Consider the following 144,179-nt stretch of genomic DNA (forward strand, 5'->3'; position numbering starts at 1 on the left):
TGGGCTGGGCTGGGGCGGCCTCACTGCTTCCTGAGCTCCGCCTGCCCTCGGGAGGCAAAACAGCTCTGCCCGGGCCGAGATGTCGCTGGGGGGAGTGCCCGGTGCGCTCCTGATGGATCTCATCACACCACGAAGGGTCTCTGCAGTGTCCCGGGCCCTCCCTCCTCCTCAGGGGCAAACTTAATTCGGAGTAGTGCTCGTTTAAGCGAGTCACCCTCCCAGAATGGGTTGGGGAAAAGCCTTTTAACGTGGTGGCCTTTGCTTTAAGAACGAGGGGTTGGATGTAAACTCATGTCAGCGATCTCCTTTTGCTAGAATTGCTTTTTCCTGTTGAGGAACTCGGTGATGAAGCCGAATCATGCCATACATTGGTGGTCTTTCGATGTATATGTTTAATTATTAAAAGGCAGCTGAGGACACACATGTCAGTGAGTTAATTTATCCCAGGGAATCTACCAGATTGAAGTTGCCCTCTTACTTTGTCAGTGCTGAAAAGCTATCTCCAGTCTGACTAATGGAATCTGAACTGGTGTGTGCAGTTCATCGTGTTTTTATTTTAATTGCTGATGCTACTCTTTAGCTGGTGACAACTTGCTCTTGCTTGTAATGCAGACCAAGTCTGAAATAATTATGTGTGGTATAAATTCCTGTATTCCAATTCTCTTAATATCCTGAGCTGTTACCAGGTTAACAGCTTCTCCTTGTTTTCATTTGGTGCTGCATTTGTTTCAGGTTTTGCCTGTTTGTTGGTATTGAGTTACTAATTCTGTATTTTAATTGCAGTTCTAAACCTGAAGTAAACGGGAGAAAAACTTGCAATGCCTTCTGATGGGGCAGAATATACAATTGGGGGGGTGAAGATCCTCTTCCCCTGCAAGGCTTACCCCTCCCAGCTCGCTATGATGAATGCTGTGAGTAGAATTTGTACTGGCATTTGCCAGACTAAGAGCTTGTGTTTTCCAATATTTGAAATTCAAAAATCTCTGTCAGCATTTAGAAAACTGACACACATTAAATTCAGAGCCCGCAGTGTCTTGAGAATTTCAGTGGTAGCAGCTCAGTGTTGTCTGTGCTGTGCAATATCTGGACCATGGTTAGGGAATGCAGAAGTACATTTTGGATTTGGGAGCATTTATGCCAAGAAATAAGTTCCATGTGGTGTAAATATATGGTTATTTATCTAGGTGTACTGTAATAACAGTTGTCTATAAATATTCCAGTTTTCAAGGGGGGAATGATTTAGTAAAACACGCTGTTGAAGCAGAATAATTATATATAGCAATATTTCAATAAGTTTTAATTTTTTGAGAACTTTTTCAAAATGAATTATTGCATTTATATTTAAACATTTTTGAAGAATTTTAACCAGCAACAGGATCAGAGGGCACAGAATTAAGATGTGCCAGGGGAAGTTTAGGCTGGACATTAGGACGTTATTGCTAAGATTAGCTAGAGACATCTGCTTTGTTTTCTGTTAATTCTGTTTCTTTTATTCTCCTTAAAGATTGTTAAAGGCTTGAATAACAGGCAGCACTGTTTGCTGGAGAGCCCTACAGGAAGTGGCAAAAGTTTGGCATTACTTTGTTCTGCATTATCGTGGCAGCAGTCTTTGTATGGTAAGTGTCTTAGTGCCTGCGTAATTTTTGTTGTAAAATGAACAATAGTTAATTATTGTTCATCAGCCTTCAAACATTTGGTTTCAGGTCTTTGTCCACCATTGGACACCTTGCCTTAATGGCAGCATAAAGCAGTAATGCTGAGCTGGATGTAGATCCATAAGGGAATGTGGCTGTTGGAACTTTGGAAGAAAATCCTTGAGGGTTGTAGTTGTGTGGATTGACTGGAAAGGGGCAGGTGTTTTCCCTTCTGTGCACTGCAGTTCTTCAGAGGGTGACCACAGCTTGCTCAGCACTGTAGAGACACCAGGCTTCTAACCTGAACTTTCACCTTCACTGTTCTGCACCTCTGGCTCTTGTGTGGAGTCTGGGGTGGTTTTTAATGACAGACAAATGACTTTGTCCCTCAGAGAAATCAGTGCCAACCTCATCATGTGAGAAGGAAGTGAGGAAGGCAGAGCCATCCCCACCGTGTCACTGCAAATGTCACTCCCAGTCTAAGAGCAACGAGGCTGCAACGAGTGGGACTCACAGTGCTCCTTCTTCTGCCAATAATCCTGACACGGGAACTTCCAGGAAACCTGGAAGCCCATTGACAAACACAGGTAACTTCATACAGAGGCAGCTAAAATTCTCTTCTGGAAGTAACTGCTGCTTTCAAGCCAGGAATGTTTTTTTACCATCATAGTAACAGACTTGGTTCTGCCCTGCGTGAAATCTCTCTGGTGGTTAATGTGTCTAGGAATGTCTAATGCTGTTTCCTACACCATATATATTTGTAGTAATTCTAGCAGTTACTATTCTGCAGTAATTATACTTTAAAATGTTGCTCTTCTTTAATGCATCCCTAGTAATGGACATCCATTTTATTTTGTTAATTACAGAATGTAAGGAAAATGAAACACTAGCTTCAAAACTGTCTGCCAAAAAAAAGTTATCTCTTCGTGACAGTGAGAATGATGACTTTCAAGTAGACAGGAAAAGGATTCGTCCTTTAGAAACAGAGCAGCAGGTGAGCAGAGTTTATTGGCATCTGGGTGTAGCTCAACCAAACTCAAATCCCAATTAATGTTACAGAGGAGGGTGTAAGAAATAACTGAGTCGTGTCACAGTCACAGTTTGGAGTGACAGGGTTTTGTTCATTTTTATTGTTACTTCTTACGAAGGAGCCCGTTGTTGCACTAAATTATTTGTTATACCCTGTCCTAAAATCTTTCACATTTAAACAGGTAATATCCCCGAAATATATTTATTCCCAGTACATCTCTAATATGAAGCCAAAGTATGAGAGTCTAGAGTTGAAAGTGCTGTTGTAAATATGTATTAGGAATACAAATACTGTAGAGTTCTGGTTTCTGTCCTGTCAGATGTAGACATCTCTGGCTGATCTGTGGAGCGTGGTGTTTCTTCTTTGTTTTCATCTGTGTCACTGTTGGTGTCACATGGCTGAGGACTTCTGTTCAGCTGTGCCCTTAAATAGCTTTTCTATTGCTGTGCAGCATTGCTCAGCTGGTTACTTCTGGTTAAGTTTTTACATCATTGTGGCTTGAATTTATTTCTTGTTTTTGTTATGGAAGTGTTCAGCTTATGGTATTATAATTTCTGTAAATTTTGTAACAGTGGGAAAGCAAAGCAGAAAAGTTCAGTAATAACTACAGATTTTTTTAATAATTAAAACTTTATAGCTTTTCCCAAGTTACTTTTGTGTGGCTTAAATTTGGTTAAATTGTTAACAAACAGTGATGCCCACTGTAACAGACGCAGCTGAAACAAAACCAGGACTGCCAGTGTGAGCACATCCCTCTGCCCAGTGCATTTTTACATTGTTTCTTTCCCCAGCAGGTTAGAAAACGTCAGTGCTTTGCAAAAGGAGTGCAGCTGGTTGATGCTTTAGAAGTTTATCACCAGAGGAAAAACGGAGAGTTGACTGTTCAGTCTGAAAAAAGCATGAAAACCACTAGTTTTGCTCCCCAAACAGTAAGTAATACAGTAATATCTTTTACATCAGGAGTGTTAGTTCAACAGCAATTTTAAACAATATTTTATGTGATGGGATTTTGCATGAAATGCAGCTTAATGAAGTTTCAGCCAACATTGCACCGTTACAGCTAATGCAAAGTGTTTTGGTTTTTATTACCACTTTCTATAGCAGAAATATCACATCAGAAGTTGAAATACAAATTTGCACCTCTTTCTGCAGCTTTGTTAGGCATTTTCTGCATTTCTTACTCTTTGAAAATGATAGATTTTACATAAATGTTTGTTGGAGCAAAAGCACTCGAAGAAGAAATGTGGGGCAGTAGAGAGCTGAGTGTGAGATGCCAAGTTATGTTAGTGATGTAGTCACCACAAAGGAAGCCAAAAGCTATAGGATTACTGTAAGATACTGGGAGCTAAATATTTTCTTGACAAAAGTGAACCTATGTTGTAGGCCATTTGATGGGAGGTAGTTTTTATTAATTTTTGAAAGCTCTGTAGATTTTTGAGTAAGATATGAAATGCATTTTGCCACTGAGCTTCAGTTGGTAGTTTGAAATCTAAACGCCACCAGAGTGTGCTATTGATTTTCAAATAAAAAGGCCTTTCATCCTTCCTGATTGTAAAATTTCCTGTGGTACTTTGGTGTGGGTACATGAAAAATTTGCTTTAAACCTTCTAGAAATTTCTTGTATAGAAGAAAATTGAGAACTAAACTATATACTGTTAGTTACATCTTTAGAAAGATGTAACCTAAAAAGAAAGAGGGGGGATTATTTCTATTAAAGTTTCTTTCTAAGAATGAAAGAATAAGGTATTACTTTGCTGTGAAGAACTTTCCCTTTAGCAGACTGAGAACTTGTCTGGTATCAAGAAACAATTGCAGGAAGTGAAGCCTTATTTCTCATTTAGTAGTTCTGAACCTTAACTGCATTTAGTTTAGAATAGGAAGATCATCACAGCATAGGCTGTTAGGTGTAAAAATGCTTTTATAGTGTGGCTTAGGAGGTGAAGTCAACAGAGCTTATGTTCAACACTTACCACAATGGACTGTGTATTTAGGGTGATACAATAATGGGATAGCAGCATTGTCTTGTTCACTGAGGTAACCCTGCCTTTGAATAACCTGTGTTTTGCAGTGGTCAGTTCTCTGCTTAAAGCAAATTTAGTTTCTTGTCAAGTCCTGTTTATACTCCCAGAAGGAGAATGGGGTGGTTGTTGTTAGAGCATGAGAAGTGCTGCCCAGCACTGCTGCTTCACAACACCTGCAGATGTGTGGGTGAGGATACAAGCCTGTTCTCAGCCACCAGTCCAGAGCCTGGGAATCCATCTCTGGCCCTCTGCTATTAACTCCTGCAAGGGAGGGCAGTTCCAGAGTGGGGTTAAAGGGGAAATTATACCCTCAGGGTACTCTCTTGATTACTGCTGTCAAAGCATATGGCCTGAGAAACTGGGGCAGCTGCGTTAAGGAATCCCCATTTCTACCAGGGGAAGAAAGTAAACAGTAAATGGAGAGTAGTGTAACAAACACTTGGGGTATCAAAAAACAACTGTGAAAAGAATCTGTCTTAATGTGCTAGCCCATTGCAGTTTAACATATTGCTTACAACCTGCACAATGGGGTTTGAGTGACTTCTGTTACACATTCCAGGGGACTGGCAGCCTGTTACAATCAGGGTCTGGACTCCAGAATGGGCTAATTTACCACGATGGGATGAAGAAAGTTGTGGATTTGTATTACATGCTCTCACCTGACACCGTATCTGATCCTTTTCCTGCTGATTGACGTTTTGAATGAGCTCTTTGAAGCAAGTTCCAGCTTAATTAAAACGTTTGCTTGGTTAGCAGTGATCTGTGAAAGCCTATGATAAATATTGAACTGGGTTCACCTGCTGGTGACTGGGGGAGGATAAACAGCTGCTTTGTGTGCTTTAATCAAGAGGCTGCAGCAGCAGCAGAATACTGGGCTTTCTGAGAGCTTCGAAAGGAGCAGTTGAAAAGCTCTGGTAATGTCACTGCTGATATCTCCCTAGATTGTGCTTGTGTGATATTTCACACAAGAGGCATTCACTGCTGCCGCATTCAGGCAGCTTTGTAACTGGGAAATGTAGATGGAGATACGAAGAACTCCTCTTACCTCTTTGTGTTTCAAAGATCACAGCCCCAGTGTTTGTTTAGCTCTATTTTACACACAGGACAGGGTGGTGGACTTGATTATTCCTTTTTTAATCGGACTTCCACGTTTTTGCCATATAAATATTGATGTGATAGGCTGTTTTATCTACCCCTGACAGAAGTACAAACAAGCTGCATTAGCCTAAGGTCCATATAGGCTGATATCTGATCTCTAATGGCATCTGTTACTGGGTGTTTCTGATTAAATACTGCAGAAAGTACAGGAGGATCTCTTTTTGCCCTCTTCCAAATGAAAATCCCTCTTTCAGATTCTGACAGCTGAAAACAGGTTTAGTTCTGATGCCAGAGGGTATTATGAAATGCAGTTCTGTTGTCTTAATATGAATTATTTCTAATCAGCATGAGCCCCAATTCCTTCATAGATGAATTGAAACATTTTCCAATTTTTTTACAGCTAAACCGGTATCTCTGTGGTATAAATGTAAAAATTTGTGCTTTGAGGCAGCACTGACAAGGAAACCCCTTGTTCAGTGGGGAGTTTGCTTTCTTTCTCCTGTAGGAATGGGAGAGGAACACTACATTAGGTATTTACTATGTGATATCCACAGTCAGTTCTTCTCAGAGAAATACAGAATTAAAATAGTTTGTTGTTAATAAAATTTAAAGATGTATTTTAAGAATACAAGTGCAAATCGACACAGTCAAGTAATGTGCAAAGAACATGAAGAACTCAGCATTTAAACTGTATTTTAACCAATTTTCTGAAGTTATTTTTCTTTATGAAGGACTTTCTAAGAAGGTTTTATTTTGTTAATGTATTTGGGGCTAATGGTGTCTGTGGCTTTCAGATATGCTGTGACTACTGCAGGCAGTTTTATACTCTTAACTACTTACTATAAAATCAGCCTGAGTTTACAACTTTCTCAGTATTGTGGGTTTGAGTGTTTTTTGGATGTAAAACTTTTTTCAAAGTTAAAGGTAACATTTTAGTACTGGAATAATGGCTAAAGTGCTTCTTAATGCCAGTATTACACCAATTCCAAACCTCTTAAACCAAACTTTTAAGCCCCCCTGTAAAATACTGTAATTTATAAGCCTCACACATAAGAGCACTTTATTTCTTTTTTATGAAAAGAATAATATCTGGTGTTTTAAGTCCATCATAGGAGAACCTTCTGTTCATGTTTTTATATATTAATTTGAGCTGCATTTTCCTCTTGTTCTAAGAACTCTTGCAAAACAGCTGCCTGATGGTTCTTAATATTTTTCTATTATTTTTATTTGGCTTAGCATAGCAGTGAAATATTAGTGGTAAAGGATCATCTTGGTGTCCTGTGTATTGTTTTTACCTCTGAAAACACAATCTGACTTGGATTAAAATTAAAAGATAGATGTGTTTGTAAAGGCCCTGCACAGTCACTGCCTCAGTCATATTAATTTTTAGAGTGGTAATGTGGTTTTCATTATTTCCAGGAGCAAACCAGAATATAACTGATAGAAATATCAAGGTACCATTTCCACTGGAGCTTTCTGTGTGAGCACAGAGCTGGGCCTTGCACATATGTAACATATACCATATGTCAGCTGTTTCCTGCTTGCCTGTTGACAAGAGCCCCATTCATAACTCTTCTTTTTATCCTTTCAGTGAATAAGTAATTATTCAATATAGAAGGCAGGATATTTGGAACTGGCTATTTAATGTGGCAGCACAGGGTAATGAAATCTGCTGTTACTGGCAACCTGAGAGGGGAATGTAACAATTCCAGCATGGGTGTAACTTTATCTGCTTTGAGGCCTGTTTATTTGGCACATCAGTGAACCTTTTATCCCAGTGAGTGGCAGCTCCAGAGGGTTACATTTACATGCTTTCTATCATGTATTGTAATATTTAATGGCAGACAAGGCTGAGTGGGGCTGAGGGTAACACGAACTTGCTTTTCCTTGGAGTGGAAGCTAAAGACAGCTTGATCCCCAGAATTGTGGTGTAACACACAGCATGACTTAGCATTTGTTTATAATGGATAATCTTACTGATACAACAAAAAGGGAGGGAGCAGTGGGCAGCTACATGTTGTTACCTGCACTACCACCTGTAGCCCAAATACAAACTCTTTGACACTGGAAGAACTCTTTTATTTTTCACGGGAGGTGTGTTAGGACATGGTTATGCTTGAGTTCCTTGCTTCCTATGTGTCTTTTCAAATTCATTATGACAATTTCATGTCATTTGTTCCAGTATTTAATGTTCTGAAAGATGGTGCTTCTCAGGAAGAAAAAGATTGGCTTTTAAAAAATATTTTACAGGATTAGGTTCTGTTTAGAATTATTCCCTGTGCTTCTTTTATTCTCCTGGTTCCTCGATGGCCTTTGGCAGAATGGCACAGCAAACATGTTTCTAATGGAGAGTATGTGGTGTAGTCTGTTTTATCTGCACACAGAGCTCCTGAACTGTCTACATTTTTTCTGCTTGCTTTAAGGAAAAAAATTATTTTGAGTGCCTCTTCCAAGTTTTCTTCATTGAAGGTGTTGGATTCTTGCTCTGTAACTGGAGTGTCCTGAGCTGAAGCTTCAATGTGAGAAGTTTTATTTACATTATTCATGTGTAAATATTCCACTGGATTAATAATTCTTTCTGATTGGGTTATGATAAAATTATGATTGCTGGAAGGTTTTTTAGAGATTTCCAGGCAAAAGGATGTGGTGCTTTAACATTTTAGAACTTTTTGCAGCTTGATGGGCTGCCCTGGTGACTGAACCAGCTATCCCAGAGGGCACTTTCCTACCAGACCATAAGCAGATTTAGCACATTCATCTCTCAGTGGGATTTTGTTAATCATTTTTTTTGTCTTGGTTTGCAGCCTCCTGGCCCTTGCACTGAGTGTTCCTGTTCTTTTGGAAAAGAACCTGATAAAGATCCCAGTCACGCAAAGAAGAAAGACAATGGAGATCGCTTGTGTGTTCCCAAAATTTTTTTTGGGACACGAACACACAAGCAGATAACGCAGATCAGCAGGGAGCTGAAGAGGACAGCGTATTCTTGTGTCCCCATGACAATCCTTTCCAGCAGGGATTATACCTGTATTCATCCAATGGTATCCCACAGTAGTAACAGGAATGAAATGTGTGTAGAATTGCTGGAAGGAAAGCAAGTGAGTAATTTTGTTTGAGAAAATGGGCATTCATTAAACAAAGTCAAATTTAACAGCTGGAATGAGTAACATTTTCTATGTCTTTATATTATGTTGGTTAAATGCCACCTGGTGATTTGGTTAAAATTAAATATTAATTGTTAGAAAACGTTGATACACGGTAGCAATACTGCAAAAAATTATGATGACAGGAATGAGATTTATGACTGCCAGGTTAACACTGTAGTAAGACTTAAATTATCATTGGGTTTATAGATGAAGATGAAAGAAGTGTCCTTTATTGATGTACATTTTAGAAACATGGATTTACCTGACATGATGTGTTATGGTCTGGCATAAAAAGCAGCTGTTAGAAATGTTTCCAAGAAATAGGCAAATGCGTGGAACATTTGGAAGAATTAAGCCTACTTGGTTTTCATTATTTCTTGTACCCACTAAGTCTCTGCACTTCTTTGCTTTCAGGGCAAGTCCTGTTCTTATTACCATGGTGTTCATAAGCTCAGTGAGCACCATGCCCTGCAGTCTGAATCCAGGGTGTACCAGGCTTGGGACATTGAAGACCTGGTGAGCCTGGGCAGGAAGCTTCGTGCCTGTCCCTATTTTGCAGCCAGAGAACTCATGCTGGAGGCAGACATCGTGTTTTGTCCTTACAATTATCTCCTGGACCCACAGATCCGGGAGAGTGTGAGTATATTTGTGAGAAACATGGGAAGAACTGGAGTTAAAAAGAAATTACCCACTGAATATTATGTTTATATGATCAACTGATATCCCATTCATGTCCAAAACAGTATCTACAAAATAACTCCTGGGGTTTTTTCACCCTTGGATATTTTCTAGATTATGGAAATTGGCTCGAAACCTGGAAAGCTTCATTTGCACTGTGATGCAGAATATGCATTTTTTAACAGGATCCTGTTAGTTGCTGTTTCTCATGTCTTTCGCTCTATTTTACTAGACAATAATTATAATTTTTTTAGATGGACATTAAGCTAAAAGACCAAGTAGTCATCTTGGATGAAGCCCATAACATTGAGGACTGTGCTCGGGAGTCCGTGAGCTACGGGGTTACCGAGAGCCAGCTCAGAGCTGCCCGAGAGGAGCTCGATTTCATGGTCAACAACAACATCAGGCAGAAGCATCATGAGCCCCTCCGAGCTGTGTGCTGCTCCTTGATAAAGTAAGGCAACTTTATTATTGCTTTATATCATTGAATATTTTTTAAAATTACCTTTCGATTCCCTTTGATGGTGTAAGTTACTCTGTCACATCAGATAAAATGCAACCAAGATACACTTGAAACTATGCAGTTGTTTGATTTATGTTCATTTGAGGAATCCACAGGGGTTTGATCTATTAAAAAACTACTGGTCTCACATGGAAACATTGAAATTCTCTTTTGAAAAGTGTTACGCTTTTGAATGATGTGCTGCTCTTTATGGGGCTTTTTTGGACTCCTGGTTTACAAAGCTTGGTATGAAAATTTTTGGAAGATAAATTTTTGTATTTTACGCATTTGTTTGCTTATTTGACAAGTAATAATAGCATTATTTTGTCAAAGAATTAATTAGTTCGTGTTTATAGAATGCCTTTAGAGCCTTGGACAGGAGGTATTTGGAACGGGTTGGAATCTCTTCTTGGAATCAGTTTGGAATCTACCAAATTCTTCATAGTTGAAAGTGAATTTGTCAGTCATGCCCTTTGTTTTCCCTGGGAAACAACTTCTTGGGAAGAGGGGAACATAAGTTGCAAATCATGAGAGGAGATGGAACAAAAGAAAATGCACAGAAGCCCAGGAGGAAACAAGAGGTTCAGGGCAAAGTCTTTTGGGTGGAGTGAAAGTATCAAAGTCAGCAGAAAAAAGTGAATAATGCTACAAGTGGCTTTGCAGTTAACTGAATTCTGATTCAGTGTGTGAAATATCTTCATTTTGCTGTGATGGACTGTGGAGCACAGCACTGGAGCAGTTCATTCTCCCATCCTCACTCTCTTCTCAGAGTTAATGTTTGTGTCACACAGAGACAAGGGACTTCTGCTTGGCAGAAGCCAATTCTCCTACCTTGGATATTTCAAATGTTAAACTTTAGTAGAAGATAAGAACAGCATGGCTGGAGATTTGATTGCCTCAAGCTTTTTAACCTTATCAGGAAAACTAAGGTTGATTGTCTTGGCAAATCTGCCAGCAGCATGAAAAGCAGTTGCTGGAAAGCAGAAGACTGGGTGTAATAGCCAGTAATAGGTAAAATGCTCCTGCACAGGGGCATGGCTTTGCCAAATGCATGGGTAGCTAGAAAAAAAATCTTATTTCACTTCTAAAGATCCTGGGCGCTCATTCCAGAAAGCACTTAAGGATGGGCTTAGTGCCACAGAGGTGCTGCAGTGACCTTTGTGAGGAATTTGAAGATTGACCAATGGAGGTGTGCTGGCAGGCTCTGCTGATGAGATGCACATTTACCAAGGCTAATCACTTTGTTCAATGGCATATGCTGTGTCAACAGTGGAATTTTCTGGTAGTGAGGGAAGCAGCAAATACACTTCCTGCAACTGAAGGCATGTGTGCAACATCCATTCATTCTTTTCCTGGAAGTACTGCATACGGCAATTTTCACTTCAAAACCAGAGATACCTTTCTGGGAATCAAGCTAATTTTATTTATGCTTCCTGCTTAGCACTAAAAATAATTTAACAGGCATTTCAAGTAAATGCTTCAATGTTAGATGGAATTTATTTGAGATTTAGGGTGGTTTGGGGTGATATTTGGCTATTGTGTTAAGTTTGTATTTGCATTTTTTATTTCAGAAGTATGTGAGGGTGTTTGAAGTTCATAACAAGGGAACATTTTACATTTCCTGAAGTGTTTTATCCATTGTAAATCTGTTTAATTTCTGTTGTAGGAGTCTTGTCCTAATTTTGGTTCCAGGTCTTTTTGATATTACATTTGAGAAATTGGGGCCAAATTCTGCCTGTGTTAGTGATCACTATTCCTTAATGAGATATAGCAAATTATAGCCAAAGAAGTGATTGTTGGGGCAGTATTTATGGGGTTTTGTTTGCATTTAACCTGGCAGAAGGGAAGTTGTATTTTAATTGTTCCATGGATCAGATTATTTGCGGTGACAGGGCAGGAAATCTAGAACTGAAACAGTCACAGTGCCTTGCTCTTGAGTTGATAATGATGAACTGATTTTGCAGGTAAATATTTTGAGCTGTTGCAGCACTGACAGCTGTCTTTTTGATGCCTCCTGCCTTTTGATGGAGCAGACAGCTCCGGCCTTTCCTGGAAGGGACGGAGGGAGGGAGCTGCCTGCTTTTGTAGACAGAGACAAGGTCTTGTGGTACTGCAGGGACGAAGGAGGACATGTTCACTTAGAAAAAATTTCAGCTCTGCCACAAGTGAGATAATCTCCATGTTTAGCTCGTGTTTTTAGCAGTCAGTCACATTTTGCATTGTGTTACAATTATAATTCTGCTTCCCCTTCAAGTTGCAGCAGTTGCCAATACCTGTGGGTAGGCTTAAATGTGCACTTTTTATTGCCTCACTTTCCTTTGTATGTGTAAATATTAAAAGTGTTCACTTCATGCCTCAGGATTTGTTCTTAATTGGAAAGTCAGCAGTTGACAGGGATGATAAACCAACCTGCATCAGCTGGAGCAGTGATGAGTGGCTTTAGATATGCAGCAGAAGTCTTGCTTGAATGAGCCTGACATATCATAAGAGAAAATTATATTTTGATTCCTTTTCTTTATTATAAAGGTATTATATAAAGTATAAACATGTGAGGAGACATTTTATTCTCACTTCAATGAGCTGCATTCAGAGCAGTTCTGTAGGAGTTCAACAGTGAAAAGCAGGCATAAAGGAAAAGCAGAATCTCTTTACTTCCATGTAGTAAAACATTTATCATCATCTTAGAAGTCTGGTGCAATTTTTGAGGTTTGGTTTGTATGTGGAAAGTATCTCTAAATCTCTGAAATCAATGCTGAGATGATTGCTGCTTTTTCTTTTTCAGCTGGTTGCAGGACAGCTTTGGGCAGCTGGTAGAGAGAGCCTATGAAACTGCCTGTAAAGTGTGGAGTGGCAAAGAAATGCTCAACTTTTTGCACAAAATGGGAATAACTGGGATTAGTTTTCCCATTTTACAGGTAATGTTGTGTGCTGTATAAACAAGCACCACAATGCATAATATTGGTGGTGTTAAACATCTTAAAATGTGCATAAGTTAAATGCAAACAGATCTTTTAATTTACTGCAATGCTGAAAAGTTGTCTGAAAATGATTCCTGTTGAAAACCGGGAGTAATCCACTCGAGCTGCTGGAATTTATGGAGAATCAATGTTTTGAAGGATACAATTGATCACATACAATTATTTAAATTGAACCATTTGAGCCAGTGACAGTTTTGCCTGTTCTTTCCAGCATTTTTATTGACTGTTGAAATGTTTTTACCCTATTTTCAAGTTTACCGCTCCTTTCTGTGTAAGCCAGATATGTTAAAGCATTGTTAAGAATTGAGAGCATTTTTCCTTTTCCCTTGGCCCTTCTTTGCCCCTTTCCCTCTGACTTCATAGGTATTTAAAATGAACTTTTAAAGCAGTGAGCTGACAGTTAACTTTGGTTTTGAGAAGTCACTTAAAATGTTGTTAATATGGAATTTGCCTCTTACAGAAACACCTTGCTACTGTCCTGGAAAAAGAAGAAAAAGTGTCTATGTATGGGAGAGAGGAACTTATTGAGGTGCCAGTTGTGAGCCCTGCAACACAGATAGTGCTTAAAGGCTTGTTCATGGTCCTTTCCTGTCTCTTCAAAGATAACAGCAGGTCAGGTCTAACATTTATAAGCTGAATGCTCACAATTTGATTGCTTTATTGTAGTTTTTACTGATATTTCTCTATCTCTGTGTAGATTTGCAGATGATTACAGGGTTGCTCTACAACAAACTTACACCTGGATGAGTGAAAACCAGCATGATGATGCAGATACAAGTTCCTTCTTCACAAGGCCTAAGCACAAAAAGAGTTCAAGGCAGAAAACCCTTGTCCACATGCTAAATTTTTGGTGCTTGAACCCTGCTGTGGTGAGCTGAGTGTGAAGAAAGCCTAAAATAATCAGTGATAACAAATACATACCAGATCTAAAAGTGATTGTGTTGATTTTCTAAATTTCTGCTTTTCTTTCTCCCACCTAGGCTTTTTCTGACTTAAATGAAGTTAGAACAATTGTTCTGACATCAGGCACACTCTCTCCCATGGATTCCTTTTCCTCAGAGCTTGGTGTGAAGTTTTCCATTCAGCTGGAGGCGAATCACGTTATCCGGAATTCCCAGGTAAACTGGCCGTGCTTTTCCCTCTCCTGAGCTCTAATGCTGCCCATGGTACAAAACCCAAGTAGAAGTGATGACAAACACCTTCTGTCAGTTAAAAGAAATGTCTAGACTGTTGCTTGGCTTAATGCAATAGAAAAGGACATTTTCAAATGAATAAAGAGACACATTTTCTTGGAAAAGGTAAAGTTATGCTATATTGGTAACAGCCGTCTCATATCAATTACTGCACTTTAAGTACTGAAATGAATTAAAGAAATAGCTCAATATTTCTTTCACACTTAAAATGTCATTACTGAACCTGATGTAATTTATCCAGCCTGGTTTAGAATTAACTTCTTCCATGTGGAACACCCCAGGTTTGGGTTGGCACTGTTGGAACAGGCCCCAATGGGCGGAAGTTGTGTGCAACATTCCAGCACACAGAGACCTTCGAGTTCCAGGATGAGGTGGGAGCACTGCTGCTTTCAGTCTGTCAGACAGTTGGCCAAGGAATTTTGTGCTTTTTGCCATCCTATAAGGTAAGGAAATCTGAATTCCCATTCTTCCCCTGAAACCACACACCTTTGAAAATGCACTGTGTGATCTTCAGTTTCATGCATCAACATAGAGAAATGTTTATCAAATAAATGTATTGTACTAATGCAGTGGGATTATATTGTTATTTCTTGGCATTCAGGTTTGTTTTCATGGGCGAACATGTTTGGTTTTTCTCAACAGATGTTCTTATTAACACAGATAATTGTTTCAATTAGCATTAACAAAAACCCAGCCAGGTCCATTATTTTTCCTTATGTTGTTTCCCTGAAGGTTTGGAAACTGTTTATTAAGAAAAAAATTAAAAATCACATCATGAAATAATACTTTCTGTATAACTCAGCAGCAAGAATGCCTTTGCATGTTCTTTCTGTGCTGTCAGAATGCAGAATTCATCCAGTTAATTTCTCTTTCCCTTTTTTCTTGTTCCATTTCACTGCGTTGGAGATTGGAGTGTATTTTTCTTTAGTCAGGGGAATTGCTCACTGATAGTGGCTGAAAGGAATCAAATTTCTCCATTTCAAACTTATGTAATATCTAATTTCACTGACAACAGATATCTAATTATGGTTAATCTGGATCTCCCAGTAGTTCTGCTTTCTTCTCTATTTGTTGTTACTGTTGTTTATGGTCAGGAACAGGAATATAAACCTGCACTATAATTCTGTGGCTCACACTCATTTTTCTTGTAATGCTTGCCACGGGTGTGACTTCTAAAATTTAAATATTTATGATTTTTAAAAATCATCTTAAACAAAACACAAAAAACCTCTCAAAAAAACCCTCCAAAAAAAGTCCTACCAAATTATTAAAAACCCCAACATGATGGAAATAGAATTTCAGACTTTCCCCTCATCTCTAAGGTTCCTAAACAGAGAATATTTTACAAAATGAAATAAAAACTATTTGTTCTTTTTTTGCAAACACTTCGTATTTTGTTATTTAGCTGGCAGGCTGCAAAGGGAGGGTTGTTTCTTGCCTGGGTGTCTTTAGGAATTGGAACCACAGTGCAATTCCTGACAGTAACCATTAGGTGACCACATCAGACCGGGTAATGTAAGCCACTGAAAAAAGCAGATTACTGACCATAAATTTATTTAACCCCACAAAACCGTGCACTTTCATGCAAAGGAAATGATCTGACAAGAAATCTCCAATTTATTTAAGAATGTAACTGGAGCATCTTTCCGTTTCCAGTGTTATCTTTCCAAGTGTGTCATGTTGAACAGTTGATCTTCCATATCCAGACCTAACAAATATTTATGAAAGTTTTTATGAGAATAGTAATGTGAATTGCAAGTAGAGAGGGACTTTGTAATGACATTTAATAAAGGAGGAAAACAATTGCTGGCCAGCTCTGGAAGCCTTCCCCCTCCCCTGCCCTTCTGCCTCACTGAAAGGTCACCCCAGACACGCTGAGAGTGTTCTGTTCTTTGTGGGAACACTTCCCTGAGCCCAGCAAAGTATTGATAAATAGAAATTGCAGACAATTGAAGGATGATATTTTAAAATCACATTGCCAATATTTTTCTATGGATGCCCTTTTTCTTTCTACTACTTTTATTTGGGAATGGGTTGCCTTTAAGTCTGAGATTAATATGTTGAAAATACAGAATAATGTAAGTATATTAGTACAGGGAAAACAAGGTATTTTTCTTTCATCATCATACAGAATATTTGCATTTCAAAAGTGATTTTCACAGGAAATTGCTGCCTCTCTTTAAAAAACTGCAGCCTTCAAAGGAATTTTTCAAGGCTGTCAAGATCTGATTAATACACATGGTCATGAACCTCACTATTATGAGTTAAGCAGATTTTCTGATGGCTCAACCTGTTCTATGAATTGAAATTTCAACTTTGGAATAAGTGAAAAATAAAGGGTTTTTTCCATATCTGGAAGGCTGAGGACAATGCTCTGTATTTTAAGTACCTTCTATCCAGGTAATTTGATGGAGCTGGAGTTTAGTTAGGTATGTACGTTGGATTTCATTTTGGAATTACTAGATGCAATATGAATGGGGAAAAAAACAGTAGTAGAGAAATTTCCCTTTATCTTAATCAGGTATTTGAGTAAATATATTTTTAATTGAAGAGTGACTATTTAAAATAGATGTATGGCAAATATCTGGAGTTAATAGTGCCATAGAGAAAAATATATGGATGGGAAAACAATTCATTATCTGTACACCCTCACATTTGATAGGTGTCATGGTTCACTTGGGAAAAATCACAAACAACATGGAAATTTTTAGTGTCACTGTTGGAGTTGGGGAACACTGACTTTTTTAAAAATCAGCTTGATCTTAACATTCACTAAATTCCAAACTTCGATCATTTTTAAGGCTCCTAAAACTGGTGATACCATGCAACAAAAATGCATTTATGTGAAAATCAGTAGCAACTCCAGCAAAAACACTCTATAAAAGAGAATATCAGAAGGTGAAAAGATTGCTCAGAAATCTAAGATGCTTTTAAACAAGATTAAGATAAGGCCCATTAGGGCTCATGTTGCCGACCTGTCTGCATTAAGATATATCTTGCCTGGTGCCTGCATCTTAGATGATTCATTCAATATGTGTCATATCAAAGTCAGGGTATCCAGCAAGGAGAAAAATGCTAATGCTTATAAATTTTAGTGATAATCCATCATGATGAATTAACTGACCTTTCTTAGTAGTTTTGTTTTTTTTTTTTTTTTTTTAACGAAAGCAGCTTTGGACAATGATGTTAATGTCGGTGGGTTTGGTTTGTTGTGTTTTCCTTCGAGGCTTTGTTGGTTAATTCGATCTGCTAATTGAGGAGTCAACACTTCGAAGGAAAATTTTTACAGTTGTTGCTGGAGAGGGTTTGAATGAGTGTGTTCAACAGGAAAACTTATGAACTGATAAGAAGTCTTTGCTTGAAAACCCAAGCTCATCGCAGGGAGGTTGGACTGGATCACATTTAAAGATTCCTTGCAGCCCAAACTATTCCATGATCGTAAATTGTGCCATGTGAGTTAGGAGGGTGGCATAATTTGCATGAATTAGCAGTACCCAATTAATGCTGTATTCCACTGGCTGTTTCCCTTGAGAATTTTGGGGTGAGGTTGTAGTGATGATATACAGCAACTTTTGCCACTTGCAAAAATAAATGCTAAATTCCACATTTGAATTTTTATTTGTCTCATAATTTTAAGAGCTGCTAGTTCAGAGTTCAAGCTCTGTCAGTCTCATCCCATTTTCCTGCCCTCTGGGCTGATCATATTTTCTTGAGTGGGAACAGCCAGGATTGGGTGACAGCAAATCCCTTTGGACTGGAACTTCTCTCTTTGTTGCTTGGCTCCCTTTCCCTGTGTAAGGTATCCACCAAACCTGCAGTGGAGTCTCAGGCAGGTGTTGTTTGCCCTTGTGCTGACAAACCATTCTTGGCACCCTCACACAGCTCCAGACAGGCAGGAATTAACAATATTAATTAACTCTGTGAGCAGTGTGGAGCTCATTTCAACAGATTGAGAATCTTCAGGTTCAGGGAAATTATTTGGAATAAACAGGAGGGACCTCAGTTTAACCTCTGGCTGTATCCACATGGATTTAAACCCTGGGCTGATGTAAATGTGGCACCCTCAGATATGACAGGCTGAGGGAGGGATATCATTTCGTGATTAATTCTCAATGTCTGGCTCTTCATTTCAGACAGAGCCTTTTCTTACTGAGATACATGAGATTGGTAGAAATCCTTTTTTTCAAGAAGTGTTTCAGTGACAGACAATGAATAGAACTCTGAAAAAAACCAATACTTTCATTTCTAAAACTTTCCTAAAACATAGGTTTGTAAATAAATTATGAAAAACCCAGTTTTTCTGCCATCAATAAAACAGCAATGCTGTCTTCAGACAACTTTTATTTATTTAATAAATTACTTCAATAAATTTCCAAAGGATGGTAGTCTGTTTAGCCCAGCCTATTAAAAGCATTAAGATTTGAGCACTGGCTGTTAAAATGAGTGAATGGCAATATCACGAAGTTAAACAAATGCCAAAAAACATTTTCCAGAGTACTGGGATTGTAACAATACCATTAATGAGGGCAAAGAGGTTTTAATGCAATTTGCACATTCTAAAGTTTCAAAAAGAGGTTTTGAGTTAGTGCATTATTAATGTTCTGAACATCTGGAACTATGTAAGAGCCACAGACATTGAGCAAGTGCAGGGTTTCCCCACTAGGTCTGATGCTGACTGATTTCCTCCCTAGCCAAAAGCTTGTTTTTAGAAGTTTGAGACAGTAAAATGACAATATCCAGATAAGAGAAAAACATTCCACAGCGTCTTTTTGCTTGTAATGTGTATGGAGGAAAAATTGGAAACCATTAGGTTTGTGCAGTTAAAAGGTGAAATTGAAATTAAATAGGAAAATAGTTCTTTGCACCACAGATGGGGACTCTGTGGTGCAGGGCTTATGTGAGGAATTATCTACTAAGTTGCACGGAAACGCTGAACTTTTTCTCTTAGGTGTATTTGTGCCTGTACTATATGCAGGGATAAGTGCTTCATCAAGAGTAAAATTCTCCTTGATGTTCCTGTTGACAGCTGTAGGAGTGCTTTGAAGAAGAGATTTACTCCTGTGTGTAAATATTTGCAGGGTGTAGGGATCTGTTCATGTGGTTTGTGACAGAAATTTCTTCTTTAAAGTTACATCAGCATTAACTTTCTGCATAATTTTAATGTTAGAAAATGTAATTGACACAGTTACAGCCTTAAAATGCTACAAGAAACAAGAATGTTTCAGTGTGTCATCCAGTTTTAGATGTTTTGACTGCAGCTAATGCCTAGCATCACTGGGATGGAAAGGAAAGAGGCCTTTAAACAGGTTTGGCATTTCAGGAGTAAGTTACGAAATAATTGTAAATTAATAATGATGCTCACTTTCTGCCCAGCATTTGCTTTCTGCTCTCAAGGGAGAGGTTTCCTCTTACTCCAGAAGCCTCGTTGGTTTGAGCCAAGCAGCTGCAGTGGTGCTGTGACAGCAGGTGAGAGACCCCAAAACCAGGAGAGGCTTTAGGGACAGAGTCCTGGCATCCTTCTGCCTCTGTGTGGAGCCTAAAAGGAGAGCAGAGTGAGGGAGCAGTAATTAAACAACCCCTGAAGAGCACTTGGGGCTTGTCCTGGCACTCTGGGCTGTGGAGCGCCTTGGAAGTGCCAGGAGTTGTTTTGATGGCTGCCCCTGAGAAGGGCTCTGACACCACCGTGACCCCTTGGGGGGTTTATTTCTCTTTGGAAGAAAAGGCTCCTTGCCAGGTTCTAAAGCTGGGCCTTTGGCCTGCCTCTGATGGAAATCTGAGGGAAGTGATTTCTATCTGATGGGACATGATTTGGGGAAAATGTGCTCTAGAAAAGCTGAATTCTAATGGCTCCCAAGTTACTCATTTCAACATTTGCACCTAATAAACATAGATAGAATTTCGTTTTACTTGTCTGTTATTATTTCTTCATTGCTTGTTTTTTGCTCTTCCCCTGCACTGGTAGTTTTCTTTTTGAACTTTATCTCAACTTCTTTATGTTTTATGGGGTTTTTTTCTCCCATTAATCATGTACAGTATCTACTTTCAGTTTAATTCTCTATTTTCCATCATTCCAATATCAGTCATATAAACTGTCTAGCTATTGAGGTTCTCACAGTCATCCAAAAATAGAATTATCTGAGGTGTCTTCTGAGAGCTCCAAGAGCTCCTGTAAATCTTAATGTGATTCCTGAAGTCTACAGTTTTCCCATTGACTTGGGCATAGAAATGTCTGTAAAACTCCCTGTGTGAGAGGGAAGATTTTAACCATTCCTTCACAACACTTTGCTGTCTTGGGCACTGTTGTGAAATTGGTTCAAATAGAATAAAACAGTAGCAGAAGGAATAATAAAGTCCATACAAAAATAATTGGAATAAGAGTTTTTGTATAACCAGGTATATAATATTTATCTTTAATGTCATCAGTTCAATCAAACTCTGCCAGACTAAATTTGCAGATGGAGCTGGCAGTTCACACCCTGGCAGGATCATTTCTTGTGGAATTGCAGAGGCTACAGCAAACTCACAGCCAGAATAGAGCTGGATTATGCAAAGGAATAACTGAAGTGTTGGGTAGTTGAAGTTCTCCTAAACTTTTATAGTGATTTATTACAAGGTTTTCACTTAGAATTTTTTGACCTTGAGTTGTCTGAGTTTTGTAATTTTTGGTGGTTGTTTTTTCCCCACTGCTTAGTTACCAACAGCAGGCCAAGGTAAAATTTAGCCTTTGGGGATAACTGACAATCTGAATAATTGCAAAATGTGTTTTCCTTCTTAAATAGTATGACAGGATCATAGACGTACACACCAATTATGGAGTGATTTTTTCCTGATTTCTGGGAAATTAGAAGACAATCCAAATGTTAGAGATGCTTTGAGACCTTAGAGGAGATGATCCAGGAGCCTGTGGCTGAATGTCTAGGTTCTTCCCCCTTTCCCTGTGGCTGTTCTTGTGCTATTCTGTGGATCTCCTGAACAAAGGAAAAGTTTTTATCCTTTATATTCATTTTTTTCCTAGTTAGTTTCCAGGTGGCCTTGTGAACTGAGGTGGCTCATCAGGAGGTCAGAGAAGTGTCAGACAGCTCAAGGGAAGAGATGATATTGCACATTCAAGATTTTTTTTTTTTTCCCCAGTCTCAGGGATGAAACATTTTCATGTTTCTGTTTTCTTTTAAATATGTTTTCCAGTGGTTGACTGTAATTGGAGAATCTGTAAAGATCCTCCTTTGGAAATTCTGATTTTTTTTCACTATGGCTGATGTTCCGAAACTGTTGGTGTGAGTTTGCAGCATCCTTAACTGGCTCTGTCGGACTGTGAATTAACCAAATAACTGGAGAGGCACTTGGGTGAATATTCTGGGTGACTGGAAATGTGGGTGAGGTGATATGAAAGGAATGACCTGTTGTGACTCCTGGTGCTGTGCAGAGCCTCAGTAGCAATGGGATTGGAGCTGTTTGCTGTCCATGTGCACCTGTCCCTGCCCTGAGACCCTTCCCTCCCACTGTGTTCCTCCTTGTGCTGGAATGTTCTCCTCGGCCCAGGGGAAATTCCCACGTGTGCTTTGGGTCCCACATTCTCTTTGTGAATTACAGGCTGCAAGGAATGAACAAACAGGCTGCTCATGACTTGCTGAACTGCTGTGGTGACCAGCAAGGGCTGTGCAATTATTCAGGTGCCCTGTGGCGCTTGCTTTTTACACAGAGCAGATCCTTGCTGTTGGTGCTGCTCATCAGATAAAGCCCAATCCGGAGCGACAGTCGTGGCAGATTATTGGATATTATGTCTAAAAATATTATCTGCCATGCTGGCAGATGAGTGTTTGGCCTGCGGATTTCACACCCTGAGAGCTGGGCAGTTTAATATTTTATTACACTGTTAATTTAAATACCCTGAGCAGACAGCATCAGGAAAGTAAACTAAAAATCTATTATTGTTTCTCACTTCTGAGCTCTGACTTGTCAAAGTGCTGCAAGCTGAATTGTTGTAGCTCGTTAACACATGCTCCAATTTCCCTTGTAATTAACACTTTCTACTTGAATATTTTTCCTCCCATTTAGGTAGGAACTGCATTGAAAATGAGTTTTCACAGTCAAGAAGTTTGCACTCTGTGAATGATGGAGTCCTAATAGTAAATAACAGAGTGAACATGTCTTTTTCCTCAGGAGCTTTTAATTAGAGGGAAAGAAGGCGGTTGTGACCAGGGAATAATATCCATAATCAATTATGTTTTTGAGAAGAAGGTGATGTTGCCCTGGTTATTTCTGAACCTTCACAACCTGAAGAGTTCTTGGTCCCTTTGCTATGTCTGTGAAAGATTCACTGCCTGATGTGGGAGAGATGTGACTTCTTCATGTGTGAAAAACACCAGATATGAGAGAAAATAACTGGAAAGGTTATATTTAGGGAGCATGTTCTGCATCAGCAGTGTAACAGCTTATACAAAAATCTGAATATTAAATGTATTGAAAGGAATACTTGGGCCATTTTAAATGCAGAGAAATTCTACATCATTGGGAGGTCTGGGAGCCATCAGCTTGTGTCTTAGAAAATTAGAAAAATCATGCCTCAGTTTTAGTTCCTGATTGGGTAAGCAAGCTTCTTGGTGAGAACATTTAATTAGTGAGTGATGTATTCTAAAGAGTATTCATTGCATTTTGATTCATTTTACAGCTCATTAGTGGCTTGATTTTTAGCAAAAATATTTCGAAACAAACAACTTGCAGTGTGCTATATTAAAAACTTTGTCTTCAACTTTTACGATCATGAGGTGAGAAATTATTTTCCTAAGAATTACAAAAGTCTGTTATTTATTTCTAAGTTTTTTTTAGGGTGACAGAAGGGAAGGAGGGAGGAGGGGTAAAGTTGGCTACTTGGAAGAAATACCTTATTTATTTATTTATTTGGAATTCTTTAATATATGTGGTAGAGGGATATTAAGTATTTCCTGTTGGGACACGGGGCTTGGGGAAGAGAGGAGAGGCAGCTCAGAGCTGTCACTCTGCCAGGCTGGGGCAGGTTCCCAGTGACAGGAGCTGCCTGTCCCCAGCTCCTGGGGGAGCAGCGTGGCCGTGCTTGGCCCTGGGCCTGGGATTAGGCTGCTCCTCCCTTTGGATCAGTTTTCCCAGGGGTTCTGTGCTTCACTGCTGATGTGCCACTAAGACAACCTTGTATTATTTTTTTTCCTCTATTCTGAAAACATGAAGAGGTCAGAGATGACTGAGCTTGGCTTTTGGCTGGGGAAGGGCAGCAGTGGAGATGTTGACTTCATCCATGGCCAGTTAATAATTTTCTTTTTTATTCCAGACCAGGACCTAAACCATCCTTTTAAAAATTATTTTTTTTCTGGAGAGGTCTCTTTGCATGAAGGCTTTTCTCTCCCTGGAATGGGAAGGTGTAATGATAGCCTAGGGTGGATGTACAAGCAGTTCCTGGAACACAGAACTTGTTATCTTGGTTAGTTTTAAAACCACAAAAGAAACCCTGTTTTGAACCAGGTTGTTCCTAAACAGCTGCCACCAAGCTCAAAGACTGGACAAAGACTCTCCAGGTTGTTTGGGGGGCAAACATGTTGGGTTTTTTGGGAGAAGATTTCTATAAAAAAGCTTCTTTAGCTGTAGAAGCAACATATTAACTGTGTTATTCTAAAGTCTTTGGCGTGCAAAACATTTCATTTTTCATTACTGTTGTCGCCGTTCACGTTTTCCATTATTTAAGGGGGTTATTGAAAAATTGATGGTATGTTGGTACCAGAGAGACATCCTGTGGCTGCAGTGTTGATTTATGGCACATGGAACACACTTCAGTGCTTCAGTTTCCTGCTGGTGAGCGGCACTTTGTCACTGTCCCCAAAGAAAAATCCTACCGGTGAAATCCCCCGTGCTGCCCCCAAGTTGAGTGATGCATACTTTGCCTTTGAAAATGATGATGAATTATTCACCTTTTATTGTGCTGGAGTGTGCACATGGTGATCAGAATCTTGTTCATAATACAGAGTTTTTCACCATGGTCAGGGTTTCATTGAATTATGGAGTTGAGTTGCACAGTAGCTTTATCTCTTTTTTTTTTTTTTTTTCTCCTCCTTTTTTTTCATTTCCCCTGCAGTGTCTGTGTAGATGAGCACAGGTTTTACCCCACATTTCCCACCATATGTGGGGATCTCAACACCATTCTTGGTCCGAAATATTTGGGTTTATTTCATGTTTGTTTAAACTTCTCCTTGAGAAAATAAGTACAGTGCTTCTCAATTTAAAAAGACACCTTTTTCCATGGAAGTTCTTGAAAATCACACTTCCATGGTTTTAAAGTTCTATCCTTCAAACTCATTTTCTGCTGTGGGGAAATAGTGAGAGAGATTAAGTGAAAAATCTCCTGAAATAGCACAGTGCTACAGATTTCCAATCCAGGGCAGCTTTTTCCCAGGAGATGTGGTGAGGACGGTGATTAACAGTGGGAATTTAAGGCTCTGTTTTGAAAGTAAATTTTAGTTCAAAAATGAAATATTTTGGCACAGATATTTTCACTTTCTCTTGAAATGAAATTTGTTAGACTTGGAAGTTGAGAAAATGAAATTTGAAGTTTAAAATACCTTTTCTTGTGAAAAAATGTTTACGTTTCGTATTGGCTCAGTCATTCAAATGAATGAACTTTAAATACCTTGTCCTGTGTTAGAACCCTCCCATAACATGAGGAGGGGCTGTGAATCAGTCTCTTGCTTAACCTTTCATGAAAATCTAATTGAGTGCAAACAACTGCTTAAATAATTCAATGGCCTCAGTTATTCTTGGCTGGTGGAGTCCCAACCCAAAGCAGTGCAAATGTCTGGGTGTTGAGCAAAATTGAAGCTTTTCTCTTTTTTTGATGAAGAATATGATTAAAATGACCTTTTGAAAAAGTGTACGGTGTGATCAAGAAGGAAAAAATATGAAATGTAAATTATTTCTACCAGTTGGGTAAATGATTTGTGGCCCAGAGGTGAATATTCTTTTACTCCTTCTCAAAGTGTATAATGTTTTTGGTGATTTTGATAAATGTGATGGGGTCGTTTTGCTTGCTTTCCATCCCTTTTGCTCTTGTTGAGGGACATTATGCTTTTTATGGGGCTATTTTTAATAGTTCGAGGGTGCTGTTCCGAATTGATTTGACAGATTGGGATAATGGACATTAGATTTTATTGGTTCGTTAGCCCAAATATTTTCCCTCCTATTTTTGGAAGGAAACTCAGTTTTCCTTTCACACCAATCCTTCCAGGCAGTTTGTTCTTGTCCCTTCAATCTTTTATTCCCATTCCATCCCTCTGTTTCCTTTCTTCCTTCTGTTGTTTCCTTTCTGTTCACTTTTAACCTCAAAGGAATTTTTTGTTGTTGCTGTTGTTGGCTTTTGTTTTGGGGTTTGTTTGTTTTTTTAACTAAAGAGGAAAATGGAATAAATTAGTGATCCTATTACCCCACAGTGGTAAACTCTTTGTAAAGTCTTCTTTTTTTCCCCAAAGCGAAGAGTTCCAATATTCCTGGAGTTCTGTTTCCTGTAGGATTCTGGGTCATTTGGTACCAAGTTTTGGCAAAGTTTTTGTTCAAGAACTGTCAAATAATTTCTGCTAATTCTCTACTTTTCCAAGCCATCTTAATCTTGAAAAAGCTAATTTAATAGGTACCTGTAATACCAGAAAAAGTGGGTGAAGTCTGGCCAGATACACTCTCCAGGGTTCCTTTGAAATAACAGGAATTTTGGGCCACTATGTTTAAGCAATGCCTTGATTTAATGACTGAATATGTTTTAGGATTATCACTAATATAGGGACAGTTCCATCCTTTCATAATGGAAGTAGAACATTCATCCAGGTGATTCTCCTGGGACCGGAGGGAGAGGGATTGGAACAAAAACTTCCAGCTGTAGGTAAGCAGCTGACTCAGCAAATATCCTCCTGGCAGCTTTTGAAAGGGAATGCAATACCTCTGGAATTAGAGCCATTATAAAAACATCTGTGCCTTGAGATCATCAGAGGATTACTTGAGTGGAAAATATGATGTCCTCCAGCCTAACAGCTTAAAGTTGCAGAAGGGCCTGTCAGAGTGGATAGGGGTTTTTTTGTTTTTATATTTATTTTTACTGAAAGGAAGAGAGGAGGCAGCTGATGCAGGTGGAGGTTGAGTTGCTCTGTGATACAAAAAAACCTGTACTTGGTTTTTTTGCAGGCAGCTCAAATGGTGGGAAACATTTTGTAGTAAAACAAGGGAAGTGCATTTCTTTTTGACAGTCTCTCTGAATTTCTGGGTTTTCAGTAGCTGCAGGTTTAAAAAAAGAAGCCTCTTTGGTTGTGACACCTGTTATTTTTCTGGCAAGATACAAACATTGCAGAGCAATGGTTAGAGCAGCACTGGGAGTCTCTGTGGCACTTTCCATGTTGGTGGGTGGGATGAGAGCCCTGGTTTGTGTCAGTGGCTCCCTTTCAGTCCCAGTCGCTCCCTTTTATTCCCAGACAGTGCCTGCAGACAAAAATGTTGGCTCTACCAGAACCAAGTTCTCCTGGAGGGAGCCCAGTCTGGAGTAGCTCAGCCATAGCTCCTGTTGCCATCTCTGAAGTTTTGTGCTGCCTGCCTGTAGAACTTCTGTTTGACCCTTCAAACACGTTTCCAGCCCACTGGAGACACGCTTGGATTTGAAGCAGTGCTTATTCACAAAGAAAATCCTGGGAGCAAACACAGGAAGAGCTCTGCTTGGGAAAAGGCTTTTAGATCAGTGGTGGTCCCTTGGGAAGCTCTGACTTTTTGCACTAACAGTGGTGCCAATACTGTGATTTTTATTAAGACAAACCTAATGGCTCTTCCCTTTCTCTCCTCCAACTACCTGAATATTTGAATAACCATGAAAAGTGCAACTTCATATCATTACATAGAACCAAGATGAAAAAATAGCAAAGTTTGAAGAAGTGGGGTTATTTCAGTGTATAATGGCAGATTTTTAAGAGGGTTACAAGACGTTTGGGTAAGTTCTGTTCACCTTGGAATACCTTTTGTCCAGTTGCTGTATAAATGTAGGGGAAACAAGACAGCTTGTGGTTTTACAGGTGCACAAGGACACAATGCAGTTGTAACTGATAATTGTTGTTAAATGGTTAAGAGTTGTTAAACTATCCAGTAAAGTCAGAGCTACTTTACTCTGCTGTCAGGTGCTGCTAAGGTCATTATCCTTTTTGTCCTGTACTACTCTGGAGCATCCTTGGATATTTTTAGGTGTTTTGTTGCTTCCTCAAGAACTTTTTGATGGAGGGATTATTTCCGTGATACCTTTTTTTCTCTGCTGGCAAGGTGTGATCCATTCATGATGTGAATCAATGCTAAAATATCTAAGGAATATTTTGTGTAAAGAAATTAGCAGGACAAGAGCTAAAATAAGCCAGAATTTTTCTGTTAGACTTTCTCTCTTCTCAGCTAATTTCTACTTCACAACTCCCTGTCAGGAGGTGATGGATCCTGTAGGAAAAGCACATCCCCAGCAACCTGAAATTAACTCCCCAAGTTTGATCCAATGCTGGAAATTACAATCAACTTGCCTTAGGGTAAAATACATTAAACAAATCTCTGGGTTTGTTTCATGACCTGGGAGCCCCCCTAATGTGATTTTTGGCACTGTGTAAAACAAAGCAGCAAATGGAAAGGGGCAAAGCTTCTCCTTTGTGGGCACACATGGGAGGGTTTGGCCTTGGAGTACAGCATAATGGAAGGAGATGGTGAGAAAACAGCTCCCCTCCTCCCCAAACTTCCAGAATACTTCAAAAGCTGCTTAAAAAGGGGATTCTGGCATAGATGGATGGTAGAGCTAAACACTGAGCTCCAGGTTTTTATGGATCAGAGCTTACAGGTGTCTTTAAATTGCAGAAAGGAATAAAAGGGAAAAGCTATCCCAGTAAACATCCTTCAGTGCATGGGAAGATGACAGATTCTTTCTAACAAGATTTTCTGCTCTCCTGGAGGAAGACCATTTGTTAATAAACCATTTGAGAATCCATTTTTAAGGGATTTAATAAAATATACGCAGGCTGCCTTCCAGTGCAGGAACTATTATTCCCTTGGGTAGGAGGAGTGACTGACTGGGGGCATTAATGGTTCCTTCCTGTGATTCCTGGCATTAGATCTTGCTCCCATTTGCACTTTTCCAACCCAAAGTGAAATAATTTTTTATGAGAAACCCGCACTTGGTTCCTGGCTCTTCTGAGGCATGTGTGTGTTTTATATTTTATTTATTTGTATTCAGTCAGCTCCGTAATTCTTGTTGTTTTAGTGTCTGTCCATACCATGGGTCCTGTGTTTTTGTGGATACAAGGAAAGTTTCCATATCTAGCAAACTCCATTAATGGAAGAGGTAATAGCTGTTGTGTGAATTAAATGAATTGCTCCATTCTTGCCAAAGATTTCATTAATAATTCCTATAGTTCCCTCAAAAATCATAGATTTTCTGTTGTGATGGTTGCTGTCAATGAAACAAGAAACCTGAAGCTCTTGTGGTCCAAGAGAGACCTGCCTGGAGGGGCTGGGGAACCCACAAAGAGCAGATGTTTTCTTAAGAATTTGGGTAAAGGTTTTCTCCTGCCATCTTTGCAGCTATGAATACGAGTTTCACTTCTTTCAAATATGAGAGGAATACAGTGGAACTGAGGGTCTAAGGAATTTTTGTGAGGGATCTTTCCCTTCTGGCAAGAACATTTCATAGGGGTGCGTTGGTGAGAAATACCACTGGGTGGGATGAGAGGAGAGGAGAAAATCAGGGTGAGTGACCCTTAGAAATGAAAGCATGGATAATTTTATGAATGTAAATGTGAAATTCAGCTCTACCCAAGTATCTGCTGTCTGTGTTCTCTCCCTGGGCTCCCCTTGGCATGCCTGGCAAGCAGCAGGGATTGCTGAGTGGGGGCCCAGGCAGCCCCCAGTTCCACAGGAGGAGGAATGAAATCTGGGAAGTTAATGATGTTACAGGCCCTGGCAGATCCCAAATGGATGTACTTAGAGCTGTAATATGTTTGATTCTTTGCTTTCCCAGAATTATCTCCACATCACATCCAAGAACTGAGGCCACAGTGGCAGGCTGGGATGGCAAGATGGACACTCATTGCTCAGTCACAGTATTACAACCTTTGTAGAAAAAGAGATTACAGACAGGATGCTGCCAGGAAATGACAGAGCTGGGAGGGAAGGGGACAAACAGGAGCACAGACACATTTAGCAGAGATGATTTATTCTGCAGTTACAGCTGTGTGTTTGGGGAAACTGTCCCTACTACTCATTACTTACTCTTTCTATGCTTGCTTGCTAATGGTGTCACATCAGTAGTAAAGCAAGAGTAATTCCCTGAGCAGAGGCTGGGGCAAAGCAGGGAAAATGCAGAATAACAGACTATTTGTCCCCTCTTGTGAGGAACCCATCCAAACTCTTAATGTCAGAGAATGAGTTCAAATCTTTAATGCTGAGGACATGAAAAATGCAAAGGGCCTTGTAACCAGTTCCCTATAAATTTTCAAATGTGACAACAATTAGTTGTCATTAGTTCTGCTTCACAGTAGCACTTCAACTGTGTATTTGGATGTGGGACAGATTATTTTTGTAACCATTACCCTTTCAAGATCCTGAGATCTTGGCTGGAGTGCACTGGAAACAAGTGGGCTGCAGTGAAGGGATGCTGTGGCTTTTGGAGGAATGCACCAGGGCAAGTGCAGGTTCCAGATGGAGAGTTTATGTAGCCTGGGGCAAAATATGGAAAAGTCTTCAGGAGGGGAGTTGAGGGAAGTACAGACACATTAAGAGCACAGCCCTTATTGAAGAATCTGTGAATTTAAACCTCTGTATATGAACCTCAGTAACTGCACTGAGTCAGTAACATGCTAAAGATCACTGAACAGCAAAAGGGTGAAAGAAAGGATTTAATCCTGTCCATTGAACCAGATCTCCTTGGTTCACTCTGCAATGTGTTGCTTGCCGTGCTCTTGTCTCAAAGGCAGTGCTGTGCAGCTGAAGGAGGGACTTGTTTGCTCCCTGACTTGATAGAACTCATTGTAGAAATTGATGCATTTGCTAAATGACCCCCACCTAGCTGACTTCAGGCTCTGTGTTAATTTTAGCCTTTGATTTTTATAATGCAGCACACATTTTCACTATTTGCATTAGATGTGGAACATGTTTATTTGCTTGCAAGATTTGAACATGTTCTGGTTTGGAGTGAAATGTGCACAGTTCAGAGTTTGGTAGGTGTAACAAAGCTGATGGGCTCTTCAAGAAACAGAGAGGCTGATAAATCCTACATCAATATTTCTTCCCCCAACTTCTCTATGTAAATTTTCAAAAATTGAAATGTTTTGGAAATTTAAGATATAAAGGCTTGTTTCAAATTAATTTGGAATTTGTTCCTGATCTTACTTATGGATCTTTTGGTAATCAGAGAAACAGGTAACTTCCTTTTTTTTCAGATAACATTCCTTTGCTTTGAGGAATACCACAAGATGCTCTTTAGTGGCCACTGTCATAGGTTTAGAGAGTTTTGCTTTGATAACTCAAAAATCTGCATTATTTCTAGTTAGCAAAATAAGTGCCCCCCCTGTTTCCCAGGTGCTGCACAGCTGAGTTTCTGTGCATGGTAGGAAAACTTGTATTTACAAATTCAAAAGCTGAATAATATAACTTTACTGAAAGAAATATGTTTGTTTGCTTTATTTGAGCAGTTCCAAGGGGTTGGCATGGATTTTTCTGTTGGTTTTCAGATGCTGGACAAGTTAAAGGATCGTTGGATGCACACTGGTTTGTGGAGAAACCTGGAGGATGTTAAAACAGTCATTGCAGAGCCCCAGGGAGGGGCCAAGAGTGACTTTGATGAGCTGCTGAAAATCTACTATGATGCAATCAAAAGTAAAGGAGAAAAAGGTACATTTTTCAGATGTTCAGAATAGTTGATGCAGACTCTTCGAGTAAAATTCAAGGTTTAACATTTAACATTTTGTTGTAGATGCACATTGTTCTGGCATATTTAATTACCACTGTATTATATAATGTAAAATTATTTTGCTATTTGACAGTCAAAATCAGAATATTATTGATCAAACTGGAGATAATGTCATCCTTCTAACAAGTCTCTATTTTTATAGCCACTCACCTTTTCCAGCCAGTATATTATGCTATATTAAGTTTAGCTCTTTGAAACATTTTTGTGAAAGCTTCTCCTGATCCTCAGCTCCTCCCTGGAATAATCTGTGTGCTCCTGTCCTGTTGCAGATGGAGCTCTCCTGATAGCTGTGTGCAGAGGGAAGGTCAGTGAGGGGCTGGATTTCTGTGATGAGAATGCCAGGGCAGTTGTGACCATCGGAATCCCCTTTCCAAACGTGAAGGACCTTCAGGTGGGACACCAGAGTTGCACTTTATATCATATTTAAAACTCTAAATATGCACAACATACTTTTCCTCTATGTGCACCCTTGAACTTGTCTCAATGCCATTTGAATTCTTTGAGTTACCTTGCACAGGTAAGAGGAGGAGCAGCTTTAAATACTGCTTTAAATAAGGCAGGTTATTGCAGAAAACAGGTGCAAAGATAAAGATTGTTTAATTATGTTTTTATTTTACAATATGACTGTGTATGTCCCACTGCTTGCAGTATCTCACCTTTCTAATCTCATTGCCTTGTTTAGTGTAATTATATGTCCCCACTTCAGCACAGAGTGGAACTGGAAACCTTTTCCAAGCTTGTGCTGCTTTATTAGCTTGCAATTTTGAAGCATGAATTTATGACATAACATAAACTCTTCCTGGATACTGAGGACAGCACTATTTGGAATATTCAAGCTTTGTGTAACTTTAGGCAGAAACTTGTAAGCGCCTTGTAAAAACAGCATTTGGAAATGGCTCCAGTTAAATAAATTTGAAACTATTTGTGTTTTTCAGGAGGTGGTGAAAGCAGCATCCTGTTGCACTGCTGTGTAATTGCCCACCTCAACACTTCCTTCCTTTTGACTTGAGCAGGGCTTGTCTGACAGACAGATGATGTTCCATTAGAGCAGGCACTTCATAGCTGAAAGGAAAAGAAAGCCAATAAATATATAGAAAAGTATTTTTCTAGGCTTTCTGCTTACTGAAAAAAAGGTTTATTATTGGCTAGTTTGTAATACCACTTCCTCCTAGTGGTCTGTGCCACTGAGCTGCTGCCACTACTCCCAGTCACTGTCACTACTCTGTCCTGTGTGTTCCTTTGCAAGCTTTTGGGATCACTCTGTGAAGCCAAGATACAAAGTGAAGGATCAGAGAATAAATAAATATCAGGAGCAGCTGGATTCTGGTTCTGACTAATGCCAAATCAAACAGGAAAATGATAGGTTCGCACTTGAAAGGCCAAACAGAGTCAGCTTTGGTTTGAGAGATGTGTTCTGAGCTTAAGTGAATAAGCAAAGGCTTCTTTGTTGTCTGCAGCATGTGCCTAATTCCAGCCTTGCTGGGAAAAACCCACATCCTACAAGGACCAGGGAGGTTGTGTTAGTGCAGCGTTCTTCCAATGTGTGCAGAATTCCTTGGAGCACTTATTCAGCCACAACATTTTTTGTCCTTCTGAAATATAATGCACTGTACTGTAGTGTAAAAACATTCCCATTCAAAGGGTACTCTGCACTCTTTTTAGAGTTAGAAGTGCTCTGTTTTAGGGGCATATGCTGACATGGTATTTTAGAAATCCTTTGTCTGTTTTATGGCTGGAACTTTACCATTAATGCCAAATGATTTCCTGAAAGTCAGTGGGTTTGGGTTTTAAATGATACAAAATTAGATAGAAAAGAATGTGTCATGGATGAATTATCTTCACAGTGGATTATGTTTTGATTTTACCTTGAGTTCAACCAAATATTTCATATAACAGAATCACAGGCAGTACAGCCCATTTCAGATACCTATATTTTAAAAATCAGAGTTCTGTTGAACTATTTTTTTTAAATTAGACTGAAGAAAATCCCTAAATTTTTCAGTAGGGCTAGAAACAGTAGCTGCCAAATTGCAAGCAGCTCAAGGTTTGAGTGTGTCTATTTAGAGATGGGAATGCCCAAAGCTCTGCAGTGATCAATTCTGGATGAGAGAAGGGCAGGCACCAGTCTCTCAGCATGAGATTTGCAGAGCTGCTGCATGGCAGAGCTCCTTGCAGGATGCTGGAGGAAATGGTTTTTATTTTAAACATCTTTATATTGAACAGGGCTTCGTTTTGCTCAAGGTTTTAGGTTTATCAGATCCCCAAATATTCTGGATTAATGCCCATTTGTTTTACCAGTTGAGTTGCAAGAAGGATAAAGTGAAGGAGGGTCACGCTGAAGAAGGTTATTAGTACCTTTGTAGAAATATAAATGAAAATTGGAAGATGAAACATCTTTTTCTGCTCAGGAAAGGACTTGGAATTCCCAAATGCAGCAGTTAAAAGTTTATAGGATAGTTACAACTTTTGCTGTTGTGATACAGTTGGTTGGTGTTTCTTCGGATTTTGTAGGTGAAGCAGAAAACTGGGTAAACCCTGGAACTTTTGGAGAGGACCTTGAGTTTTCAGCAGACGTAAAATTCAAAATGCAGTGACACAAGTCAGGTTGGATTTACACAGAAAATGCTGCACACAGGTCCATCTGTGGCTCTCACACAGCAATAGGTGCTCAGTAGAGGTACCAGAGAAGGAAACTGATAAGATGATTAATAATGACATTCCTTTAAAAATAGGAAATGCAAGTGATTAACAATTCCCTTGGAATATCCATGAATTATATCCTTCTGGGATTGGTTTAAATCACTAAAAAGTGCTCAGCTTCTACATGAAAAAACACTTGAATGTCTGCTTTTTGGGTTAATAAAAGTCCTCTTAAGCCTCAATTCCATAACCCCTTACTCCTGCACAGAGCTTTTACTTGTGTGAGTAATCCCTTTAATACTCCCAGGACTGAGCACAACCAGCAGGGTTTGTGGAATTGTACCTTTGGAGACCAATATTTTATGTTGGCAGTTTGATGTTGGCTCATCTCCACTAATATGACTTGTCTGTGATCAACCTGCTTTCTAAATATGTTTTATGATTTGTAACTTGATTGAATAGCAGTGAGCTGTAATATTAGAGAACATAAATAATGTGACAGCAAGAGATGTATAATCCCACATATGTGTTATCTGATGCTAACATACTCTTAATTAACTTCTCTTAGATATTTTGAAGTGTAGTATTTTGGATCCAGACATCAATCTTGGGCAAGAAACTCATTGTCAAGTGTGATGAATAATATCCAATTTTAGTTTTTCCATATGTTTGTGCTAAATATATGCCACAGATCCTGGTATTAAATGGCAAACATTTGGATTCCTTAAGTAACTGTGTGCTTTTATAAGTTACAGTATTTTCTGTGGAGGTTTTAAAGAGAGTAATTTAGTTTCACCTCAACATTTTAGGCACACTGTGTCTTAGGTTCACTGGGTTTCACAAAGAGAAGAATCTAAAACACTTTGTCAGTGTTAGGGAGAAAGAAGTGATTCAGGTTCAGAAGCAGACCTGATTAGAAACAAAACTGATTGAATAAAGAGGCCAAACCCCTAATTCTGTGTTATTGCAAAGGGTTTCATATTGCTGAAGAATCAGGTTGCTAAAACAAAATAATATAAAAGAAATGTTCAAGGATTGCTCAAAGCACTGGTGCTCTCAATGGTAGAGTTTGGCTCAAGTGAAGCAGGAAAATTTATTTCAGAGCCAAAAATGACTTCTTTGGCTGTGACCAGGATTTCCTCTGCCCACCTCTGGGACCTGAAAGTAGAGGTAGGAAAATCTGATTTTGGAGCCAAGTGTGACTTGTTTAGTTCAAGTCATAATTTACTGTTCTTACCTTGGGGAGCTGAAACTAAAGCAGCTCTCTCCGAAATGTTGATAATGGGCAGCTCTGAAGTGCAGGCACTGAGCTCCCCCATCCCAGAGAGCATTTCTGCACTTCCACCTCTCCAGATGCTTTTGATCCTGCTACAGTAGAGTGAATTAATCATGGAGCAGCCAGGAGAACTTGACCAAAATACAGCAGAAAATGCAGAAAGTCAGACTCTTTCACATCAGCAGAGGTGCAAGGCAAATAAACTTGGTAAGGCTGGGAGTTCTGAGCAGTGGCATTGCTCAAGTTTGCCTTTAATGGGAATTATTTCCCATGGCTGCCATAGGGGGAATATTTCCTTTGTTGTTTCCAGTATCATAACTTGTAACATGAAGGAAAACATCACTTCAATTACAATTTTCTGACGTTTATGTAACTTAATGATACAAAAATTTTGCAGCTTTTTGGCTGAAGTTTCTTCTTCTCCTATCTCAACAAATCGAGATATTTCTATCATTTCAGAATAATGGCATGTTTCAGTATTGAATTTCTAGTCCTTGTGGCAGTTCTTAAGCCTATATGCTTTGTGTCCCTTGAAAGGAGAAAGAAACTCGTGCTACATAAGTGGTTGCTGAAATAATTAATTTCTTATTTACTGTATTCTAGGAAAAGCAAGATTTCTAAGAAAATTGTTATTTTAATATTTGATTTAATTAAATTATTATTATGCTAAACCAGAGTTGAGAAACATCCCTTGCACTGTATTAATTTCCTCTTGCTTTTGCATCACTTAAAAATGTATTTTCTCTTCTTAATAAAAAATATGGGCAAACTGGTACAGAAAATTACATTTTATGGGGAGGTCATTGTTGTGTTATATTTAGTAGAAAATTCCCTGTGAAGTTAAGAATTTTTTAGCGATAGAAGACTTTTAATCTCATCTTTATTCCAGTACTGTGAGAAAAATTGCAAATAGAAAGTGGGGAGCAGAAAACCATTTCTGGAACTTTCATGGGTGCTGTGGTAGCACTGAGATACCTTAAAAGCCTTTTAGTTCCCACTTTTCTGCAAATAACAGTGGTCATAAACAGTCCAAGCCATCCACACTCCTCTTGCATCCAACAGAAATTGTGTTAATTAAGAAAACAAAACTATTTGAGAGACTGAATTTGTGGGAGCAGCTGTAAGATCCTGTGGAGCACAGCGTTCCTGTGGCTGGGAATGGGGACATGTGAGTTCAGTGTGACAGGTAAGACAAGTGGATGGCATTTCTGTCCTGCTGGTGCCAGGCTAATGTCAATATGTTGGCCCAGATCACAAAATCATCCCTGAATATATCCCGAAGTTAAATAATCCTACACATCAAAACTTTCCCTTTGCGTTTAATAGTTCACTTTTCCAATCCATACAAAAAATTTCCAAGTGATTTTCTTGTGTTTATCTTGTCCTTAGCAAGTAGTGGTGACCTTTAAGTTTTTCCTTTGCTGTCAGAGTGTGTTGAAAGCTGTGAGAGTGAAGCTCTCACCGTGGGGATTTGTAGGGATGAGTGACACTCACACTCCAGCTCGGCCGCAGCACGCGGAGCACAGGCACCAGTGTTGGACCTCAAGGGAACCTCCTGGATTTTTTTCACTTCTGCTTCACTGGAAATGGATTGAATTTTCTCTTCAGAGCGGAGTTTTGGTTGCATTAGATTTTAATCAAGTCACTTGTTCACAGCCCCTCAAAGCCTGTGAGGTTGAGATGAGTAGATGGGCCTGGGGTGAATGTGCCACGAGCTTTGTCAAACCCAAAAACTCCCGGATCTGGGGATGCCACACAGTGTAGCTGACAATACTAAAAGTGTTCAGTGCTTGCAGTGTTACATAAGCTTCCCATCTCTCCCAGACTGGTATTCAGAGTCAGAATACCGGGCAGGATATGGCCATGAAATACCTGGTGAGTTCAGCATAAGAGGAATTGAGCTTTGCACAAAGCAGGAAATGCTGCTTGGCTGCCCTGGGAGATGGGACTGGCCACTTCTGATGGACAGGGCTTTGTCTTTGGCTTGTTTGCCCTTATCTTGAAGTCATATCTCATATTTAAGCTTTTGGGTTATGGGGAAGCAAGCCAGCAGTGTTTTCCCATATATAGTTTATTTGCCACTTTTGTGCCATGTTTTTAATCTCAGTAATTTTGGATTATATCTCCATTCACGTTGCACTGTTCAATCCCAATATCTTTGCATGTCCCGTGTGAGACAGAGTAAGTCTGAGATCTGGATTTCTTCCTTTTTTTATTCAGTGTTACCCAAGGAAGGCAATTTTTATAAGTGCACATAGAAGTTTTCAGGCAGAAAAGGTCACTTGAACAACTTCTGTGTAACAGCATCCTGAGGATAATTGAGCACTACAAAGTATTGATCATGTCTCATTCACAGTTTGGGGGGGTTGTTGATGTTTCATAAGGAAATGCAGTATTTATCTGTGAAAATAAAAGTGTTATATTTGTGTCTAGTGACCTGATTTAGGTATATGAACTCATTAGAATGACCTTAATAAATTACTGTAATCTACAGATTCTAGTTTGGTAAAATACAGCTAATAAGCATTTTCTTATTCCTTATTCTTTATGTATTAATACTGCACTTGGAATACTTGGAGCATTTAAAGATAAAATCCTGCCATAGTATCTTTTTCCTGTGGGTTAATAAATGGAAATACTGTGTTTAGAGACAGCTTTGAGTGGGTCTGTGAGGAGTGAGGATGTTTGAAGCTTGTTCTGTGACTCACCCAGGCCTTTACATGTGCATTATTTGTCTTAAGCCTCACAGCCCTTGTTACTGCTTTTGAAGTGAGTGAAATGCTGCACTGTTTAATGCTGCTTCTATAAAAGAATTTTCAGATGTAAAAGAAAAGAAATGGGTTTTCATGTCATAACTTTCCTCTACTCACAAACTTTTATGGTTCCTTGGCATTCGTCAGGAGGAAAGTAGATGGCAAGCGTGTTCCTGAAAAATCCTAATTATTGCTATTTCAGGTGGAAGAGAGGCTCTAAGTGAACACGTGAGGTTTTTAGGATGGGAGATTTGCTTAAAAAACATTTAAATGTCTTTTTTGGGGTGGAAGCAGGGAGTGACCACCTGGTATTTTTTCTGCTTGTTTGTTTTTAAGACGTTGGGAATTGGTAGATGTTAAACATGAATGTGGCTTTTAACAGTTTTTTTGGATGATGTGAGCAATGGTCTTTGTTTTTATTACTATTTTTCCTCTCATAAAACCAGAGAAACAAGTTAGTGGAATGGCAGAAAGCATTTCTGTTCATTTTCTGGTTTTTCTTTCCGTGGAGGAGAGTTTTGGGGAGGGAAGGGCATGGGCTGCTCTGGGTGTGGATGTGCCACCTCTGCCTGTGGCCATGCAGTGACACAGGCCCAGCTTTATTGGCCTTTTCCAGCTGTTTTCTCTTCCTTTAACCTACCAGAGAAAACAGGAGGCAGTTGGAGATGTTTGTGAGGTCATGTTCTGTAAAGAATAGGCCTGACTTGTTCAAAAAAATTTCTAAACTGTTACTTATATTTGTTCTTAAAAAGCAAAGTTTGCATTTGGTTCAATGGAGTAATGTGTTAACAATACCCCTCAAAACTTTGCCAGTTGAAGTAATAGCAAACACAGTTTATTTTGCTGATTTAAATGGCACAAAATAAACAAATGGACTTAGTCCCTTCAACCTTCGTGTCATGGTACTGGCAGTGATAAATCAGTTCACAGTATTCAGATTAATTTTTCTTTAGAAACAATTAGTCCATAATAGATCTGTATTTGTATACCTTGCTGTTAAAGACTGTTAATTCTGAATAAACCTGGTTGAGCCTGGTGTGTTGCTAAAAGGCTGCAGGTTCTGTGTGTGAATTTGCAGGTTATTTTGGGAAACAAAACCAAGCTGTAGTTTTTGAGTTACATCTCTCAGCTTTGTGCCATGAACTAACTCATATTATCCATGGTCAACAAAATGTAAATCAATTTATGTATTTATATATCACCTGACTCCTGAATAAGTCTGAGTTTCTTCACGTGAAAGAATATCACCACAGGTAACTTATTTTAAAATTGAATGTAACAAATGTCGTTTAATGTTGTTGTCATTGGAGAAAAACCTCTGTTGCTAATTTTGTTTGAAAAATACACTGGAAAATCCTTTTGAGTTGTAGCACAAACTGCCTCCAAGTATCTTTCCAAGCCTTTAAAAAAAAAAAAAGGTTCATGGCATTTATCTATTTTCACTGCTATTTCCCAGTTAATATTCCAGAGTGAAAGATGTCGAACTAATTAAGCATTAAAAGCAGGAGAGGTTTGCAGGTAGAACGTGGGGAGATTTGAGTGAACATGGCTGTGCCCATGACCTCCCAGACAGATCAAAGCCTAATCTGGGTGACAGCTACAGGATGGCAGAGCTTGCCAGGGGCCTTGTGCAGCTCTTTGTCTGCAAATCCTGCCTGAGAGCTGGGAGGATGTTTTTAAGGATGAACAGGTAAAAGTAAAAGGCTGTCTTTTGACATTTTAACTAATCCCTTCTAGCCTGTGGTTTCCTGCACATTGTGGATATTTGCTAGCAGGAGGCACTGGCTTTTTCACATATGTAACATGTCAGCTTGAATCTGGCGTGGGGTTGATGGGGGGGAATGCAGCAGTTCCACAATGAAATAGATTCTGATTGCATTAAAATGACAGGCCCTGGCCTTTTACCTGCAGCAGCCTCCCCATGCAGACTGAACTCACAGCAATGCAGGTTGTCATCAGCTCCTGCTGAGACAGGAGCACTGCAGTGACAAAATAGAATGGCTGTTTTCTGGTAACCCTTTCAAAATTAATATATGGAAGTTTTAAAGATATGTTACACACTTAGAGCAAAAAAACCCCCAAACTCATGGGGTTTTATATTAAAAAATGGGTTTTATATGATTTGAGCAATGAAATGTCATTGGTGGTGTGCATACAAGCAATAAACACTTGATAGCACTGGCATGTATTAGAAGAGTGTGAAAGTAATGTATTTTATTTAGATGATCTGACTGGTTTGCATTTTACTGCTACTTCAGTCCGTTTATGCACATATTTAAAAATAATGTCATTTTTTCAGCGTAAGAAACAGGACCACTTATTCCAATACTGTTTGCAGTCTGCAAGAGGCTGATGAACCTCCATTTGGTCCAAATGGCCATAATCTTACTGATAACAAAATTCTTCAAAAAATGAAATTGTTATAAAACTTACCAGGACTAGAAGACAAGTGCAAAACACATACAGGAATATATTGTCAATGGTTATGTTTTGAAGGCTTCAGTGAACTTTTCCAACATCATTCCTCATTTCCAAGGGGGAGCAGTAGCCTTTTCTTTCTCCAGGTAGTATTTCAGTTTGTAGAAATGTACAGATAAACTCAAGTTCCTTTTTGAGGAATGGTTTTAATGTTCATAAACCATTCAGAAGAAATAATCTTCTGTTTGGAAAATTACAAAGGAAACCTCACATGCCAGTCAGTAAATTCTGAGTGACTGGAGCAAATATTAAATCTGTGAAATCAAACTGAATTTACTTTCTGGCTGTAAAGATTGAATTTGTAAATTTGACAGGCAATTTAAAGGGCATAAGTACATAAAATAAAATTTCTTATCCAAATGCAACTTGAAAGTTACCTGTCAGAAGAGGTTAGAAGTCTGCTGTTTTCTCTCCTGAAGCGTGTCCTTTCACTTGTCAGTTTAGAAAGGTTAATACTGTACAAAAGAGCAACAGAAAGACCCTTTTTGGTGTAGTTTTATGTTTGTTAAAAAAAAAAATCTTGCTGAATAGTAATGATAAATCTTTTTGATATATGTAATGTTCTAATGCACATTGTTCCAGTTCAGACCAGGCGCTGTGTGTGTGGTTATCCATCAGACTGGGAAGGAGAGGCAGGGATTTCTTGAGCAGTTGGTTCCCAAGATTTTGAAGCATCGGGGATGTGTTTTTTAAAAAGGGGAACGTTTTTCCCTGCCTGATCTCCCCATGGCCTGCAGGCCTTGGCTGCCTCTTTCTCTGGTAAAAGATTTCCAAACCACAGGAGGTGATGCCAAGCTGGGAATTAGGCTTGGTGTTGCTGCCTTCTGGTCATTGGGAGAGGCCACTCTGTCTCTAAAGCTTTCTCAGCTTCTGTAGAGGAAGAAAAGTTGTATTTGCTTAACCCTCACTTGGGAAAAGTAGGGTCTGGTCCCAGCTCTAGATGAGGAGTCAGTTTTGTGATAAAGGGAAGGATGGAGATCTCCAGTGGGTCATTTCCTTCCAGAAGGGCCAATAAAATGGGGTTTGGAGTCCATCTACCTGCACCTGGTTTGGGGTTTTTTGCCTGTGTGAACAGTTTGTCCTTCTCTTGTTGGCACAGATTTAAATGTGTGTGGTGCTCATGTCAATACATTTAAATTATTGGAGCAGATCACAGCTAAGAGCAATTTTAGAAGCCAGAATTGGTTAGTGTACAAAATACAGAGCTGAAACACCAAAGCAAAATTTATATATTCTCTTATTTAATCAATGTTTTCTTGTTTTCCCCTTTTAGAATATCTCTTTTTCAACATCATTAATAAACCCAATATTTTATGTTTTCTTTCTTAGGTTGAATTGAAGAGGAAGTACAATGACCAGCACAAAAGTACAAGAGGCCTTTTATCAGGGAGTCAGTGGTATGAAATTCAAGCTTACAGAGCTCTTAACCAAGCCCTGGGAAGGTGAGATAAACATAACTAAAACTATATAAATTTGTAGAAGGTATTTTTGGGGAAATCTTTAAGGATTTATTCCCCACTTTTAGGACAAAGGGGATAAATAAGGCCGAACCCCTCATATTGCAGATTTTGTCTCTTGAGCTGTTCTGTGCTGACAACTCCCTGCTTTTCAGCCTGTTGTGTATTTGAACGTTGTTATAATTCAGAGATTTTGTTTTGCATTCAGAATCCACTTCAATTTGGTTGAAGTTTTATTGCTCATAGTCCAGATATACAGGGGAAAAAAAGCATGAGCAGAGACAAATAGTTCTTGAGCTTTAAAGCAAATGAAAATCCTTAGGACTTTTCCAATGCACTGATTGTTCACACTGTCAGTGGGCTCAGAACAGTTGTTTGATATTTAGCCTACAAGTATTTTTGAAGGGGAGAAATAGCAGTGGGGTTTTTCAGACCTTTGCAAAAGGTCAATTCAATTATTGTGCTCACTGATCTCTTCCCAGATTTAGAAGAAGTGGTATAGCTTCCCTTTCCTAGATGGAAAAATTCTCCCAAATGTTATTAACAGGGTAGAATTAATTCATCCTCCTTCAACAAAATTTATCATAGAAATAAAGATTAGAACTGTCATCCATATCTGTCATAGGTGCTGTGCCTCTGTCATAGATATGCAGAGCCACAGAAACATCAGCTGGAAAGCTCTTCTTATTTGAATTAGTCCTAATGCAAATGTGATGACATAAATGAAGGCTTAGAGAGAAAACTGAGAGAAATTGAAACATTAGGAAATCTCATTGTGGGTTCTTGTTGTTACAGGTCTGATTTCTTAAATTCCTCTTTGGAATAGAAGAGCATTAATTAAAATTTCTTAAGAAAAAGCTCAGTTGTGGAATACCAATACTGAAATAATAACTGTGAAATCAGCTTGAACTTAAATCAAGTTTTAGTGACAATTGCTTATTGTACAATTTATCATTTGAATGGTCTAAAATGGAGAAAATAGACTTCCATTCTGACACAAAGGTACAAATTCCTTATAAAACCAGGAGCCAAAGCCCTTGCTGACCTGAGATGTGGGGAAGGATGAGGGTGTATGAGGAGGATTTTGATAAAACCAGAACATTCCACTAAGCTGGCAGGAATGTCTGTAATATTTACACTGCCCAGTTATGAGTGGAAAACAAATGATGTGGTTTGATTGGCTGTTGAATATTTGTGTGCTTTTTTTTTTTTTTTTTTTAATTTAACTGTTTTCATGTAGTAAATTCATCAATTGAAAGAAAATTAAGCTTCTGTGGCATCCATAACAATTTTTGGTGCATACAGTAGAAATGCACTTCCTGTATAATTTTGCATATTCCAGCTGATTTACTCCAATCCCTGTTTCCTAATTCCCACAGATTTTTGCTGTGGGCCCTCTAATTACATAAACACTCTTTTTTTTTTTCCCCCTCACTTTTAGGTGTATAAGGCACAGGAATGACTGGGGGGCTCTTATTTTAGTTGACGACCGCTTCAGGAATAACCCCACTAAATACATAACTGGTAAGGGGTAAAATCTTTTGGGGAAACTTCCTAATATTGAAGAATATTGAAAACTCAGAATTACAGTAATATGATTGTACAAATACAGGTGAGTAGGAGGGGTCAGAATGTACCACAACCAAGGAACAGAAATCGAACTGCTGAATATTCAATATACAACAAGGTTTTTCTGTTTATAGTTTTATACTGGGTAGAAATAAATGCAGATGAAGTAAAACAAAACACGTGCTGCATACAGCCTGAAAAAAAAAAAAAAAATTTAGGAAATAAACTGCCTGGGAATGAGTTCTTACCTCTGTTCCTGCCCTTTTTGCTGGGCAGAGCTGAGCTCACTCAGCCCATGCTGGGCGTAGTCAGCAGGTGGAGCTCAGCTGCTGCAGTTGAGTCCAGCTCCTTCTCTGATGTGTTTGTACTAAAATTACATTGAAATTATTGGAGTAAACACAGATAATTCATATAGGAACACAATCTCTATGTTCAAGACTTGGTAAGATTCCTTTCTCTAAAAAGTAAAACTTCACAGAAGAATGAAGTTCTCTGTTGTGGGTTTGGGTTTTTTTGGGGTTTTTAATTGATATTGAAAGGATTTTTAAATGGGTTCAAAACCACTTTCTAAAACTGAGGAAGTCAGTTTTTGCTTCACCTTTGTGTGCTCCAACATTATCTAAAAAGCTGTTATGCTCAAGACATCTCGTATTTGAGAATTTTAAATATTCTTTTGATAGGAGCAGGTTTTATTATATTGTAACCGTGGAGCAGTTGTGATTCTTTCTGAGTTACTGTTACTTAACCTGAAACAAAGTTGTAAAAAGCTTCATTATATTCAAATTTTTATCAGACCCTGTTAATATGATAATAAATAGCTGTACTCTGTGAAGGTTGCTTTTAAATAATTCATGATAACAAGCAGAATGAACACCCAGGCATCAAAGAAATATAATGATGTTTATGCAAGGCAGCAGTTTGACCCTAACAAAAAGACTAGTGAAAAAGGAAAAGGCTCTTAATACAAAAAGAAGGATATTTTTACTGTTGCTTATCAGAATACTGCCATTTCCAGCCCTGGAAAGGAGGAATTGCATTGTTGTAGTTTCATAAGCAAACTCGTGAAATCTTTGAGGCTATACCTACACAAAAATATTTTCACTCTATGGTGCTATTTACTGATGTGAAATACCTGATACAGCTGCTGTCATTTTGGAGTCAGATTTTTTTTTTTTCCCCTAGGATTATCTAAGTGGATCCGTCAGCAGATCCAGCACCATGGGAATTTCAGCAGCGCTCTGGAATCCCTGCACGCGTTTGCCCTCAGAAACCAGGGGACTGGGGATGCTTCCTCCGAGCACAGCAGGGAATTCCCTTCCCATTCCAGGGACCTGTCACAAGGCTCTCAGCAAGAGGCAACCATTCATCTGTCACCAGATGTTCCTGCTAAAAGTCAGGGGCAGAATTTGGGCTCAGAAGTTCATTTTACTGCAGCCATCAGCTCAGTTCATCCCACAGCATCAGATCAGCCAAGTTGCAGCACGGCAACAGTGAAACAAAGTATGTTCATTTCCATTGGCAATTTCAAATGTGGAGTTCCATCTTTTGTGGAAGAAACAAATGTTTTTTAAAATTACAGAAGTGCTATAGTGGAAAATGATAATTATTCACAAATGTGGATGAGTTGTGATCAACAGACTGAAATTAATTCTCGTTCCATCTGGTTGTCTTAAAACAATAATGTTTGATAAGTTTATAGTACAATCAAAAATGTTTTCATTTTAATTTCCTTTTCCATTGAACACTATGAATATAATTTAAAATATATTTGAAACACATCAAGATTAGCATTATTGCAAGTTGAGTGCCCTGGTTCGAGCTACATCTGTTGTTTAGACATTGCTGTGAGACACCTTCCACGTGATCTCCTCTAGCTCCAGCTTCACAAGTAAAACCCATCCCTAAATTTTAGGAAAGCTTACGATTTCATTTCAATCAAGAAAGAGGTGAATAAGATAATAGCACAATAATAAAATATTATAAATTTCAAATCCAGTCATACTCTACCTTTATATGCCTGTTAGTCTATTCATTTAATTAAGACAATTCATGTGCAAGGATAGTTGTAACCTCTGGGCTTTTGTTTGTATTATTGTTTTTAATGAGTATTATAAAATCACCGTAAACCTAAAACAGTGGTGATTTTGATGTGCAAAACATGCTGTAAATCAGATATAATTCATTTGTTTTGTGATTTTTCCCAGGTGACCAAAAAGTTGATGTAGAGAGCCATTCTCACCATGTAGAACAAAGAAGGAAACATATGGACTCCTCCCCCAAAATGCCAGCAATTAAAATGGAGACAGAAAAAATGAATGGATGGACTAATGCTGATATTGTGGAAGAGAATTGCTGCTCTAAACCACTGACTTCAACTCCTGTGGCCAAGAACTGCAGGGCCACAGTGAGCAGCAGACAGGAGCATGTGAATTGGCCTAGTGACCTTAGTGATAATTTAAATCAATGCCAATCATCATTAATTGCAGAACATAAACCAAGTGGACCAGAATCATGTTTGGAAACAACTCATTTTTCAGTTCAAAATGCTGAGGCTCCAGCTGCTGAAGGACATCCTGATAAACTCCAGCTTCCAGCTGAGCCCTGCAGGGATTTCCCTTCAGCAGCAGGGAGAGCTGAGCCTTCAGCATTAAATGTGGCTGAGGATGAGGATGAGAGCATTTACTTCACCCCAGAACTCTATGATGATGCAGAACCAGAGGAACAGAGAATTGAACCCCACCTTCCAGCCTGCTGTGCTGTTGGGAATTGGGTGGAATGTGGGAACTCCACAGTCCCTGCTGATCTTTTTGCCATCAATGCTGCAGAAACACTGAATGTGACTGAAAAAACTGAGGCTGGCAGGAGAAGTCCCCATGGAATTATGGAAAATGAGAGGAGCAGGGACAGTGCAGTTGATGCTGTAGAGGTGGCTGGTGCAGCAGAAGCAGAGCAGGGAGGATCTCAGGAGATGGACACCCCTAAAAGGAAAATCAGCCTTTCCAGATCCCGAAATAAAGGTGTGTCATCCTTTCTGCTGGGCAGTAGTGGCACCAGGTGACAATTTCTGTGGGAATCATGGTGAGCAGCCCTTAAAACTCCACAGGGCAGCTACAGCTTCCTTGTCCTCATGGATCAGAAGCTACCCTCAGGCTCCATTTCTCATTATATTTTTTGGGTTTTCCCTGGGAGAGTTTTGCAATGTGCAGTTTTCTAGAGATACAATGAAGATTCTTCATCCTGACTTCATGGCTAAAGGATATCATGTCTGGAAATTCTAAATGGAAACCCAAGTAGGATCTGACTTGGAATTATTGGTTTGTCCATCATGGATTTAATTAATCCACCATTAAATACAGTCAAATAATTGTGGTTTTCCTCAGAAAGCAAAACACCCATTTAACCAAATGATGGTTTTCTGTACTTGTTAACATTCTTTTTAAATAAAACATATAGAACAATATCTTTGCAGATCAAGTAATAGATAGATTGAGCCTAAATACCAAAACAGGTGTATTCTTCAGTACTTTGATTTATTCCAATTTCTTACATCAAAATGTCCAGCAGGAGCTGTGCACATTTTGATATTTGTTGAGGATGAGAGGCTTCTTCAGAGAAAAACTTGAGGTTTCTTTACGTTTTCCTTTTATGAGAGGATCTAATTTCTGTTGGTTGGATTCTGTGTTTATTTGTGTCAAAACCTGTTATTATTTCTATGTCCTGTGAGCACATTTTACATGTAACATATAAAATGTAAATTTTACACAAAGGTCTTTGAATCTTGCCCAGTCTATTTTTTTTGAAGTATTTTAAGTATTTCTTTCATTTACTGCAATGAAAACAGCCAGTTTTTTTCTGTAATAAAACATATTGACGTCTCAAGAAAAGATTGTTCATTGCCATCCTAGATTAATATGAAGATGCAGGATTTTTGCAATCTAAAGATTGGCTCATAGGTATTGATATTTTTTGTCTGAGAGTAGAAATGCAGTTATTAACTGGTTATTTTCCACAGAAATTCATCTAAGTAACATTTTGAACCCATCTCTACAGAGTTGTGAACGTGCTCATATCAATAGGATTTAAATTGTGCCCTTTCTTTATGCAATAAATGCACCTTTATGAAATTGGGCACTGTTTGCAAGAATGGCAAGAACATGTGCATTTCTTTAATTGGCAGTATTTGGCATGAGGCATTTGGTTCCATTTTTGCAATATTGATGATCAAGTTTCCTTGGTTTAGGTTTCCTGGATTTCACTGATGGCTTTGGTTTAGTTGGGATGGCAGAAATTCCAGTATTGAAAACATCTGACCATGTCTAAGGATAAATATTCTTTATTTCTATTTAAATAATGATGAAGTTACTGTTGGTTACTGGCCTCTAGAGCTGTCCTGGCAGCTGTGGCAGGTGCTTTGCAGCCACATTTCCCAGACTGCATTGGCTTGATCCTCAGTTTTCCTAAAGCAAATCTTCTGCACCAAAAACTTTTTGCATTTTTGTGTATCTAAATAGATAACAGAAATCACTTAAGCTTTGTGACTTGTCTGCTCATCCAGTGGCCCACAGCCTCTTATTTGTCTTTCAGAAAATTTGTCTGTCTTTAAATCCATAACACTCAAAAAAAAAAAAAAAAAAAAAAAAAAGAAAGAAGAAAATCCATCTACTTTTTCTTATCTGGAGCAGATTGTTCCTTTCTTGATCTTGTGGTGCCTCTTCCTTTGATCAGAAACCCTTTAAGGCAAGGCCTGCTCTGTGTCAAACCACATTCATCCAACACCTACACTTTGTATCAAATGAACCATTATTTTAAAAATATGTATTGGAACATCACTTGATACCGTGTTTTCTTGAAAAAATTTCTATCCTCTAAAAACTCAAATCAACAGGTGGATAAAACCCCTTTGTGTTCTGCTGGGTTTGGAAGGTAAGGGCTGGACTGTTTCTTTTGGTGCAGATTCATTCTTAATTTATCTTTCTATTTAATAACTGTGTTATTTGATATGTTAGAGGTAAGAATATCCTTTATAGTTACTATATTTATGGTGATTCTCAGAATTAAATGCTGCCCAGCCTGCAAAATGTGGTCAATATACCAAATTTCCTAGAGTTATTTATTTGGATTTATCACATCTATCAAGGCCAAAATATTGAAAATTCTTTTCCTACTTTGATATAATTGCTCACTATAATCTCTGTTGCCTAAAATAATAACAAAATCTTGAATTTATTCAAGGATTGAAAGTTCAGAGGAGATGCAGGAGAAGGAAAGCTGCCCTTAGGCAAAGTGGCTCCTCCCAAGAGAGAAAGGTACCACATCCATGGATTAAAGTACCTGTTCTGAGTGGCTGCTGAATGTTAAGGTGCAAGGGAATTAAGAATGATTTATAATTTAATTTTTCAAGTGAAATAATACAATGAAATAGTTTCTTCCTGATCTGTGGATCTCTGATTTACACGCTCAATAGATACCTTTGTTTCTCCTGGGAAACAGGCACCAATCATCCCAGACTCCTTTGCAAAATTCCCAACAAATTGATAGCCTGCAGTGTTCTAGGCCATAAAATACCTCATATTTTATATGACAGTGTTTCTATTTAAGTGAGGTTAAGCATTTTTAGCATGTTGTATATTGAATTATTAACTAATACAAATGATAAACATTGACCAGATTCCTTTGAGTATTTCAAGTGCTCTATTTCTCTGAAGCAATTTTAATAGATTTAATTTTATTTATATTTAAATGTTCCAATCTGCACAGTTAGAGTATGCAAACCAGTATTTACATGCATTTGTGCATTGCTTTTTTAGAAGAAAACACACAACCAGCCTTGCAGGAAAGGACTTTATTGTGTTGTCTGTGGAGCTGAAATCCTGCCCAAAGCACAGGGTAAGAACAGTTGTTTCATTGGGAAGGATGGGATTTCTGATCCACCCTTTTACTTTCCTAGCTTTGGATGCTGGAGGGATATTTTAGAATAATTGGTTCATTTCTCCACTGGATAAATGAGTTATCAGGAATGCACCAGAGACCTGCAGAAAGCCTTCTGGCGGGGAGAGAATTTAAAAGAAGTTATTTTTTCTGGCAGTTTTGTTGATTCGGTAGTTCTGCCACACTGACCTGTCTGGAGCTACAAGCGGCATCTGATATTTGGGACTTAACTGGAGGCAGCTTCTCCTGCCATTATGGAAGGCAGGAAGGAATTATGTGGAGCATAGTGGCCCATTCATTGGGGTTTGTTCCTTCTCAGGATTAGGTGTTAATTTGCTACCAGTTGCTGTGAGAAGTTGGGAAATATCTTGGCACAGTAACTCAGTGAATGCAGTGCATGTTTGCATGGAAGTATCAAAAAGCCAAATGGTTGCACTCCTATTCTTTAATGTGTTACCTACCTTGTATGAATTTGGTTTTTAGTCTGTGGTTGGCACATTGAACAAAGTGAGGACGAGCTGCTTTTGGAATTCTTTGTGGTTTTGTGAGACACTTTAATTTGGGAAGGTCTAAAGGCTGATAAAAGTAACAGCAGCTCTGCTATTTTTTAAAATAAGCTTCGTCTTCGGGCCACTGGGCCATGTGTGATAATGATGTAATTACAAGATATTCTCATCAGTTACATGCAGAAACAATTAGAGCTGCTTCGTGCTTAAACAGTCTTCTGGATATGATGAAACCAAGAAAGGACAAATCTCTTCAGCAAGCCAAACCCATGTCTGAGGAGTAGTGGGAGATATTCCATATTCTGGACCTATTAAAATCAGGCCAGTTAGAAAAGTCCACACTGGATAAAGGCAGGCCCAGGTCATGGAGGCCACTTCTTGCTTCCCTGTTTTCCCTAAAGAACCTTTAAGATTTGGGTAATCTCATCAGGAACCTTTTATTCTCTCCCTTAACTTATCAGTATCATCATATCTCTGGTGCAGAACTTGTGAAATGGAACCCCTGTGTTCAGTAAAAGCATTCTGAGGTACAGGAGTGTCTACACTTACCAGGGTGTCTGTTGTCAGCAAGAAGTTTTATGTTGTTCAAACTGAATCTCAGATGCCAGTTGATCGAGGAAGGTTAAAAAATCTGAAAATGAAAAATAAATGGCTTTATTCAAAGTGGATTCAAGCTCACTGGTTGATTTGGGACTAATAACAAGGGGAAAATTATCTGTTGAAAAGTAAATTTTGGACACATTAAAAATTTTAAATAAGGCCTTCTTCCAAGGGCCATTTACAGCAATAGAAGTCTTTTCACTGCCTGCAGTGGGTATTGGATCGGGGCCTAAATTACCATCTTGTAAATGTGGAAAGTTTGCAGCATGGTTGAACAGTACTGTATTCAAAACCATGTGTGTATATAAGTCTTACACCCCACTTTTTAAATTATAGGAATTTTGAGAAAAGCTTGCTACAGTAATAGTGAGCTGAAAATAATCTGGAAACTCTTCAGAAATGCCAATGTAAGAAGTAAAGAACCCATTAATAATTGTATGTGTAAACTAGATGCCATTTCAGAAGATGATAATGTCATACTGGTCATCTCAGATGCTGCAAGTCTTGGTCACGTTAAAGAAACTTTGAAGGTTTATCAGATGCCAGTGAAAGGTAAATTCTTACTGATAAATACCAGCTAACATTTGTCAAGCCCTTTTGCTGTAAATGAAATACCACTCACAACACTGACACCCCTCCCTTGGACCTTTTGGGAAGCTCATGGTGAGATTTTTCCTTCCTCAAAGCTCTGTGGGCTCTGCATATTTAACCAGACACTGAAGGTGAGCTCCAGTGTCCCCTCCACTCCCAGATTTGTTGGGTCCTTTCATATGATCCTGTTGAACAATAAAAGAAAAGGATAATGAGAACAGAATCCTTTCCATTTCTTACAAGTTAAAGTCCTTGAATTTGCCACATGTGCCCTGTGGTTAAAGCAGAAGTGCTGTGTTTGATGGGAAATCATTCCAGGTGTCAGCCCATGGAATGTGGAACCCTTTGGTCCTTCAGGTGGCAGAGATCAAATATAAAGTACTCATTTTATTTCATATGTGGGCAATTCTTTTCCCATCCAGTGGTGTTAGGATGGCACAGTTAATGAGATGAGATTTTTGCCACAAGGACTCATTTTTGGAAGGAATTAATGAGCATTCTTTGCCATCTTTCTGACATTTTGCAATGTGAAATGCAACTTGTGCCTTTATATCTTTTAAAAATCTCTCTTGATGCCTATATAAATCACTTTTTCATTCTCTTTGAAAGACTCGAATGACAGTTTATCTTTAAATGCTATTTGGAATGAGAAGGAATCTTCTCTGACAAGTTACTTGCAGTGCAGGAGCTGTGTCCTTCAGTCCATTTCTCCATGTCCTTTGATAGGAGCTGAGGTTACTCATTTCAGAAATAAAGTGCGGTCCTGGGTAAGTCAGATTGGTTTGTTTTGTATAATAAAATGCTCATGGAATGATTTGTACAGGAAATATTAAAATACTATTTTTGTAAAAGGTAGAATGAATATTTACTAGATCAATTTTACATGATTTATCTAATTTCTACCACAGAGATTTTAAATGATAGTGAAGAACTGAGTTCAGGTCACTGTATATATTTGGAACTGTCTATACCTAATTTGTTGCAATGTCTGTAGTATTACATCTGAAAAGGGATAGGGAAATAGCAACCATCCATGTCTTACATGAAAGGAAAACCAGAACAAAACATATTTACACAAGTGCTGTAGACTTGAATTTTCAGACATGTAGTTTTATGTTAGTTTTGGCACTAAAAAAAGAAGTTAATCAGCCCCTGAAGGATGAACATGGACACGGTTTAATGGAGTCAACAGGAAGAAATTTATTTGTAAGTATTGTATTTCAGTGGGAGCAAACCGAATTCTCAATAGGACCCTTTGAAATCTAAGTGAGAAAACTCTGTATTTTTCCTGTACTCTTAGAAGTGGAGGGTGAGGCTCCATCCAGAGTGAGCCATGCAGATAAGCCCAGGGCACCTCTGCCTTCCCTGCATTTTCCTTCATTTATTCCTCGGATATAAATAGAGTTGAATTCAGTGAGAGATTTCCGAGAGTAAAACTTTGCCAAGAGCTGAATATGATCCTGATGTTTTGGCCTGTGTGTCATTTTCAACTGTTCAAGCTGTTTGAAATGCAGTGGATGACAGTGTGGTGATGGGACAAGGTTTGTGAGCATCATTTGCCATGAATGTTGGGATTTCAAACACCACCACAAAGGTTTCATGGCATTTCTAGCATTCATTTTGTATCAAACAGAATGAAATGTTACATTGAGGGAATTTATGCTGGCAGAGTATGAAATAAAGGGATCCTCTGAGGTATAATGAGTTGGTTTTTTATCTTCTGAACTGTCTTTTTCTGGCTCTTCCATCAGGTGTAAATATGGGATCAGCTGAGTTTAGCTTAAAAATGTAAAAGCAGTGTTTTGTTCTCAGCCCACCTGTAGATTGAACTTCTGGGGTTTTTAGCTAAAAGGACACTGTTTAATCTTGCAGGTTTTTTGAATGAGTCTCTTCCTTTCCCATTCTTCCCTTATATTCTTTCTGTACCCCTTAGAAAGAAACCTTGGAACCTTGTAGGCCTGCAAGAGGCTAAACCCCCCCCCCATATCTGGCTTTTGGAGAGTCATTCTGAGATTTCATGGCTTTGGTAGAGACACATCTAATCTCCTAATGCCTGTCTTTGTTTCAGGAGAGGCTTGGGGGTAAAAAAAATATCCCATCATCTTCCAATGAGCTGGGAAACCATTGTCAGAGCTGGCATCTCTCCTTGGAGCTAACCATGTCTTAGGGGTAGATTAATGTGCCAGGTGACTTGAATGTGGAGTTTGGGGGGGTGGGGGTGAGGAAGGAAACCACTTCTTTTGGGGGGCGGAGGGGATGTTTCTATTTTGTGTGTGAAAATAATGTCATTTATTTAGCAAGGTAGGATGGACTGGGGATGAATGATGGTAGAGGTAAATACAGCTTTAATTTTATCACCTCCTTGCTTTAGATCCACTGGCTGTTGTTGTCTTGTAATTGGGAATATATTTATGTAAATGAAGCGCACAGATCAAGTCCAAGGAGTTGAAAATGATTATTTATTATGTGCTATTATTTACCAGAGCAAACACAGATGCATTAAAGTGAAGAAGCTGTGATTCAGTCAGTCTTAGCTCCCAGTTCTATACTCTTGAATGCAAGCTCCTGCTGTTGCTGAGCAATATATTTGTGGAGATAAAATCAACATTATAGTTTCTACTGCTGCCCACCCTGTGTTAAATCATGTACATTGTCATGAGGTATTGTGTGTCATCTTAAATTACTTCGTGTCATGTGCTGACTATAAATCAAGTACAGTTGGTTCTGGAAGGCAAGGAATTGTTCATTTAATAGAAATCACATTGCTCCAGCAAAGCAAGCTTAAAATAGAATCCCTGGATTTAAGAGCTATTATTTACTCTTAGATTTGGTCACTGTTTAAAGAGGCAATGCTGTATTTTCATGACTTAAATTTAAGGTGGCATTAACAAATTGCATCTTGTTCATTTTTTTAACCTCCTTTTTATCATTTATTTCTATTGAAAATCAGATTTTTGAATTTACTGCTACATTTTGACAAATTCAGTCGCATCATGTGTTCCCCATTGACCTAGAAACCTTCATTAATGTGAAATCAGTGGCATATAAATTATTATTTTTTTTTTTATTATTGCTTAAAACGCCCTAAATAATTGTACATTCCTTTTTGGGAATATAGTTGTGTTTGTGAAGGAATAGAAGACAGTACTTTGGAATTAGAGAGAATATTTAGGTAGCGTAAATGTAGGGGTGCTTTAAGATGTAGCTTAGCTAATGTACTAAATCGTCCTTCATATGTTAAAAGGCGAACGAAACCCACAATTAAAATTTTAAACTTATTAAGGAGTTGTTGCTATCACTGATTAGACAGTCAGCTGTTGAGACAGTAGCTTTTATATAACAGGATATTGTTTTGTTCATCACGTTACCACATTTGGCAAACTTTTATCTTAATGCGCCTATCGGGAATTCCAGTCTGACCTCAATCTGAGTAAAGCCTCGGAGGGGCCGGAGCGGAGCTGGCGGGAGGTGCCAGGGCCCTGCTCCCAGACTGTATATTTGTTATCACATGTTAATCAGATTCATCATTCTGTTTAATAAAGATTTCAGCTGCCACGCGAATGCATAATCGGCTATGTCTGAGTGCCCGTCTTTTGTCTCGAGCAGATTGCTCAAACTGTATTAAGCATCATTAGACAAAAATGACGACCTTATTAATTTGTCCTTTATGTGTTTTCCAGCAGATTGGGCCTCATTATTATGCAAACACAGTACACAGAGCGGCTCCAGAAGTAGCTCATTAATGTTTCTTTCCCCTTAGTACGTAACAGATTATTATTGTGAAGTGTGCATGAAATAATTGCTAATTATGAGCCTTAAATTGTACAGTGATTGTCTGTCTCAGGGTTTTTCACCAGGTTTAAGAGCACTCTAGAAGGCCGTCAGAAGCTACAGGTTAACAGTGCTGAAGCAAATAAAGGGGAAGGGAATCACAAAACATGCATTTTATCACACATTTTCCTGCCTGTAAGGAGTAATTAGGACAGCTATGGATTGCTTTGTAGTTACCTCTCACTCCGCTGCTTATTGTAAAAGAAATTGCTCCCAGCTGGCAAATAATTTAATAGATCTGTCTGCCCATGAATAGATGCAGGGAGTTTGAACCGTGGACTCCAGCAGATTTTGCAGTGGTAAAGCTTGAGTTAGTGTGGATCCCTCATTTACACTCCACTGAAATCATCTGGGTTTCCAAACACTGCTCTTTCCACCACACATTTTCCCAGCTCTGTTTTGCACTTCCTACAGGCTCTGCATTCAGCGTAATTCTCCTTAAAATTTGTAAGCATTACAGAAATTACATGTCAGGATTTGGCATTGGTCTCTAGTTTGACAACTTTGTGCTAAGTGTGTAATTGGTTTAAGCTGGGAGTGCCTCATACTTATCCATGGCACATCTCCTGTAATCTGGCTGCCACCGTAGCTGATAAGACTTGGCCACAACTGAAGTTTTTGCAGCACTCGAAATAAAATCCTGATCCATTAAGGGTTTGCATGGATTTAGCTTTATAATCTGGTTTAGAAATTGTGAGTGGTCAGATCTTGGATCCAGGCTTTGTTGTTGAAAAGATGCCATGAAAACCATTACATCAGCTTGGGTTTTCCTAACGTTGCTTTTGTTGACAATCTAAACTAAATGAAGAGTGGCTTTTTCTGAAGCAAAGTATTTGTGACTGGTAATTATTTATTATATATGAGCACTGAAATAGATATCTTGGAAGGTTAGGAGGATAATAACATTCATCTGACATTAGTTACATTAAATAATTTTAGTGTCTGACTGCATTTGGTTGATGTTAAATAGTTGCTTATGTCAGCTGATACCACCAGTTAAATGTGGTGGTGGCTTCATACAATATAAGTTAAAATAAATGAAGCATGTGAGCTGTAAAATATTCTTTAAACATTTCACACATAGATTGTAGATCATTACTGAGTATTTATGAAGCACAGACCTATATTACACTTCCAAAAAATCAAAAAGAAATTGTTCTCTGGAAACCAAATTCTCTTTACTGCACTGTTCATTGTTGGGCACATGGATATTGATTAATCACTTGACAGATAAAAATTGAAAATAGTTGCAGAAATAAGTATTTACTGGCGTTGTTTGAAATGAATACATTGCTATGAACAGGCTCAGCTGTGCTATTAATGTACAGGTTCTGCAACCGTAATCATCATTTTCTTTCTGAACATCAGTGACAGTATTGCACACTGATGTTTGTCTCTAATAGAACACCAGTGCATATAAACGCTCTAAAACAGTGCTCAAGCATTGCAGCCAATTGTCAAATCTGCTGCAAAGGACTCTTGTCCATGGTGTTTCACACTGAAATTGTCACATTTCTTTTGGACAATTATCCTTTTCCTTCACAATTTGTATTTTCCTGTTCTTTTTCTGCTCTGCATTTTGTCTTTCCCTGCTACTTTGAGTTTAACTGATCTGTTTAGTTACCAATTTTAATTGATTAATTTAAATCAAATTATGTTTTTCAGTGTGTGATTGTATTTTGTATGAAGGGCTACGGCCCACACATCAACTCTTGAGCATTTGCCTTTTGAGAATTTCCAGGAGGTGATGTTCTGATGGCCAGGGAATATTGGAACTCACCTAAGTTTGTGTCAATGGATTAAATATTTTCCATGAGTCTGGCTTTCCCCTTCTGATGGTGTGCATCAAGAGATGACCTTGGAAAAGGTTTTTCGTGTTGCTTCTTTCTGCTGGTGCCAGAATCATTTGTCTCCCAGGAATTATCTGTCTGAATTGCTTTCCTTGTGCTGGACACTGAATAGAGTTCTTTTCACTCAGCCACAGTGTTTGTTCCTCCTGTTTCCATAAGGAGATCCTCACTGGGATCAGTGCTGTTTTCAACTCTCTGGGAATACTGTTTGCTGAAGCCTTATTAAAGAAGAGAAAATGAATCTGTAACTCTGGGAAGAAGCTAAGCAGTGTTTCAGTAAATGTCTCTATGTGTGTTTGCAAAATCTGCCATGTATTTATCTTCACAGCCTTGATTGCCCTGTTCTCTGGGAAGGCTGAGAGCTCTAGGTGTCAGGGACTGAATATTTTATTCTTTAATTCCTTGAGGGCTATATTTAAGTGAAACTGAATCCTGCTGAGTGAGAAATACATGTCAACCTTTGAATTCTGTCTTGCAGTTACCAATGCTTTTGATCCCTTATTTTTTAAGACATGAATTTTCCTTCTCTTGAAGGAAATGTAAAAACATCTTATCTTTCCCACCTGGAAATTTATTTTTCCTTTGTCTGGGGTATGGATGAGATGTGTAACTTCCCCTAAGTATTGTAGGTTTATCGTCAGCATCTGATACAAAACTTTTACCAGGATGGTTTTTATCACTGGTGCTGACAGACAGATATTTTCTATTTAGATGTGCTACTGGGTCTATAATCTTGTGCCTGTTTCACTTTAGGCCTGCCCTGCTAGAATAGACTTGTCTGGAATAAGGCACCTGTGGCAGCAGCTCTGTCCGTGGGGCTGCTGCAAACGGGATCCTCTGAGCAAACCCACACACAGCAGAGACAGCAGGGCTTGGTGGTCATAAACTAATTGTTTTTTAAATTCAGGGCTGGGCCTCCAGAGCCACTTTATGTAGGTTGTTTGGGGGTTTTTTTATAGATTAATTAGTGCTTCATTTATGTTGTTTTATCTCCTACCTCCCTTCTCATGCCTGTCAGAAAAAGCCTGATGTAATCTAGCAGAATTACTTGATTCCACTCTATTGCAATTTGCTTTAAAATATGTAATAATTTCTTTAAATATTCTTTAGAGAGAGAGATGTAAAAATACAGGAACAAAGCTGGTATAAGGCTGGTCCAATGTATATTAATATTAAAGTGCTGGGACAGTCACAGCACTGTGATTTATTGTCTGTCTGATGCTGATAATCAAGTGATCTTTCATCAGGCAAGGCCAGTGCTCACTGAAGCTGTGAGTGGCAAAATGCAGTCATTTTACCTGCTTCCTGGAGAAAAATAAAGTTTGGCTTAAATAAACTCAGGTATCTTTGCAGATGAGACTGGCTTGAAAGGAAAGCCTGAGCTGGAAAGGCTCTGCCTTTTCTGTTCTCCTGTCTCACCCTGTGCTTCAGGCTGTTCCTCTGCTCCACGAGGGCAGCTCCTGGAGAAACTGCCTTTGCAAAATGCATCTCTGGAATGGTTTGGATTAAGAATATTGCCATTTTTGTGGGATTATTTTTATACTGGCTTATATCAGGCATCTGACTCGTGGTACAATCCCACAAATGTTTTTTATCACTAAAATGAGATCTGGGGTGCAAAGACGCAGAAAATGAGTGCACTGATAGCTGATGCTTCAAAGCTATGGAAAATGTCCAGTAGCAGCTGCTGAAATTCCAGATTCAACATTCCAATTGTTTTATATTCCAATGAGCAGCTATTGTTGCAGGCCAGTATTTTATAGTGATTATGGCAGGCCCAGGGTGCAGCTGCCACTGACCCCTCCAGCAGCCGTAACAAAACCTCTCTTTGTTATCACTCTGGGAAATGTCTTGGCCATTGTGGGGCTGAATTCAAACCAGCATTGCAGTCATGCACAGGGAAATTAAAAGCTCCACAATTCACTGACAGGAGTCTAAATGTCTATATTAATGATTGTATTAGGGTCTTTTTTTAAATTGTACTTTGGTATCTTGTTACGTAATTAAAATAGAGGTGAAGTTAAAGCATCTAAACTCATCATAAATTTTATATACTGAACTCTCCCTTCTTATAAATTTCTGTGCTATTATAAAATGTAAATCTCAATCAAGGTAAGAACATTTGCAATTTAACTTTTATTCTCAGAGTGAGTGTGCTTTCAAGTAGTTGGACACCAGCTTTACTAAGTGATAGCCATTTTTCACACTTTGGGAGCCAAGTGGCTGTAGAAAAATAAATGAATTAGATTTGTTGCAGATGTTTTCTAACTCTGATACCTCTGGGTTCTGTGAGCCTTTCCTCCTTGCTAGGAAATTAGAATAAAATTGATTTATATAACGTGAATACGGTATTCTAGATTTACATAATTAAACTCCCCACAGCCTGTGGTATGCAGGGATACTCCCTGTAGTAGTTATGTCTGGCTTGCTCTCTGTAGGAATTCTACTTTGGGAGCTTTTCTACTTCTTAAATTGCAACCATACAGCAATAATATAAGGTAGGGGGGTGAAAAGACAGACAATTACCACCATTCTTCCATATGTAATTTGTATATGGTATTGGTTATTTTTATTGTTGAAGTTCATCGTTTCTTCCTCTTGATGGAATACAAACATTTGGCCAAATTCTTTCCCAGAAGTAAGTGGAGCCAAACATAAATTTGGTTCGTTCTCCTCTCTGAATGGCTTGAAATAATAATAATAAAAAAGAATTGGCTAAGATTTGAAATTTTCCTGGTGTTTATAGAGAGATGTGTGGCTGTACAAAGATTTAGCCTTGTCTTTCTTCAGGGGAGGAAAAAGGCTATCAGATAAAGCAATACCAATACCTCAGCACATTTGAATTCACATAAATCCTACGTGACTCCAACCAGATTTGAGCTTTCTGTCCTACAGTTTCTCAGTATAGAGGTGAAAAATATCTTCTCTGTAAGTTTAGCCTGTGCTCATTAGGTGCTCTGAAATGCTCAGGTTAAAGTTTATATAGTCTGCATTATTACTGAGTAGGGGACTGTGTCACTCTTCTGCCATCTACATGCTTCTGGGGGTTATTTTTAAATAATAATAATTCTTTTAAATGGATGTTTTCCTTCTAATTGATCCGGAATCTTCCATGTATATGCAAGACCTCTTGTATATCTTTTTTTTGTTGTTGTTGTTAATACAGTGTAGAGAATGGTGGCTTTAGCTTAAGATAAAAGTAAAGAACTGTTCCTGGGCAGTTTTGACATCGAAGTTTTCTATTTTATAAACCTCAGCTGCAGTTCACACTTGTGGAAACTCTAAGTGTCCCTCTTATTTTTAACAGCAGCCCAGGGTATGGTTGAAAGAGGCATATTTCCATTTTGGCTTTTGTTTGAGCAGCTTCCAAAACATCATTCTACTTTTTTTTTTTTTTTTTCTGGAAAATTTGCCAAGTCTAGCTCAGATTAAGTTTCTTTGTTAGATTTGTTCTTTTAAGCATCTGGATCAGAAATTGTATCCCATACTCTGTAGTAATGAAACATTTGGAAATCATCTGAGAAGTCGTCGTAAGCTGTGATAGTCCTGTGCATTCTTTCTTAAAGTAAGAAATATGTAGCTTGCAGAGTAGTTTGGGGTGGGGTTTTTTGGGTAAATGTTATTTTGTTTGAACCACCCCACCAAGAGCTTACACCTCATTCCCCTGGGGCACAAGCAGGTGTTGTTATCTCTGAAATTATTCCCATCCTTCTATCAGTGCATGATACTGATTTGTGAGATGCAGATAGATTCTGTGCCAAATTTTAACATTCTCTGATATTTATGGGTGGAAAAATAAATAAAGGTTGTTTTTATTGTAACTCATAAAGCCACAAGCTGGGGAATGATTTGGTCTGGGTTTTTCTGATGCATTGTGCTATTTATGCTTTTTAAAGATGAATCCACAGTGGATGTGTAAGTTCATCAAGGCAGCTAAACCCCCTGTTTTACTGGTTTAAAATGAATCATTAGAGTTTATAGTAATAGAGAAAATGGTTTTCTCATGTCATAAATGTGAGAGCCATTGTATAAAGCTGGTCTGCTCATGCTATACTTTGAGAATAACTTTTATGGAAGAAGAGAGTTTGTTGAAGAGAAACAGATCTGGACTCCAGGGGTAAAGAACTGGCACATCCTCTTAATTAGCTGGAAGGCCATGGAATTGGAGCAATGTTTGTCCATTGAATACAGCCCCTCAGAAAGGATGGGGAAAGGAAGAAAAGGCACTTGGGGAATTTGGAAAGGAATATGTGTGTTTTGCATTACTTTTTAGGGGAATATATTTATTCACTGCAGAGAATTAGTGCTGTAGCCAAAACACTCCTTGCATTCCCCCACAGTCTGCTGTCCACATGATCCACTGGGATTAAGACCCAGGCTTTGTTTTGGGTGGTTTGGGAAGTGCAGATGTCTGACTGTTAATGAGTAGTTCTTGAACTTTTATTAATTTATTTCCCAGCTATTTTGTTGCTTTGAAAGTCATGCAAAGCAACAAGAGAACTGCCATGAATAGAAGCAGAATGTTGCCTTTCTCACAGTCAGATTTCAACTATCAGCTGATAAAACAGACCCCAAATATAAACCACTTGTTGCTTTGGATTTTGTTATGAATGTCACCTTCAGGGAATGAGTCAGAGCCAATTTTCTTTTCAAGAGAGTGGAATTTTTACTCCTGTTGTCTTTTAAACTTGTGTTATCTACTGCACTTTGTTATGCGGTGTCTCTTGTAAAATTTCTTCCCTCACAGTTTGTATTTCAGCCATTGTTTTAGAAATATTTAGCCTGGTGGGAAAGACACTGGAGGGTTATCAAAGGGGACAGGTCAGAGACACTTATAAATAATACAAATTTGTCCTTCACCTCCAGGTTTATTCAGCTGCAATCAGGGAAATCACACTTGTTTGACATTGGCTGCCATAAACCTTTAGCCCACTGCTGTGTGGGATAAACTTGCAAAAGAGTTTATAGAAATATTTAATCTGTGTGTATGTGAATAGTCAGTTTTCTCCGTGGGATGTGCCTCAGGCTTGTGGATTCATTCCTTCCCCTGGCACTGGAGGTATTTTGTGCACCAAGGAGTCCTTTCTCGGCTTTCCAAATAGTGGCCTGGCTTGGGTTGGGCTTTGTTTTAAGGGCTGATTTCTGGCACATTTCTGTGTCACCCCAGATAATTTATTTTTCTTTTTTCCCTGAATTTTGGGCCTGTTTGCTCCATTGTGAATGTCCTTGTATTGATGAAGGAGAAAGTAGCCTGGATGGTGGTACAGGACGTGGGGAGCAGGAAAAGGCAGATGGCTGCTCTGCTAATGGGGCTTCTCCATTTGATCTCACAGGGAGAGGGACCTTTTCATTGTCAGAATTTCCCAAAGCTCATTGATTTTTCATTCTAGCAGGATTTGTTTGCTTTTGAACCACTGCTGTGCTTTTATCATTAGATGCTGAACCTTTCACTGGGCTGCACATTTCACTAGTTTTTTTGATACTTGCTCTGTTAGGATTCCAGCACAGAACTTCTTCCTTCCTCCTTTGCATTGAGAACACTCATTAGATTCTAACTAAACCGGGCACAGTCATTCTTTTTTATTGTTTGGAATAATCTAAATGCAATACGATCTCTTTTCCAGTTTTAGCTTAGCACTCCAAAATATTAAAATAAAAATTTACCGAAACAATTTGGCTTTCTAATTCTGCAGCTATGTTTTATTATATACCAGGGGTTTTTCCCCAAAAAATTCTTTTCAAAATCATTTTCTTAATTTAAACAAAACCAAACCCACAAAAGAAACTCTGGATGAAAGGTCAGCTGTGTTCTACAGCATTATTCAAGGTCTTCATCCTCTTCTGAAGGAAACCAGGGTGAAATGCCTGGAGATCAAGGTTGCAAAACTGCACAAAGTTTTCTGAAGCTGTGCTTAAGCAGGAACAGCTGCACTCTTGTGTTGCCTCTTTTTTAATTAGTTGAACCCACTTCCTCCACTCTTTACTTCCTTATGGGCTGGATCTGGAAAATATGAAGATAAGGATTTAATAGAGATCCATGTTTACTTGCTTCAGCATTTGGCTTTAGAGCACAAAATAATGTTACTAATTTTTCTCTTCTCCTCTATTTATCATCTTATTACTAATATTTTTAGAATAAGCTGAATCCTGATCCTTCAAAGCTTTGTTTTCTGCAGTTCCAGTTGTGCCAGCTGGCTCTGGGCATCAGCCAAGATCTTTAGAGCTCTTCCTCTACTTTATAGCTGATATTTTACTGTATTAACACAGCCCTGCTCCTCTCACGGGAGGGTTCTCAACCAGTTGTTTGGTTTGATTGCAGTTGATTGCTACTCATTAAAGATGCTCTTGCTTTTCTTTTTGGCAGAAGCTGGGAATGTCAGCCTTTAGAGCTCATTTGTCATCACTGAACTGGAGGCTGACTCTCCCTTCATGACTCTGTGTTTCAGTGACACGAATCTCAGCTGTGCTGGGTTTATACTGTCACAACTTAATCTGCATCAGAGCCCTTGAAAGGTGGTTTGGAAAGGAGCTGGAAGCAGGGATGTTCTGCTTCTGCACAAGAACACAAATACCACTTGTTTTGATGCTTCATGGCATGCTAAGGAAAAAACTTGAAATGTAGCATTTGAAAGACAGTTTATTCCTCTGCATTCAATATTAAACCATAAGTACCACAGTAGACCTAAAAATTCAAAACATAACCCAGGTCTACCTCTGTTCTATGGCTTTTATACCTACTCATGGTATCTTTTAGAATTATTTAGTATTCTCTATGCCATACATAGAGAATTCTAAAAGCTTGTGGTGGTTGAGGTGTTCAACATTCCCTTAAATCAGCCTTTGTGCCCTGGTGTAGATCAGTGTGTGACAAAAGGTCCTGATCACATTCCATGGCAGGGACAATTATGGGAACCTCTGGACAAATTGTTGAAATGCTCTTTAAGAGTTACTTCCTAAAATCCAGGAGTGTGCATGTGCATCAGGTAGATTGATGGTGGAAAAACCCATGGGGATGCTTGTGTAGGTAAAAATTTTCTAATTAGCAAAAGGTAACTGATGTAGGAAAGGGTTTGAATGAGTAACAGGTATGTAAACAAATGGAGAAATTGCTGCTTATCTTGTCCCAAATTAGCTTAAAAGGCTTCCTCTAGAACTGAGTGATAAGAATTTATGGGAATCTCTGGTTCTATACTAATATTTTTTAGGTATAAAAGAGGAAATATGCCTGATGATATTAATTTGCTGTTAACTAATATAGTACAACATCAGTAAGTGGCAGTTAATCTATCAAACTCATGCCATGACATCTTACTTGTTGTTTTAATGTTATAAGCATGAAATGTGTTTTTCAGGTATGTTTTACATTTGCACCAGGTAATGGAAAGTACAATATATTACGTGCTTGTGCCCCAGAGGAAACTTTTAAACAAAAATAATTGAATGCAATAAATCAGCCCCTGCTCTGCCCTCTGCATTGCATCTCTGAGTCCATACTTATAGGAAGCCTTGTTGGGAGTGACAGGATAACAGTGCTGGTGCAGAGCCCACTGCCCTGGCCCACCACATATTTGCTTTGTGTTACAAGATTGAAGAATAAAAGGAGAGAGAAAATGAAACCATTTCTTCGATAAGTGACTTCTTTCTTTTCTAAGATTTAGGGTCTTATTACAGCTTGCTGTTACCATTGGTAGTAAGCCTATAGTTCTTCAAGTAATTAGGAACATCCACAAGCTAATAAATCTGCCCTGAAATTTTCATTTGGTTGTGGACATTGTATAAGTTTGTATTTAACTGTGTCTCTGCATGGATGATTTATCAGGTGTTTATTCTCCAAAGTTTCCCTCATAGGCACTGTTGAGATGATTTGATGCACAGTAGGTTTAATAATTGAAATGCTGAGATTATTATTCCTGTTTGGTGTAGGGTTTATTTACTCCCTTATCAGACACTAATCTGAAAGATTTCCTTGTCTTGTGAATGTGCAGCTTGGTTTAGTTGATACTTAACAAGTATGAAAATTGCCTAAGTCACCTTTTATAGCATCGGGTGCAGCACCCTGTGGTGAATAAAAACTTAAATACAGTAAATATTGCCCTCTTTTTTTGTAAATTCAATATCCCAGTTGATCATTCTGTGGCCACTTGGGCTGGGTTTCTCAGAAGGAGTTTTGCTGCTTTAAAAGTGGTGATGTGTTGTACTGAACGTTTCCAAGGATATCTCAATGGCAGAGTTTTAGAAAGGAGGAATGGTGTGGATTATAAGTAATCCAGCAAAAATAAATGTAGCCTGGGCTTGCAGCCCTGGTTCATCAGCTGCTTTCCCCACCCAGGTGTTTATTTAGGAATGTGTATGTTTAGGAAGAGATGATGAGAGAGGAATTTCACTCCAAGCTGGTTGGACAAGTCTGGTGTGGTTCCAATGGCAGCAGCAGCCAGGCTTTGTTGTCAACTGGTGCTTTAAATCAGAACTTCACACTATTATTGATCTCAGTACAATGAATGGTCTACTGGGCAATATAGAAATATTAAAAACACTCTAAGCGGGGCTGTAACTTCCCCTGTGCTTTTATCTTTAAGAACTGCAGCTATAGAAATGCTTTTATTCTGATAATAATATGGAATGAAAAATCAAAATTGTTTCTCAAAGTATTGCTGCTGATTTAAACCTGGTTTGGAATCTTCTCCTTTGTAGAGATCTGTTTAAAAAAAAAAAAAAATCTCAGCTTAAGACCTACTTAGCTTAGAATTCAAAATATTACCAGCAGACTAAAGCATGGTAGCTGAAACCAATTGCAAACAGATGGGATTTTCTTATTCTGATTGGCCATATGTTGCCAGAGGAAAAAAATTGAAAAATCCAGACAAAACATAACTCATCTAAAGGAAATGACCTTGATAGTTCTTGACTGCTATATGGATCTTTTTTAGAGCTAACACATAGAATATTTCAAGTATTCTGTAAGGATGGCAGTATTTGCAAAATAAGGGGTATGGCGCTTGTTGAGGTGGTTCAGAGGGAAAATGCAGCTTTGGAAATAAAAAAGCCACAAAAACCTCACCAAAACCTCTGCCATAGACACAGGTGTAAACAGAAAGTACAGAACTGGTGCAAGTCTAAGATGAATCGTTCCAAGCCATTCTCCTGGGCATTCCTTCATGGAAATGAATAATAACTGGAAGTGTCTGAACAATGTAAATCACACTTGCACTTGGAAAACCTCTTAAAATACAAATGTGCTCTATTTCTAATAGACTGGGAAGTTTATGGCTTTAAAATGTGCAGCTTTATGTGACTAACTTTAAGAATAGTTCATATTCACTTACTTTTTGGACCTTAAATTCCCATATACACAGCGATTATTTGTAACAGTTAAAGAACTAAAAATTGCTTTTGCTATATAGAAATAGACATGAAACACTTGTAAAGGCAGATGGACTTATAATGCTGTAGGAGCTTGTAATCTCTTATTGTGTCTTTTATCTATAGGGTGTCTACATCCATTAGGACTTGCCTGATTTGTCTACAGATAGGATGTATATAATTTTTATGATGTATTTATAAATGTGTACAAGTCATACAGGTACACAGTGTTCCTGTATTTCAGATTCTGCATTATTTCTCTGTCATCTTTAGAGCTGGTCTGTGGTCCTAGAGAATGTTTTTAATTGCATTACACATTTGAAACTTGCCATAGGACATACTCCATACCTTGGCAAATCCATTTAGCCTCGATTTTAAACACCCTTCCCAACATTTGAGAACTGATTGCACCTTGGGGAGCACCTCAATGGGCTTTGGACGGATTAATAACAGAACATGCAAAGTAAGTTGACAGTAAAACTTTCACTGGTGTTTGGCTGAGCTCATGTAAATATGATACTGATGAAGTGTGACCAAATCCCTGGTTAAAAACTTCAACTCCTTTCCTATAGAAGTTTAAGATTATTATGGAGTGGTATTATGCATGCAGAAAGTAATTGAGTATTTCTCCCAGTGGAGGTTTATATGTGGTACACAGGGGTTCTGCTTCGTTTAAATTCTATTAAAAATATGTTATAGTAACATTGAATGCATTGTTGAAAGTATCAATGAGCTTCATAGTTCAGTTCTTCATTTTGTTCTTAACGTGCCCTATTTTGCCCCCTTGATATAACTGTTAGTTGTAGTTGTCTAAAAATACTTCTAAAAGTGTTTATTGTGATTACGACAATTTCAAAAAGGTTTCTTAAGCAGTTTAAAGCAGTTTCTACAGATGTAATTGAAATAATCTTCCCATTTCCCAAATCAAACTCTTCTGGTTTTGGGCAAACTTTGTAAATATTGTATTTTCGTTGCTCTCTTAAAAAAGATAAAATAAGAGAAGTGACTCTCCCAAGTTATCTCATTTGAAAATTCACTGTATAGATATAAAAAATGTATGCCAAGTTATAATAATTTAAAACAAACTTCAGTAAGTAGAAGAAGGGAGCCCAGGAAATGCCATTTTTTCTGGAATTAGGTTTTAAAAACTTGTGTCTTTCTAGTGTGTATTGGTCTCTGCCTGAATGGAAAATGAAAGGAGTGTATTTAGATTATTTTAAAAGGAGAATAAGACAAAAATCTGGCATTTTTGTTAAAAAGAAAAAAGCCCTGTGATCTGCTGGAGTTGCATAAAACTTTAGACATGGTTATAATTTACTGTACTTGCTTAGGTCTTATGGTGTGTACAGACTTTACAGTCTGATGAATGAGCAGGAGAACGGAGTGGTTTGGAAGCAAAGCGTTGTTTGCATAATGCACAGAAGCCAAAATTTGAAAAAGGATCCATCAAGCACAGAAATCAGTGAAGGATGGGACCAGAGAGACGTTCTGGTTTGGGCCCTCACACAGAGAGAAGCTCAAATACAATGAGACCATCTTTGTGAAACGTTTGTCCTCTTAAAAACCTTCCCTGGAAGAGATTCCAGAGGCTCCTTGGGCAGCATTGCTTGAGTGTTGTGCTGCTCTTGGAGCCAGGAAGGGTTTTCCATGTGCAGCCTTAATCTTTGCTGCTGGTTCAGCCCATTCCTCATTGTACCCAGCAGCAGAGGAGGAGAGCACTTATTCAGTGAGGGATCATCAAACACATGTTGAAAGGTTTGGGAGGAGACACCTCTGGTAACAATGCACAGTTAAATTTAGTGCAAACCTTCAGAAGAGGAGAAACATCTGCTGAAAGACAAGGGAGGGCAGCCCTTTATTGTTCTTAACCTCTCTTCTCTGGAGCTGTCAGAATGAGAAATATTCAAAGTAAGAATTGCATAGATATCAAATCCTGAACAGCCATGAGCTTCTGTGTCCAGACCCTGCCCTCCTGGAGCCTGGCTCTGCCACACAGCAATGAAATGCCTCATCTGGCTGGAGGTGCCTTCTGGTTACAGCCAGACCTGTGTGGAGGCTTGGGAGAGAAAAAAAACCCCAAACCTGAAAAGGACATTTTTATCACTGCTACCTCGGTTCCAAAAGAATCATTGGAAGCTTGATTACATTTGATTACTTTGTTTGAAAATAATAACAAAAAAAAAATGGTTTCTAATGAGGAAAAAAAAAAGAGCTCAGCAATGAATGAGAAGTGTTTGATGTACATGAAAGACTCTGGTACTTTTCCTGCATTGTTGGGTTGAATTGTGAGACTCCTTGGAGCAGGTTGTAGCATGTGCCTTGTGCGTTAATGGATTCCAAAAGCAATTAGAAATACTCACGGAAGAAAGCTCTGCAACAAGAATTGACTTAATTATTCCAAGAATTGAAAACAAAATGTTAATAGAGATGAAACACCCTACCAGCTCTGGAAATCCATAAACTGGATGAGCCTGACCTGTGAGTCATTATAATTCTCCTGAATTTTTTCTCTTCCTAGTCACTTATGGTCAATCTCTGAAGAATGGTCTTGTGGATTCAGGTGGATGTTAAGCCTGGCCTAAAACATCTTGGTAGAGACCTTGGGAGATCCACAGTCCAGCCTCCTGCTCAAAGCAGGGTTTAATTCAGACCAGCTTGCTTGGGAATTTGTCCAATCTCAAAAACTTTCGAGGAAGGGTGGAGAATTCCCTGCCTCTCTTGGCCCATTGCACTGCTCAGTTGCCCTCAGTGAGGACCTTTTGTTTGTTTTGTTTCCTTCAATCCAGTGAGAATTCCTCCTGTTTCAGTCCCTTGTCCCACACAGCCCATCCATGAGGAGATTGCTCCATCTGCTTGGGAACCCTGGGGGGACCAGGGAGCTGCTTCTGTGCCCCCCTTTAAACTTGCCCTTCTCCAGGCTCAGTGAGCCCATTCCCAGCTCCTTGTCCTGGACTCTGTCCTCCACCTGCCCTTCCTGGTGCCCCTCTGCTGAACTGGCTCCACTTTATCCAGTTTATTACTGGGGATCCAGAACTGTGCCCCTCAATTTTGTCACTCCCTGCCACCTCAGGTGTGACTCTGAATCAAATAATGCTGGACCTTGTTAGAGACAGGGCATGGGATTAAGCTGCTGATTGGATTTACCTAATTTACCTGATTTTCTGGTTACCTGAATCTTTAAATTCTTGTCACCTTAAAGCACTGTACAGAGGCTGCCCAGCACATGCCCATGCAGGTCTGCCCATGGTTTTAAATTATTCAGTTAAAAGGACTTTCAGAATTTGGCCCCTTTCAATGAAAAATTTCCATCTACTTTCTAAACTCCCAAATCCAACTTAGAGGTAAAGGTTCTATGTAGAGAAAAGAAAATAAACCCATCAGAGTGAGGCAGTAAAGAAATAAATATACTATGGGCTGTAAAAGAGTGTTAGTATTCCAATGCAGTCTTTAAAATTTTTTTTTCCTTTTACTCTACCAGCTATTCCAATTAAATTAAGTACTTTTAATGTGTGGTATCAGCATAGAATGGATATTAATTTGTCTCTTGTGTTTGAATAAAGAATGGAGTTAGTATATTAACTTTATAGTAAGGTCTTGCTATAAAATATTTATCTCTGGAATGAATATGATTATTGTAGGGACAGGGTACTTAGATGTTCATTGAAATGGAACAAATATATATTTTAGTAATCCTGCAGTGGTTTGTTTAAATAAATTAAATCAATAGAGGTGTAGGTGGTAGCTCTAGTAAGGTATGAGACTTTCTAGATATCAAATAAGTGACACAAAACCAAGACTGTCTTAATGGAAGGGAATTTTTTATACCTTTTTGTAGTGTCCCAAATTCAATGTAATTTTTATTATTCTGATCTTTTTCAAATTTCCATCAAACATCAAAAACATTTGACCTTTGAAGAGAGGGTTTCTTCCCCAACTTTGATTTTAATCATGCTGTGCATTATAAACCCCTCCTGTTCTTTAACCTGTGTTTTGCTACAGAATTACCAAAAGAAAACTTTACTGGGTTATCAAAATTATAAAGGTGCCACAGGGTTACTTTAGTTTTAATAAATTCTTTTCCTCCTTCTCCTGCAGTTCTAACCATGGTGGGGAGGGGGCTTTGCTTTTCCTTGGCAGTTGCCAGGTATTTGTCTAAACAATGTTTGGAAATATGGCGTTCTCTGATGTAGCACATTCGAAACTCATAAATAACAGAAATGGAGCTGGTTTGGGCTGGTAGCAAGGAAATATTCTTTTTTAAGCGGCCCAAATGCTTTAAAACCAGACTTTGCAGGGCTGCAGGTCCCTCCAATTTCTTGAGTCTTTCTGTTAAGAAAAGTGGGCTTTTTGCCTTATTTAGTTCTGTGAGCTGGGAACGTTCATGTTGTACCAGCACAATGAAAATAATGGTGTGGGGCAAGATTAAGAGGGAGGGGGCCAACCTCCACTGCCTTTCCAGCCCCCTGTGTGTATGTATTTCAAATACAATCATTAGCCATGTTTCATCAGCTCTGTTCCTTATTGTACTTAACCTGGGGTCACTGTAATATTTCTTAGTTTTAATGCTTCCAGATTTATGAAAGGGTTGCTGATAAATTCTTTTAATCCAATATGGCTTATTGATTCATGTATTTGAAAGATCTTTAATATCCTCTTTGTACCTTTGATTCCTTAAGTGTTGCAAAAAGGCAGAAATTGGTAATTGTTGATAACAAGATCTCTGGGCCTCAGAACTGTGTCTCATTCATTTAAAGAGGATTAGGGGAGGCAGGAGCTCACAGAGCAGGAGCCAGGACAGAACAAAACCACAAATAGAATTATGGAGAGAACACACAATAGGTGGTTTAAGCATGTCTGTTGTAACAACAGGACTTGGGTAATCACGTGTCCCACCCTGGGAGAGGGCAGCTCACTTGTAAAAGAGCCCCTGGCTTCAAATGCAGTGATCAAACGCCTCCTGAATTACAGATGTTTACTTTCATCAGTTTATTTGATTAGGGGCACAATGGAAGGATGGCGTGCTAAAGGGAAAAAACACTTTGTGCAGGAAGGAAAAACTTGCTGCTACTGGAGAGCCTCTTAATTCCTATCCAAACGAAAACTCTGCATCTCTCCTTCGTGAACTGAGTCAGCACTGAATTGCATTAAAGCCAGTAAAAGGATGAAGGAATTAGATAAGTACAAAAGCAAAACTTGTCCAGGCACAGAACATTTTTGATGAACCAATTAGTTCATGAAGTGACCATCCAGGAAGTGCCAGTAGCTGCTACAAGACAGAGCAGAGAGAGCTCAGGCTCTTTTTTCCTTGCTCTTTTTCTAATTTCTTTTTCATGTTTCCCGGAGTTCTAACATTTTTTCCTGTTTTTCCATCAAAAAAAGTTCAGCTTGGCAATGTTCTGCTGGATAATTCATTTGGTCTTATGTTTAGATCCATCCCCAGAGAGAGCTGGGCAGTCTGACAGCTCTGCACCTCCTAATGAACGGCCCAGGTAGTGCTGCCTCTGATGTGAGTGTGCTTTGCACTTCTCAGCTGGGATAAAGAGTCACATCCAGCTCTCCAGGTATTCACCTGATCTGGAAAAACTGGCGCTGGCAGCTCTTTTGTGACCTGTTTAGCAGGTCACTCATTGGAGAGGTTCCATGTGAAGAAATACAAAGAAATAACCAAGAGAAAGGAGGAGTTGCACAGTCATTCTGCATCCCTGGGGTATTTTCTGTGTGTGTCAGGATAAGAATGCTCAGATCCACTCTGCCAGCGTGTGGGCATGACTCAGAACATGAAACTCACTTACGGAGGGAAAAGCTTTATTGCTCTTGCAGTGTACCTGGGTAAATTCCTCCTCAGCCATGGATAAGAAGGGTCAGGATAGTTTGAACCTCTCTGGGTGCACAGAATTGCATTACAGGATGGTATAATGCCCAGCTATGATTGTTACCAGACGTGTGCATTTTTTTGCTATCAAGAATTTGCAGTAAACCCAGCATGAGTTCATGTGAGTTGCTGTGGCGTTCAGCCAGAGTGGTTTCCCAGGGAACACCATGCCAGATATTTCAAGCAATAAGGATATCTGCCTGATAAGTTATTTTTCTCTCTGGAATCTAAGGTTCAGATCCTTCTGTCAGCCTGTGTGTTCTCCAATTGCATTCCAGATTTAGTTAATGGTCTTGCAATGCTTCAGACAGAAAGTGGAAGTGAGCACATGAAGTGCCAAAAAAAACTCTAAAAGAAGTCTCGATGTAGCACAGCAATAATTCATGGCTGATGACATTAGCAGAAGTGATGAGTTTCACACACACACTCTGAGAGGAGATGTATTATTTCATAAAATGGAAAGCTGCAAAATCAATAGGAACAGCTTTCGGAGAGAGTGCCAGGACCAGCCATGGCATCCTCCTGGAGCTTAATAAGCAAACATTGCCTGATGGTTTTGTTGTTAGAGCACTGTGTTCTCAAACCCATCAGAGCTCCCCGTGATCCACTGTAATTCCCACATTTGGGAATATAGAACACGAATCTCGTTTCGCTGGTGTCAAAGCTGTGCTAAGATACTGCTATCAGCTGACTTTGATCACTGTAAACCTGTGCCAGGGTGGTTCTCAGGGACTGACATGGCAATGACGGCAGAGACCCAGGCCCTGCCAGTCACTGCCAACACGGCAGCCTCCCTTCCTGGGCTCTGAGGAAATGAAAATGCCACGAGGGGCTCACTCCATTTTACGAGAGAAGAGCAGAGGCAGGAGGGTGCAGAGAGCAGCTCTGACACTGGGTGGAAGGAGGCAGCCAGCACTGGGACAGGCAGTGCTGTTCCAGCCTGTCAAATGGGACACCCGGACTGGGAAACACGGAGCAATCCCTGCTCCTTTTTTGGGCCTCACAGGATCCAGGGCTTCCATGCACTGACACCACCTGTCACTTGGTTGGGTGGCTGGGCACATTTCTGATGCTCAAACTCATGCTACTGAGATAAAATATTTTTTCAAAAGATAATGCTTTATTTCCATTTCTTAGCTACTCCTCTGGTTTAATATTGATGTCTGTTTAGCTGACATCTAGACCTTCTAGAAACAGCATGTGATAAGTTATGCAGGATATGACCTATTTAATTTTTTTGGCCATTCATACCTTGGATCTGCATTGCTTTAGGCAATACCTTTATATCTTTTATCTTAAAAATAGATGAATATGGGTGCACACAAACACTTGTAGGTATACACACATGCATTAAGACGTGGATATGTGTATTTAAGTGACTTCCATTCTATAATAATTCTATATAAATTCTGTAAGAATTTAGGCCATTCAAAGCTGGAGATCTGTTACAGAAAGTTTCTGGTTTAATCTCCAGCTTTCCAAGCCTCTCTTGGCAATGGCTTTGTTTATTTTAAAGATTACAGATAAATTAGGAGCATTTTCCACAATGCTGAAAGATCAGTGGGAGGTTGTTCATTTAATTTCTGTGGCTGTGTGATTCAAGTCTTGGGTGACTTCTGGATGTTAATAAATATTTAGAAATAACATACCCAGAGAAAGGGATCAGGATGTGGTTGGAGGCTGTAATAGATCTTTGCTGCTGCCTCATTCCTGGAGGAATGACCTGTAATCTCAGGAAACTATTTGTATAGATTGTGGTGACAAGGAAAGCACAAGGAGTTGTGACAAGTGTGTTTGTGATGGCTCTAGAAGTATTTGGAGTGTTTTATTAATGAAAGTTTAAACAGATCCAAAGCTTGTAGAAATTATGAGAATAACAAGTAGTGAATACATTGATTTTTGAACATTCACAGGTTTAAAACACAGCATGATTACTTGAGGTTTATTTCTTTACCCTTTTTTTCTTAATAGCTTGCTCTGAAGAAACAATTCAGTTTTTGTGTTACCTTTTTTATCATTGCCCACACAGAAGAGCAAAAAATTCTTGTATTTGCTTTTATTTGCTCCTGATTTCCATATGGGAAGACCAAAAGGAGGCCTTACAGCATGTTAAAATACTTTAAATATTAAATAAAGACCAGGTTGAAATATTTTCTGCAAGTATTGAATATTCCATGCTTAAGAGATGCATATTCATACTCTTCAATGCTTTAATAAATTTATTCTCCTGAATTACTCAAGTATCTGCATCAGCCTTCTGAATTTCTCACCAGTTTTCTCTTCACTAATGCAAGATAATAAAACTCATCCGGATTTGGGGATAATAACCCTGGATATATAATATTCATGGTTGAGTATAGTATATAACTTCAGGCACACTTGGGTTGCTGCTGAAGAAACGAGGCCTCTTGGTTCAGCTGCAGGTGGCAGCAGAACACTGGTGTTATTTCCACCCAGCCCCAATGTCTAAATGAACTTCTAGCCAATTATTAACATAAAAGTTGATCATGCTGTTGAAAAAAAATTGATTTTTTTCGTTTGCAACTGGGAAATATATATTTTTAAAATTATTTTTCAAATAGGAGTGATTTTTCTCTTTGGTATTACAGAGCATTCTGGGGTGCCAGAGTTCAGAGATTTTCACTCTTTGCCTGCAGAAATACAATTATTTACTTAACTCCAAATCACTGATATTCTATGTATAAAGCCAGAACAGAGAATATTAAGCATTAGTAAGATTAACACTGTAACTTTAAATATAAGCAGGTGATTTGCCAGATATGTTTGGACAGAATCCTCTAAAATTTTGTACAATAGACAAATATTTGTAAGTGGCACCATAATACAAAATATAAGCTGCTTGTGAGTGAGTATTTTATATTGTTTGCCTTTCTCTCTCTGAAGATTGTGTGAATAATTTGTATTATCAGAGGTAGGAGATGAAAAAATGAATCTGACAAACATATAGGCAGCTTCTGCATGTGTTATTTGACAGTAGTTTTACATTAATTTTCACTGGAGCTGCTACTGAGAACAATAGTACCGTGTCTATCTTTTATCAGAATTTTTTTTCCCCCTAAAAATCTGAAATACTATAGAAATATTTATAAAGTAAATACAAATTTCTCGTTGATGTGTGCTGTGGATAGACTGACAATGCTGTGATGAGAATTGGATCAAACCTTTCCATGGCATAAAGGAACTTCCCCTTAAATCTGGAGTTATTCCCAATGCAAAGGTGGGGGAAAAAGCGCCGTTGAGGACAATGGAGCTGTAAGTCAGAAAATGGGATTTGTTTGCTCTTTCTCCCCTTTCTCGTGTTCTTCCTGGTCACCATTCAGAGAACAGGGGAGTTCAAAACACACTTTGAATATGTTCTTCAGAACAAATAAGCAATTCACAGCTTCCCTGGGCTGTTTGAGGTGTTCATTTTCCTCTGCCTGAGTCACACATCAGCCTGGGCTGGGACTGTCAGTGCTGCATTCAGAGGAATAAACCCAGGGCTTTAGAACACCCTGAGCACTGGAGGGGCTTTTCTGTGCTGATACAAGCTTTCCTACAGAATTTATTCCATCAATGTGCAAAGCAATGATACATAATAGTGAAGAGCTGCCAATTTTGGGTCACACCCAGTGCCACAGGAGATGCTTTCATTTGATCTTTAGTTAAACTAAGCTTCTCACAGCTTCTCTGAATAGCCAGTTGCAAATAACAGCTCCTTTGGATCAGCACAGCAGAACAGACAAAAGCCCAGAGCAGCTCCACAGTCAAATGCTGGTCCTTGAAAGGGAACTACTGAAATAACCTTTTCAAATTACCTCTGCGGTGTTGTCATAGCAAGAAACTGCAACCCCAAACTCTTATTCCCCAAGTAAACATTAACTGAAGAATAATGTTTCAGCAGGTGTGCTTATACTGCTGTTCAAACTGAAACGCTCTCAGCACTGCACAATGCTTGGCCCTTTGAACGGGCCATCAAAACAGTTCCTTTCCCAGATTTCTGTTGGAATATGTTCTTAGGAGGAAGGCAAAATGGGCACTAAACTTATATGCTTTCATCTTTGCTTTAATTTTCATTTCCATATGAGGAACTTGGGGCTGTTCCAAGTAGTTTTACAAATAAATACATTGGATGTGCATTCACCTCTATTCTAAACCATTTGAAAGTTTCTTTTCTGAGGTGCTGCTTTTCTTTCCAGCCATTTCTTTTTTCTGTAGAAGGAGGGGAGCAGAGGCTTAAATTCTGCACAGTGGTGTCAGCCTGAGCAGAGTTGCTCATATACCGAGGTGATTATTGTTGGGCCATCAAACTGGTAATAAAATTCCTGCTCAGTGTACAGAACTTTAAGACAGAAGAATATTTTTGCAAGGAAATAGTCCTCTTTGACTCTAATTAGGAGTGGTTTTTAGGATCAACCCCAAATTTGCTTTCAGAGATTTCATTTGCATATTCCCTAGGCTGTTTTACTTAAAAGCTTTTATATATTTATCAGATTTTTGAAATCCATTTCTTTACATACATATATATGTCAGCATTTGCCTTGATACACTAAATTCAGCTCTTCAGTTCTGGTCCTTTGAGATGGCTGCAGGTTCAGTTTTGTCTTTTTTGTCCTGCACAGGGGTTAATTATGAAATGAAAATTTCAGTTTAACAAAACAGTTTCTACTGGTTTATTGGAGACTTGAGTTTTATTAATTTGGATCAGCTGGTGCTGTTTTAACTGGGCAGAGCTGCACTGCAAGTTCCAGCCGATTTGGGAATGCTGAGTAGAGCCTCAGTTAACAGGGGATGGAGCTTGGAGTGGGTGGGATGGAGAGTGGGTCTCTGACGAGGCAAAAGACAAACATGAACCTTCAAAAGCTTGGTACAAATAAATTTATATTTTAATTGAATTGCATAAATCCCATTCCCCTTCTCACCTCCTGATTTGCTCACTGTGAAATTATTTATTAAATCTTTGCTTTAAGTCCTAAACAAAATGTAGTCTTGTCTTTATCAATGTTTTATGGCTTCTGTAAGGTCAGCCCTATCCTTTTGTTCTTCAGACCCTTTGGATTCAGTTCCAAAAGGATGGGGATTTGGCTTCATCATAACAAGAACCACCCCACTTTCTCTTTGAATTTCTGTAAATGTTTGTCCTAATGTATTGAGATGACTCTGTTTTTTCTCACAATAACTATTTCAGTTTTATTTGATTTTATAACATTTTTGAAAGTGGGACAGAAAATCATTAGTTTAAGTCTCCAACACAGAAGCTATAAACTTAACCTTTCAGATCTGTGTTTTCAGTGCAAAATCTGACAATTTTTTCCCTAATAGAAGCTCAGACAAGTCTATAAAGCTTTTATAAGTTAATGAATGTTTCACACCAGCTGCTGATTCCCTAAGTCAGGCAGTCTCCAGTGAGGGAGAGACAATCTCTCCTCGGGATTGAAGTTTGCTGCAATCAGATTGAGACTTTCCAGACTTGAGAGTGGTCACATTTTTCATAGCTTAACTGTAAATCATCTTTCACTTAGAAGATTTAGAGACAGACTGAGGAGCTAAATCTTTGAGTTTGCCTCCCTGACTAGTAGAAGCCATTAGATGAGCCTCATTATGGTGTTTCCTAAAGGATTAGAGAAAACAGTTTGGTAATGTTCAAAGTAGGACAAATACCATTACAAGTATAACAACTTTATCCTTCTAATGATTTAGATGTAGAATTAGGTGTGATTACAGGACACTTGGAAATTGTTTGGAGTGACAGGGTTGATAATCAAAACCTTTCAGCTATGAAATGATTAGGAATAAGTGATATTGGAAATAATTCGTTGTAAAATGTTGTGACTGTGAACTGAAATATGTTTATTTTGCTATCAGTCATTGACCAAAAAGTGCAATTCTTGGTGTCAGCGCTGGTTCTGGCACTGTGTGAGTGCTCCTGTCACTGAGCCTGCTCACATCCTTTATAGCAAATGCCCTTCACTTCAGAATTTGGGCTGCTTAAATATTTGCTGTACAAAGTATATTTATAATTATAGATATTTGCTGTATACAAGTGCAGACTTCATATTTCAATATGAAATAGGAATTCAATTGCTGTTAGATTGTGATAAAAATGAGAATAACATTAATTGCCATCAGCTGCTAATAACAAGTTATTGGCAATTCTAAAGGTGCAATATTTTTCTCGATTAAGTGCAGTTCAATTGACATTTTGATTCCTATTTTTTTAAACACTAATATTAAAGTTGTGTTCCTTAGGCACCTTTATTGCTTCTTCAGCCTGGAGGTTTTGTTATGTCATTTAAATGGTGGAGAGCTCCACACTGAAAATGCTGTTTATTTGTCTGTAGTTTGAATATGTCTGCTTTTAATACTGCATTTGTATTTATAGTAGTATTTAACTAAATCTAGTTTAAGTTTACTTTGTTTTGTTAGAGAAATGTGAAGGTATTTACCATATAGAAATTGGTTACAGAGCTGTGGATTTTGTATTAACCTTAAAGCAGAACCAGGAATAAATCTTCTTTTTTCCCCTTCTCAGATTTTCCCTTTTGAAATCAAGAGACCTTCATGAAAATGAATTGTTCTTTTCTTTGTCATATAAAACAAACTGAAAGGAAGGTGTAACAGGACACTTCTCAATGACCTTCTTTAAACATAATGCTGTGTAAATGAAATCCATAAGTGAGAAATGCACAACTCTGCCAGATTACACTAGAATTGCTTTATTCTTGCATTTATTATTATTATTTTTTTGTACAGACTCAAAGCTAAAGCAATGACCACATACCCCTGGTGTTATCTCAGTACAGAAAAAGGGGTATTAGTGGGTGGGTATTTTCCTGGAAAGAACATTATATTTCTGTTTCTTTTAGATAGCAATTTAACCTAAAGGAACAGATCTTGTTATCTATCTAATGACTCTACGAGGATATATTGTTTAAAACAAAAAAGCTGCTTTGTGTGTCCTGTATAGTGAGATTTGGCTGCAACCAACTCCAGCCTCAGCAGTGTAAGGAAAAGTCTCTGGGAATATGATTTAATGTTCCAGTTACAAGTTCTTCTGCTGGAAAACAGCAACTAAAAGATAATTCTCCAATGCATGCTTATGGATTTCCCCTCTGTAAAATGGTAGTGTAATTTATTTGAAAGCTGCTTTTGTTTTATTTTTGATAGTATAGAGAAGCTCTTAGCATTATGAGCTTTGTCTGATTAAGTGCACAAAATGACAAACAAGGTTGTCCTGTGCTCATCTTCTTCCTTCTTTAGGCAGATAATCACCTTTAGAAGCCTGGATCCTATTCAGCTACTCTGTCAGTCAGCAATACCAAGACCCTCGTAAGCCGCATTTATCAAACTAAACACTTGATCTGTATCGGCACATCAGCTGCTGCCAGGGCCTAAGACACAAGATGAAAGTTGCAATTAGGATTTAGGAGGACATTTTATTATCTGAGATTTGAAATAGGTTTTCTTAGTTAATCCAAACATCTTTCCACTCAGATATGTTGACAGAGCCCTTCTGTACATGTACTTACTTCAGCTTAAGTGGGAACTGCAGTGGATGTTGCCAAGATTTAATACCTCTAAAAGGAGAATACTTGTCAAGGGCAGGACACCGAGGGAGGGGACGGAGCAGTGCCTTGGCAGCCTCCCTTCACGTGGCATTCAGTAGTGCTGGGGCAGCATTCTGCTGGCCAGCTTTTCCTGAAAAATAAAATCTATTCCTTAATAAAGGAAAATTAGTAGCTTAACCAAGATTAGACTATACCCCAGCTGCTTTTATAAGTCTGTTGATTGTGTATGAACTCTGCATGCCCAGGGCTCACATGTTACACACAGGGGAATCTCTCCAAAGCTTAAAGGGCAGAATAAAGTGCTTACCTTTCTCATGCACCCTAAAATGCCTCCTTGCTTTAATAGCAAGGCGTTCTTTTCCTTACTGACATTTGTAGCCATAACTTTTCTATTTCTCTTGTACATAAGAGGGATTTGTGTCTGTGACAGTCAGTGGGGGATGGATCCCAATGGTTTTGTGCCATTTGAGTTGCCTTGGGGCTTGTCCCACTGTCTCCAGCTCTTGTGTATTTTGATTTCTCCCAGAAGATGGAGATTGCTCCTGTGCAGAAGGAACTCTGTGAAGGTTCTCTCTCCAGCTGGATTCACCAGTGTGCAGCTCACCAGGCTGGAGCTGCTGTGTCTGGTGTGACCACACTGGATCTGCTGGATCTTCGGTGCTTTGGTGTCCCCCATGTCATCTGCAAATTTCTTTTCACTCTATTTGAAATTGGGAAAGGAAAATATCCACAAATCCCTAAGTTTCATCGCCAGTGTACAGATTTAAGCAGGTGAAGCAAAATAGTCCTATGGCAGTTCTCAGAGTCTCTAACTTTATAAATGATAGATGGCTGAGCCACTCTTTTACAGAAGTACTGAGTTTATTATGCTAAATGAACTAATTTTTACAAATTCCCAGTGATTGTACAGGCAGAGGAATTGCTGAAGACAAGGGAAGGTTGTTCCCCGTGGCTGCTGAGCAGAGCTGGTGTTAGGAATGTGTGGCTGTACAGTCCCTGGACAGCAGAGGTCCTCCAGACCCAGCTGTTCATTCCCAAGTGGGAATTTTGCAGCAATTACCTTCGATTAGTCACTAGAAAATAATTTTGCTTGTGGATTTGTCATGGAGATAAACAAAACAGTCATCTAGTTTGCCTTGATTTGTTGTTGTTGTTATTATTGTGGCATATTTTCTGTTATTTCCTTTGCAGTGTTGCAGTAATAATTAGGGAGACACTTGGAGGGTTTAATTCCTCTGTGGAGTCTTTTGAAGACACATCCAGCAGTATTTTAGCAAAGTAGTTCTCGTGCCTCATCTGTCATTTTGCAGCAGTGCTGCTGTCTAGAAACACAACTTTTTAATTATTATCAGAAAACACACAAACATGTGAAATGTTATGGTTAGAATATAACTGATATCTAGCAATTATCAGGTCACTTTCCAGTAAGATTGTAATTAATTTTTACCTCAGCTTAGAGATTCTGAATTTAATTATTTGAATGCGTACAGCAAATCAAGAGCTGTCAAGGCCTCTTGAATTTATGGGCATGGAAAAAACTTAAATATTTATACACTTATAGAGGTGACTATTATCAGCCTCTCATTAGTAGATTATAAAAATCTTACCAAAAAATGGACGTGAAATTATAAATATTGAGGGTGTTTTTCTCCTACATACTCGACTGACTGAGCACCTTAACAAGCTCTGTCTGAAAACCATTCCAACTTTGTTGCTGGTAACTTCCCTGTAACCTGGGCAACTAAGCTTTGAGGAGAAAACAAGAATATAAGTAAAAGTAACTGCAGTTTATTTTAAAATATTTTCCATTATTAACACATTTTTAATAGCAGGAAACGCCCAGATTTTGGCTTCATTATTAAACATGCTGGAGAATGGGGTTTGTGCTAGAGCAGCTGCCAGTTTTGTGTCTCCACTCACAATTATTTCCAAATTGTTACCCTGCTACCACTGTTAACTGGGTTGGTCATTCACAGGTTTTTAGAAGGCCAAAAAAAAGGGCATTTTACCATTTTACTTCAATTTGGTGCACTACTGTCTTTAACCTGTCGTGTTCTCTGGACAATCTCATGACGGTGCCTTTTTGTAAAAGCCCTCTGAATGATGGATTAAGATCTGTCTTGGATTTTACATGGATTAAGCTTTAAATTAACATAAAAGAATAACAATGTGAATCAATTTGATCAAAGAAAAAGTGTCACTAATTATTTAAACAGGACACTTAGTCCCGAGGTTTAAAGGCAAAGGAGCGGATTTCCCTTGCATGTGGATCAAATCAGAAGTATCCCATAATTGACTCTTTACAAGACCTTTCTGCAGAGTAATGGACTAGATATTAAAGCCTTAAGTATTTAAAGTGAGTTTCCGTCCTTCTCTAAATGGAGCTGCAGCACTAAGAGCTATTTTACAAGTCTGACACATTAGTGCATCCCTGGGAAATCCGCCGGGCTCCGGCTGCTCCGGCCCCGGACTCGGAGAGCTTTCAGTCCTTGCATGGTGTGAAATGGGGAGCGTTGAACCTGTGAGGAGAAGTGAGCATCCTAACAATAAATTCCAGATGGGCTGTTGGGAAGGAGTAGAGATAGTGGATGGGGCTATTTTTTATAAGCATTTAATTGGCTTTATCTTTGCCACCTATTTCGAATTCTGTTGGTGCCTCTTGGGAAAATTCATTCTCTGGTGACAAAGAGGTGTTCTCCTTTCTGGGCTCTGGAGATGTCCTTCTGCATTTCTGTCTGTTCAAAATGGATGAGATGAATGCTGCTACAAATAAAACACTGGCTTGTACCTGAAGGAATTCTCTATTCTCTCATACCAGTTTTATTTTGGAAGGGATGCAGTGAAGTCATTCCCAGAAAAGACACTGCTCTCTCCTTGGCCAGTCCTTGTTTGCATGAGGGGTGTTGCAGAGCTTATCCTTTCAAACTGAGATGCTCTTCCTAAGGAAATTAAAGCTAGTACAATTTATCCAATCTTACAAAATCACAAGTAAGACAGGAAAATATGAAAATGTTGTAGGTGCTCCCATTATTTACAGAGTTGAGCCAATCCTTTTTTTCTTTTTTTAATTATTACTACATGTAAAATGGCATGTGTTATATTAGGGAATATTTCTGTCAATATAAACTTTTATTTTATTGATCCTTGTCTAAATTGTTACTGTGTTTCATGTTAGAGTCCATGAACATCCTCCAGCTCTTTATTTTCCATTAATCTCAACTCTAAGTGTTCTCTCCCACCTTGTACCCCACGTTTCACCTTTTCAGACAGCCCCGTGTATGTGGTACAATAATGTATTACACTGATAGGAAAAATCAGTTTCTTTTTGTATGGAAATAATTAATATATAAATTTTGCTATAGAGATTTATACTGTATAGACTTCCAGGATAATGTTACTTGGGAAGCAAAATAATCCTTAATATGACACAGAATTTACTTTTAGCCACTTTCTGTCTTCTACTGTCAGGTAGAAGCCAAATCACGCTGAAATCAATGGGAGGTCAGTCAGGGAAGGAGCCTTGGGAAGGCAAAAATTTTGTCCCACATAGGCACAGTTTAAAATTCCAAAAGATGTGAAAAATCATAATATCTGAACTTCAATTTGTAACATCTGGGACTTCAAACCAGACATAAACAATATTGAATGAATTATATTTTTTGTGTTTCATCAAAATAACATTGTAAATACTGAAGCCACAAATTATACTTTAAAATGAGAGTGGACATTGACCGTGATTACCCTGAAAATTGAAATATTTCATAGAAAAAGATCAAAGAAATGCTGCTTAACTCTTGCAGAGGAGAAATAATTTATAAAAGTTAGTCTGAAACTTCGGGTTATAGATTTAACTGTTCCTTTTTGTGGAGGTGAAGAAAGAGAGCCAAGTTTTGAAGTATTTATTTTCACAATTATTCCTGGGCTTGTCCTCTGCTCCGGGCAAAGGACCTCCTGTGTTTTGGGAAAGCCAAGTGCTCGCCGTGGGAATGTTGGGGTTTCTTCCCTCGGCTGCAGATGAGGAATAAGGGGCTCAACAAAGCCTCATTTTCGGGCTTTGGCAGGATAGCCTCGTCCCCCCAGGCTGGGTTGGGATTTTGGGCAAACGCTGGTCCTGCAGAGCCACGGCAGGGCCGGGCAGTGCAGCCACAGCCTCGATGCAGTGTGCCCAGCCCTGGACACAGCCCACCTTCCCGGAGTCTGGGCACGGCTAAGGAACAGATGCAGCTTTGTCTCAGGGACTTTAGGACTTCTCTGCTCCCTCCAGACTCTGTGGGACACATTCACAGGCCCTGGATCTGCTGTCTGTGCAGTGCCCAGGTAAATGGGGTTTGCACAGTGCTGTGAGTGGCTGACAAAGCAGAATTCCCAAATTCCCACCACAACCCCGGAGCTGCAGCAGCTCCCTGACTGCTGCACTCCCCCTGCTTGGGGTTGTGTTTGTACTCATGGCTTCCATCCCTTTATTTTCCCCATGTGATTTCGAAATGGAACAAAATGGAGTTCCTATGGCACAGAGTTTTTCCATTGACCTTCCAACTTTCCGTATCCTGCTCCCATCCATAGAGGGAATATTGGAGCTCTTCTGCTGCTTGGACTGTAGGGGTCTGAGTTGTTAAACTTTTACAGCTCAGTGGTGGAAGTTGTGTATCTGTCTTGAAATCTAAATTATTTAAATCTAGTAATTAAAATTATTTACAAAAAATCTCGTGATTTAAATCATGCCAGAAAGTGATGCTGAGACCCTCAAGGGTCCTGAGCATTGTTGTACCAAAAAAAGGGTTTGTAGGTTTCTGTTGCTTCCAAAGAAAGTAAACCCAAGAAAACCTATAACTTTTAACTTGGTCTTAAAATCTTACCAGTCTAATTTTTCAGTCATGAGATTTCTGCCTGAAGTACTTTTCTTGGGCTATCTTTGTTTTACACCAAAACAAATATTTTGAGAAATCCAGTTTCCATTGATTTTCTTCCCCAGAAAAGCAGCTAGGAGCTAATAAAAGGAGGGAAGCTGGTCCAAGGAAAGCACTGTGGCTGTTGGAGATCTGCAGAGCTGGGCTGGAGAGCAACAAGAGCTGCTGTCAATCCCCTTCCTTTTCCTCGTTTGCAAGGCACAGCTGGGCTTGTACCCACCCTGGGGTTCCTTTCCAATAGCATCCAAACAGAGATTAAACTAAAAATAATTTGTATTTTAAAATTAACCTAAGTAATCACCAAGAAATATATGAGACTAATCACAAAGCAAAGCCTGATCTCCACAAAAATCGAAGTAAACTCTCCAGCTCTTGTCCCAGACACATTGATGCTGTTCCTCAGCTCACCAGAGCATTAGAGCTGATTTTACAGGTTAAAAATTAGTGTTAATTTCTAACTTTGGGCACCCAAAAAACTTTACTGAAGGAAATAACCGAAGTACAAAAGGCACCACTTGCTCAGAAGACACAGGATAAGGGCAGGATCCTGTGTTTGTGTTGGTGACAGAAGTTTCTGTTAACGTAACCTCCGTCACCAAAATATTAAAAATACCCTCATTCACCTTTTATCATAAAAGAGCCACTAAAGTAATTAACTTAGAGGTGTGTAGATACACAGATATTAGAGATCCATCAAGGGAACAGTAACGTGCTTTGTGCCGCGTTTTAAACCAACATTGGCTGTGAGTGATAAAAGGAGGGGCTGTGTTACCTTCCAACGATCTCCTATCCAAGGAGGAGCCGGGCCATCTCAGTGCCACATTCCAGCTGTAGTTCCAAAGGCAAACGCTAGAGCCCAGAACCACGGAGGTGTTCCTGGTCTGTCTGTCTGGGCAGGGTTTAGCTCACCCTCCTTCGTGTCCAGTGTGGAAAGCACAAACTTGTCCAAGCATTGACTTTCTTCAGAATTTGCAGCCCTTTGAAAGCTTCAAATTGCCAAATTATTGAGGTGTCTCGGGATATCTTTGTTAAGATTCCTTTGTGTGCTGTCTCTCCATCTCCATCCCATTCTTGCCCTGTGTTCCACGTTTTGTTTTTGTCCTGGAGTGGTGTTTCAGTCCTGCCTTCAATCATCACGGCAGCATTTGGTTTTTCCAGGAAGTTCTGTGGGGAACCATGGAGCATTTCCCATCTGAGACCAGCAGCCTGCTTGTGATTTCACACACAACAATGGCTTTTTTTAGCTTTGATTTAATTTCTAGGCATGCTATAAATGCCCTTAGAATCTACCAAGCTAAGCCAGTGTACATTTGTGAATAATATCCTCAAGATGCAAGTATAAATGTCTTTAAGCTCTTAGACTCTCCTAAAGACTGCAGCCAGTTAGTGTGCCCCAGGCTCTGCTTCCCTGGATCCAGCACACCCTCCAGAACTTTAATTTAATTGTGTTAAATTTCCTAGGGGTGTTAATTGAAGATGCTGGAAGTAAAGGTATGAATTCTGCTTCATATTCACAAATATTTTAGTTCATCTCCAGACAGATTATTTTTAAGTCGTGTGTGATTTGGTTTTCATTTTCTCTTCATTCTATTTAAAAGAGCTTCTGCATTGTTCTTTGCTGCTGTAGTTAATCTGTGCATTAGGAGGGGCAGAAGCTAGTTTACAGCATAGAAGGCATTCATGCTACTTGGGGAGTTGAATCCATCACCCTGTGTTTATTTGTCAGCTGTTTAGATTTCCTTCACTTTGACTCCCAGCCTTTTCTCTGTGCCTGCTGTGTGAAGTATGAAATAAGTTCAAGCTGTGTGTGTGTAAGTGTGTGTACACAGGTCTCTGCTTCCATTCTGGCAATCAAAGGCTGACTCCTTCCTTTCTGGGTTTTCCTGAAGAACATGACTGCAAATCAAGATGTTTGGGATGACAAAAGCGTCCAGAACCTCCCTAATTATATTTGGAAACCTCAGCTTCCTACATGGCATACAGAGAGATCAGATCTAGAGCCAGCACACACCATTGTATTGAATATTGTCAGCTGGATATATCTAATTCTCCCTCCTGCTTTCCCCATACATATATATTTATATGTTGTAAGTGATTTATTGATGGGAGACTGCTGGTGTAGGTGACCTGTTAGAACATTCCTGTGGGAATAAAACTGTCCCTCGTCTTTTCTCCAATTGAACTGCCTTAGGTATAGTATTCATTTGTGTGATGTTTCTGCCTTACGAAATTCATTTTACTCCTTTCTCATAGTGGCAAATATTTTCTATTATTATCACTCTGACAGCTTATCAATGATCTTTCTGCCTGTATAAACTGATAGAGTATCCTAAATATTGCTCCAGGTTGCTTCTTTCTCCAGGGCTCATTCTGATATCAACAAGTTTCCAGGGATGGTTTTTGGTTTTGATTGACAGCTCAGTCCCACAATTCTTCCTAACTTTGTCTCCCTGTGGGAAGTGCCACTCAAAAGGAGCAGTGGCACAGAAAACCTCCCATCTTTCAGCTTCTGAAGGCTGCTCTGCCTGGAGCAAAGTCTGAACTCCAGCACACTGCAGAACTCTGGGAATCCCAGTTGTTGCTTTTCCCTGTAATCAGCCAGAAAAAGGGGGTTGAAAGGCTCCAGGATGAACGGCTGAGTAGGGCTGGACCCATCTGCCCCCAAACCATGTGACTGAAGCAGGATGAGATAAAGGAGGAATCCTCCCATCAGGATGGATTGTTCAGGCACTGCAGCTGACAGGTGAGTACTGCAGCTGTCAAATACTTACTTGCCACAACCAGTACATTTCTGCTCTTGGTATTAAAACTGTGTCAGAATTTCCATTATAAACCACTTATTTTGTGGGTTTATAGCTTTGCCATAAAAATACACCTTGGGTTGAGCCCTGGCATGCAGCCATTTGGCTTCTTCTAACACAATATTAATTCAGAACATCCAGACAGTGTTTTTAAACACCAGTATCTGAAAAGTTGTTGCTTCTTTTTTCTCTCTTTTTTTTTTTTCCTCAAGTCCCTTGTTTTCTGCAGGACTCACTCAGAAATCAAAGGTGGCCAGATGGAATTGCAACAAGAATCTGCAACATCTGGAAGCCGTTTTTGGAAGGACTGAGACCTGTGATAAGAAAGAAAGTTCTGGGGACATCTAGAGAATTCCCAGGCCAGGTGGGAAGGCTGGATACAGACCCCCAAGGCTGAACTAACAAGGTCTGACTGCCATCACCCAGAGAGCTTCCCAGAAAATTGCAGAAAGGAGGAAAGTCTTGGTCAGATGAAGATATAAGCTAAAATACTCATTTTGGAAGCAAATCAAAGAATCTTGGATCGCATTTGAAGCCCACAGTGTAACAAATGCTTGTCAGCCAGTGACCCCTGTGAGATGAGAAATTAGGAGGAAAAACAAACTTCTAATCTGAAATTTAAGAATAATTCTGATGGGATATTTCAGATCAACTTACAAACTAACAAACCCTCTCCATCTGAGCTCTGGGCTTCAGGAGGAGCACATCTGGTCCTTTCAAGTCACAGCCCTGATGAATGACTGGAAAGGTGGGCAGAAACTGGAGCTCCTGGCAGCCAAATCCTGTAACTCAAGTCCTGTTTGTAAAATGAATGATGAAAAGGGGCAATCCTAATCTGATCCCTGGCCTCACTGTACAATTAGGAAAAGTGATAATCTTCGTTTGTAAAACAAGGAGAATTGGCAGCTGGGAAAAAAATAAAGGAAGTAGTTCAGTTAAATATTCGACTTATGAAAAAATTGGCCATAAAATCTGTTCTGAGGCTGGCCAGGACAGAGCCTCAGAAATGTCTGGGGAATGTTCTTCAATCAGTTCAGGGAATGTGAGGACATGAAGCTGAAAGTGCTGAGCTCCAGAGGAATAAGGATAAAGCTTATAGCTTTTCTCTAGATTTGGTCAGTTTACTTTCTGAATGTATATTGAGAAAGGAATGGAATAAAGTCCCTTTTCTCAAACTGGAGTTATTGGACAAGGTGGGCTGAAAAAGAATAAATTGGGCTCAAGCAGGGAGAGTGACTGCTGGCAGACATGGGGCTTTCCAAAGGTGGGGAAATTAATTTAGAAAAGTCATCCTCTCTGAGCAAGAAATGTAACTAAAGTGATGGATAGGCTATGGAAGGATTTGGAGATCATTATGGCTGGTAATAGAGTGATACAAGCTGGAAGTATTGTCTTACAAATGAAATCCCTGGAAACTTTCTTTAATTATGTGGCTCAGATGAAGCACAGAATTTGCAGATAACTGATTTGGAGTGAGGAGATTTTCCTAGTGCAGCAGGCAACTACTGCAGCAGCTACTTGTGGCATATCTTCACCAAAGTAAAGGCTAAAGTGGTGCCAAGCATTTGCAGAAACTTTTGCTGCTGGATCTGAGGGATGTTTTTGTCTGGCACTAAGCAATTTACATTCTAAATGCCTTTAAAGGCAGAGCTGCAGCGAGATTTCAGGTGATTTCCCTGCAGCATATGATGCTGTAGTGGGTATACTTGCTCTGGCTTTGCTCCAGCTTTCACAACTAATTGTAACTTTGAAAATACAACAGCTTGGAGGTCAATACAAGTCCTAAAGGTCCAGGAAATACCTCCAGCATCCACAGAGCTTCCAAGCTTCTATTGAAGGTAGAGGTGCCATCGCTGCTGGTACTTGTGTGAACAGGGCTAAAGTTACCACAGCTGTGCCACAATCCCAGTTCCAGGGCACTGTTTAGATTTCCAGAAGTTTTTTCCAGTCAAAAATCAGTTCTCTGAATCCAATAAACACACAGGCTGCACACAGTGGTGTACCACAGATGGATTCTGAGGGAAACCAACCCATTCCCAGCAGCTCGCTGTCAGAAAAGTGCTACTGGGCATCAAGGGAGTGAACTGGGATGGATAAATGAGCTTTCAACAATTTTTGGACCTCACTCACAGTTCTGATTAAAGTCAAATGGTGGCTGGAGTGGATCCTGCAGAGCCAAGTTACAAGAAAAAGGGGAGGGAACAGCTTCCAGGGCAGGACAAGACCTACTGCAACTTTAAAAGATGACGTTTGGCCCAGCACCTGCTGCCTTTTGAGGATGGGGAGGAGCTGTGCTCCAGCCTGCCTGGATCAGATTAGCTCTAGATGGTATCTTGGTACCAAGCACAACACTGAGGTGCGAACTGATGTATTTACAAATGGTCTGTAGTACACTGAAAGCCATCAGCCTGCCATCAGTTCCAAGGGCAAGGGAATTGTTGGAAGCAGAAGTGGTTAATTGTGAGTACACAGCCAGCCAGGGAATGGTTTCACAGACAGAAGGACAATGAAGGCAGGACAATCCCGAGCAGCTCCCCAGCAGTGCCACTCAGGTGAAGGTTTTTTAAGGATTTTTTTCAAGGATTACTGCTATTTCAGGCGAATTTTTTGTGGCTTTGTTAATATTGTAAAACCACTGCGTGAGTTTGGTGAGAAGGAAATCATTTCATTGGCTGGCACAGTGTGATTTAACGTTTTCAAAAATGTTTTTAAACAAAACCTCTTGTAACTGCTCCCATTTTCACCTCCCCATGTTCCAAACACCTTCCAGGCTGGACACAGATGCCAATGCTCCCAGCCTGGGGGCAGCACTGCCAGAGGGAATCAAAGCACTGGAGGGGACGGGGGGCTTATTACAACAAAATGTTCCTGTTCTCAGGAGAGAAATACATATTCTGCTCAAAGAACATCTGACAGTGGTTAAATCCAGAGAAGGTTTCACTGTGGTTCCTTTGGAGAGGGATGTGTGGGTTGGCCAAACCCTGGCAGGCTGCAGGGACTCTGCAGGATGTGGAAGGCAGGAACTGGGATTCTGTGGTGTGAGACAGGCTCGGGCACAGCTTCATCTAGAGAGCAACCTTGGAGGTTCCTCCCCAACGCTGCCTATCACAGAACATCAGGAAAAGGTCACCTGGGAACCCCTGACAAAGCTGATGCCCGATTGTCCAAGTGGCTCTCCTGGAAGTCTTCCCTTCGGGACAGGAATTTGGAGCAGTGGGTGAAGACAACAGCTCCTGTTCTGGGATTCCAGCTGTGGACTTTGTTTGTTAAACAGCATGGTTGTGTTGAGGAAACATGTGGCTCTATCCTCTACTAGTCTCTCCTGACGTAAATATACAGCACAAAATTGAAATTATTAATTTTTTTGTGTTAAGGAAGATTATTCTGCTATTAAATTCTCCATCTCTACTGATGGATGAAGCAAAGGAAATCTGTACCTTGGTGGAGGGCTGTTACAATACCATGTGGCAGAAACAAATGTGTTTTTATCCCTGTTCATATATAAAATATCATATGATTCCTGGTGTCAATGCATGTGAACTAAGTAATGGACTGATAATTGCTACATTAAACCAAGTGCTGTGAAAATTTGAGGGGATTTTGCTACAGCAGAGATTCAGCTTTTAGATTTTCGTATCTAAGCTGTGCTTTCCAAAATGTCTTATTTTTCTGTACCTAATCTCCCCTGGAGATGTCATGTTACATTTCAGGTGTCTCACTGACATGTGCAGCAACAGATACCAGAGTTACAGAACTGAGGGGAAAGGGGTTTGAACACATTTACGTTAAACACTGATATCTCAACTTCTGCACATCAGTGTGGCTGGAAACTGCAAGGAAAAAAGCTTGGAAATTGCGTACTTACAAATAATCGGATTTTAACGTCTTTGTTTCATTTTAAAGCTGTTGGAAGCTTTCTTCAACCAGTAGGAAGGGTGAAACACTGGAAAATCAGTCCTGTCAAGATCTTCATCACTTTATAAAACCTCTGTTGAATGAGCTCCCATGTAAATCCATGGTCCTGCTGGGTTCCTCTGGGTTATCCAGGAATGCTGACCTGCATCACAGGGGCACATTTCATGAAACCTGAGGCAGGGATGTTTTTTTTATGTACAAGCTGTTGATGTGGGTTTTATACAGTGTAAGTGCCAGTTAGGTTTTAAAAACGGGAATGGGAAGGAGAGCACTGGATGTGGGAGATGGTCCTGCAGAAACCAGCACATTGTCATGAAATAGCAGACTCAGGTGTGACATGTGCCTGATATTGGGGTCTCTGAATCAGTGACCCCACATATATAGGTGTGTATATATATATATATATGTATATATATTTGTACTTGAGAGGTGCTTGGGCCCTGCAGTAACACGAGGTCTGAGCACCTACACAGAATTCAGGCAATTTTTGTTTTAAAATTTGACCTGCTGGGGGCTGCCTGCAAGAAGGTTTGAGGTTGCTGGATGTTTCTGATTTGGGTGACTCGGTCTCTGTTCTGATTTCTCCTTTACTGAGCTGCTCAGTGTAGCAGCTGCTCCTCGGAGTAGCTCCTCCCCAGGAGCTCACTTTTGTGTGTCATGGACACTGCTCTGTGCCTCACTGAGTGTCCAGCTCACAGGATTTCTTCAGGATTCCTTTAAATCTTTACAGAACTGGGCCTTGCAGGGCTAATGGTCCATTCCAGGGAAGTGCTGAGCTCCCTCAATTCAAAACATCTTGCAGAATGAGGCCAAAGACTCTGAGGTAGGAAGAGGTGTGAGGAGAGCTTTATTAGTATGGCACATATTTAACCCATAGGAAAACCCACAAATTTTACTCATTTTAAGTGTATTTCACACTTTTCGACTATTTGAAATAACCACATTTGTAAAAACTTCTTTTAATGAATAGAGCTCTTTATGTACAAAGGCAAACCCTTTTTTCTCCCTACGTACAGTCCTTTTAAAATACTATTTCTTTTGTAGGTCTGGCTGCTTCCCTCGTCTGTTCATTATTGCTTGCTGCTACAGAACCCTCCAGAACTGAAACCAGGCAATTTAGATGATATTTTGTCTTAGAAGAGTTTTGCTGATCCATGCCATGCATTCATCAGGACTAATGAGACAGATAAGTAAAGGACTTTAATTAATTAATGCCAACCCCAACCAAGCTGGTGTTCAGCACCGTATTTGTGTGTGAGGGATGGGAAGGAGCTACCTGGGTACAAATTCTGGCCCCATTGAACTCAGTGGGGGTTCTGCCATTTGACTGCAACAAAGCAAAGGCTTCACCATATGTTTAAAAGAAATATTTCACTGGGATTTTCTGAATGCTGGTAGACATATTTTTATCTTCCTTTCCACTTTTGAATGTTTGTTTACCTTACATGCCCTTCAAAGTAATTGAATATAAAAACTTCTCATCAATTCCATTTTATTCCAAGTTTGAATTGCCTCATTTTTTAATTTCTTGTGCATTTAGAGACCCCACATGGCAATGTCTGGGCTGCAAACATGGTAGGGGGAGCCTTGGCATATTTTGTCTTGCTGTGATTTCAACTGAATTAAAAAAAAAAAACAGAAATGAAAACATTTCCATTTGTTTATGTAACTAAAAAAGCCCTATAAAACTGGGCCCGAGCTAGCAAGAATATCCTTTAATGAACACAAACCCTTTTTGCAAGCAGGCCATAAACAGAGGGACATACACACACATCCATATCCTATCTCCCCTATCAATGGCAAATTAGAGCAGGTAAAAACCTCCCACTATTTGTCTTAGGAAATATCCACGACTTTTACAGGGAATTTGGAAAATATTTCTTTGGCCAGCATGGAAGGTGAAATCCTGCGGCACAAAGCACAGCCATGGGCACCGAGAGCGAACAGACGGGCTGCTGTAAAACAACCTTTTAATAAGGCATTAAAATGCCATCGACTTGGACACATAAAAAAAAAAAAAAAAAAAGCTATGAAAACAAATGCCTTTCAAATAATTAGGATCTTATGCCTGAGCCCAGTGTTGATCTCCATGCAGAGATTTTCCTGCTGAAATCAGACCGGTCTAAGGCTGATCGTCTAAGGGAGGAATTAGCAGCGCATAAATCGGCTGCGCTCGTGCTGTTCCTGCCATGCACAGCCAACCCTTAAACCATCCTCCAGCCCTTCTAGCTCCTCCTTTCTGTCCCCTAAAGCCTCCTTTCTGTCCCCTAAAATCTCCTTTCTGGTCCATAAAGTAGCTTGGAATACACTTGGCTTAGGAGGCCAGCATATTTTTTTAATTGAATGTCCGGTTTTTATCATGAGCGCGTGAAAGGGTTGAATTTACTGATTTGTAGGAAATTCTGACTGACTGATTCAGCCAGAAATAGCTGCAAACCCCATTTCTGGTCTTGAAAATCTACTGTGGGTTTGTTTTCAATTCAAGTAATGTGCTTATATTCATTTAAAGGTTTAACTATAGCTTGTAGTGGTTGCTGGTGTGTAAAATGCATCCAACTGTTGTATAAATTTATCCTTTAATGCAATAAAATAATTCTTCAAGAACGGTTTTATCACTTGTAATGTAGAAATACAAAAAAGAATTATAATAACTGATCATTTATGTCTGTGTGTTTCAGTCACAACTGTTGTGATAGTTGTTATTAGCACAGCTCAGACAAGCTACAGTATTAAAAAAAAGTATTTGGAAGGATGTGCATCTGTGATTACATCATTAACTTGATAAATTAATAAGGCTGTTGCCTAAAAGTTGGTCAGATTCTCAGCTTTTAGTTGGAATTTAATACATATTTTTACTAAAACAGCCTTAAATGAATATTGATTTTCTTACACAATAAAATTGCTGTTTTGATCTCCGTTTTACAGAGCACTAACATCAATAATTCAGAGAAATTAATGTATGTCCCTTCTGTATTTCATGTTGTTTCCTGTTTTGTCATTAGGTAACAACTCCCCCTAAGGCACAGTTTTTAAACTTCCAATCCAGCTTGTGCCTTTCTTCCAGATCTGTAATTGCAGATCCTTTTCAATTTTGTATTTTTCATGCCCAGACCTGTGCCCATGATAAGAGCCCTGTGTGTAACATTCCCAACCATCAGAAGAGATCTTGATACTGTGATTTTATCCATTAATCAGTTTTATATGACCTCCTGCTCGCCTGGCTTTTCAAGGTGTGAAAATTTGCACTGCAGAGGAATTTTATGGATTGCAACCCTAATTTTTGGAGTAAAATTCTAAATAACTGGTCTGGTTAGAAAGCTTTGGGCAGAATTTTCAGGTTGCTGTGAATTGCTGTTAAGCCTGTGTTGCCTTTTGGCTGGAAGTACATCCCAATTAGTGACCCTTCCATCAAGCAGTAGCAGCAGAGAAGGGATTTGGATTTTTTTTTCAAGTCAGTTGTAAATGATTAGTCCAAAAGAGTAGCATAAAACTGCGAGTCCCCTGCAGGAGTCGGCTGGAGGAAATTAAAGGATCAACAACAGAAGGGAAGCACTGAGGTAGGATTGTTCCAGGCTGCAGCCACAGGCTTTCACATGCACTCAGGAAATTGGCTCCATCAAAAGCTGAGGATGCAGGAGTGAGGATGAGGAGGATCATGCAGGTGATGGTTCTAAATCATGGCTCAAGATCCCAGCGTTTTCCAAGGGAGAGGTTTCCTCCCCTCCCCGAAAAAGCAGCATTTTCCAGGTAAAAATGGAATCTTCTCCTTATGAATCAATGAAAGTTCGGCAGAAATGTGAGCTATAAATCTGATAGAACTCAATAAATAACAAAGATTCGGTTTCCTCAAAATAATCAGTTGGATGGGGATTTTTACTGTGCTGTGCACTGTGTTTGTGTGTGAGAGAGCTGTGAAACCAATGACTTGGGAGTGCTTGGCAGCCAGGTAAAGCTTTTCCTTTAAAGTCTAAAGTAAATTCATTCTGCAGAAATTTGCATCTTCTGGGCCTGGGATGAAGCTGAAACCTTGCTGGTGGAGCAGGAAAGGATCACAGGAGGGGAAATGCATAAATCTCCATCTGGAGCCAAGTATGCTGGGAAGGAGATGGGGGAGCAGGAGAGCCAGAGCAGGCTGAGAGAGCGTGAAATTCCAAAGGAAAAGTGGAAGAAAGAAAGAGGAATGTCCCAGGAATGAAGCTCTTCTAATGCTCAATACTTTCATCAGAAGTAAACCACTGGAAAGCTGTAATCCAAATAAGGAAATTAGAGCAAAAATTAACAATATTCAGCTATTCAGATGTCAAAAGAACCAGCGGAGTTATTGGTGTTAGAGGTTATTGCCAGAGGGGAAAACTCAGCATGTCCTGGGTAATTAAGCTTCATTGGAGAGCATGGATCCCTTCTCCAGGTAAGAAAGGCTTTTATAGAATGGCATCTTTGCTATTGTAATTAAACACCATGGGCTATTCTGCATATGAAGTCTTAAACACTTTAGTCCTTCACCAGGGGATTTTACTGGCCAGGCATGTGTGTTCGTATGGCAAAAAAACCCCGGCTGCTATAAAAAAAGAAACCCAAACATTTCTTTTTATTACTCGACTTGCTGTATTTTTATATATATTGAGCCAAATTCATCCCTTGTGGAGCTCAGTTGAAGCCAATAAGGGCAGATTTGGCCCATGTCTATATGAGAAAGGTGGTGACAATTAAAATATATTGTTTAATAATGAGAGCTATGGTAGTGAAGTGTCTTTGTGTCTATGAAATTATACACCACGACACCCAGCCAGTGTGGAGCTGGGACTAGCAAAACATATAAGGCTGGTTTCTGATGGAAAGGCAAAAGCACTCTGACTTTTATGATTATGATTAAATATCACAAAGGCATTTGAACGAGGCTAATTTAGGTAACATCTCCAGAAGTCTCGTTTATAGTGCAGTATTTTACCATTTGAAAATATTTCTTGGCTGTTTTTATATGTGGCTCTCAAGGACAGCACGACTGGCTGTTATTAGCAGTAAGTAAAAGAACAGTTTTTATTTCACTTATATTTGAGGGACTTTCAGCAATATTACAAAAAGGAATGTACCCTATTAAATGAAATGTGAGGACAGCCTTTACTATCACTTTACACTGGCAATTCCCAGTTGTTCCCTGCTCAGGGCATGGTACCAACACATGAAAGGCATTGTTGATACCCTGAGAAGCTGAAGATGTTGCCAGTTCGGCAACAAATACCCAAAGCAGAGGAGCCCTCAGTGTGCAGGGGACAGAGGAGTTGTGGTTGTGGGTCCTACACAGCAGCTCCTCTGTGTATCCCTGTTGTTAAGTTTGGGTGACTTTTGCAAGCTGGAGTTTGCTGTGCTCTCTGCTGACTTCCATCCTCCCGCTGCAGTTCTGGGCAGTGGTTATCCACAGCCAGGAACCAAATCCCTCATTCCAGCTCTCCATCCCTGCTGCCAGGGAGGCTGGCTCAGCTTTGCTCTGCCTTGTAAATGTCCCAAATACTGGCTTGAACACTTTCCTGTTGGGTCTTCACCTTGCCAAGAGGGGAGGTGGGAGGCTGAGAGGCATCACCAGGAGATTTCCCTTGGGGGAAAGGCTTGTCCCCTGGTGGTTCTCTGTCCTGACCCTTGGCAGCTGCCTCTGGCTCCTGGCTTTAGGAACTGGGGTGAGAAAGGTCAGAGGAATAAGAGATATTCTGTTGAATCAAGAACTAAACTGGCTCTTGATGCCCCTGCCCGGGAGGATGAGGAAGGTGGAAACACCTCCCTGCTTAGCTGACAGACCAGCAGAAAAGGCAGCTCTTAAACAAAACTAAAGTATATCAGTTCTGATGCCACTGGTCTTCTAAGGAGTCTCTGACCCTCAAAAATGAGAGTGGAGGGGGAAACACAGAAGAATAAAAATCCTTTTTGCTGTACTTATTTCTCATTCTGAATCTCTTTTATGGAAATCTGGCCTTTGGCATCGGACTCAAATAATATTTTATTAGAAGAAAGCATGATTCATTGAAATGGTGCACTCCAGTATCTGTGGAAAGGAAAACTGGGAAGGACACAAAAGAAGCTCAGCTGTGGAAAACCAATTCAAGGAGCCACTGCCACACAAAGGATCTCAATCCACAGTAAGAAACAACAGAAAGGAACAAAGTATTTCCAAGGAAACGTTTGAATGTGGTGCTGAAGCCAAGTAAGGAATTATTACTGTATTAGCCTGTCAGAAAAGGGTCATACAGGATCTGTGGAAGGAGAATATCCTGTCATTTGGAAATTAATAAGATTTTTTTTATTAGCATCAATGTGATGATCAGGACTGGCCCATGTACCTGCTAAATTGAAACTTAACCAAAGGAGTAATAAGAGATCCCAGGAGGAAGGGGATGTTTAGTCTGTCTTAAATGGGATAAAAGTTACTTTTCTCATTTTTTGCACATTTTCAGAGACCTGTTTTTCAAGCTGTGAGAAGCATGGCTGTGTTACCCATAGGATGAGAAGAGAAGCAGCAAAAAGAAGTGAGCAGAACAACCTCAGCCTCTCTGTATCACTGACGTTTTTGGCTCTACACTCAGTGATGCACTGAACACAACTCATAACCCATCCAACACTGCAACTCCTTTGCCTGTTGCTTTTGCTCCTGGGCAAGAAAAGAGCATTTATATTTAATTTTTTTATTTTTATTCTTCCCACTTTCTCTTCTCCTTTAAGTTTTCCAGCTCATATTTTCCCTGTATTTAATTCCTAGTCCCTGACTTCCTGCTTCCCCTTCTTTTGCTGTTAATAGGATGAGAACTGATTTTGGGACAATCTAATTAACTACTTCCCAGAGGTGAGGGGATGTTATTTCTGTGTTATGCATGAGAGAAACAAATAATTCACTAAGGGCTGGGTCATTGCTGGGGGTAGGAGCATTTGTAAATCCTGAATTTCATGGAGTCCATAGCCTGCCATGGAAGCTGGTTTTCCCAGCTGAGAGGAATACAGGTCAGTGTGGGGGTTTAGCTCCACATGTGCTGATTTTCAGTTTTAGTTGGTCTAAATGAGATCTTAGTAGAGACTTCTTTGCATGTTTAACCCAGCATTTGGTAGGGGAGGGGGCTGTGTGCAGCAGACACTGGATGCAGTGAGCTCACAGCACTGCTCACTCAGCTCTTACTCCCCTGAATTCTCAGAGCTTTGGGGCATTTCAGTTTCCACATTCTGGATTTAATCTCTGCTGCTCTGAGATTTCTGTGTCACCCCGGGGAGGATGGTCAGTGGATCCACAGGGATATCAGTATTCCAACCCTCACTGCCTCATGCTGAATGTCCTGTATGTCTTAAAGGACAGTGTTTGCTTTCCAAGCAAACCTCCTCCACTGCACTGACACCTCCCAGGCTTGGAGAGCTTGGGCAATGTTCATCCAGAGTTAAAATCCTTTTCTCCCTTCCTGTTACTGGTGGGGAAAGGGAGAGGGGCTACAGGCATGTGCTCAGTTCTAATGCTGGGCGTAAATCCAGTCCTGCGCTGTGATCCTGGACAGAAATCCCAGTGGAAGCTTTCCTGCCCCTAACCTGTCTCCTTGCCTTCAGAATGATAAATGGTGGGAAGGAAAGGGTGAGGGGGAGTGGGAGGATCTCTCCAAGCTTTGAACTGGCTGTGTCATCAGAAAGATGAGAAGGAAGAACAGACTCATTTCAAGCAGAATTTTTATTTGGCTAAAATCCTTTTACTCTTCATCACCTTTGGTGTTCTCTTGAGTGAGGCTTAGACCAAGTCCTTGCCCAAAGATGTCTGATCAGGTGAGCCACTGTGGCTACTTTGATTTTTTTAGTGTAAATGGAAAGGATTCCCTGTTCCCACTGCCATTCCTGCCCTGCACGTGGCTGCTCAGGAGCTGTCCCCTCTGCCTTCAGCCTGGGCAGCCCTCACACACGGACTGTTTCAGATTACTCTGATGCACCAGGCAAGTTCATCACCTTTCCAGGATGTCCCGTGATTGATTCCTCATGTCCAGGGCAATCTGCTCCAAAGTTTCAGGCTAAAACGAACTCTTGGATTTAGAGGGGATAATCAATGGTTTGAGTATTATTCTGTTAGGTTTTCAGCTATCCTGTCGTGTATTTGATCCACAACTGATATTAAACATGACACAGTTTTAGATTCAGACTTTTGTTATTCTCTCAGTAGCTGCTCAGATACCCTGGGCATGAGTAAACTGCAATTTTCAGTGTGGCTGTGTCATCCATCAAACTCAAATACTCCGTGGCTCATTCCTAAACTGCACTGCACAGCCAAGGCTGCAGGCTGGGCTTGCTGAAGGGAAGATTAAAGGGCTGGTCCTGCTACACTGAAGTCTATAAAAGTTTTCCTATTGACTTCAACAGAAATAGGACTGAGCCTTAGGATTTTGGCATGAAAACACAAAAATATTGCTTTTCATCTCTGCTGAACTGCATCAGGCATTGCTGCCTGCCTGACGTAAGGCTGTGTAGGGCAGGAATGGTGTTGCACACATTGTTCTCTGTACATGTTGTTCTCCAGTAAATACTTGTTCAAGGATGTGTCCATCCCTGCTGGCAGGGGCTGAGGATTAGTACACAAATCTGGCCCCATGTCCTGTTATCAGTGTGAACCTCCCAACTAGAAGATACATGTGTCAAATTTTGTCTTTCAGGACTGTTAAAATCGTTGCTGCCCAAGTAGACAGTGCTGACATTCCACCTCATTTTTCTTATTAAAAAGTCAACTTTCCACCAGTTTGTAAATACAACCCCACTGAAAATGTTCCTCAAAACTGCAGCAATGCATGGTTCAAAGCCAAAAATTAGTGTTTCCTGAGAAGTAGGGGAAATTAGAACAAAAAGAATTAGAACAAAAAAAAATATTGGCCTTTACCAAGTATCATTCAAACCTCTTCCCCATCAGTATTTTTCAGTGGAACAAGAGCCTTGTGACCTGTTGTAGTTATTCCCCCTCTTCTCATTCCAGTGGGGTTTGCTTTTCTTTTATTAAATGAGTTTCTAATTAACAAAAGTTGCAATTATCCTGAATTTAACTGAATTAGCATTACTAGCACTTTGCACTAATTAATCTACTTTTTATTTCCTTCTCTCAGGACCTGGTTCCAAAGGTGGGCTGGGGCTCAGGAGGGCAATTTCCATCCTGGAGGTACCTTGCTGCAACTCTGTAAATCCAATGTGACACCTGACCTGGCGTTCCCAAAAGGGCTCAGACAGGAACATTTGCTGGCCATGACCAGGAAAAGGATCTTCCTGGCAGGAATGGGGGCCACAAACACCCAGCAAGGTGCCACAAAACCCCAAGGGCACCACTTTCCCTTGCTGTTACCCCACCCATTTCTCAGTGAGGCTGAGCAGCCTGTGCCAGGTTTAAATTTAATTCTGGTTTAAGTAGGACACAGGCTGGGCTGTCCTGCCCAGTGCTGGTACAAGGAGGGGCTGTGAACCCTGTGATGAAACCACCACCTAAACCCCAGCATCTCCAGGGAGGTTTTACAGGCATTTCTCTCTCGTGGCAGTGTTTTCACAGTAAATGAGGTTTTGTGCTTTGTTTGTACCACTCCCAGTATTTTATTTTCTTTCATTTTTAATCTTGATCCTGTTCTTTTCAGAGAGCAATTCAGTTTAAAACATGATGTTTTCTATCAGCAAGTCACAGGCTCATGGTTTCTCTTCCAGCCTGCTATCACAGGAATAAAACCCCTCCAATCACATTGAATTTAGGCTGCCTCTTGTCACAGTCAAGTGCATGGCACCTCCTTAGAGCAGGTCCTTAAATTAAAATATTGTAGATTTTTTTGCTGTTGAAGCACTACTGCAGAAACATGAGTGGCCAAGGAGAGAGGAGGGTTTTTTTTTCCCTCTGGCTGGAATTTTTCACTATAACCATCCTCAGGGGAGTTCTCATCTTCAAAAGAAACATTCTTTCTATACAAGCTGCAAAAAGAATTATTTAATGACATCATAAATTAATACGGAGAGGCACAAATTTTCCAAAATGTGGAGAGAGAGAAAAATAAATTCATGTTTGCCAAAAACACCCCAGCTCTTCCAGACTTAGGCCCCTCTTGAGCCTGCAAGCTGCCAATGATGCCAAATTGAATGGTGGGGCTTTTGGCAGGAGTGAAGTTTAGCTTGTTTAAATTTTGGCAAATTTTCCTATTACTCACATTCTCAGCAAGCTGATACAAATATTTGTTCTATTTAGAGGGAAGTCCAAGCTCAGTGCTGGCACCGAGTGCTGCTGGGCTTGGTGGAACTGAGGCTGCCTGAGCCAATATTAAATTTGGACATCTACCTTAAAGAAAAACAGAATTAAAAAATTCCCTGGGCCTTTTAGTACAGATTAGAGCACATCAATGGAAAACGGTCCTCGTGTGTATTCAGGTTTTTCTCACTTGCTAATTTTTGCTTTAATCTGATTTGAAATGGGCCCGGTTTCCCTGAGCTTGGATTGCCATTCCCGGCTGCAACTCCGGGGCTGGAAAAGCCTCCACACACATGAACCTCCACATTCTTGAGAATTAAAAGCTGTTTAAACTGTAGTAAATCAAACTGGGACACAGTAAGCACACTTGATCTCTTTTAAAGCTGTGCAGGTTGTTGGGATTTTTTTTAGTGATGTCCCCAGTTTAGTGTTTCTGATTTGAAAAGCAAACAGAGTGGATCCTCCAGGACACTCGGGATTGCTGTGCTCTGGTTCTTCATCCCTGGGAATGATCCTGCTCAGCCAGGATCTCGATCAGGATCAGCACCTGCCGAGCCTTTCCAGGTGGGAAAAGCAGGAGAAACCAAATGGAACCTGGGTGCCTCACCTGGGAGCCTTGGCTTGGGATTGGGACTGGACACATAACCCAGGTTAGAAATCTTGCAATGAAAACAAAGCAAACTGAAAAAGAACAACCTGTTTCCATCCCATAAATGAATATAATCAGGTTTGTTTTTTTTTTTTTTTTGCCTGTGCTCAAGTTGAGTGGGATTTGTAATGTAAGTAATTCAATATTGCCTGAATGTTTTTGTCAAAGTCACAGAGGAGGGGGATCCCACTAACATGACTTTTTAGTCATTTGGAAATGGGAAATCTGCTTTAAGTGGCTGAACTGGATTCCTCTGAGTGGAAAAAGATCATCACTGGAGAATGATTCATCCCATGTAATCTCAGTGTCTGATCTCTCTCCAGTGCCTATAAAAGGAGCCCAGATGACCAGATTAGCATATGTCCAAATTTTGCACATTTTTATGCTAACTCAGCCTTTCCCAATCAGGTCCTGTGCTCACAAATCTCCTGTGCTATTTTTATAAGGAAAAGCTCATTATTTGGCACAGGGATTCCCAGGGCACTCGCTCAGCTCCAGTGGCTGCTTTGGGACAGAGCCTGGGCCGTGCCCTTTGCAAAGGCTGCCAGGTAAAACTTGCATTAATTCCATGACCAAGCTTTCTCTGCACCCCCTGCTGAAAGGTTCACCCCCTGCTGAATAATTCTTACAGGAATTATTTTTTAAACTGCCTTAAATCAGTAAATACTGCATGGATGAGCAGAAGGTACATGAAAAATGGTTAAAAATAGCAGCAGTGATTGCTCATTAAAAATGGCACTGTTATTGTGTTGGTCACCTTTGTGAAACAGGCAGAAGATCCAGGCAGCTTTTCCTTTGCACCCTGGGCTGCTGACCCCACTCATTTTGGGGTTACAGTGGCAGCATTTGTCTGGTTCAGTGTTGATCCAGTGTCACGATGAGAAATGAACTGAGCACTTCAGATTCTGGGCCGTGACACCCCCAGACCTCTCCCCCCTCCCTCCAACCTTTGATTCTTTACCATTGTCACTGTCACTGAGCTGCCCCCGGGCACAGGGACGTGGCTTTGGTGCTCTGCTGATCAGTGGCTGCTCTTAACTCGGTGCTCAGATCAACTCACGTGTCCCCTAAAACAAAGAAACACCAGAAAAATCCCAAATAAACCCAAACCCCTGCCATGGGCACCTAAAATCCAATGGTGGAGCTTTGAGATGGTGAAAAAAGGGTCAGGTGTGCACCTTGGCAAGTGTGAGGTTGGTGAAGTCAGGCAGCAGGAGACAGAAGAGAGACGAGGCATCTTAATTCACCATGGAACATTTTTATACTAATTATTGAAATGCACCCAGAGACAGCTTATAGTAGTAAAATGACTTTATGTTTTGATATGTAAAATAAAATGTCCATGCTATGTAACAAACATTTAAAAATTTCATACTGCCTGTATCTACTGTGGTTTCTAATAAAGATTTATCTGTAGTATATGGTTTTTTTATCTAACCAATTCTTAGTTTTTACATCAAAGGTGTGTAATAAAAAAAAAAATCTTAAATAGATGTCTTTCCAAAAAAAAAAAACCCCTTTGCAACATTCATTTTTTATTAAGTATTTCATTTGTCAAAAGCAAAGCTGAATTGGACACGTGGCCTGCATTTGTGATATATATAATTTTATATATATATATATATATAAAATATATATGTATATAAATAGCTATTCAGCATGCAAAAATTGTAGTGATTTCCAAAATCTGGTTACAAAATCCACACCAGTCACACACGAATTCTGCTGAGTGGGTGCAGGGGACTGTCCTGGTTGAAATGTGACCTCGGGGCTGTGTCACGGCCACCCTCATCCAGCGGGCTCCTTCCTCGGATGGATTCACCAAAACACAGAAGCACTTCCCGACTTTCCAAACCTGGATTTCAGCTTTTTGCCTTTGCTCGTTTGGGAAGCAGTGGGAAGAATTAAAAAACCCCCACTGTGCAATGACTAAAGCTTGAATATTGTGCTGTTCAGTGGAACCAAACTCCAGCATCACCTCTGTGTCACCGTCCCTTGGCGGCATTGCCTGGGAGCTCAGCAGGATGGACACTGCAGGCCGGACTGGGACAGGAGCTTTGTGAGTGAGGGCAGTGGAGTTTTGTCCCAGAAGGAATGCCACTGCCTCGCCACGTGAGTGTCAGCCTCCTTACAGAGTCACTGAGGTTGGAAACGACCTCTAAGATCATCAGATCCAACCGATGTGACCGATCCCCCCTCGGCAACTCACAGGGACACTGCAGAGGGCAAAGCCAGCCTGAAGGAATCAGCTCTGGACACTTCCACAGTAAACAAAAGGAGCAATGAATACACTGGTTACAGATTTGACCTGTTCTACAAAGATTTGAACACTGTAGAGCCTGACAGGTCATGGGAGCTCTTCCCTCCCCACCCCGCCATTGAGAAAACATTCCTCTAGGCCTCCTTTAGGCTGAAAACAATTCTGTCTGAGTTAGCTGCAAAAGAAAAGAACATAGCACAAAAGGCACGTTTCAGCTGAATACGAAAGAAATCAAGGACCAGCAAATACAGAAATTGGTTCTGGAAAGTATTAGCGACTTTTAAGCTTAAACTTCATAAATATATTGCAATAAGCAAGTGTGATTCAATCAAGGGATGGGAGTCTGAAGACACTGGGTCTGTTCCTAACGCTGCAATTAATTTGCTGTTTGGCCTCGGGCTTAACTCTTCACTTCTTCGCTTCCCACAGCCAGGACCAACGGCGGTGTGGGGGCAAGAAGAGACATTTGTGCATCCGTGCCTTCTCCTCTGTGCCCGTGGCACGGACCCTGCGCTGCCTGGGAGGCGCCGGGGCGGCACCGCAGCTCCCGGACCCCGCGCTCCTGCCGGCCCCGTGCTCCCACTGCTCCCTCGCTTCCAGAGGAACAAGGAATCTCTACAGATCAAAAGGGCTACAGAAGTGCTGCCATGGCAGTCCTTGAGTTATGCAACCGATCAAATGGCTTTTTCCTTGGAGTTTTGGGAGGTTGTGGCTTCATGAGCCAAGGACCATAAAAGTGAAGCTCATATTTTTCCCAAATAGCCAAAATTTGCTCACGTATGTTTAACATTACAAGCAAAAGAACATGACTAGCTACATCACTCATTAGTCATGAAGATGGTTTCTACCGGATGAAGACACGAGACTGAATTTATTTGGGAGTTAGTAAGAGCCTGATGAATCCAACCCACTGGGACAGGAGATGGAATTCTCTGTGTGCCTGAAGATACAAGCTCTTCACCCACACAAATCCCTCTGGAAATGCACATGTGTCTCACTGAAGTGCAAGTTACCCACAGGTATCAACACTGATTAAACACTGTCCTGGAGCAGTAACGTTGGCTGAGGCATTGCTGGGCCCTGGGGTCACCCGTCAGTCCAGTTCTCCACAGTCCCCATCCCTGAATGATACTGCAGCGACGACTCCCTGGACAGGGAGAAGCTCTGTGAGTACAGGAACTCGTTGGCCGCGTTCAGGTGCGGGGAGGGGGGTTTCCTCTCGCACACGGACGGGTGCACCCTTTCCCTGGGGAAGGACGAGGCGGGAACGCGCTCCCGGACCTGAGACTGGGACAGCTGGTTGTACACGCTGAAGGGGCCGTTGCCCGGCGGCTGCGAGCCCTGGCCCGCAATGGCCGGGAGCCGCGGCATCATGGTGGTGGCGGTGAAGTGAGGAGGGAAGGGCTGGTAGGGGACAGTCTCCATTGTCTGGACGCTGTAGCTGGTGTAAGGTGCGACTGAAGTCCACATATTGCAGCTCAGGGGGGGCGGCGGGGGCGGCAGATCGTCGACGGCCGAGACGGCGGCGATGTCGGCGCCGGAGCCAGAGTACATGCAGGCCTCCCGCGGGGCCACCTCGCCGCAGTAGGACGGGCTCAGCATCTGCTGCTCGTAGGGCGGCGGCGAGCGGAAATAATGATCGTCCCCCACCGAGGATGAGGCGTCCAGGTAGGAGCGTTTGCAGGGCAGGTCCAGGTGCCGAGCACTTTCTGCAAAAACAAATCGAGATTCAGGAGCAGCTCGCGGGTTTGACAGAGCTCTGCTGGAGCTGGGACTGGGGCGTCCCCTTGGAGGCCGAGCGTGCGGCCGCGATTATTTCACTCAGCTGGTGCCCTTTCTCAGCTTAATCCAGTTAAACCATTTTAGTTTGGGCAAACAATGTACAACATCAAAAAGACATTGTGCTGCAAATGTCAGGCTAATCCCCCGCCTCAAAGCACTCTGGTGACATTTGTCAGCTTAAGTGAGGGACTGGGCTACTCTTCTCACATCAGGGATTACTCCACGTTCATCCAGATAACAGAGGGCCCTGACACTCCTGCATGGTTCCTCCTGACAAATTCAAGAAGTCTCTTAAAGGGTCTTATCACAGCCTGCCTTCCTGTCACTGCAAAAATGGCTCTACATTTCCCAGATATTCACGTCAAAAGCTGCAGAAATATTTCCAGATAAAGGAGCCCTTTCCCACTCAACAGCCCTTCCTCAGCTTTGCACAGCCCCTCTCCTGTGAGGACCATGGCCCTGTTCCCCAGCAGCTTTCTGTCGCTTATTAGGAATATTCTCTGGATGAATTAGTGAATTCATCTGCACATTAAACATCTGCTAAAATTACACATTTGCCTTGCAGCCTTCATTACTGGTGCTGTTAGATTCTTCATTTGGCCATGATCAGAGGATTCTCCCAGCTTAAATAAATTAGCAGGCAGTGAGACATGCAAATAGAAGGATTTTTTTCTTCTGTGCAAAATTTTTCCGTTTAATTTAAAACATGCCATGATCTCATCTGATGCTAGACTAAAAGGAAGAGAATGCAGTCACAGCTCACTTAAATTTGGGAATTAGTGGATGAGAGGAAAGGGCTGCTTATACCAAGCTCCCACAGTCCCACTGGTCTGCAGACGTTGAGGGAATTGCGCATGGTTTTGCCTTGGAAAGTGCAAAATTTTGGTAATGCTAATGGCCTCCTGCAAACAATTTCTAATTCAGCTGATCATTTTCCACCAGAGCTCCATGCCATTTGAATTATACATTCTAATTAATTGTTTCAGCTCTGACTCAGAGTCTTAATTTACCTTCTAAGGGACAAACTCACTAAAAACTGCCCCAAACAGCAGCTCTTGGCTCCTGACCCTCCAAATCACTCCAATCAGAGCAGTATTTTTGAAGATCAAAGCCCAAGAGACCAATCCAAACTGAACTCATGCTCTCAGGTTTATTTTCTGTAATATTTTTCTAGCTGTAAACTCGAGTTACCTCTTCTTTTTAGACAATGGTAGAAGAGCCCTGAATCTCTCTGTGCTGTGAAGGTGTTGAGAGGCAGATCTTGAGTATCTGAAGCTGCAAACTGCATGTGAGCACCATTCTCATACTGATAATGCTGAAGGGTCTGGTGATTCCCATGGAGTGGGTTAACATCTGGCTTTGCTGACAGCTGGCCATGACTGGACACCAACCTCTGCCTCATGATGCTTTTGGAAATTACTGGGTATTCTTTGCTAAAAGAGGTGAGAAAAATTAAGACTGGTTAGGCAGCGACCAGCATCATCAGAATTTCATCAACAGAAGGATGAAATATTGGTTTGGCTCCCCCAGAGCATCTCCAGCCAATGACTTCACCACCCTTTGCTTCAGACGATGAACTCACCGCACTCCTCTGGGTGTGGGCAAGAACTGACAGCACAGAGTGTGTCACAGCATTACAGGGAGAGCTTCTGAAGGATATCAATGGCATTCAAGCACAAGCAAACACAATGCCCGTGGCTCTGGCACCTTTAAGCTGCTTCTCCAAAGAGCTGCAGCCCGTGAGGAGCAGGACAAGGAGTGCAGTACCTTTGGAGCCGTGCCACGCGCAGGTCGCTGTCATCACTGCCCCGGAACCCCTTGGCAAAGGGATTGTTTTCAATTTTCAGCTGGGTTATCTTTAAAAGAACAAAACCAAGAATAAAGTGTTTGAAAGCAAATCAGACCAAAAGTGCAGCAGCAGCAGGGCTGAGCTGGTGGGTTCAGTCCTGATGACCCCTGAGAAATGCAGAGTCTATTCTGGGCCCTGTGTTCTTTTTCTGGACTCCTGATAGAGAGAATAGATTTGTCTGATTTTAAAGGTTTCCTATGTTTCCATGGTGGAGAGCCCTGCTTGTCATGGTGTGGCTCTCCCTAATTCCCGTAACAATTTCATCCACCTTTATGGCCACCATTCACACATTTTTCCTCTGTGAAAAGCACCCCAACTCAGTGCACAGCCCCTCTCCCTGCTGTGAGCCCCCTGCATCCCATTTTAGTGCTGAGGAGAGCAGCCAGTTCTGCTTTGGGATGGTTTTGCTTGAGTGTTGCTGTTAGTAACAACTACACTTTTAGCAATGTTAAAAAATATCCCTTACCAAAAAAGCTCCTGAGAACACAGCTGGCCGCTATCAGTGATGGAGGGGAAGGTGGTGACATGTGAATTTAAGCAGCCTCCAGGGCTCGGGCTCTTCCAGGGAAGCTCAAGCAGCTGATGAACCACAAGAAGCATAGGACCCTTCCAAACCCACAGCCTGACAGCAGGTTTGTATATCTTCATTTCATTTTTTTATTTAGTGACCGTAGTTTTCCTCTGACGTGAGCAGGATCAGGGCTTCAGTCCCTCCTTGTGTCACCTTCCCCTGGCCTCATCCAGCCCAGGAGGGGATTTGGGGTGAACACAGACCTTCCTCCCTGACCTATGCTCAGGGGTAGCCTCTATCCTCAGCTTCCTCATTTTTTCTTTAGGAATACAATTATTTACAACCACACTTCCTGCTAGCAGGAGATTTCTGAGCTAAAAATAGTTCAGTGGTTTGTTTCTTCTAAAAGACACCCAGACCAGGTTTTTAATTGTTGATGCCCAAGAGAATAAATAAAACCATTCTGGTATTTTTTTGAGGTTGAGGTTTTTTCAAGACCACAGTGAGGTCATGGTGAGACCTCCTGCCTCTTGTCACCTGCTGCAGGTCCCTGTGTCCCCTGCTCAGGGCAGTGTCCATCCCCCCCAGCCTGCAGATCCCAGGGCAGGAGCTGGGCAGCACCACAGAGGCTCCTCCCAGGATCTTCAGAAAAGAATTTTGGCTCATCTGGGACATCTTCCCTAAATCTGTCAGGCTCACCCTGTGCTCCCCCCAGCCACAAACCTCCCCAGCATCAGCTGTACAGCAGTGACAGTGCAAGTACAGAGTTTATGGAGCACTTTGGGAACTTAAGGGATGAAAGGCACCATTGACACCAGACATTTTAAATATGTATTAAATATAAGCTCTTGTGAGTCTTTTTGGTTAACCATGTTTGGGCAATTGGTCATTTTACATCAACAGCTACAACTTTTCTACCTTCAGTGTCCTAATGGGCACTTTTCCCCCACCCTGCCTGGCCACACCACATCCCTGTTTCTGCTCTGAGTCTCTTAACTGGCTCACTAATTGCAAAATTTTTGCAAGGACTCTATGCTTCAGGCATCAAAGGGCACACAAGCATCCTGCTTGGGAGGAAAAGCTCTGGTCAGGTTATTGGGGAGGAAGAATTTCACACTTGTTCCTGTTCCTGCAGGATTTTCCTATGAATGTGTAGGAAAGGAACTGGTACAGTAACATATGGCAGATTTCACATTCAGGGTGACAGGAGGGCTCTGGCAGCACTACCTCACTCTGCACCTTTAGTTATGAATCTGATCCACTTTAAAAATTCCAATTAATTCATTAATTATTCCTCATACAGCTCTGCAATTGCACTTTCCCATTAGGAAAATGCCTGGGAGCAGGAGCTCGTGCAAAGGCAGAGCAGTAGCAGGATAGAATCTGAAGCCTTTCCATTCCCTGCTGTCATCCTCCCCTGTCCCTGCCCTGGTGACAGTGCTCCTGCTGCCACAGGGAGGTGACAATTTACTGTCCCACTGCTGTCAGTCCTGCTGGGATCCAGCCCTCAGACAGAACTCTGCCCACTGCACAAGAAACACCACACTCCGAGCAGAAACCAGCCCCTACAGCACACAGGTGCCGCTGACACCCACCCGGAGCACAGAACTGAGCCCTTTGTACTTTACACCCCCAAAAAACCCTCCCAGACCCCAACCCCCTCCTGCCTGCCCGTGCAAACCACAGAGCCAGCTCCGAGCTCCGTTTTTATGGTTACATTCCTCGTCTGTCTCACTAAACACACATTCTATAATTACTTTTCACTGCAGATTTATGAGCAGGCTTTACTGGTCATTATTAGATGTGCTTTGCTGTTTGAATGACATCTCAGCTCTATGAGCACAGCAAGTCAGGAGAGCCCAGGCTTTGCCAAAATATTGTTACCAGCAATATCCCTGCTCCTCCAGAGCTGCATCCTGGCTCATCCCTTGTGCTTAAAGCCAGGATGGAAACTTGTCTTTTAAAGCAGCACAACAGGAAGATCCTCTCTCAAAGTTCCTGACCAGAAATGAAGCATTTCTACCCAAAAAGCTGCCTACCTTGTGGTTCTGGTAGGAGGTGACTGAAATGAAGGAGGTCTCTGGGAAAACGTGGGTGCAGAAAGCCGTGTTCTTGGAGCCGAACGCGTTGTTCTCGTCTGCCTTCACAATGTGCAGCCGGGGCTGGTATTTGTGCATTGAATTAAGGATGATCTGAAAAACAATTGATGCTGAAGTGAGAAATCCATTCAAAAAAGAGAAGAGACAAGCCATGGCTGTTGGACACTTTGCAGCAGGACCCAAAGCCCAGCAGAGCTCAGCTTTAGCTTTGCTTGCGAATTAAAAAGGAAAATTGACATTCTAGAAATGCACATGAACCAAGGCACAAAAGGTATCTGCAGCTCTGGCAAGCAGAGCTGAACTTAAAGCTTTCCTGGTAAACCCTCATTTTCCTATTGCTATTGGATAGAATCAGTCTGGGTGGAAAAAAAGTCATAATTTTTTTTTTCCCAGCTCACGCCGAAGCTGTACAATATATAATTCACCAGCAGACTGGTCTGTAAAGATTCCTAATAAATACTTTACTGAGCTGAAAAATACACAGTTTAGCAGAGGAAAAAAAAACAACACAGAAGCCACAGGGGAAAGAAAGCTAGAAAGCTATTTTTCTTTTATCTGCTGGTAAAAAAAAAAATAAAACTACAAAGCAGCAGATTGGTTTTTCCTGCTGTTTGTGGAGTGGCTGAGTGTGGGTGGCTGGTCCAGGCACCTCTCCCCTCCTCGAGTCTCAGCCAGTGAAAGGCAGGACTGGCCAAGGGATTTTTTATGGAGGGTGCCAAGGGGGCTGGGGAAGGGCTGAGGTCCAGCAGGGATCAGAGCCTGGCTCCAGCACAGGGCCCCTCTGGTGGAGCTCTCAGGGCTGAGAGAGGCTGTCCAGGCTCATCCCGTCCCAGCACTGAGATTCCACAAAGAAGGGATGTGCCCAGACACTGCAGAAGAAAATAGCTTCAAGAAATGGAATTTCTTTTAAGAAGTGGGATGGTTTTAAGAAAAGCCTTTATTCCTTTTACTGGGCAAAGAAGAAATATTACTGCCTTGTTTTCTCAGCATAATCCTTTCCAATCTCCTCTTTCCGCTCCCAAATGGGCTAATTGAGCCCGGCTGCTCTGGGGGGAGAGGGATTCCAGCCAGGCTGTCACCCCTGGGGTGCCCAAAGCCCAGGGCAAGGACAGAGACAGGCAAAGAGCCAAGAAGGGGACACTGTGGTGGGTGGGGTCTTCCACTGGTGGTAAATAAACGGGTGGATGGATGAAAAAAGGGAGGGATGGATGGATGGATGGATGGATGGATGGATGGATGGATGGATGTGCACAGTGTAGCAGAGCACCATCAGTTCACACTAATTACGGGTTTAGCCAGTTTTAAACGAGAATTACCAAGAAGCAGAAGGTTTTTGCTCTGTGATTGCTCTGTGTTCAGGAACCCTTTCTTCTCCATGATTCCCATGCCCAGGAGAGCTCACAGCAGCAGCTCCAGGTGCTCCAGCCAGGATGGGAGGTAGTGCATGGAGCTTGTGCTCTCTAAACCCCCTCTGCTGCTGCAGGTCCCCCTGCCCACAGTAGCTGCTGCATTATGCACCACTTAAATGCAATTTTTACTGTTGACGTTTTCCAGACAGCCCTCCCTGCTCCCCAAGAGAGAGAACGAGGAATTTTTGGCATTTTATCAGCTTTGCATCAAGCCTCTGAACCACTTTGTGGCTGTTGAGGTGCAGGGGGTAGATCTGAGAGGGTCGGCTCAGGTTTTGGGCTGGAGCTTTTTCGCTGCTTTCATGTACCAGCCACTCATAAAACAAAGTAACGCCCGAGGGACGGGACTGTCATAAGAAGGGACATTTCAATTCTCAGTAATTAAGGGTTGAGCCATGCTGATAAATAATGGTTGTCTGGAGCAAAAGCTGGGATTTGCTGAGCTCTCCTCACTGTCTGTCCCACACTGCCCAGGACAGGTGACTTTTCCCCAGAGCCAGAGCAACTCAGCCTCAGGATGAAGAAAACAACTTTAAACTGAGATTTCTAAAGGGGAAATAAGGACCCCAAGTTTTGATACACCCTGCATGAGTAGCCTGTGCTCCCCCTCCAAAGCAGGATCCACTGGGCTATAACGACCCCTTTAAAAAGGTAAGTGTATTTTTAATAACATCTTCAAAGCCAAGGAGTCCAAACAATTTCCAAAATGAACAAATGAACTTCTTGGAGCCTGACAGAAGAATTCAGGAAAGGGTTTCTGACAGATGCTCAATGTTTCAGTTGTGCCTGCAAATCTGCCAGGAGGTTCATCATGGAAAAAAACCCTAAATGGCCTAATTTTGCCACTGCATTTACAAGGTTGGGATTTCTGTCCGTTGCACCAAAGTGAGTATTTGCCCACCTGTCTCAGTGTAATTCCTGTCAGAATTTGAGTGTGTGTCTCCCCACCAGCTGCACAGGGGATTTCTCACATCTTTTGGGGGGTCAGCAACAACTCTCTGCATAAAACCAACATTTCACAGGCTTGAGAACAAGAACTCCACACACCCTCCTCACTTGTGCTTGCTGTAATCCCTGTGCCTTCAAAATCCCTACAAACCACCCCAAAAACAACCTTTAGCCACAAAACACCGCGTCTGTGCAAAGTGAAATGCCAACAATTCAGGCTAAATAGTTTTCAAGGCTGCTTTGGAAAGCTAAAAATACACAAAACAAATGTAAATTCCACTCCAGTGACAAACATCAGTGGAAAGATTAACTTCAAGAATTGTGTCAAAAATGAGAAGTATTTTAATGGATGGGACAGAGCACTGAGCAGTGATGTAGGAGCCCTCAGCCTCAAAGGTGATGCTAAAACAATAACCTTGTATTCTCCTGCACTTACCTTTCTCATTGCAAGGTCATGGGGAGCTTAATTCAGTGTCAGACACCGCCACAAACATTTTGAAATTGTTTTTGTACAAAATGTAGAGAGTTTGGGATAGGCTGGATGCTAAAAAAGAAATGGTGTTGCCTCATCTTGCTGCTGGTGTGTTGGTTAGAAGGGAATTTGAGCATGATGAAGGACAAAGAGACAAAATTAGGAAGGGAAATGAGAAAAACAGTTTCCTGAGGAAATTCAGGAACTGAAAGCTTCTCTCTGCAACTTGGTGTTCTTGTCCATTTGTCCACAAAAGAGCAGCCCAGACATGGATAATAAATATAAATAAATAATAATATTTTTTATGTATTAAAACCAAAACCAAACCAAACCAACAAATGGCAAGCCAAACAGATATCCCAACCAGAATCCTTAATGGATGGACCATGCCTAATTTAGCAAGTATTGGCTCAACAGTCTGCCACGGGCCCTGTGGGGATTCCATCTCCCACCACCACCACCCCAACACTCTCTCTGCTTGGAAAACACACATTCCAAGAAAAAAATCAATTTTAAATATGAGAAATGGCATCTTTCATCTCTAAGAGCATCACTGGGGAAGCACCAAAAGGCTGCAATGAAACCACCTGCAGGGACCCAGTAGTAGGGACGCTCCTGGGCTGCACTAAGAGCTCCTGGATATTTTGAGAAATGTTTTGCACCTCTTGGCTGCTCCCCTGCCCCTGGAATTGCCTCAGTGCTGGCAGAGGAGCCAGAGCATCCCCAGGGTGATGTCACTGCTACCCCCTCCATGTCACACGTGCTGACCAGACTGTGAGACAGCCCAAGCCCAAAGTCCAATGTGAGCTTACACAAACATCCTTTTAATTTTTATTTTTACTTTCACCCCCATCTCCCTCCTTTGTGCTGCTCACACACTTGCACCTGGAATTTCAGCTGTTAAAGAACTCAACTTCTTCATTTTTTTGTCATTCCCCAATCAGCAAGAAATGTCAAAAAAAAGGGTGTCATTTGCTCCTCTCACTTAATTTTACTTAGGAAAACAAACTCCTCTAACTTCTAATCTCTCACACTGCTGAGTAATGTCAGCTCCAGGGCTCGAGGGCTTCAGCCAGTTTGCAGGATGGGGCCCAAAGGCTGGGAGCTGAGCAGGGGAAATGGTGCCACATTCTTTGTCACAAGGCAAACTCGCCTTGAAATCACCAGTAAAATGTATTTACTTTCATATGAAATTTGGGGAGTTGATTTAAGAGCTCCCTGTTTCGCCAAGGTATCAGATGTCATATGATGCAGTGGTTGCTATGGCAACCCCCCTTTTTATATTGAATAGTAAATGGCTACGAAAAAGCCACATAATTTTATGGTTGCTCCCAGGGGATCACATAACTAATATAAAATCTTGCATTTCAATATATTTTCTGCTTCTTTCTTCCTTCCCTCTATTCTTTCAAAGTGAAAAAGCCTTTGAGCTGAGGCTGGCCCTGGTCCCACATTGGGACTCGGAGCTGGAGCACGACGACCCAGAACAAAAACCTGACAATCCCGTTTTTTTGCATGGAAAAAATGGTGTTTTAATCAAGGAGGCTCTGCAGAATCATCTCAATTAATATTTAGAGCATTTAGTGGTATAAGGCATCCCAAACTGAAGGGGTTTTTAGGAGTGAATGGTTTGGAGGTGCTCCATCAGCACCGGAGCTGACCCAGCTGTGCTGCCCAGATGTGTCCAGGGGGATGTGGGATCACAGTTCCCTCTTCTCCTGCATCCTGGGACTCACAGGGACACCTCACCCCAAAGCCAGCCATGAAAATCACACCATCATTTACATTGGGGAAGACCCTTAAGATCCTCTAGTTCCACCAAATAAAACATTATATCCCACACCCTCTCCAGCAGATAAAACACGAGGTCGAAAATTCCCTGAATCTCATCCCGTGGATTTTCCCTTTCCAGGGAAAGACTCCCTTTGCTCTGCCCCAAGGCAGGGACAGGCTGCAGCCCCCACCAGCACAGGCTGGGCTCTTCCCAGCCAGTCCCAGTCCCGAGTCCAGCCAGGCTGCTCCTGCAGGGCTGTGGAGGAGCCTCCCAAATCCACACGTTTGTCCTGGCAGTCGGCACAGCAGGGAATAAAAGAAAGGCTGGAAAATCCTGGGAAAAGGTTCAACATGAGCTCAGACAAACAGTTCCTTACAAGATGGCCAAAGCTGGGATTTCTGGGTTTTTTCTGTCTCGGTCCTTTTTCATCTCCCATCAGCTGGAATTCATCAGGTGTTTCCTGGCCTTGGGATACAGCTTTGGGGTGGATTCCACCTCCACTCTGGCATGGGAGGGTTTTTCTGGAGGGACCCCAGGTGTGACATCCTGGGACACCCCAAGTGTCACCCCCACGCTGTCCCCTGCCCTCCTGCCCTGCCCAGACAGTGACCTCTTCCCCTGCCCTTCCCCAGGCCAGCTCCCACTCCAAACTAGACCATTTCAGGGTCCGATTCCAGTTAAATTTTACCAAAATCCACTGCATTTGACTCACATAAAGCAGCAATGTAACAACAAAAAGATTTAACAAACAGAAGTAAATCTTCTTTTCAACCACCAACTCCACTGACCACTTCTTCCCCAGCTATTTAAATGGAAACCCTGGATCCACTCATCCCTGTGGAACACACGCCATTCCCAGTGGCACACAGCTCTGCTCTGCTCCTTTTTATTCTCAGCAAACAATGTAAAACTTCACATCAGACTTTGTAATTTATTTGGGCACCACTATTGCTCTGACTTCCTAAAATGAATGGGTACCAAAAGAAAAAAAAAAAAAAAAGAAAATAATATTTTCATGGATATTCTTTCAGCAGAAGGCTTAGTGATGCTCTGAAAAAACTGCCTGCAAATTTAGGGCTGGACAAAAGGGTTTTCCCAAGGTTTAAATGGACTGAGAAAAAAGGTGGTTTAGTACTGGGAGAGATTATATATATATATATATATATATATATATATATATATATGAACTCTTATACATCATAAATATAAATATAAATATAAATACATATTGCATATATTCCTTATATATATATCAGAAATCATATATACTATTAAAAAGAAATCATATATACACATATATAAAATACATGTCATATATATATACATAGAAGCCATTTTTTACTGAAAATAAGGGTGTGAAAGTGCTCTCCTGCTACAAAGACACCACAGCATTGCTCTGAGCAGGACAAGAGGGGTGAGGCTGTGTCCTTTCCCCCCAGGCAGGATTGCCCCTGGGAGCTGCTGTGGCCCCATCCCTCCCTCCCTCCCTCCCTCTGGTGATCCCAGTGCCGGGGGGAAGCTGCTTCCAAGGCAGCACATAAACCTCCCACCAGCACCCGAGAGGAAACTGCTTGGCCACAAGTCATAAAGCAAACAAATAAAAAAATTATGAATCAAAATTAGGGTTTTGCAAGATTAGCAGGACGTGAAGCTAATTAAAAGCGCCTGAGTGCGTCTGACGGGCACAGGCAGAAAAAGGCTAAGATTTAATTAATAGAAAAATGAAAAGGAAACCCCAGGACTAGGGGAAAAATTAAGGCTTTCAGTGATAATCACATAAAACCAAGTGTGCAAATATTAAATCTGAAGAGAAATAACAAACTCATCAGCTTTAAAGAGTAAAGCCAGTAAACAGCAGATTTGGGTCAAGAAAAACAGGAATATCACTTAAAATGCTGTCATGAGTGACAGGGCATCTATAATATCCTGTAGCTTTAAACCTCACTTGGTTACATCTCAGAAACTACAACGAAAACTTTATTTTAAAAATAGATACAGTAATTAAGGCAATTAAAAGGCACCAGCAGCAGCCCAGGAGCAAGGTAGGTACAAGGCTTGTAACAAAACCAAGCCCTGCAATGCTGTGTTGAGGAGGATTAAATTAAATATTTACTTTTATTTGTCACAACCTCCACTTCCAATCTCCATTTATTACTTATCTCTTTCATTTGTTTGCTTGTTTCCCTGCAGGAATACCTTTATACATTCCAGAATCTATTCTTCATATTTTTTTCAAGAAAATAATTTCCAATTGATCTGGTCGCAGTCAGAACCTCTCAGGAACACTGATGTGATGCTCCTGCCCTTTCCAAGCTGGCCTGGCTGCAGGAGCTGAGTCCTCTGGCAGAGAGGTTTCATTTCAGTGGAGTCACTGACAACAACAGCACAACAACAGCACAAACCCCTCCTGGGATGCTCCTCTCCCATTTTCCAGCCAGTGAGTGCTGCCCTTACGTGACTCTGAGCGCTCACAGCCTGCCCAAAACCAGGCAAGAGAGGCCTGGGAGTGAGGCTGGAATGTTTTCTCCCAGCTGCCATCCAGCTCATCATTAACTCCTCTGGGTACTAAAAGCCCCATTCCTCAGATCCTCAGAGAAGGATCCCAGGCTCCTGAGCTGCCAGCACATGTCTGGAGCCACCAGTTGTGGTCAGTCCTCCAGCCAATGCCCAAAAGGCCTCCCCATGTCCTCCCTACAACCTCACTGCAGCTCTGAGCTGCAGCCCCTCAGCCACCCCCTCATGGCCCTTCACACCCCCCTGTGCACCCTTCACCCGCCGGGGCTGGGAGCTGCCCCACAGCTCCATAAGGATGATCTCACGGGCACCTTCCACCCTCTGTTTATGTACTTTAAACCTCTGAATAAAGTGGAATTCCATTCCTGAGGATTTATCACTGTGGAGAGACACACTTGCTATTTGCCCATATTGCCCTGAATCGACTTTCTAAAGAGGTACAGGTGTTACGTTCCCCTTTCCAGCAGAGATGGGATTTTTGTGCATCCTCTACAGCTGAGATTAGCACAAAAGAACCTGGAGTGATGGAGCAATTCCTGTTTTTTCACCTGGAAAACACAGCTAGGCATTTCCCAGGCAGCATCCACTGGGTAAGGGATGTGCCACCCTTGCTGGCACTTACAAGATCATTTTCACCTCTGCAAATGCCCTGTTACTCCCGTGGCATCAGAGAGCAAAGCACCAGCCCTGCCAGCATCCCTCATGCTCATAATCACTCACCAGCCCCACATAAATCAGAGGCTCTATCAGGCTGATTATCTCTGCATGTAATGCTTTGAAAATACATAAATTCAGATTTCACTCTAAGCATAGGTGGCTTACAGTGCTTTCTTTGGGATCAGATAGACCTCACTGTAGCTAAACATTACAGTGGCTGCTGATTTCTTAATCCATTCTCAACATGAAAGTTCCTCAGTTGTTAAGCCTGCTGTGAAAGAAGCCTTTCATGGATGAAAAATCCCCCCGGAGCAAAATATACAGCCCACGTTTTCAGGCTGTGGTGTGTGAGCTGGGCACAGGCTTACCTGCCACAAAACCTGCTCAGCCACAGGGGTTTGAGGCAGATTACAGAGCTCTGAATTTGTTCTGATATAAAACCTGCTCAGTTTTACCTGCCTGCATTGACAAATGCCTCCCATGCCTCTGGCTGTAACTAATAATTTACCACAACAGGTAACAGGCCAGGGGAAGCAGCAGGAGTGAGGTTTGTGAGGCTGGAGAGGAAGGGCTGCGTGTCAGAGAGTGAGGCTTTCCCACATCCCCAGCACGGTAAATAATCTCCAGTCTAATTCCATGGATTGCAGCAAAGGCTTCAACTCCACAGTTTATTAATTAAGATGTTTATCTTACTTATTTTAAGCCTCAAATGTGCCTCCACTTCTTATAAACTCCGTGGGGCTGCTTGTCCCTGGTATTAAGCAGCTATTGCAGTGCTCAGAGTCAGCGCATGGATTCATTTATCAACGGAATAATGTGAAATTTCTGCCACCTTTCAGGTGAGATCCTGGGAGCTGGCTCAGAGGAGCTGCACCCCATATAGGGATGGGGACACTGCAGTGGCCAAGTGGCTGGGCAGCCGCCCACACACCCAAAACTGCCCCAGCCAAGGCTGCAGAAATCCTCACTCCACGTGGTTTTGAGGTTTGGAGGAAATCAAAGACAAAAGGAAAGGCAGGCAGGCTCCGCTGGCGCACGGGAAGGCAAACAAACCCTGTGGCTTTTCTGACTTGTTTTTCTTAGGGAGCTTTAAGAAAGTGTTTGCAGTCGCTGGGAACAAATTCCTAGAAATGAGAAGCTGTTATTATTCCTAACGTAATGCCTTCGTGGGACAGGCCCTGCCCAGCCCTGGGACATCGGCCACCCCTGCAACAGCACAACAGCTCTCAGTGTGAGTTGATGGGAGCATTCCCCCTCTCCTGGTGCAGGGTCCAGCTCTCCCCCACATGCACCACAAAAAGTGCAGCACCACGTCTCTAAAGCTGATTATTAATTTAGAAACCTAATGAGGAGCTCTCTGAGAATGGGCTCAATCCCACTTAGCCAGGCAGGTTGTCAGTGCCTGAATTGAGCAGCAAACCAGGCACTTCAAATAGATTATTTCAGGCATTTTCCCATTAATGTGAGAGGAAAGGTGCTGGGCAGTGGTACAAGGCTGGCATGGCTCAAGGGCACTGAGCAGGACTCATCTGGAGCCATGGCATGGTGGATATTACCCCAAAACCTCAACTAGAGTCCATACTGTCTCACTAGGGAAATCTTGTGGGAAGACAAGCAGGCTGTTCATTGGAAAGGGGGGAGTGTTTAAAATCTCCCCTGTTAAAATGCAGCATTAAAATCTCAGTTAAAAAATGACAAAGTCAGGAAAAGCAAACGTTTAAAGTTGCAAAACCAACACGGCACATCCTGTTTGTTTTACAGCCACATCGCACATCCTGTATGTTTTATGGTTTACATTTTACAGCATAAACAGTCGTATATTAAGCTGCAGAGTTAACCAAGAGAAAAACAGAGAGCAAAAAGTGCCACGTGCAAAGCCAGGGGGTCGGGATGGCTGTGGCACCGAAACGGTGGCAGGAGTGGCTCTGTGACACTTTTACTGTGCGAGCCCTGATGCAGTTGTTTCATTTCATTTCCGTGGTGCTTCCCCCCTTCAGGGGGAGCAGAGATGGGCTGTGATTAATAACAGCAGCATTAAATGGTGCCGGGGAGCCTTTGAAGTTCACACATGTTTTGGTGGGGTCAGTAGGTTGGGGAGGGGGTCAGGGCCCAGCGCGGGGCTGGGTTATCACCGGGTCCCTGCCAGAGCCCGGCGCGGCCGCAGCACCGGCGACGCGCGGCACCAACGCAAGGCTTTCGGAAGCTCAAAATCTGCAAAAAATTACAAACACTGGCAAAAATTCTGGATTTTTAGCAGTGTTTCAAGCTGGTGGGGTCATCCTGCCTATGGAGTCAACCCCCTAAAGCTCCAGCTGATTTAGCTGTTTCAGAATTGCACTTTCTGGACAGCTTTGGGAGGCATCAGGATGTGGACTCCAAGTGAAAAGCTGCTCTTTAGAGGCTCGATGCACAATCACTTTAAGCAAGACAGATACACCCCTTCCCACTCTGCACCCTTCTCACAGCCTCCCTTGCCTCCCAAACTACTGCTGCTTAAAACACCATCAGGTTAAAAATCACATTTTGATGATATCAATTAGATTCTCTTACCTGTGGTACAAAGAGGAGCTGATGGCGCTAAACCTAGAAGAATTTTAAACTCTCTTCCCTTCCTCTCACCAAGGACAGTTTATTTTCACGTGACTTTCAGCTCAAATTGTGCAAACCAGACAGGTCTCTGTTTTTATATGCAGTATCTGAGCACTCACTCTCCTGGCAGGCTGGAAGGGTCCTTGGTCTGAGTTATTAAATGCATTGGGGAAGATAACGGCGTGCTCCCCACCTCTGCATTCCCAATACACATGAATCAAGATTTTCCAAATAAAATACTTCATCTTTTATAGGGCTGCCAAAGCCAGTTTAGAAAATCAGGAGTTTATGCAACCTCTTTCTGTGAGCTGCATGTACCACGTGCCGGGCTCAAAATCCCACAGCACTGCCTGGAAAGTTCCTGGGCACAAAAGAAAATGTCGGTAGCATCCAGCAGGACACAACTGAGCCAATCATGGCTGTGTTTCCAAGAGCAGGGGAAGCACATGGACCCTTCCCTTCGCATTCAACACCTCCCACAGCACAAACACTGTTGTTCCTTATGATTAAATGAACTGTGACATCCCGCCCAGCAGCCCAGACACAAACTCAGCATTGCAGGCCCAAACCCCTTGCAGAGTGTCTCTCTTACGTGTCCAAAGGGATCCAGGTGGTTGTTGGTGAGTTTTAGCTTCTGGAAGGACACCAGCTGCCGCATCCAGTGGGCTCCCGTGGCCGGGGAGTCGGGGTGCACGTACAGCCGGCCTGGCATGGCCGGCTCGGCCTTCCCAGCCACCATCCTGCAAACACAGAGGGACAGATGGCATCACCTTGGCACAGCCCGGGCACAGGAGAGCTTTTTGTCCTTGGATGCATCTCAGCGACCCTCTCGCCAGCCCTAGGGGGATGCACTGGGACACGGGGACTGTAGGAGGCTCCTGCTGCCCATGGGGCTTTTGGGACCCTTGTTTCAGCATCACAGGCTGGCAGAGTAACCCCATCCCTGCTCCCACGCTGAATTTCCTTGGGGCAGTGTCTCCACATTGGCACTGGTCAAGGAGGAGATCTTGTCTGGGTTTTTGGAAGCCTTCAAAGAACTTTCTGCAAAGGGAGATGGCCCTCAACAGCTCCCCAGGAGAAAGTACCTGTGGGCAAGAGTGGAACTTGTGTGGCTGCACCCTTCACAGCCTTTCCCAGTGGGAAGGGGCTGCTTCCCACTCTGGGGCTGCTCCCAGTACCCTTTTGCAGTTCCCCTTGCCCCACACCACCACCAGCTCTCATGGACACAAGGCCCAGCCATGAGACATCATTTAGTGGCAACGCCCTCATTACTCCACATTGTTCTCCTCTTATAAAACCCCAATAAAAGTAGTATTACCAAAAACAACAGAAACTTTCCACAGCAATAAAAGGAAACGGAGAAACAGCTCTAGGGCTGGCAAAAACTAAATTAAACAGAGTTAACAACTATCCATCATCTCGGTTCAATGTCTGAAACACATGAAGTGGCCACTGTGGCACAGAGACCCTCATTCCACTCCTCTTCCCCAGCGGCATTCCGGGACAAAAGCACACGGAAAAGGGATTTTGTTTTTAAACTGGAGCAGCCAGTTTAAGTGCAAGTAAATTATTACTGCTTTCTGGGATGTCACCGGCCTCGTTCCCTGTGAAATTTTCCACTGCTTTTCACCAGGCAGCAGCTGGTGGAAGGGTTTGGGGAAACCACAGCGAATAGTGGCAGTGAGGGAGGCTGTCGGGCATTTTGTGGGGGGAAATTGAAAGAGAAAACAACACGTTTCCTTTGTCAGAAAGCAAAAATCCCAGCTGCCTCTCGGGTAAGTAACTTCACTGGGAAAGGAAGGGAAAAATAACAGAAGACAATCAAGGCTCTGAGTAAACCACCCCACATTTCACTTTATAGCTGCTCTCCTAAAAGCAAAATATTACTATAGAAGAAAGGAATTTAAAACTTGTCTTGAGTCACATAGAGACCTAATTTTGAGGGCCAAAATGATCATCCTGTCCAGCCTCTGGTACAAGGCAGGCTGTGGTTTTACCCTCCTACACTGCACATGTAGGATAACCTGTGCTTGTCCTAAAGCATCTTCTCCAAGGAAACTCCCCAGCCTAGAGCACTTTGGGGATGGACAACTCACCATCCCCAGCAGCACTTTTTTCCAGCAGTTAATCACCCAGCCTGTTAATAATATTTCATTTTCTATTTGTCTCCTTTAAACTTCCAGCCCTGGCTCTTGTGTCCATCATTGCTCCACCAAAAAAAGCTCCAGGATGTTGGCATCCTTCCCATGGGAAGGTGTTTATGCCGGTTTCTAAGTTTGCATGACAGATGGTTGATCCAATTGCAATTTTCCTATGGAAAAGAAGGCAAACAGAAGTGTTGTCTTACCATTTATTGTCACAGAATTTGTACCGGTGGTCGTCGGCCGGGACGATGTCGATCAACAAAATGTACTTGGTCTTGGGGTTCATTCCAGTCACTTTGACCTTGTAACTGGGAAACATCCTCCTTAGGAAAAGCAGAGGGGTATCACATTAGCACTGGAAGCACTGGAACTTATCACGAAGCACTGGAACTGATGGAAGCGTGGAGCAGCAGCCCAGAAAACAGATCCACCATCAAGTGAATTCACGTGAGGACAAATGAGCTACAAAATATTGCTGCTTTTATGTCCCCTGAATTAAACTCTCTCTTTCAAGAGAGTGCAAAAGGGGGCACAAATTTTGATGAGGGTATAGTGAAGGGGGGCTATGGGGCAGTGCCAGGAAAAGGAAAGTGCAGAGAGAGATATGGGGGGATCGACACACCCCTGTTTGTGGGAGGCTTGGACAAGGAGCCCTCACTTCTACAGGAAGCTCTACCTGGCTTATGGCAGCATCAAAATTGCAGATTTCTTGCTGCTGTGGAAGTGTTTGGAAAGTCAGGAGACCTGACTACATTTCAGAGGAAAATGAGACATGCTTTGTCATTCACACGATCCCAATATCAACCAGGTCCCCCACTACTCCTGTGTTCCCTCCAACAAACTGAGAACTGAGGATCAACAAAGCCTGTGGGAGACGAAGGGTTAAGCCCTGTGGTGGTGCAGACAGGCTCCTCTTGCCCTCCCAGATTTCCCAAATGCACAGCACGACCATTAAACCTTGCTGGAGCCATGAGCATGGCAGAACTTCCCACCAAATGTGCCCATCCCACTGGCTTCCACAACCAACACCAAACCAGAGAGCCACACAAACCAGGGCATCACTACAGAACATTTACATGTCTTACAGACCTAAAGAGTCTTTGTGATACTAAATAATATCTTTTTATAAAGCTGTGGCTGGGAAAACAGCAGATTCCATCACAGTCTGGTCTTGCAATCCAAAGGAGATGGCCCAAAGGGATACTGACACTGCCACGGGCTTCCCAATCCCTTGAGACTGTGTCAGTAGCCAGGATTTGCAGGATTAGGCACTTCACATCCTCAGAGTAACTATTTTCTTGGCTCCATCTTCCCCACCTCCTCCTCATCCAGTAAAAACACCCAAGTCAATAGAGCAAACTGGCTCACCACAGCTTTGCAGCCACCAGCCAGGACACAAAGTTCTCCTTCCCATCGGCACAAGGGGATGGAGGATGAGAACTGCCTCATCCTGGACTCCTTCTAATTACGTGAATTAAGATGGGCCCAAATCCTGATGCCATTTCTCCATCAGACATCGAGGCCACTTTGTCCCCCACTTTATCCCTCTTTTCCTGAGCTGGTCCAGGTCTGCAGCAGCATTTTGTCGCTGCTTGGGGAGAAGGCAACAAAATGGGCCCTGTTCAAATTCGTTTCAATTGACTCTTTTAACCGCCCTGCATAAATTCCAGATGTTTACCATGTAATTAGCCTAGACTAAAAAGGGGTGGTTTACCAATGTCCCTCTTTGATTTTCATTCATAAACTCTGCACTCCTCTTAACCTTGTCCTCCTACAGGTAAGCACCTGGGTAAATACAGTAGGACATTTCAATTTGTGAATACACAGCCCAATTCACACATTGAAAAAAATTGTATAAGGAATCCAATCTGAATGCCAAGATTTTTTTTTTTCCTTAATTAGGTCTTAAAATGGCATTTAAAAATGAAACAAAAAAAGAAAAAAAAGGGGAGAAAATTATTAAAAACCAGAAATGAGATGGACACAATTTGACAGTTTGTCATACCTGCACTGGGGATTTTTATAACATTGAGCTTCTGAATTTCTTTTTTCCTCAATCATTTCATTTACTGTAGAACATCCAAGCTGCTAAAGTAGCTGAACTGATATATTGTAAATGTTAAGTGCTTTTTTAATGGCATTTAAAATTAAGCTTCAGCATATGGAGTTCATATAGCATGGACATGCCTGAGTTTATAATGTTCTTTAGTATAGCCCTCTAAAATAAATACAAAGAGCCAAAGTACTACTATAATATATACAGCTGAAATTCTTTAAGGATAACAAATGGGGACTCACATCTGATTGAAGGTGTTGCTTAACTTGCAAACCACTCACTATCTCGCAGTGGTAGCATTGTACTCAGCAGTCCACAGACCCAGCTACAACCAAGTTTGCCAACTCTCCACATTCTTTTCCAGGAAAACACAGGGTAGATTTTAGTAATTTGGCTGTGCGTGGACATTTAATCATTATTATTAGCTGCTGCATTTTGGCCTTAAATAAAAAATATGCGACTAATGTGCTGTCCAGGGACTTGTCAGTTTAATTTTCTTAATGAAAACATATTTCTCAACCCCTTGGCAGAGGCTCGTTTAGTAAATATCTCTTTGCAATATGATACAAACATGGGTTGTGCATTTCTGGTGGGAAGGCATGACAAACCCGAGAGCTGGGGCCAAGGAAATGCAGTCATAGAGACTGAATTAAAAAGAAAAAAAAAGCAAGAGACAGCACCTAATATCATGTCCTGGCCCTTATTAAATGTCCCATTTGAAAGAAGGGAGCAGAAAACCACGGTGGAGGCACCGGGCTGCACCAGCCCTGCCTGGGAGCGAGGCCGTACCTACAGTGGCTCTATAGAGCTCCCTGTCAGCCCTGGGAAGGGGCCAAAAACCTGCCTGCTTCCCCAAATTTACTACAGGTCAATGGAGCTACTCACAGCCACGAGAAGCTGCAGCTCAGCAGTAGCTTTGCATGAGCAGCCCCTCTGGCAGCTCTGTGCCGGCAGGAGCTCCAGGGCGGATGGGCGGCTCCGCGGAGGATGCTCCGCTCCGGCCAGCTCCTGGACAATAGGTTGCTTCATCATCCATTGCTCGGGGACCAGCAGAGGCACAAGAATCACCCAGTGCTGCAATAAAACTTGCCAACGTCTTGCCAAGCTCTGGGAAAGCTCAGCCTGGCTTTGGTGGGAGGTCTGAAGCAAGACCCAGGCAGATCCATTTTATCCACCCTCCTTCCTGCATGGCTCCAAACTGGGGGAGAGCTTTGCTGCACAGAAACTGGGGACAAAAAATGGGAATTTGGGGCTTCCCGAGGAGCATCTGCAAGCAGGTGGCATCTGCTCCTCAGGGCACCTCCTGTGCCAAGGGGAGCTGCAGCCCTGCCTGGGCAAATGGGGCAGCTCAGCGAGGTTCAGTGTTGAGCACGAGTGCAGCACAGCAAAACCCAACTCTCTGGTGAAGTTTGAACCACCAGTACTGAGGATATTAACTGCAGCAATTCCTGGCTTCATCACCTTTTGTTCAGACCCAAAACCTGTTTGGACACACAGTCCATGGGCTGGAGCAAATGCCCTGAACGTGCCAATGACAACACCATCCCTGGGGTGGGGACATCCAGCACTGGACCAATTTCCTTCCAATTTATACTGCTTTTTTTGAAAGCCACACCAGGTGTGTGTCCAGCCCAGCAGCACACCTTAGGCAGAGGCAGCAGGGCCACTCAGGGAGCAGGGCTCAGCAGCCACCACCAGCCCCACAGCTCCCCTGCCCACCCAGGGACCGGCCATGAGCCCTCAGAACACCCGTGTGACACACAAGGGATGCAGCACAAACAGCCAAGCACCAGACCCAGCAGCCTCTTCTGCAAAACACCAAATTGGTAGGACCCCAATTATAGGCACATTCAAACCCATTTCTCCCTCCCTCCAGCTCCAGCCAGAGCAGAAGGGACCATCCAGACCCGTCCTGAGGGCCTTGTGTGCCCCTCAAAGGTCTCTGCTGGGTTTAGTGGCTCGGACAGGCACGTTCCTGTCCTACTCCCTGCACTGCAGCTCTCACTGCCCTTCACAGGTCAAACCTTACATCAGTTGTTATGCTCACAAGAGAAAGGCACCCTCAAAGAAAGCGATCATGGGGAAAGGCTACGGTGCCTCCTGTGTGAGCAGGACACCCCACATGGCATTAAAATCTCACAGTCTGGCACCCAGTGATGCTCTGGGGAGAGCAGAGGGGCTGAGCCTGGCTCTGGGGACTGTGGGCAGTGAGAGCAGGGTTGGCATCACCAGAGCTTGGCACCACACTGCCACAGCCCCAGCTAAACCCTTCCTTGCAGATGAAATGTAGCAAAAACAGTAAAAGCCAGGAAAATAAACAAGCAGCACAATTCCACAGGCCTCCCAAGCTTCAAAGATGATGTGCTAGTGAATTATTTGTTCTGATAATGAAGCAGTCACTGCTTAGCTAAGTTTATGCTAGGCACATTTTATCTCTACATGATATTCACAAATTGTTTTAAAATGAACTGTTAGAATAAGCATCTCTTGTTTATTTATTTATACTATTACTATCCAATCCCCTTAACCGTGGAGCAGCTGCTGACACGGAGCCAAAGCTTCTATTATGTTCAAACAAAGTTTAATTGATGTGTAATTGGCTGGTTGGATTTGGAAGTGAGCGATAAGAGGAAAGCTTTGCTTTCCTTTGGGGCAGCAGTTCCCAGCCTTTCAAGCTTGGCCTCTTTGTGGGCATCTCACGTGTATTTTAATCCCCATATGAGCAGGTCTGGTTGATCCTGGAGAGATGGGTGGCTGCAAAGCTCCCATGTGCAAAAAAATCTTATTTTTTGGGCAGTGGATAGCAAACCAGAAAAGTGGAGAGGATCAGAGCTGACTGAGGAGCTCAAATACTCATCTGAGCCGTGCCTGTGCTGTGCCACACTGCACATCAGCGACAAACCCTCACTGGCCTGCTGCTCACCAGGATTTAATCTGGCCTTCACTTAGATGCCAACACCATTCCTGATGTCCCTGTGGATGCACTAGCTGGGAAGGGATGTCTCTGATCAGCACAGGGTAAGTAGGGAATTCAAACAGTATTTCCATAGAGGAAACTGCATGGAAACAAAACACCTGAGCAACTCAAGCCATGTCCTCACCATGGACAAGGCTGTCAGTGCTCTCTGAGGCCCATGGGTTTATGGGGACTGGTGCTCATTGCACATCCCTGAATGTGGATGGTCCTTCAGATACTACAACGTGCTTCTTTCTGTCCTTTCAAGGGGCTAAAAACATCCCCAAGCACTTACTAGCTGAAGTTCTATTTTTTAAGACAATAAGATAAAGATTTCCAAAGACAGACAAAGATTTTACAGTCCTTGCTTTTGGGGTGGTCAAGTAAAGCAGTGACTGATTTTTGGAAGCTCCTGTGTGGTGCTGCCTGGGAAGGTGCTGCCCATGGCAGATCAGGCTGCAGAAGGATCAGAAAAGTACTGCTCACTCAACATCTTGGCTAACAAGCCATGTCATGGCTGAGCAACCACCTCCTCAGAACCTGCTGGGCATGCTGAGATGCCACCAGAGATGGTTTCAGAACACCGAGGCAGATGACACACCTGCATCCCTGAAAACAACTAATGTGGCCCCAAATTCTTCTTGAGAATTGGCCATGGCTGCTTGAGGATGCTTCTCCTTGTCTTCATTGTTAGAAGGGGAAAGAATGGTGTCCGGAGGCTTCAAGAACTATGTCTCCGTCTTGATGACCTTTCTTCATTTTTTTCTAATTGCCCTTCTTTTGACAAGTATTTCTTCCACTGACTTAACGCATCTTTAAAAATAATATTCTCCAGGGCAGATTGAAACAAATTTGGGGATGTCAGCTGTTTCTTTTAGCCTTTTAAATGGCATTTCCTTTTTGATAGATTCTTGCTTTCAGAAAATACTTTAGAGAGATCAAAGAGTTTTTCAACAGGGTCCCATTTTCCCAGTGTATCCTAACCCTCAGTCCCTTATTTCTCTTATCACCCACGCCACTCCGTTATGACGCTCTGTATACAAAGTAAGAGCAGTTAACTTTGAAGTGCTGGATTAGCCCATGCCAGATCCTTGCCTCAGAATAACAAACAATACAGGTTCAACAGGAGTTCTCATCAGTAGTTCATTTTTCAGCCCCAAATTCACTGTCACTAACACAAGCAACATTGAACTCTCAGTCTATGGGCAGATAGGAGAGATTTATCTGGTGGCAGGACCATGACCTAGTGATGAGAAGGTCAGACAGTTAAGGGATTTTTATATTTTGGAATGGCGAGGTTGTATTTTTTCCTTCTGGCTAGCACATCTAATTTTTAAATAAAACATTGTTTCTCACATACTTGAGAACTTGGTTAGCTGGATGGCTGCTTTCATGGTCTAGAAACATTTCCTCTCTTTGCCCCATGGTGACTTGAGGCACAGGCAGGCTCCTGGCCACGGGCTGCTTCTCTGGGCTTTCATTTTGCCGCAGCTGAAGGTCCCAACGTGCCTGAGGATGGGAGAGGTGGTGCCAGCAGCACCAGCAGCACAGCACAAAGGTGCCTCAGAGAGAACCTGGGCAGGAGCGTGGCCACCAACAGCATTTCGGGGCAGGTTTGCTCCCTCTCCAGCCCAGCTCCCTCGGCAGTGCAGCCCCTCCTGCTCCATGTGGGCTTCGGAGGAGCCGAGGCAGCCTCGGCACTGGTGGATCCACAGCCCCAGTGTCCAGGAGCCTTTGAGGCAGCAGCAGAGCCCCAGCAGCGGTTGGGACCTTCCCCAGCTGGTCTGGCCTTGACCAAAGCCTCCCCTCACCCTGCCACAGCTCCAGTGTAAGGACAAGCAGGGAAAGCTTTGGGAACACCCTTAACCATGAACATCCCATGTCTTTAAAAAGCAGGGATTGCTGCTTGAAGAGAGAAGTGTATTAGGAACTAAATTCCCATCCCTGCCCTGCTCGGCGTGCACAAGCTCTGTCTCCCTTGCCAAAGCTGTCGACAACTTTAGCAGCACAGCCAAGAGCCATTGGAGTTTGCTCCTGCTTTTTCTCTAAAATCAGGAGTTTGCCCGAACAGGATAATTCCAGGACCCCAAATTTAGGAGCAAGCAGATCAAACATTCCTCAAATATCTATTTTATTTCTATGTTTTAAATTGACGGCTCACATTCCTTCGTTGATCTTGGATATTAAGGTTTGCTTTTGGATCAAAAACCTTCAGCAGAAATTCTTGTAACTGCCTCAAAAGATTCTGGACAAATATTTCCCTTTAATTGTAATGAGAACTGGGCATCCATATGCCCCACAGAGCCATGGAAAATTTAACTTTTAAAGGATTATTCACACAGGAAAGCTGCACCAGCTTAGCCAAAGCATTTATACTTCTTCAGACCTTGATGTCCTAAAAACTAGTTTTATTTTGGTTTACTAAAGTTGATTAGGAACAGATTTTTTTTCAACTGAAATAAGCCACTTTTAAAATGAAACTTGAACATCTAAAGAGGATTTGCATCTTTTCCACACATGCAAGCTGCTTTATTGGTTCTATTTTTTTCCTCTGCAGCATTTTCCTTCATACGCTTCTTAAAACCTGCTACCATAGAGACCAAAGCTGTCTTTGTACCTGTGCACATCCTACACTCCAGCCAAAACTCAAATTCAGTACCTCGAGCCTCCTGTTACATCTCAGGGATGGTTCTGCTACCACAGAGAAATGACATGTTATTTTCTCTTCAGGAACTGCTCACAAAAAAGTGACCAGGCATCCTGTGAACTGGCATTTTTTACTGCTTAGACAAAAGCTTTATCAAATTGTTTGTCCTTGGCAATACCTGGATAGAAATTGCAATGCTGCAAAGACTGGCACCATGGCAAAAAACCTAGGGAACAGCTAAATAAATAATCTAACAGAAAGAAGAAATCCTGAGCCAGGAACACTGTGGAAGCAAAGATTAACTTCCAGCAGAAATAAAGTCTGAAAGATGAGGTTTCACAAAGAATGGTTTGCCATGAGCTACAAAAAAATTCACAATTGTTCAGTTAAATAATAGCACATAAAAGCAAGAGAATGAAATCGGAAAGCCAGATTTATAATGAAGTCCCTCATTTGCTTTCTGCTTTCCCCACCCCTTGTACAATTTCACAACTATGGAATTCCTAAAATCCCACAGGAAAGGTGTGCACCCTGCTAGGACAGAGCGATGCCCCCACAGCAGGGCGGCCAGAGGGGAGGACTCCAGATGTGCAGCTGCATCTGCATCCTCTAATACACCCTGTGCCCTTTATTAGCATCTAGATTGATTTGATTAATTTGATTGAACAGGACCTCATCGACAGGAACTTTTCAGTGGTGGTGGTTTTTAGGGTATTTTTTGGTTAAATATTTTTTCTGGGGGGAGGGATTTTTTTGGTTGGTTTGGTTTTGGAAGGTTTTTTGTTTGTTTTAACACACACATATTTGTATGTGCATATATATACACGGGAGGGTTTGTGAACAATTATTTCCAAAACCAGGCATGCACAGCTCGCTGTGGGTGCTGGACTCATTCCCCCATCCCTGGAAAGTGCCCCAGCTGGGTGAGAGCAGGGATGGAACCGGGATGCTGGAGCGTGGACCAGGAGCGGCCGCCCCGCCGGGGTTCCACGGAGAGGGGCTGCTCCCAGCCCCCCGAACAACGGGATTCCCTCTGCCTCCCGAAAAACCTGCCCTGCAAAACGCCCCTCGCCAGCGGGGCAGTGCCTGAAGGGATCACCCGTGGCTGCCGCTTTTCCTCCCGTTCCCCTCCGGTTCGGGCAGCCCGCAGGTACCCAGCGCTCCAGGCAGCGCCGGGGACGCGGCAATCTCTGCACCGCATCTATTCAGCCTTTTAAAACCATCACCGGATAATCCTCTGGAGGAGAAATCCGTAATTAGAGCAAACCTCAAAGAAGAGGAAGGAGAGGAAGGCTCTGAGGGATGGAGCCGGCGCCCATCCTGCGGGCGCTGCCACGGGTGCTCTAAGGGATCTGAGCGCTTTTCTCCAAAGTTCAGGAAACTTTGCTAACACAAACTTTTTATCTTTTGACGATCCTTTTAATATAAAATAATCTCTTTTTTTTTCCCCTCCCACAATGAAGCAGTCGGACATTAAAAAGATAGCGAGTGCATTTTAAAGATGTTTCCACTTTATAAATCAAACTTTCTTGGCAACAACATGATTTCTATTTCAATGCTGAGCTTGCTGTGTTCTCCTAGTATCTCCTACAGATCAGTCCTAAGAGGCAGTAATAATCCCCTAAAGTAATTCTCAGCCCTAAATTCTCGATAATTTATAGTTGGCTCGTTCTGTGGAACTCTACAAAGAATGAAACAAACGACTCCCCCTTTCCCCCCAACTAAGTTATCAATATTTGCCTTGTTTATACAAAAAAGCTATTTTACACCATTGCCATGGAATTAACGCTTCCGCTGAGCTTTACATTTCCTCTCCATTGAGTGAACTTGTCATTAAAGTCACTCTTTTTTTTTGTTGTTTGAAATTTAAAAATCAGGCTTCCATTTCTTTTCGTTTGTGCCCCTTGAGGTCAGACAGACCTACGTTTAAATGATTTCAACTAACGGCATTCAGGGGCATCTCTGTGCCTGCTGGGAGGGGGATTAGAGTCCTAATTAGTGCCTGCAATTAGCCGCTTTCCCTCTTTCCACACCCTCCCAATGCTAAATGCAAGTGCACACAAATCTCCATTAGCCATGGGTTTTTTTAATTGGGTCAAGAGGAGGTTTATTATTGCGACTCTCTGTTTAAATAGCTTGGGTAAAATAAAATCTGCATGAAGTAATAATTTTCATTTTGTCCTTTGCATGGGGATTACCAGCAGATTCCAGCTCGTGGGCTGCCCTGCCCTCAGCACGGCCACGCGCGGCATCGCTATGGACCGAGACTCGAGCCGCCACGGGATTTAAGCTGTTCGCTGTTTCGGCCGTTCTCATGCTAATTATTTTGTGTATTTTTGCTGTCGATGCTGCCTCAGAGCCCAGCCCGGGCTGGGAGACCGAGCCCGGTCCTGGCACCGGCGGCGCGGGGGCTGCGGTCCCGCTGAGGAGGCTCCGGGGCTGTGCCTCGCTGCTAAAAACACCGATAAAAGAAAGCCCTCGCCCTGTATTTTGACACCATTTGCAGCCCAACCCAGTGAAAAAAAAAGGTCCTTTTGTTTCGTGTAATTCATCAGCATTTCAGCCATTTCTTCCTTTTTCTTTTTTTTTTTAAATTCAAAACTGTTTCTAAAAAGAAATTTAAATTTCTTTCAGCTCGATGGCGCTGCACTGATTTTCGCAATTGGAGAATTTGGCTCGGGTAACTTAAAAACCACGAAATTTTGTACATCTTGTGGTCTACTCCCCATCCCATCCTCCTGAAAGGTGCGCTGCCAGCTCCACCGGACAAGGAATGTGGGACTGAGCCCTATACATATGGAGTTGTTTAAACAACCCACGTTAAGACTTACAAAGAGATAACATGCACGTTTGGGATGCTTAAGGTCTAGAATTTGGTAAAGATATTACACGTTCCCCTCACAGACACACTCAGATACTATAAATTAAGGGTGAAATATCTGAGGTCTTGATCCCCTCATCTGAGCTGACTTAGGGAGCAGACCTATCCAAATGAATCCGGCTCTTCCCATCAGCAGACACTGCAGAACAAGCCCTGAGATTTTATACACCAAAATAGGGTGTGATAAGGACAGAGTTACCTGCACAATCACTTCATAAACAGCCACACAGCAAATAAATGGAAGATTCCCGGGACGTACACACCCTCTCCAGGGGGACTAATGGGAATATCTTGCTTATTAGAGTACAACTTCCCTACACCGACCAGCTGCTGCATAGAGCAGCACTGCCGGGACAGAGGAAAGCAGAGGGAGAACGCTCACCAATCCCAAAAATCCAGTGCCGAGGGCTGGGTTCTGTGTCTCACAGTGTGAGCAACAAATAGGGGAGGAAAGTCACACACACACACTCCATGAGCACCCCTGGCTGCCCTGCACGAAGGATCAGAGACAACAGAGAAATAAAGAATGCATAGAAATTATTTGTGGGGCTTTTTCTCTGTTTTCTCCCCGCTGTTTGAGTCTGCCTGCACAGCTCGCTAGCACGGTGTGAAACAAGCAATCGCAGGGCACGGCAGAACTTCTCAGCTGTGCTGGAATTAAATTTTAACACCTCAATTTTTCTTTCCCAGCAGCAGCGAGGTGAGCCCACTGCCGCAGAAGCCAAGGACAGACACTTTGGTGCCCACGGTGACACCCGGCTAATTTTCTTGGGAATTATCTGATTCCCGAGCCAGTGATGGTCTGAGGTATAATTCTGATGCTTAATTTTCTGACATTAATTCTGCTATCTCCCACCAGAGCAGCCCAGCCAGGAAAGGAGCCCTGAGCAGATGCAGGGCTGAGTCCTTTGGGGAACTGAAGCCTCTGTGAGACTCTGGTCTCCCTCCCTGGGTGTGCACACTGAGGGAGCTCTAATTTGGTAAAAATAATAGATTGTTTCCAAGGGAAAACAGATTTTTTTTTTACCCAGAAGTGGCACCCATTTCTCTTTCAGTTTTGAGATTAAAAGAACCTTCGCACTGCTAAAACTCTGGTGTAAAATATCCCAGCACAGGTCTTGATACATGACACAGAAAAGGGAAAGGGGTTTGCTTTGTGGGGGAAAAAAAAAAATAAAGCCACAATTATGCTAATATCCTAATTAAAAAATAATTTTAAAAAATAATTACCAGAGAGAATCGGGACTAAATATTCCAAACGACTCCACATTTTCTTGCATCTACAGTCCAATTGCCACACTCAAACACATGTACAGTTTACACTGAAAAAATGATCTTACTAAAATCTGCAATCACAATATTTTTTAAATGTCACTGACTGTGGCAGCTCTGCAAAACCCAGTCTTGGCAATTCAAAACCCAGTCAGGACATTTCATAGAGATCAGAAGCAATACATGTTTGCAGGGAATTTTTACTAACCTGCCTGCTTTGGTTATTATCATTTCTGTGCCAGCTTCATGAAATTTCTTCCATAGCTCCTTCTCATGGAGATAGACTTTGATATTTTCTATTGTCTGTAAAAAAATAAAGATAATGAGAACAGCAAGAAACGATGGAGAAAACCTGGGAGAAGGGCTGGGAAGGGCCGTGGAAGGGCTGAGGCTGGGAACACCCAGGGCCCACGCTGCAGCCGAGGCTCCAGGCAAAGCCACCAGCCTGTGCAGGAGGAGGATGGAGTCTCAAAAATTCCACTGCCCTTTGCCAAAAGTAAGAGAAACAAACGGAGGCCGGTTTTAATTGCAGACTTTCACAACCAGGCAGGACACTGCGGCTAAATGGATTTTTTTTTCTTTTTTTTCTTTTTTTTTCCCTAGGGGAAAAAAAGTCTGTTGGGGTAGACTCGCCCTAAGGCCCCCAAAAACCAGGGCCAGGAGCAGCCGTGAGGACACAGGGACAATGGCTCTGTGTCCAGGGCCGCACTTTGTGCGTTCCACGGGATGCTGGGAACATCGCAGAGGCACGGCCGTGCGCGGGGCGAAGTCACAGAAGTCGCGTTTCATTTAGAGATGGAAAAAACCCCAGTGAATCCCCTGCCGAGCCGCATCCCCGGGAGGAGCAGCGGCGGCTCTGCCACCCATCGGACCCGGCTGCGGCTCTCGGTGCTCGCTCTTTACCGCCCTGCGCACCGACAGCAGGCACGGGGTGGCCTGCTGTGGACAGGGAAAATAAAACAAAATAATAACAACAAAATATAAAAGCAAAAAAAAGTGAAGAAAAATGCGCTTTCCTCGCAATCCCTCCCCGTGTCGTCGCCAGGGTAGATGCGCGGTTACAGGCCGGGCTGGTGGCGGGGGTGAGGGCGCAGCTGGCGGGCAGGGCAGTACGCGGGGCCGGATGGTCCGTACCTGCTCAGGGTCGGGGAGCTGCGGGCTGCTGAGCGGCGTGGTGCTCCCCCCGGCTACGCCGAGGACGGGGGAGCCGGCGGAGGTGTCCGCATGGCCGGGCGCGGGGGCTGTTGGAAACCCTTCCTCGGTTTCAGACAGGCTTTTCTCCTGGAGCATTTCCTTGGGGGAGAGAGGTGCAACGTTAGCTCGCGGCACCAGGGGCCATGTCCAACCCCTGCCCCTCGCCCAGCACTGGACACAGCCACCTGCGAGGTCAGGCCCTCCCGATCCGGCCCGTGGTCTTTCCTCGGGCGGCGGCACTCGGCAACACTGGGATGTGGCACCGCCGGCCCCGGGGGAAGCCGCTTGCCCGGCAGAGCCAGACCGGGCCCGCTGGCCCCCGCGGGGGAGCCGCCCACGCGTGGCTGCGCTCCCGCTTGAGGCCAGGGCAGCTCATCTCTGATGTGGCCGCAGCCCCCCAGCCCCAACTCTCTCTCCTCTGCCCTCCTCCTCTCCCCTCCGGTACCCGTTGGGGAGGGCAGCCCGGCCCGGTCGGTCTCTGTGCCCCGTCCCGTCGGGGCTGCGGGGGCTCCACGATGAAGCGCTGCGGCGGAGACGGACGGTGTAAACAGGGGGAGTGCTGGGCTCCGAGATAAAAGGGCCCCTCTTAAACTTGGACGGAGACTGGGAAAAGCCAATAAAGATAAGGCCTGACAGCTCCGCCGGGGCTGCCGCGCATCAACGCCGACTTTTACAGCGCGGAGGGACGCGGCTGCCCGCCCCGCTTGACGGATGGATGGACAGACAGACGGACGGGCAGCAGCAGCATGGAGGGGGAGCAGCTCCGAGGAGGCTGTGGGGTGCCGATCCCAGGGGCCAAAACCAGCACTGGCCATGGACCTGCGGTGCCTGAGGGAGCGCTCCTGTCCCCGGCCCACAGCCCCAGTCCCTGCCCCGAGCCGCCAAGGCCGAGCCGCTGTTCAGGACAGTGGTGGTCCCGATGTTAAATGCAGGGGGAGAGCAGGGCTGGGACCCCAAATTCCAGCTCCAGCAGAGCTCCAGGGAGAGCGGGGCTAGGACCCCAATTTCCAGCTCCAGCAGAGCTCTGGTGTGAGCAGGACTGAGACTCCCAGCTCCAGTCCCACCAGAATTCCAGTGAGAGCTCCCACCGGGGAGCCAGACAACCAGCCCAGCTGTGTGCGAGTGGACACACATACCCCAGTGACCAGCCGCAGTCCCCGGGTCAGGGAGCGCTGAGCGGGGAGCACGGTACAGGGCCCGGTGCCCCGAGAGCTCCGCAGGTCCCTCTGCCTGGCTCGGGGTGTCGGGACTGGGTGGCCCCAGCCCGGCCGAAGCGCCGAGGTTTCCCAGCGTCCAACCGCACCGCGGAGCTGGGTGACCGGGAGGGCACAGGTGGGAGGTATCCTCGGCGAAGCCTGAGGGCAAAGCTCCAGCCCCGGACTGGGACCCCGGTGCTCCCGGCACAGAGCAGGTTGGCTGGCAGGGAGCAGCGGGGCAGGCTGGCGGCAGTGTCCCGGCACAGGCCGGGCTCGGCGGGCTGCAGGGAGCCCCGCACCCTTGGACCCCCGCTCCTTCCCGTCCTTCCCCCCGCACCCCGGGAACTCACACGGCCGGCCGAGGGGCAGGAGGCGCAGAGGGGGGCTCCGGGCTTGGCCTGGGGGCGGCTGCGGCATGAAGGGCATCCGCGGGGCGCTCAGGCCGGGAGCGGCTCCGCGGCCCCCGATGGCAGCGGCGTGCGGGGCATCCCCCGCTGCGCGGATTCACTTTCCCTTGATCTCGGCGGAAAATGTTCCATAAAGATCCAGTTTGGGGCCTTTCGACTCCCTCCCTCTTTGTCTCCCCCCCCTCCCTTTTCCCTTCCCCTCCTGTTGCTGACGTTGCCGCTGTCAATCACATCCCCTTACACCGACTCTGTCCCGCTCCGCCCGGCCCGGCCCGGCCCGGCCCGGCCCCGTGCCCGCCCGACGGTCCGCACCGGGGGGCACCGGCGGGGGCAGCGGCCGCCCGGCCCCCGCGCACCGGAGCCGGCCACGGCCTTCCCCGGCCTGCTTCGGCGCTGCGCCGGGCCTGGCGGCGAGCGGAGCCGCTCGCTGCTCCGGGGGGAGCCCGGGGAGAGGGGACATCCTCGGCACCACCGCCCCCACACAGCCCCGACGGTCCTGGCGCTCTCCACTGCCAGCCGGGGAGCCGGGCCCGGCGGGGGCTGCAGCGGGGGGCATAGGCCGCGCTTGGAAGGGCACCTGGCGCGGCGGGACCCTGCGGCGGGAGCCGGGGTAGCCCGGGAGAGGTGATGAGAAAGAGCCGGGATCAGGCCTGGGCAGGGATCCCGCCTCAGGAGGGGCCTAAAACCCCTTCGGGTTCCCTGACCCTGCACTGCAGCCCAACCATCCGTGCCCGCCGGTCTACGGCCTGCCTTCGGTTGCGGGTCTCCCTGCGACCCCGGGGACGAGGACAGGACTCCCCCTCCTCCCCATGTGGCGACAGACAGCCCCGAGCCTTGCCACAAGGCAGGCAGGAGCTGGGCGGCCACAACAGAGCGACGGCGAGGCCAGGCTGTCAGGGCCGCCCCGAAGTGAGGGCGGCAAGGGGAGAGGCGCGCGCGGCCCCTCACACCACCCAGATGGAGCTCCCTCACCCTACGGCACGGGCACCGCCTGCTCGGAGCTCCCACCACCACACTAAACCCCCAAATCAGGAGAAGAACCCACTCGGGAGAGTCCCCGCGTGCTGTCGCGACTGAAAGGGCCACTTCAGCTCGGCTGTCGCGATTTCCAAGCCACACACACTCATATCCCCACAGCGCTGTGCCCCCTGTGCTAAGCTGACCCTCACATCCGAACCGCGCCCAGGCCCCCGCGCTACCCCCTGTACATACGCCTGTCGCGACAGCTCCACTGCTGTGCCCCGCGACTATATCGCGACAGCACCGCCAGGCTCTGCTCTGCACAGCGCCCCCCGAGCCCGTGCGCATCCCCTCCGCCCTCTCCGCGCCCGCGGGCAGGAGCCCTTACCCGAGCCGGGGGTCCCGGGCGGGCGCCGAGGCGCCGCTCGCTCCCGCAGCGCCGGGCTCACAGGGACCCAGCCATGGGCCGGCGGGGCTGCGCGGGGCAGGGGTCTTATCGGGGTTTTCTTGAAAGTGAATTTAAACCCAAACTCACTCCCACCGTCACGTGGTGCCGAAATTGGGAACAGGAGCAGAATAAAAAGTAAAGTGGGGTCAACCTCGTAATGAACCTTTTTCCCACTCCTACCAAAAAAAAAAAAAAAAAAAAAAAAAAAAGAGAGAGAGAAAAGAAAAGAAAGAAGGAAAGGGAAGAAAAAAAAAAAAGAGGACCCGGGCGGGCCGGGGGATGCGAGCTTGGGAGCGGCGAGCGGTTTCCGCAGGAGCCAGCGGGACGGGGCAGGTGAGACCGGGCCGTGGCGGGCCCCGACGGGGCCGGGGCGAGACGGGACCCGCGAGCGTCCCGCCCCCGCACAGACCGAGCAGGGGCTGAGAAGGGCCTAAGGGTGAGGCCCCTGAGGGCCTAAGGGTGAGGGCGAGAGGCAGCGAGAGGCCCGGCGCAGCCGGAAGCTCCCGGGAACGCTGCTCCCGCCGCTGACCTGCCCCGCTCGGTTCCCCGCTGGTTCCGCGGTCGCAGCTGCCTCTGAGCTACGGGCCCGAGCCCCGACCCCGCCGCCGCGGAGGGTGCGCGCAGCCGAGCACCGCGCCCGCCCCTCGTTTGGACCGCTCCTTCCCGCCGCCGGTTCCCACCTGTGGGCCGGGCTCTCCCCGCGGGCTGCGGGACCGGGGCGGCTGCCGAGGGCCGGGCTCCACGGCAAGGTGAATTTTGGTGTGACTGTGAGCCGGTACCGGGGGCTCGGCTTTGTCTGGGTGAATCTCCCTTCAGCCCTTCCTCCCGCAACCGCGGCAAGGACAGGGGAAATACCGGCCTGATCTTCCCGACCTTAAATGCAGTCTTTTCCCCCTTGAACAAAAAAAAAAAAAAAAAAAAAAAAAAAAGGCGGAGGGGGCAATCCCAGGTGGGGAGGATTTAATTAAAGCAAGTCCAAAAACTTTCAGGCCTCCTTCCAGTCTCAGACTTCCCCGTCGGTGCGTACGGGGATGCTGGAGCGGTGGGGTCGGGCCCATTCCCCGCCGTGCGGCCCCGGTTGAGTCCAGCCGCGCTCGGTTCACCGTGCCCTGAGCCCGGACAGCACCTGCCCGTAGCGGGCTCCGGGGTCGGTTCCTCCGGGAGGGCACAGATTTCCTCATCCCCCGGCCGGGGGACGGAGCCGCCACCGAGGGGCGAAACGTCCTCGTCGGACGGAGTCCCCGGCTGCGGCAGCTCCGTGCGCTTCCCGAAGGCTCCGGCAATTGACGGCGAGGCGAAACCAGCCCGACTGTCATCACCCGGCAGATAAACGGCCGGATCCCCGACGGCAGGGTGGCTCCTATTCACGGCTCATCAACGCCGAGCCAAGGGAGCAGTGGGAGGATAAGCCCCGCTTTCAGGGACCACCGCTCCAAACCACTCATCACTGTCACCGAGCTCGCTCATGCCTTGGCCCTAAACACCGGCGATTAATAAAAGTTTACTGTCGCTTTTCTCCAAAGTTACACTTAGTCCGCGGGCCGGGGAAACCCGAGTGGGATCCGTTCCGCGGGATGCTCCAGCACTCTTCCAGCCGCCGCAACCTTTCAGCGGCTCCTCTTCCCCCAAAGAAAACCTGCTTCTCTTCCCACCAGGAAAAGCTGCCAACCACGACGGAGACGAGGGGAGAAGCGAGCCCCGAGCCCGCGCCCGACAGAACCGCGCAGCCGGGCGGCCCCGACGGCGGCGGCTCAGAGCCCCGTGCGAGGCGAAGGGCGGCAGGGGGAAAGTCAGGACCGAGCCTCGGCCGCATGGGTTGGCGTAGATTTACTGACTTGAGAGGAAACTCACCGGTTTACACTGCTGAGAAGGGTTTGAATGGATGAGTACAGCGAAAAAGTTGCCGAATTTGGCCAGTAAAAAGACTGGAAGAATGGAAGGCTAATACTGAGATATGCACGGACTCGGGAGGAATTACACAGCATCAGAGACTTGCTTCTAAACAGCGACAGTGCCAAATTTCTAATAACTGTGTAATATGCTTATTTATACCATACAAGGACTTACAAACCTCATTGTGCATAGCAGCTGGGTCATATTTCTTTACCCTTCCATTCCTCAGGCTCTTTTGCCAAGAGACTGGTACCAAACACTTCTAGGCTGAAAGGAAAACACAAAATTTAATCGCAAAGAAACGATGACAAGGAAGCGTGGGTAAGATACTGGCTGACGTGCAGCCCTTTAATCTTAAGCATCTGCCTAAAATAGATGCACTAAGGGGGTATTTGAAATATGCACGGTTTGAAATGCAAGTGATTCTCTGCTCCTAAATCGTTCAGCCCAATTATCCACATGTATTTCCCTGACCTGGGCACGTTTGTGGGCTCTAAGGCTTTGTTTTAAACTGTTAAGTAAATATTTTAACGAATGTTTTAAAACGTTGTAAACGAATGTGCTGCTCAGTCTCGCACCAAGCTCCACTGGAACCGGGTAAATCAAACGAACAACCATATTCCGATTTGTTTTAAAATATTTGGGGGGGTATTTGTTAATTTTATCCCAGCGTACCAAGTGTACTCACCCCTTGTAATTTCAAACAAAGCTATGAGAGTTGCAGCCCGGCAATGTTAATCCTGTGTCCAGCAATAATTAAACTATGAACGAATATTCATGTATCTAGACATTTTTTTAAAGCTTAAGTATTTTTGAAATAAAATCCAACGATTGTGGAATTGGTCTAATTTTTAAAACTAACCCTAATTTTGTCTAAATGCTCTGGATTTTTGTTTTTCAGTACGCAGACTTACTATTTTTTAAAGTAGCATCTAAAACACTAACGTTTCAAATTCATTGCACATTTTTTAAAGGAAGAGATTTTACCATGAGCTCGGCAAAGTCTTTGTGAGAATGAATAGTCCAGAGATCACTGCCCTGGTGAGCGTCAGACTGAGATAGTCCCCAGTGGTATTTCCCAGCCAAAGCTCTGATTTAACTTCAAGATATACATACATACAAAAAACCCCAAAACTGCAATTGCTTTTTTGGTTTTTAATGAAAAGAGCCCTAAAACTACAGCATGCTGGAGGATGGGAGCAGGCAAATGGAGCCACGCTGGAATGGGAATGATGGTTTAAAAAATAAAAGGAGAACAAAGCCGAGTGCTCGGAGCATTGCGGTTTCTCTGCAGCCTGGCTTCCAGTGCCACAGTGGCCCCAGCTCTGCTTCCTGCACCCTCCAAACTCTGCTGTGGGATGGGGTCTGAGCAGGGCCTGCCACTGGCACGGGATGGGGGCCAAGCAGGCTCTGCCACCGGTGCTCTGCCACTTATAGCAGGTCAGTGGCTCTGGTCACACAATCCCCCAGTGGTCACTGGCACTGCCGAGGCCTGGAGGACAGCCTGGGAGAGGAGGGACTCAGGCAGTGGTGTGGGTCAGGGTGGCAGCCAGATGTGTGCATGGAGAGGGGACAGCAGCCCCAGGGCAGCTTGGTGTCCTGTGGGGACGTTGGTGGAGTTGGTGAGGACACGTGGAACCTCCTGGGTGAAGCCGCTCTGGAGCACTGGAGCTGTGGGCAAAAAGGAGAGGCACATCAATCCACCAGGTGACACCACGGCAAGTCACTTCTCACCAGGCAGGAAGAAAAGAGGAGAGGCTTGTCTCAAGCCATGCATCCGAGCAAGAAACTGCCTTAAGGCATTGCAAACCCAGCCCGGCACACTGGCAGAGCAATGTGTTGTGGCTCTGCACGGTGTCCTTGTCATCGTCCAACCATCACCGTGCAGGGGATGGGGGACTGGGAGAGTCCTGCCCAAAATGATTTTTTCAATTTGTGCTGGGGATGAGGCGGGGGTTATTACTATGGGAAATCACTGTCCTCCAGGGTAAACAGAGGAAAATGCTGGTCTGGGTGAGAAATTCCCAGCGGGAGGAATGAAGGCAGCCAGCTGCCAGCTGTGTCTCTGCTCTGGATCTGGGCATAGACACTGTCCAAGCCTCCATGATGCTCTGCCACAGCAATCGGAGTCAGTGGGGCCAAACAACCATATTCAAACATCAGAGCCCCCTCAGGGGCCAGACCCCTCTGATCCACAGCCTGAGCAAGGCAGCACAGCAAGCCCTCGCACCCCACCAGAGCCTGCAGCTCTCTTTGGCCAGTCCCTTTCGACCATGGTGCTTCCCAGAGGGAATCTTTCCTCTTTCTCCCTCATCCAGGGCCAGACCCGCAGTGTGGCAAGTGGTCAGAGCAGGGCTCAGCCCTGGAACTATGAGGAGGGAACAGAAAACACTAAGCCAGGAGCAGACAGGGGCCCCGGGGATTTAAACCCTTGCCAGATGCCTACGAGAGCTGTGCATCACCCTCCCAGAGATCAGTCCTGTCCTGGGTCCTGGCTAAATCACCCAGGGCAGGTTTAGGGGCATGAGGCTTTCGGAGCACAGGAAGGCAGCTGGGATTGAAAAGGGCAGAGGGGAGCAGTGAGCAGTGGGAGCAGTCGGCCGGAGCGTAGGGGCTGGAGCAGAGGCACAAACGTGCACCCGGATGTGGAGCTGCTGGAGAGGAGGCAGCACAACAGGATGGAGGAAGGCAAGGTGAGAGGCAGATGACAGCAGAGAGGAAGGGAGCTGTGGGGGTCTGGGGAACAGGAGGCTGGGGGAAAGGGGCCACCTCTGGGAAGGGTTTTGCCTCCAAGGGCAGCACGCATCACCAGCCAGCCTCTGGGATGTGGCAATTTGCTCCCTGCTCAGTCACATCCCTCCCATGCCTCCATCCCACTCCCGGGACACTGACGTGAAACACATTCCTTGGGCTGCAGTGGGGCTGGGCCAGGCCTGGGACAAATGCTGTTCTTCATTTTGGGCATTCTCCTCCCTGCCCAGGGAGAGGGCTTTCTCTGAAAGCAGGGCTCAACCTTAGGGATGCCTTTGCCCCCCAGTAAAGGGACAAGAACTGCAAAAAGGCCCCACATTCCCATTCCTGGGGAAGGTTCTCAACAGAAGCAAACATGAAGGGAAATAATAGCCAACTGAGATGGGGCCCAGAAACTGGGAATTTCTTCCTCGTGGGACATGACTTGCTGTGGGACCCCAAATTTGCTGCAGGTAGAACGAGGGAAACTGGAGAGAGGGGAGGGATGAAAT

General features: G+C 42.5%; 2 protein-coding genes across 2 annotated transcripts; one reads left to right on the forward strand and one right to left on the reverse strand.

Annotated features, from left to right (window-relative positions):
- Positions 1-808: 808 nt before the first annotated feature.
- BRIP1 (BRCA1 interacting DNA helicase 1) lies at positions 809-92,297 on the forward strand (the record flags this gene model as incomplete). The annotated part of the gene is made up of 24 exons (XM_082294900.1): positions 809-911; positions 1,505-1,616; positions 2,027-2,221; positions 2,501-2,628; positions 3,459-3,593; positions 8,588-8,878; positions 9,341-9,562; positions 9,859-10,058; positions 12,889-13,021; positions 13,545-13,696; positions 13,782-13,953; positions 14,065-14,202; positions 14,559-14,720; positions 31,020-31,179; positions 31,528-31,649; positions 41,735-41,847; positions 43,304-43,386; positions 44,614-44,931; positions 45,636-46,485; positions 48,385-48,439; positions 49,239-49,317; positions 50,802-51,017; positions 51,666-51,823; positions 92,205-92,297. The coding sequence occupies exons 1-24, from the start codon at positions 819-821 to the stop codon at positions 92,295-92,297; spliced, it is 4,380 nt and encodes a 1,459-aa protein (XP_082151026.1). The 5' UTR covers positions 809-818.
- Positions 92,298-105,365: 13,068 nt separating this feature from the next.
- TBX4 (T-box transcription factor 4) lies at positions 105,366-136,129 on the reverse strand (the record flags this gene model as incomplete). Its single annotated transcript, XM_082294865.1, has 8 exons — positions 105,366-105,988; positions 107,253-107,494; positions 107,829-107,917; positions 110,461-110,613; positions 121,476-121,623; positions 123,231-123,350; positions 135,048-135,142; positions 135,974-136,129. The coding sequence occupies 8 exons, from the start codon at positions 136,127-136,129 to the stop codon at positions 105,366-105,368; spliced, it is 1,626 nt and encodes a 541-aa protein (XP_082150991.1).
- Positions 136,130-144,179: the final 8,050 nt, after the last annotated feature.

The sequence above is a fragment of the Coloeus monedula genome (genome assembly GCF_965178545.1).
Source record: "Coloeus monedula genome assembly, chromosome: 20".
Taxonomy (NCBI): Eukaryota; Metazoa; Chordata; class Aves; order Passeriformes; family Corvidae; genus Coloeus; species Coloeus monedula.